General features: G+C 42.2%; 1 protein-coding gene across 2 annotated transcripts; it reads left to right on the forward strand.

Moving 5' to 3' along the window:
- Nucleotides 1-2,894: 2,894 nt before the first annotated feature.
- On the forward strand, nucleotides 2,895-118,989 carry itsn1 (intersectin 1 (SH3 domain protein)). Of its 2 annotated transcripts, XM_023963057.2 has the most exons (46): nucleotides 2,895-3,069; nucleotides 10,332-10,391; nucleotides 23,541-23,633; nucleotides 23,774-23,837; nucleotides 25,523-25,683; nucleotides 25,983-26,171; nucleotides 27,320-27,383; nucleotides 32,197-32,297; nucleotides 39,803-39,866; nucleotides 39,939-40,076; nucleotides 40,179-40,273; nucleotides 47,256-47,395; nucleotides 52,752-52,874; nucleotides 52,958-53,107; nucleotides 53,565-53,705; nucleotides 72,950-73,037; nucleotides 74,877-75,016; nucleotides 77,549-77,685; nucleotides 81,511-81,770; nucleotides 82,510-82,670; nucleotides 83,363-83,377; nucleotides 84,289-84,524; nucleotides 84,605-84,779; nucleotides 84,846-84,932; nucleotides 85,006-85,154; nucleotides 85,855-85,934; nucleotides 86,007-86,179; nucleotides 86,253-86,298; nucleotides 86,426-86,547; nucleotides 88,226-88,349; nucleotides 92,733-92,927; nucleotides 99,426-99,547; nucleotides 102,632-102,738; nucleotides 105,101-105,202; nucleotides 105,276-105,357; nucleotides 107,648-107,746; nucleotides 107,817-107,900; nucleotides 107,971-108,054; nucleotides 108,144-108,275; nucleotides 108,395-108,472; nucleotides 108,547-108,668; nucleotides 113,698-113,780; nucleotides 113,854-113,937; nucleotides 116,459-116,523; nucleotides 116,630-116,738; nucleotides 116,814-118,989. In XM_023963057.2, exons 2-46 carry the CDS (start codon nucleotides 10,364-10,366, stop codon nucleotides 116,960-116,962), a joined length of 5,241 nt encoding a protein of 1,746 aa, XP_023818825.1. In that variant the 5' UTR covers nucleotides 2,895-3,069; nucleotides 10,332-10,363; the 3' UTR covers nucleotides 116,963-118,989. The 2 variants fall into 2 exon arrangements, with proteins under 2 accessions (XP_023818825.1, XP_023818826.1); XM_023963058.2 differs by lacking the exon at nucleotides 83,363-83,377.
- The last annotated feature ends 3,755 nt before the right edge of the window (nucleotides 118,990-122,744 follow it).

Below are 122,744 nucleotides of genomic sequence, written 5' to 3' on the forward strand. Positions count from 1 at the left end.
TTTCTTGTAATCAATCCAGGCTGTGCGCAGGTTGGTGTGTCGTGACCTGCAGTCTTGAGCGACTATTCTGTCAACCAGGAGTTGGTGTTTGGCTCCTCTGGAGTCTGTACCCTTCTCTGTGTTGCTCATGTATTGATCCATGTGCCTATTTATCTTGGTTGCAATGATGCCAGACATGAGCTTCCATGCTGTGGAGAGACAGGTCATTAGCCGGTAGTTGGATGGGACTGCACCCTTTGAGGGATCCTTCTGGATCAGGATCGTTCGCCCTTCCGTTAGCCATTCGGGGTGAGTCCCATCTCTTAGCAGCTGGTTCATTTGTGCTGCCAGGTGCTCGTGGAGTGCGGTAAGCTTCTTTAGCCAGTAGGCATGTATCATGTCAGGGCCCGGTGCTGTCCAGTTCTTCATACCTGAGACTCTTTCTTGGATGTCTACCACTGTGATGGTTACTGGATTCTGTTCAGGGAGGTTGCTATTTTCTTTTCTCAGAGAGACCAGCTACTGTTCAGTTTCTAGCCTTGGTGGGTCTGCTCAACTGTTTTGACCCTGCCACTAAGCGTACACTTTTGCAGGTTGAGTTGCGAACAGCCTGTTTATCCGTCCGGCTTCATTGTCTCTTGTGTACCTCTTTAGGGGGCTGCTCAAGGCTAAGAGTCTTTGTTTGGCAGTTTCCAGTGCTTCAGGTATGGGCATCTGGCTGTATCTCTGCCTCTGTCAGCTTACTCACATCCTTCCGAGTGGCCTTGATTTTGGCTTCTAACCGTTGCTCCCATGGTGGGTATTGTTTTCTCCCATGGCTGCTCTTATAGCCAAGCATCTCAAGGATCACGGCTGCTGAAGTGTGAACCAGTTCATTGGCTTCTGTGATTGCTGTGGTAGGAATTGCGGGACATCACTTAACCGTTGTAGCTGGTGTCGGGGTTGCCTAGTGTTCATTTTAGACATGATCTTGTCTTTCAGGTCAGTTGCTGCCTTGCACAGCATATCTGTGGTTGTTGGGGGCTGTATACCCAAGCTCAGCGTGAGAATGTGGTATAGCCTCCTCTCTGACCTGCTGTTCTGGCTCTCCCGTGGTATTGCAATTGTATTGTACCGCTTCAATCTCAAGTTGTGATAAGAGTTGCCGTTTGTGGATGTTCAGGCACTGGGCTACCAATTGTTTGGCAGTTAGCCTTGATTGTGGATTTCGAAGCATCCATTCATTCCACATTCACTGCATGTAACCCCTTGGGTGGGATTATTTGAGTAGTAGCATTCCCTTGTTCTCACATCTAGTCCATTTCTGTCTTGTTCCAATTTCCATCAGGTTGCTCTGGTCCCCTAGCACCTGACGCAGACCTTATTTGGCTGGGCGACTTCTGAGCCGACACTGAACCCCACCTTGGCTCTGGTGTAAGGTTGGCACCAGTGTTCGGCAGCGGAGCCGCCATCAGTGTGTTAATGTGTGTGTGAATGGGTTTGTGACTGTAAAGTGCTTTGGGCTTTTGAGGAAGGTAGAAAGCGCTATACAAGTATACACCATTTACCATTCGTCAGAATCACCATATTTGATCTAATACATTTTTAACCTGTTCTTCCTAATCTATTTTACATTTTTAATCTGGTCTATTTTATTGTATTGTATTATAAACTGATCAATCAAATGCGTCAATGAAAATACGAGTTTTGTTTCAAACATTCGAAGCAGTTGATTGACAGATTCTCTCAAGCTCACTTCCAGTGGAAATGGCGTGGACCTCTAACAAGCTCACTCCTGAATGGAGAAAGCGGTTGCCATAGATAAATATAGACTCAGACTGACTCAGACCAATCACTGCTTACTAACGATTTCTGGTTACAACATGGCGATGGCTGTATTGCAAAAAATGGTGACTGAATTGACTATGGGTGATGTCACACTCATTTGGACTAGTTCTTTTATACAGTCAATCCAAAATGTCAAAAGGTAATTGTAGTGGGACTTTAAAAACACCAAAAATACAATTTTCAATTGAATGGGTTTTTAAGCGAAGAATTAGTGATGTATCGGGCTTCTTGTGCTTTTATGTCCGTAGATGTCACCAAAACTCAATGTTCCAATTTGTACACACCTGGAATTTAGTGATGAACGCACATTCTTGAATGCATGTTTAGTCCAGGAAAACTGCTGTAAAAGTTTTTGCAGGTATGTGTGAATGCAATAGTTAGAACGTGGAAGCACAAAACCCAGGGTTACATGTGTTTTCATAGACTTTAGATTGGAAGTGGCTGCTTGAATGCCTGTTGCCAAGGGTTGAGTGACCGTGTTAGAGTTTATATAATTTGTATGCAAAAACAACACTACCAAAATTGAAACAAACAAAAAATGTTCTTTCAAACTGTCTAGATATTTATTTAAGAATAAAAATCTACTTGTTCATTTTCTTTCTATTCTTCTGGCAAATTATAATTTATATTTTGTGCTGAGCTTGCAGTGCTTTGTGTTGTTTCACTTTTAAAGTGTGTGCAAGGAAAAAACAGAAAATGTTTTCAGTTAAAATAAAACTTTAAATGATTGTTTTTTTTTTATTTTATAGCAAATTTTTTTTTACAATTAATCTGGAGTAAATCAATAAATCATAATCATAAAATAAAAACAAATGGATAAATACAAATCTTTACACTAATAATTACTTTTGTAAATAATTATATACTGTCGTTTATAATAAACTAAGGAAAGCAGCAAAACAACCTAAAGAGCTGCTTGGGAGCCGAAAGAGTCGCCTCTTTCTAGCGAACTGAGCCAAAAGAGCCGGTTCTTTATTGCTATCCTGAAGACAGCATCAAACAGAGGCGTTCACTGTGCTGTAATCAGTTTATCTCCACTACCGCGATGTTTTACATCCATAGTCCATCAAATCTCGCGAGATCCATCTGGCCTTAACCCATTTTCCAGTTGTCGCTGTGTCTGTTGGTATCCCGATCCACTAGGAGTCACAAAAAGGATTTTCAAGACGAGCTGCCGCCGTTTTGGATAATATACCATTTTCAGTCGGCTATATGAACACGGAATGAGTACATTTATCCTGTGAATGACAATGAAACTATGAGGTAAGAGAAGTGAAAGACCGAGCGGATTTAGTAGCTGACGTTAGCTCAAGACTGGTTAGCTCGTCTTACTAGCTGTCCGGGAAGGGCAGGTTTGGGTCATTTCAAAAAGATTTATTGAGTAAAAGCGAGATGTGACTTTTGTGCTCTCTGAAACAGTAATGTCTTTGAGCGTGTGGCCGTTAAGGAGCCAGCGGAAAGTGGACGATGGTACATTTTAATAATCCGTCTCTTGGAGTTAGCCTGCTGAACGCTATAAATCACAGCCTCGGGACTCCATAGGTAAGATGACGCTCACGTCCACCCTCCGTAGTCACTCGCACTCGGGTGGTCTTGAGGCGGAAAGGAGATTGATGGACTGGGCTAGCCATAGCGCGATACAGACCGGAAGGGCCCCCTGGCGTGGAGTGTTTCTGCTAATCCTAGCATGTGTAAGTGTTGGTTAAGCTAGCCGGTGCTCCTCTCACCATCTCTTTACGTGCTACAGTGCTCGGGCTTTTTCTGAGGTCATTCTGGGAGGACAAGAGGCCCCTTGTCATCCGGAAATCCAGCTGAAACTTTCAGGAAGTGAGATTCATCTTTCCTGTTCCTGTAAAGACAGCAGCTCCTCATTTCGTAACTCATAAAGATCAGTGATGGCCGGTTACCATGGTTACATAGATGCTGACCAGTTCTGATGTATTTAGGATTGCAGAGAAGACCTATCCTCACAGATGTTAAATTTTCTTCTTTTTTTTGTCAGATGTAAAGGAGTACAACGCTGGATTTTTGCAGAAAATGTCCAGCTAGAATAGATAAGATAAGATAAGATAAGATAAGATAAGATAAGATAAGATAAGATAGGACTTTATTGATTCCTGAAGGGAAATTTAGTTACAGCTGCCAAACAAGAAATATAAGAGTTGGGAAAACAAATAGCAAGAGAAAAAGACAAAAGTAGTGGTGAAAAATGGTGGTAAAAGTACACGTCATAAATAAATAAGTAAATACAGCAGCAATTTAAGCAGTCCTATACCATGTTATTGTACAGTCTACTGCTGTTGGGACAAAGGATGTTTGTCTGTTGTTGTGAATTCGGGGTATACAAATAAAATTGAATTGAATTGAAAAGGATCTCCTGTATTGTTCCTTTTTGCACTGAGGTTGCAGCAGTCTGCGGCTGAATGAGCTACTCATGGTCCTCACCGTCTCATACAGAGGGTGAGAGGGGTTGTTCTGGATGCTGGGCAGCTTGGGCAGCATCCTCCTCTCACCTACAGAGTTCACTGAGTCCAGGGGACACCCAGGGACAGAGTTAGCCTTCTCGATCAGCTTGTCCAGTTTCTTCTTGTCCCTGTCTGTAATTCCACCACTCCAGCAGACCACTGCTTAGAAAGTTGCTGATGCAACCACAGTTTAAAAGAAGGTCCTGAGTAGTGGCCTACACACACCAAAGGACCTCAGTCATGGGGGGCCATCAGTTTATCTCCCTTTCTGCCCATTACCAGCCAATGATGCAGAGGTATTCCTTGCAGCATGAGATGGTGCTTTGTCATGCAAGAAGAGGATTCTGTTACAGAACGCAAGGTGACTCTAACACCTCCTTGCTGGCGTTGCAGCCTTGTTGGGACATGGTGGCCATCCACCCACTACTTCATCCATCTGGACCATCCAGGGTTGTATGTCATCATCAGTAAACAAGACTGTTTGAAAATAAGTCTTCACGTATGTCTGGACCAACTGCAGCTGTTTCTGCTTGCGAGTGTTGTTTAGGGGAGGGGCAAATAGAAGGTTCACGTCAGGGGTGGGCAAACTACGTTCCGCGGCCTGGATCCGGCCCGCCTCCATGTTTGGTCCGGCCCACTGAACAATATCAGAGACCCATGTTTTTTATTTTTATCTGGCAACACGATCAAGACGTGACATTTTCTTCCCTCCTTCTGCAGTCTGTGCTCCAACCTGAAATCCTCTCTGAATCTCCGTCAAACAGAACAGAAGACAGTCTTCCCTTTCTACGTCACAGTTCATCTTTCCCGGTATAATGGTGTTTTAGCAGCTCTCCTAATCAGATGTATTTGTCTGGCAGAAACCTTTCTCATTCTGCCTTTATCTCCATCAACCTGTGTGTATGGAGTTCAGTCTCAATAATCAGAAATGCACACAAACTGTTTCACAAATACAAACGCTCTGATTAACAAATAAACATTTATGCAAACATTTAATATAAATTCACAAATCCATGTGAAGCGTTTCACAAAACACACAAACTGTTCCACAAACATAAATTTGAGGAACAATTGTAATATAAACTCACAGATCATACGATTTACAGAATGTGCATTTACAAATCACCTCTCATTTGTGAATCTCTATTTGTGAGAGAAATGCATATGGTGAATATTGAAACTCATCTAATGTGCCTGGTCAAAAAATGTCATCATTGGCTAATGAATCTGTCAATCAAATTCATCAGCCAACCAGGCGTTTTCACTTTCAGCCAATCATATGAATCTGTGTATCATTCCTTCATCTGTTTTTCAAACTAAAACCAACAATGAAAAAAACAAAAAGACTGCTTTTTAACTGTTGGGGGGAAAACAGATAAACTATTAATGGATTGTATTTTTATTTTCACATGTATATGGAATTTTTTTACAGTCACCTGGAATTTGTTTTTGTGGATGTGTGAACTGGATCAAGGGTGGCAAAGCTAAGTGAGTTTGGTTAAGTTAGAAAGATATTCACTGATTTCCAGCCTCAATAACTCTTCTGATAAACATTCAAATGTGTCAGCAAGTATCTCAATCTTTTTGTATTAACACAGAGAGTGAACTACAAATGTATTTAAAAAGAAACATTTTTTTTTTTTTTGCCTTTTAATGAGAAGTGCTCTCTTCCAGCTGTAAATGGAGACACGGCAGCGATATCAGGGCTCCAGACTAACTTTTTTCACTAGGAGCACAGTGGCCCCCAACTGAAAATTTTAGGGGCACAACCAGAAAATTTAGGGGCGCATACCGTAAATCAACATTCTAACCAAATCTACTAATTTCCACTGTATTACTAATAAATACTTTAATAATAGATGCAGAAATTACAATGTGCTGTTTCAAATTCAGTGTCACATTTTAATCTGCACTTTTGAAGATGCAACAACAAGGTAAACTGACAGAAGAAGGTAAACTGTAAAAGAACGGGCGATGTTCACTGGATATCAGAACAATCGATACAGATACCTGAGATCAGAGAAAAGCTCAAAAACGGATGGAAATTTATCTTGGTGACACCAAATAAGTGCAGCCAAGAAGCACAATAAGCGTGTTTGAGATCACCCAGGTGGACGCAACGCTGTTCAGATCACCTGGGGCCTGTTTCAGAAAGGAGGTTCAACCAACTCTGAGGTTAAACTTGAACTCTGAGTTGGTCAATCGGGAGATTAACAACTCTGAGTTTTCTGTTTCAGAGAAGCTGATCCGAGTTAGGTCAATCAACTCTGAGTGGACTGATTCAGAGTTAAGCGTGCGCACCGCGACTATAAGAAGCCATTATCAATGGAGCGCAGATATTACGAGTCACCATGGCAACCGTGGAAAAAAAAGAGGTCTGCGTATTTTTCGCCAGCTGAACTTGACGTGCTGCTGCAGAGTTACAGTGAATATGAGCACATATTCCAGAAGAAAAGCAACACCGCTGCATCTGCAAAACAGAGACAGTTAGCGTGGGAAAACATAGCTGCTCAAGTTAATGCGCAAGTTTGCATTTAAATCATTGTTATAAAATATTGACTGTAATAACTTTTTAAATAGCGTAAGGTGTAAAATAAAAAATGGCGATATTTAGGTGTACTTTTGAAGTGTTATTCCTGGTGTAATTGCATGAAATGCTGCATAGTGTACAGAACCAATCTGGGGGAAAAATGCATTTAATGTTGATAATGTTTAAAGGACTTTTTTGTTAACCTCCCCCCCCTAATACATGCAATTGTGTTTTTAAAAGTGAACTTTTGTCTACTGTTGAACCTTTCGCTGCGCGAAGACTTCTCCTTTCTTTTCTCTCGTCTTTCCGACCGTGGTCAGAAGCGCAGGGGAGATTTCCTTCAGGGCCGAAGGGAATTCTCCTTCGGGGTTCACTTCCCGTTGGAAACCCTCAACCTCCAGAGCGGATTAAGAACGACTCCAAAACAGTTATTCTGGGAATGACACCTTCTCTTTATTTAACTAAGTGCTCCGTCCTCCGAACACACAATATATACCACGCACACACCTCCGCTCCGTGCTCACCCCCCCCCCCCCATCTGCACCTGCACTCGCACACCGCTCAGCACACACACGCTGCAACACTACCCTTGTATTGATCAAGTGGTATAGGTTTATATGGGATTAAGAAAGTAAGCAGTGCTAGCAAATTGTGTTTCCAAAAAGTAATTGTTACATTAATCTAATTCAATGTCCCTGATTTCATTTCCATGTAGATGCAATCCTGCAGGAATTAAAAGAACATGGCAGCAGCTAAAAATGAAGTATAAAAACACAATTCAATCAGGTCAAATTTGAGCATGTCATGGATGTTGGGGCGGCCGTGGTGCAGCGGTAGGGCGGTCGTCCCATGATCGTAAGGTTGCAGGTTCGATTCCCGCCTTGCACGCCCATGAGTCGAAGTGTCCTTGGGCAAGACACTGAACCCCACCTTGCCTCTGGTGGTAGGCGGGCGCCTGTGTTTGGCAGCGGAGCGACCACCAGTGTGTGACTGTGTGTGTGAATGTGTGTGTGACTGGGTGAATGGGTCTGTGACTGTAAAGCGCTTTGTCCTTGTAGGAAGAAAGGCGCTATATAAGTATACGCCATTTACGCCATGTAGGCTTTGTTGACAATATTTGACATATGAAACATCTACATAGCAATACATATCTAATGTTGTTTTCATTGTATATATGTAATTGACTGCAACGAAAAACGGTAAAACTCAAACAAAAACGTATGGAGCAATGACAAAATATTGAGTCTTCTCAAAATCCTCGTACGAGGTAAATATAATTCTCTACGAATTAATGCAGCCTCCTTGTCTATTGGGTCCTCCAAAAAAGAACAAGCCATTCTTGTTACTTAGACCGTCTCTGTGTGACGGAAATTTGGGCAATGAAGGTTAAAGCGAAAAATACCGCTTCGTCTTTAAAAACTGGAGGGGACCGGCAGAAACCTTGAGTTTAGTGAATAAAACCTGCTCCCCACCAGGTTAGTTTCACAGCGTAAGTAACCATGGACACTGACTCCGAGTATAAGTTACCTCTCTTTCAGAAACGGGTTTGACTTACTCTGCTTTCTCTGGTTTAACAAACCTCCCATTCTGAAACAGAAAACCCAGGGTTTCCCTGATTTCAGGGTTAATGCACTCAGAGTTTACACTTAACCTCCTTTCTGAAACAGGCCCCTGGTGTGTGACATATATTTTTGTTTTTGCTCCAACATCACCTGTCAATCATCACAAAATATCAGGAGAAAGGGGTGGGGGCAGCAAGGCCCCAACCTACCGAATGCAGCTGGAAATTTAGTACTAAACTGACTGAAAGCTGCCCTATGACTACAAAACAATGCATTATGGGACATGTGTCCTGATGGTTTTTGTAGTTAAGTGAGAAATTGAAACAATTTAAAATACCAATTGATTAAAAATAGGCTACATCCATTACAAAACATTCAAATAAATATAAAATATATAATAACACAGATCATACTAAGGGGGAGAGGAATATTAAAACTAAATTGAACTAAACTGAACTCCAACTTCCTGTTCTCCTTCAGTCTCGCTGCAGATTCGCAATCACCCCCCCCCCCCCCGGCCTGGTCTCCCCAATGATCCAGGCGAGTCGCTGGTTCATCTCAAACATTTCTATCGTTGCATTTTCACCACGTGTTTTAAGTGCGTCTCGGACTAAACCGTGTTGTTGCTCACACGTGTTTAAAGTTCAAGCCCCGTTAGCTGTCACGTATGTAGGTGTGGGACATTTATTCTCCTCAGCTGACCCGACTCCCGCGGGAGCGGTGTGCTGCTGTAACAGCCGTGCATAAACCGTTTGGTTGGGGGGATGCGACGCCGCGCGCTTAACCGTAACCCCCGTAACCTCCGGGTCTGTGCGGCCCAGAGAAAAGTTCAGCACGGACTGCATGCATTTAGAAAATTACGAGCGAATAGATACGTTCTAAAAAGGAAAGGAAGGAACTCCTTCATGTGGTCTGGGGAAGGGGCTGTCAGGTTTCCGGCCTTTAAGCCCTGTCATTGTCACGCCCCCCAAGAGTCATATACCCCACTGTGATTGGTTGGTTTGTCAGCTCCGCACACGACAATGAAAAGGCAGAGGTGTCGGAGAAGAAACTGGCAGGACGCATTAAAATTAAACTTTCATTTCAAGGTGGGGGCCACAAATAGCCCGCGGGCCGCGAGTTTGAGACCCCTGCTGTAGACTCTGGCACTGGTACACTAGCCGCAGGTCGGAAGAACGAATCAATGGTTCGCTTGCTCTTAGCTCAGACGCACATATCAGGTTGTGATATTTGTCTCCGTTTCCTTCCCACAGATGTTTACGCGCGCTCGATTATCTCTAGGCCCCTCCCCCTACACGCATTTTAGCCACTTACGCGAGTGTGTGCTCTCGTCTCATGAGTATGTGTGCGGGTTTGTGTGTGTGTTTGCGTGCGTGTGCGCTCGCGTCTCATTGATTATTTCATTGATCATTGACTTGCCCCTTCCACGTTTAATGTATAAAAACTATGGTGGGTGGGGGAGGCAAATTTACTGGTCGCACATGTGCGACTGGATGTAAAATTCAGTCGCACACTCTCAAATTTTGGTCGCAAAATGCGACTAAATGGTCGCAGTGTGCGAGCCCTGGATATACATGAAGATACTCTCCAGTAGATTATTTCACAGTAAAATATTTATTTACAAGTGAAAATTTGAACAACAATTATTGCCAATGAACATAGCATAAACATTAGGTATTAAATTCATTTTGTTTAAAAAATTTTTTGTGAAAATCATCTCTTTAAAAAGTCCATTTTGTTATGACAGGATTGAAAATGATACAGTGTCTATTATTAGACACCGATTGTGTACGGCATTACCTTAATACTGCAGAAGCCAAGGGAAAACCTTGTTAAAATCAAAAAGGTTTTACAGTAAAAATGTGAACATGAATGGACAGCTCTAATTTAATCTTATTTGAAACAAAACCCAGTTTGATATCTGACAAGATTTTGTACATGTTTGAAATGCTTTTCTGTCTTTTTCAGGTCTCCTATTGTGGCGAAAGACTGAGCGAAGTATGGCGCAGTTCCCAACCACATTCACAGGTTTGTGCACCATTGTATTTTGGGGCATGTATTTGTCTGTTAACATGGTTGTGTGTGTTTTTTCTTATGTTTGCGTCTGTTCCCGAGTGTGTCTGTGCATGTCTATATACACTGAATTATCATTTGTACTGGCTAACTTGCCTTGACTCACATATGAATTAAAGTTCAATTCTATTCCTAACCCATAGAGTTCAGTATGATGTGGATCCACCTTTTGCAGCTATTAGAGCTTCAACTCTTCTGGGAAGGCTGTCCACAAGGTTGAGGAGTGTTTTTATGGGAATTTTTCACCATTCTTCCAAAAGCAGATTGGCTAGGTCACACACTGATGTTGGTGGAGAAGGCCTGGCTCTCAGTCTCCGCTTAAATTCATCTCAAAGGTGTTCTACTGGGTTCGGGTCAGGACTCTGTGGAGGCCAGTCCAGTTCATCCATACCAGACTCTGTCCTCCATCTCTTTATGGACCTTCCTTTGTACTCTGGGTCTTCTTTCACGTCCTCACCTCTCTCCGTACCGTCATCATGCTGTTCTCTCCTAGATCCTCTTTACTGAAGTCACACAACAACACATTAAGGGCCGCTCTGTACATTTTGGAGAAAATGTAAGACTTTCACCTTATGGTTGTGAAAGTACTGTATATAGAAAATATGATAAAAGGCAAAAAGCCGCATGCAGCTCAAGAGCCGCCTGTTAACACCCCCTGCACTGAAAAATGAAAGTCCCGCCCCTCTGCCTCGCCGATAAGACATGCAAATTTCGGCCAATCAGATCAACCAGAAAGGTTCCTGCCCCACAAGTGACAAAAACGCCCCCTTAACACTGAGCGTAAAGATGAGCGCGCAAAAAGGAATTGACCGCGCAAGATCACTGCTCAGTTAGGATTGCGCCTGCGCGGTTATAAGGTTCAATCACTCAGTTCCTAAATATGCCCGCTTAGTTGTCTTTACGCCCTTTCAATTTATGGTAGATATGTAATTCAATAGTGCAGGCCTAGCTGAGAGAATACTTTTGGTAAGAAGTAGTGGGACAAGAAAAATATAAACATAAGTCAACACAGAAATCTGCTGTTTGATCATATCAGCTTGGAAAAAATGTCAGCCCAAAGTTCAAGTAACTTTGAAAGAATTCAGTCTCTCTGGTCTCCTGTGGTTGACTCCATGACTTACGGGGTGGGGGGCTTGGTCGTCGCTGCTCCTTGCCCTTCTGCCGTGGTTTGGGGTGGGGGTCGGGGTCTGCCTGGCGGGGGCGGTGGGGGCTCCGTTGGTCGGGGGGTCGGGTCCGGTGCCTGGGTGGGGCGGGCTGGGGCGCTGCGTGGTCCTCTGGCTTGGCTTGGGGGGGTGGTCCCTTTGCCTGTGCTGGGGGGGGTTGGCGGGGGGCCCTGCTCGGGGGGGGGCCCAGCGGCGCTGGATGGGCTGCCCATCTGCACCTGGGGCTGGGATCGGCCCTTCCCTGGCTCTGGGATGGGACGGGACAACCCTCTCGGGGCCCCCGGTCGCTCTGGGTGTCATCCGCTTCGGCTGCGGGGTCTGGGGTGGGGCGGGGTGGGGGGCTTGTCGGCCCTGTCCTGTGGGGGGGCGTTCTGGGGGGGAGGGGGGGCATTATTGGTACGGGGCGGGGGGGCTGACGGGTCGGGGTCTCCGCTGAGGCAATCGGTGGTTGCCTCGGCCGGTTGGCTGCCTCGGTCCCGTCAAGGCCTGACCAGAGCTCTTCTAGGGCCGGCGTTTGGGGGTGGGGGCCTGGGCTTGCTCCGGGGGGGCGACGCTTTCTGTCTCCCCTCTCTCTGTGTGGGGTGGGTGGGGCCGGGCCTGGGGTGTCGGCGCCTCCGGGGGTGGGGCCCCTGGGCTGGGTGGGCCTGGCCCTTTTGCTGGGGGGGGGGCTGGGGGACAGCTGTTTGACCACTGGGGGACAGTCTACCAGCTGTCCCCAACTTACCCCTTCCTCATATAGCCTCATATTAGGGTGAAGGGGTGGGGGGTCTAGCCTGCGATGCGCCTTGGGGGGGAGCTACTTGGCAGTGGCCCCCCTCCTATGGTTGCCATATGGAGTGGGCCCCCCCTCTTTCGGTTTAATTTGCACCTTAGACATGTAGGGTCCTTGGTAGGGGGGGTGCTTGGACATCACTGCCAGCAAGCAGCAGATGTCCTCTTAGCACCCTACCCGCCAATTTTGACCGCACCTTAGACATTTAGGGCCCCTTGGTGGGGAGGGTGAGGGGACATCACTGTGAGTAATCAGGAGATGTCCCCTTAGTACCCTACTCGCCAATTTTAACTGCACCTCCCTTAGTACACACACCCCTCCCCCTTCAATATATACATTCCAACATAAACACACATACATGCACACACACACCCTGTCAAACACACATACACGCACACACATTTTGCAAGGAAGGTGGGACCTGGGTCCATCTGTCCCCTACCCCTTCCCTGGTGGGGGGTGCGGGCCCCTTGGCGACGGCGGCCGTGTCCCCTGGGTGCCGTCTTCCTGGGCCCGGCGGTGCTCTCTCCGCACGGTGGGGGGGGTTCACATTACACCTGAGCCGGGGGTGTTCGTGTCCCTGGGGGGTGGGTCCTGGTCCTTGCCCCTGAGCGCTGGGCCCCGCCTAACTTCCAACAGTGGCCGAGCCTGGTCGGGCCATATTTACAACACCCATTGTGGGCCCCCTTTTTTTCCCCGGGGTTCCCCCCTCCTGGGCGGGGGCGGCGGCCCCCTGCCTTGCTCCTCCTTGGACCAACCGTGGGCCGGGCGGGTGGCTGCCTGGAGTGCGGAGCGGGTCTCCCTTGGGGGGTCCTGGCTCGTACCTGGGGTTGGGGCGGGGGGATGCCCGGAACTCCTGGGTGGTGGTGGGGTGCTCGTCTGGGGCTGTGGGCGTCCTTCTCCGGTGGGGCCCTGCGTTGTGCTCTCCCGGCGCGGCGGGGGGCTGCTTTCTTGGTTGGGCTGGGGCGGCGCTCTCTTTCCCTCCGCGCCTCCCTGCTCTCTGGCTCTGGGGGCCTCGCGGCAGTCCTGCTGGCCCTGGCCTGGGTGGCGGTCTTGGTCGCCCGGGGGGCGGTTGTTCCCTGTCTGTTCCCGTGTGGCGTTGGGGGGATTCCGGCTGCCGCTGCTGCTGCGGCGGGGGTCTGGGTGTGGGGGTGGCTGGGCGCTCCTCCTCCTTCTTTTCACATTCCACCATCCATTTTAGAAGAACATAAACACTCACCTGAGCACAGGTGTTAGCTCACCTTTGCACTAATAGTTTGCATGATTGAATGAATGAAAGATTTCACACTAGTTGGTTTAAAGGCATAAGTATGCGTTTGTGAACACTATCTATTTTGTGTACATGTTGACATGTGGACATTTTTGCAGCCAGCAGGTGTGTTGATAACATTTGAGTGTGTGTGGACAGGCCCCACCCTTTTTGTACTACATTTGAACCGTACCGTAATGATAAAGAACTAGTAAACCTGTCTGCTCTATGCTGCTTCATGGTCTTACCCCCCCCTCACTATCACCCCCCCCCCCCCTCTCTAACATCCCTCTCATGGCCTCAATTACAAAAGGGGTTTATTCAGTCATACCTTTGGTTTGTCTGAAGATTAATAACCCCTCTTATTAAAGTAAAATATGTCCAACACAAGAGGCCCTCAGCTCTCATCTGCCTGCCTAGCTGTTGGACAGGACAAGTTAAAAAAAAAAAAAAAAAAAAAGAAGTAGTGGGACAGTTTAATTGAAAAACTGAAAATTATGACAAAATTTTGGTCATGTATTTATGTATTTATATATGTTACATTTACCATTAAATATTAAGTTAGCAAGCTAATTTTTTTATTTAAAGTTAATTTTTATATACAATTGTGTGAATTTAGTTTAAAATCTACCGTCATTTCTGCACTAAAGAGCGCACCTGATTATAAGCCGCACCCATTACATTTTTAAAGGATAGAACATTTCATACATACATAAGCCACACCTGTCTAGAAGCCGCATGTGCCTACATTGATACGTGTTTTAGAATGAGGATATGTATGTGCTGAAACAACGCCGCATGTATAAGAAAGAGGAGCGAGAGCTGAAGGAGAGGAGAGCGGTGCGTGTAGGGCAAGAGGGAGAGCAGCAAAAGTGTGTTGGGGGTGTGTGTTTATGTTTGATATACGGAGTGAAGGAGAACTGTAATAAAAGAAGGTTTCCCCCAGAAGAACGGTGAATGATTTTTTATTAACCCACTCTGGAGGCTCTGAGGGTCCAAACGGGAAAGTGAACAACCAAAGGAAGATCCGCTGTCGGCCCTAGAGAGGACCTCCCCTTGCATTTTCTGAGCATGGTCATAAAGAAAAAAAGTAATGCAGGAAAGGTTCAACACATGATATATTTACGAAAGATGGCACACAGAAAGGTTTTCAAAATTTTAATGATATACCTGAGCTTTTCTTTCCAAACAGTGCCTAGATCAGAGTTCACAGTGGTGTCCAGGTGTTTAAAACACATAGTTTTAAATGCAAAAATATTGAAAAACAGATTGTACAAACACTTTATTAGCCTTTTCAGTTTGAGGTCGGTTTAAAGCACAGAAAGCATCATGAAGAAAGAGGAACAGATCTGAGATGCTGTAGTGGAGACGTTTAAAGCTGGATTTAGATACAGAAGGATTTCCAAAGCTTTAAACATCCTGAGGAGCACTGTGCAAATGATAATATTGAAATGGAAGGAGTGTCAGACCACTACTATCTACAAAGATCTGGCCGTTCGTCTAAACTTTCAGCTCAAACAAGGAGAAGACGGATCAGAGATGCAGCCAAGAGTCCATGATCACTCTGTCTGTGGTATGACTCGGCCGGGGTTGGAACCCACGACTTTCCAGTTACAGGGCGGACACTCTAACCACAAGGCCACTGAGCTGAAAGTGGTTTGATATCCTGGATCTTGTTATACATTTTAGATATGTTCCCCTTTGTATGAGGGTTTAAAGCAAGTAAGTCGTCCATGGTGTCAATGTGGCAAGCTTCTGATGGATCAAAGTCTTTATTAACAAAACTTCTGAGTTGGAGGAATCTGAAAAGGTGGGATCTGGGAATATTGTATTTTTCATGTAGTGATTCACAGGACATTAGATTTCTTTTGGAATAAAGGTCCTTCAAAAATACCAGCACATTTTTGTGCCACATCTGATTTGATTTGATTTGAAATGGTTTATTTCAAGCAATTAAGTAGAAATAATACACTAAAGCAATATAATCATCAGTTATACATTCATAAAGTAACTAATCAAATGTATGATAATTAGACATATTAATAAATATTGCTTGAAAGGGAGTGGAAGGAAGCAAACTTATATAATCCCAACCCGTTATACTATAACCATTTTATTACATGATTTATCAACATCCGGTTCCCAGTTTTTATCAGACAGAATTAAAAATCATAAGGTATCGATAAAGCACATTACAAAGATGAATTGCTTAATTATTATGTAAAAAATAACTATTTTAGAAATCAACATGACAAATGCAGATCAGTCATCTGAAATATATGCAGATTATGTTACTGATAAAAGTCATTCATATGATTAAAACATAATACTATATCAGTAAAGTAGACACAACACTGTTTCAGGAATTTTCGTAGCAAAATTTCATCAAGTATCAAAAGTTAAAAACGTGCAAAATTATGCTACATTAGGAAAGATTTTTGAATCAATTTATGAATTTTTGGAGCAAGTGAAGTAATATCATTAAAAGTCAATCAAATTAACAATTTTCAATAAGTGATTAATCATTTATTTTACTTTTTTTATATATATATTTTTATATATTAAAGTAATACTGTAAGGGAAAAAATAAAAGGGTCCATAATCTGTCGATTGTCCAAGGTTGGCATCTCTTCTTCTGCTGAATAACAGCTGATCTTCTGGGTTCAAAACAGAGTTAATAGTTCTCTTCGATATTATGTCTGCAGACATTAGATTCAGGTCCATATCCTTCTTCAGCTGATATCAGCGGCGCCTAAGAGTTGAGGTCAAGTTGTCTGCATGTCAGAGTTTTGGTGTTATTCAGGTGACGTCAGACGTATGGAGAAAGATAGGAATCCAGGTGTCATATTTCTTGAAATTATTTAGCTCTTTGATTTATTACTGCATGTTGTTTCAGACAACCGTAATCAAGCACTTCTCAAAGTCTTTCATGGTGTTAACAACCAGAACCTTAGACCGGTCCGGTGGACTGAGCGGTTGGACGTAAATCCTGCAGCCTTTAACCCAAGTGTTCTCAATCTGCTTCTGCTTCCTGAGAAGCCTGGCATGTTTGGAGATTTCAGCATTCCTTCTGGTCAGATGGTCGATCAGATAAACAGCAGATCCTCTGAGATTTTTGCGTTGATTCATCAGAGCTAGCTTGTGTTTGTGATTCACAAACCTGATGAGGATCGCTGGTTTATCCGTCTCCTTTCTCCTGGGGAGCAGGTGGCAGGTTTCGATGGTATTGAGATCCAGGGAAATCCCTTTAGATGTGAGAAATGAATGTATTTGCTGTTCCAGAGACTCTGCACCGCTCGCCGGTTCACTGCTAGCTACGCTAGCGCTAGCATTAGCAGTGCTAGCTCCTGCTGTCAGCTTCGCTTGAGTTTTGATTGGTACCCAGGGCTCCAGACTAACTTTTTTCACTAGGAGCACAGTGGCCCCTAACTGAAAATTTTAGGGGCACAACTAGAAAATTTAGGGGCGCATACCGTAAATCAAAATTCTAACCAAATCTTCTAATTTCCACTGTATTACTAATAAATACTTTAATAATAGATGCAGAAATTACAATGTGCTGTTTCAAATTCAGTGTCACATTTTAATCTGCACTTTTGAAGATGCACCAAGAAGGTAAACTGACAAAAGCATCGCTGTCATGACAGTACAAATAGTTAAGAAAACTGATGGAAATTTATCTTTGTGACACCAAATAGGTGCAGCCAAGATGCACAATAAGCGTGTTTGAAATCACCCAGGTGGATTCAACGCTGCGCAGATCACCTGGTGTGTGACATATATTTTTGTTTTTGCTCCAACATTAACTGTCAATCATCACAAAAATTTCAGGAGAAAGGGGTGGGAGCAAGGGGCAAACCTACCCGGACACAGCTGGAAACTGAACTGACTGAAAGCTGCCCTACAGACTACAAAACAATGCATTATGGGAGATGTGTCCTGATGGTTTTTGTAGTGGAGGGATTAATCAAAATAATTTAAAATACCAATTCATTAAAAAAGGCTACATACATTACAAAACCTTAAATAATCATAAAATATATAATAACACAGATCATACTAAGGTGGAGAAGAATATTAAAACTAAACTGAATGTTAAGGACAACTCCATTTCCAGGCGAGGTGCTGGTTCATTTAAAAAACGTCTATCGTTGCATTTTCCACACGTATTTTCAGTGTGTCTAAAACTAATGTTGTTTTTGCTCGAGCGTGTTTAAAGTTCAAGCCCCGTTAGCTGTCACGCATGTACGTGTGGGACATTTATTCTCCTCAGCTGACCCGACTCCCGCGGGAGCGGTGTGCTGCCGTAACCCGTTTGATGCGCCGCCGTAACCGTAACCAAAACCTAAACCTTCCTCCGGGTCTGTGCGGCCCAGAGAAAAGTTCAGCACGGACTGTATGTATTTAGAAAATTACGAGCGAAAAGATACGTTCTAAAGGAAAGTAAGGAACTCCTTCATGTGGTCCGGGGAGGGCGCTGTCAGGTGTCCTGCTTTCAAACCCTGTCATTGTCACGCCCCCAAGAATCATATACCCCACTGTGATTGGTTGGTCAGCTCTAGGCCCCTCCCCCTACACGCATTTTAGCCACTCACAGTGGCTTTCCCTATTCTTCTCACACGCAGTGGCCGCCTCACACACAGGCATCACGCGAGTGTGTGCTCGCGTTTCATGAGTATGTGCGCTAGTGTGTGTGTCTGCCTGCGTGCGTGTGCGTTTGCGTCTCATTGATTATTTCATTGATCATTGACGTGCCCCTTCCACGTTTAATGTATAAAAAAATACGAAGGGTGGGGGAGGCAAATTTACTGGTCGCACATGTGCGACTGGATGTAAAATTCAGTCGCACACTCTCAAATTTTGGTCGCAAAATGCGACCAATTGCTCGCAGTCTGGAGCCCTGGTACCCCAGTGAGAATGACATTATTCATCCTTACTTGTTGTTCCTCATCGTCCAGTGTTTTCTCCAGAATGTCGACCCGGTTTTCTCGTTGCTCGTTTTGAGCCCGAAATCTTCGGAACTCTTCCATCATTTCCCAAAGTGGCGTTAGCTTAGCGGACACTTGGTCCATAAAGCTTTTCATCGTAGCTTGAATATCATCAAGAGTTTTTTTGAGGTCTTCGTATTCCTGGGTTTTCTTAGGGGCCATGGTCAGCTCTCTTTATTGGAGAAAATCAACTTTTTAAGTAATTTGAAGATAGTTGTATCCGCAGAGAGACACGCCACGCGCCCTGCCCGTAACCCGTAACCGGAATCTTTTGATCTGTAATGCACAATCGATTAGGGCTGCAGCTATCGATTCTTTTTGTAATCGATTAATCTAGCACTTAATCGATCGAGTAATCGGATAAAACTATTTGTGTGTGTTTTTGAACAACCAAAACAAATAATGTATAACAAAAATGATGTGGCTGTAAAATGAAAAAACATTAAGCTATTATTTCTCAACAGAGGTATTTATTTCCAAGTCCAAAAGTTTGGCTCCAAAAGTTAAGTGCCAAGTTGACATTGCCAACAATTATAGAACAATGTGTACATGTCACCCCCAGGTAGGCCTCTGTTGCCACACTGGTCCAAATGTCAGTTGTCAGGGCAACACACTCTGTTTGCTTTAGGACAGCTTTCAATTTATCTGTAATGTCTTTGTGTTTCTTCTCCATCAGTTGTGTGAAATATTATTCTTGATGGCAGGCTGTATTTAGAATTGAAAGTTGAGATCATGTGTCTAAATCCCTTGTCCTCCACCATGGACAGTGGCCTCATATCCGTCACAAGCATGTTCAAAATGCTCTCTGTAAAAATGGCGGCCTCTTGAACAGTGCATGACTGAGCTGGGCGAACAAAGCTGTCCATACTCCGTTGTGAAGAGCTGAGAGGGAGAAAAAGAGGAAAAGCAATTTAAGTTATGAATATGCACAACAGCTTTCATGCTGTATTCTAACCCTGATATCAAAGTAAACATGTGTTTTATGTAGATTTCTACACCTGCAGCATTTACCATTAGGCTGATTATAATGTTCTCCCCAAAAGTACGAGTCGATTTGGAGAAGCAGGCCGTGTTGGAAAAAATACACTTAACAGAATAGTTATATTAAACTTGTGTCTATTTCAGTTAAAGCTGTTATAAGTTATACATATTACATATACTATAAGTTATAGTATGCAAGTGAGTTATAAAGACATCTCATACGTGAATTTGTCCTTTATAATGTTATAATATAACCACTAGGCGGAGCTCTAAGCATAATCTATTCTGGTAGTTTAACGCTGAAGAAGAGCTGTAATGTTGCTGTTGAACACGCAGTAAATGCTGACGCACTTTTTGTTCCGAGCGTTTTAACTGAAAAATGAGTACTCCAAGTCTTTATTAAAAACCAACAGGCTGGGGAGTTACATTTTTTGTTGTTGTCTGTAACTATTTGGCAGACGTGACATACAAACAAGGTCTCGCAAAGACTGCAATACAATATTTGTCCCTCCATCACGTCCCGGTGTTTATAGTGAATGCATGCTGAAATTATTGTTGCGTGGCTACATAAAAGTTTAAGCATATGTGATGCATTGCTGCAATTGGTCTGACGTGTGTGTGCGTGCGTGCGTGCGTGTGTTTGTGTGAAGGGGTTCTTTTTTTAGGCTATACTCTCTTGCAATTGAACGTGATAGTTACGTTTACTACTTTAAAACGTCATCAGAGTTAAACATCATATCTAGTCAAACCGCATCACGACATCGCTACAAATGCAGTATGGGATCGAAATCAGCGAACATCAATAGGCTTAGACTACGTTAACTTACCTTGTTTCAGCGATGGTTGGTGAAACAGCATAGAGGGGATGTCTTCTGTTCAGATGCTGAATCATGGAAGATGTGCTGTTGTGGTATGCCAGCTCTATTTTGCAGTAGAGACACTGCACCTTTTTCTCTTCTTTATTAAGTGTGTAATGATCCCACACTTTAGACAATTTTTGCCGTTTTTTTATAGATCTATTCTCTGCCATCGCGCCAACTAAATTCAAAAGGTCCGTGTGAATAAACGGTCCGTGTGACACAATCAAATCCCTGCGCCGCGCGTATAGTGCGCGTCATAGGAATTTAACGAGGCTTGGAGGCAGAGTTTTTCCCTTCGAGGAATTTTTGTAATTGAGTAACTCGAGGAATCGTTTCAGCCCTACAATCGATATGAGATGGTGGGAAAAGGGGATTATTAACTATGAGAGAAAAAGAGAAAAGACGAGTAAAGCCAAAGTGCTTTCTAAACTGAAACCAGATTTTTAGGGAACGTTTTAAAACTGGATTAAGAATCTGGGGATGTAAAATTATAGGGATTGGGGAAGTCACAATTGAAACCAGACCAACTGCTGAAATGCTGTTCACCTCCATTTTAGCCCAAGCTGGACACTACCACCCCATGTGGAAATCCAATATGGTATCTTACTAATGTTTGCTGCCCAGTAGTAAGATATAAAGTTAGGTAAGCCTAGACCTTTGGCTGATCTTGGTATTTCGAGAAACATCTTTTTCATTCTTGGAACTTTTCTGCAAAAGTGTTTTTTAAAGATTGCCACAAGCCACCTGGGAGACACACCAAACATGTGGAAGAAGGTGCTCTGGTCAGATGAAACCAAAATTCAACTTTTTGGCAACAATGCAAAACATTATGTTTGGCGTGAAAGCAACACAGCTAATCACCCTGAACACACCATCCCCACTGTCAAACATGGTGGTGGCAGCGTCATGGTTTGGCCCTGCTTTTTTTCAGCAGGGACAGCGAGGGTGGTTAGAATTGATGGGAAGATGGATGGAGCCAAATACAGGAGCATTCTGGAAGAAAACTAGATGGAGTCTGCAAAAGACCTGAGACTGGGATGGAGATTTGTCCTCCAACAAGACAATGATCCAAAACATAAAGAAAATCTACAACGGATGGTTCACAGATATCCAACTGTTAGAATGGCCAAGTCAAAGTCCAGACCTGAATCCATCGAGAAGCTGTGGAAAGAACTGAAAACTGCTGTTCACAAACGCCCTCCATCCAACCTCATTGACCTCCAGCTGTTTTCAAGGAGGAATGGCAAAAGTTCAGTCTCACGATGTGCAAAACTGATAGAGACAAACCCCAAGAGACTTACAGCTGGAATCACAGCAAAAGGTGGCGCTAAAGAGTATCAACTTAAAGGGGCTGAAACATTTTGCACGTCCAATTTTTCAGTTTTTTATTTGTTAAAAAAGTAAAAGAAGTCCAATAAAATTTGTTCTACTACATGATTGGGTCCCACTTGTTGATTCTTCACAAGAATTTACAGCAAAGGTTAAAACGTTCAAGGGGCCGAATACTTTCACAAGGCACTGTACCTGTGACCCCGTGACAAATTTTTGACAGTGAGTTAACAAGACAAATTTTGTATTCAAGACAAAGACAAATCATATTCACAACAGACATGTTAAACGTAAAACTAAATGCTGTATTCATGATTCTTCTGCAAAGTTCTGCTCAAAGAATTAATTTGTGCAGAACTTTGTCTTGAGTACATTTTGTATTGACAGATTCCTTACGCCACATATTTTTGGCAATATTTTGAGTTGCCTTAGAGTAGTGTTTTTCAACCTTTTTTGAGCCAAAGTACACTTTTTCATTGACAAAAATCTCATGGCCCACCAGCAACCAAAAAGGTAAAAAAAGTCTGTCTGTCTGTATTGATTTACAGTCCCTCCACCATCTCACGTGCGGTTTTTGTAATAATTGAGGGACAAAACATTCAAAGTTGCAGCTGTCTTTCCTAGAAGTTGCAATAGTTCGTAATGATCATTTTAAACTAAATTAGTTAGAAATGTACCCAGGAAGTTACTTTTCCCTCCAGTTAATTAAAGTGCAGTTCTATGTAACCTCAAAAACAAACAAATGAAATGAAATTCTTTCTAAACGGTAATTTCGTTTTTAAATAGGTCTATTTTTTTATGATTGTGCAAGAGCAACTGTAATTTTTGAACAAATAGGCCTATAATCACAGAATAGTTGATGATTTTAGACAAAAAAGACCAACATCATGTTTATAAGTTTAATTTTAACAACACAAAAACGAGAACAAGCTAAAGTTTTATTAGTTTTTCTTTCGTCTAAATCAGAAATGTGACTTTAACAAAAATGTTGTATTTATTTTTGGTGATTAAATTGTTTCCTTTGAGTCCTTTGTGTCTGTTGGTCACTTCACCTGAATCTTGTTTCTTTGACTTTGTTGTACTTTATTTAAACTTTAGTTCAGGTTTTTCAAACGAGATTAAAGTTTGAAATTGAATTTGTCTTTTAATCCAGGCATTATTAGAAAACAGCTGTTCCTTTTCTAAAGATGACTTGGACCAAACACTGGAATATCTGACTGTTAATGATTCCTTTGTTCTAACTTGAAGGAAAGCTTAACTGTCAGAACAGACCTTTGCATTTTTTGTGCTTCATGCACCTTGCAAATTGTATTATTGGTTTTAGTTGTAATATAAATATTTATTGTATCATTATCCAGTTAGTTATGTTGTTTCTGTTGTGGAAGGTAGGGGTGGGCCATACTAGGAATTTGGGTATCCATGTGATACCAAGTAATTACATGGCTAAATCGATATCGATAGTTTTTCCTTGAAATTTTGTGATTTTAGAAAAGTTTTGGAAATAAAATTTTAAATTAGTAAAACACACGACAGAGAATTCGATGCTGTGCTTTTTCAGTTGACGGAGGAAAGTCACTGATGGAAGAAGAACGCTAAGTGTTTATCTAAAAATAGAGAGGAAATATATCAAAGTCACTTTGTTTATAAGTTATTCATTCCACACATGAAAGTATTATGTCTCAGTTTAAAATGTTTGACGAGTTTTTTGTTGATGGTTCATTCATGTGTGTGAAAATGAATGTGCTTCTGTTATTTGCATCAGGACCAGATGTGTTCACAATCTCCGTGGATGAGAGAGCCAAACATGACCAGCAGTTCCACGGCCTCTCCCCCTCTGCTGGGGGCTTCATCACAGGTGACACTCTAATCCTCTATCATCCTGTACGGATGCTCGGGGTAAAACATGAAGTGGGAGTTTTTGCCCTGAGCATCCACACAGCGACTTTATTTGACTGTTTTTTTTCAATATTGTCTCCTCCTCTCTGTTTCTGTCAGGTGATCAAGCTAGGAACTTTTTCCTTCAATCAGGGTTATCACCCCCAATTTTGGCCCAGATATGGTAAGTTGAGCTCACAGAGAAAAGCAGCCCAATGGCTTCACTTTTAGACTCAGGTCGTTGCTCAGGAGAAAACTTGTTGGTGTCTGGCTGCCCTAAAGCTGGCTCATTGTATACAAAGAGGCAGACACTTTCTGTCACGCTCAATTGCCAGAGACAGAAGAAAGCTATGTTTTCTTTTTGAGAGCTTTACTTTATGATCTTCACTCTAGAACAGGAGTGTCAAACTCATTTTAACCGAGGGCCACATCAGCATAATGGTTGTCCTCAAAGGGCCAGATATAATATATACCTCAAACTAAATGTAATGAAAAATAACTGTAACTACTCCTCAATGTTAAATAACTCATTTATTCATTGATTTATTCTAACTTTTTAAAGTGACAATTACAGTTGCGTAGAAAACGTATGTTTTCTTGTTACTCAGCATAAATCCTTTCCATTTGATTCTGTCAGGATAGGTTATGTGGACAGTGTTTAAGTCCTAATGTTTAGTTGCCAAATCCGATATTTCAATTTCAATTCCCCCAAGATATGAATAAATACACACCAATTTTTATTTTAAGAAATTAAAAACTTTTATGCTCTCGAGACATCTTCTCAGAATATTATATATATACCAGTAATAAACAGACTGCAGACACTGTCACCTTTCTGGTAGCCGTGAAGCCTGACACCCATGAAGAACGCGGGGCAGGAGGCTCCGCCTTTGTTTATACAGACACGTAACGTTGCGCTGCACAAAATATTTTCCAAACCAAACATGTAGTGATTTTCATGGAAATCTAACAGTGTGCGCTCATGTTTGGTGTTACAGGGTGACTGAGAACAGTAATACACCCCCCCCCCCCCCCCCCCAACACAAAATCCTCCGGCGGGCGATCGTGTCGCACACTTAAGAACGCACACAGCTTGTAACGGAAAATAAATACAATGGAAATTAATCATTAGAACACAGTAAATTTGTCGTATTTCCTCGCGAAACGGAAACTTCTGTTGTAGAATGAGGATGTGTGCTTCTGAAAGCGCGTGCCTGCGTGTGTAAGGGAGCGGCGTGCAGCGGAGGCACTGAGAGCGCGTGACGAGAGACAGTGACAGGCGCGGTGGGAGAGAAGGAGAGAACAGTCGGAAAGAAAGAAGGAAAGTCTGACCACAGGACTAGCAGAAAAAGGAAATTATCAGCAAAGATGAAGGTGTTTATTATAGTTCCAATCACCCACCATTATGCTGAACTTTCAAAAAAAAAAAAAAAAAGTGCGGTGATGAGGTCATCGTCACAGCCCTACTCGCGGGCCACATAAAATGACATGGCGGGCCACATTTGGCCCGCGGGCCTTGAGTTATACACATGTGCTCTAGAAGAAAAAGAGGCCAGAAGCAGATTTCTGCTTCCATTGCTCTGTCAGAACCCACATCATCACCTTTTGTACTGTTTGCTGTCGCAGGCTATACTGAAGAACTGTGAGGAACACCTCAGTTCTGGTTTGACAAAGAGTAATAAGTTGGACAGGGTAGTTTTTCTTACTATCATATAAATGCATTGAGGAATGGTAAATATTCTCTGTTCAGTCAATTTAGCACGGAAGAACAAAAATCTTTCTCCAGCAGAGCAGGAACCAGTCTTAAATCCTTAAATGTTGCCGATATGATGAAGAAGGGACTGGCTCTCACTTTCTGTTCCTCTGCAGGGCTCTGGCTGACATGAACAGTGACGGCCGCATGGACATCCACGAGTTCTCCATTGCTATGAAGCTCATTAAATTGAAGCTCCAGGGTCACCCTCTGCCCTCAGCTCTTCCTCCTAGCATGAAACAGCCTCTGCTGCCTTTACCCCCCCAGACCACCTTTGGTGAGTGCTCCTTCACCCCTAAGAGTCTTTCCAACTGTGCTGATAATAGTGTTGTGTTTAGCTGCGTGTTGATGGTTTGATGATGAGGAGGCTGATGATGATGATAAAGACTCCTTTGGTTCTTTTGTATATAAGGAGGAGATAAAAAAGAATAAGTAGATTTTCAAAGCAAAGTGTTTGAGTCTGATCAGGAATCTGATCCTGAAACTAAACCAGGTCTTTAGGATCAGACATCTGATTATTACAGTAATCTGATTACTCCTGGTGATGTGGTTATTGAAGTGTTTTTGTTTTTTCAGGGATGCCCCCAATGGCACCAATCCCAACTCCCATTCCAGCCCCTCTACCGCCTCTCCCTTTACCCCCTCTTCCTTTGGGAGTGTCCCCCCCTCTCGTCTCAACTGCACCCCCACCTCTTCCACAGCCCATTGCAAATGGCGCTCCCCCCACAGCCCTGATGCCACCACTCTCAGGCTTTTCCCTCCCAGGTAAACTCTTAGCTTTGCAAAAGCAAAGTCTCCGCAACCATTTCTTCAGTGACCCCCTGTGAACCCCCCACTGCTCTTAAAGGGGATAATACACGTCTAAATACAAAGAAATGGTCTTCAACTCCTCAGAAGCTTGTGTCAGATAATTTTTCGGTCCATACCAGAACATTAGGGTCTCAAAAGTCTCCTTAATAACCCATATGGACTCTCTGCAAGGTGCAAACCAGGCAGTAATTCGTTGGATGGTAGTGGCGTATAAGATGTTGACAGAAGTGCCAACCAGTTAAAAAGTGATCATTAAAGACAAATTATAATTGTGGTTTGTGCCCGGCCAGACTTATATGACACCAAGTCTTTCCTATAATTGGAGATTTACAAGATTCAGAAGATTTGTACTGCTTTGACGTTTCGCACCAAGCCTCTTGGAACTGTAGGTGGCAGACGAGTGCTACTAAACGGTAGAAAAAGAAAAGAAGAAGATCTTCCCTTCTTGTCCGGTGTAACGTCATGAAACCATGTAGATCGCGTTCTTGAAAGCACAACACATGCCCATTATGACTATTTTATAGCCAGGCCTTTGACCCAGCATGGAACTCTGCTCTGCTGGTGTGTTTTACAGTTTTTTGGTTTTTACGACACTTATTTATACTTTGTACCTTTAATTGTTGTAACCTGTTAGTGTTGTTTCTAACCTTTTAAAGTAGGACACATTCCTTCAGTTCGGTTTGGAAATGACTGCGTGAAAACATTCTGATCTGAATTTTCGTTTAAAATGGTCTTTTTCTCTTAATTCTGTCTTAACTTGCAGTGTTTCCAGGGTGAAATGATCTACGTCTGTAAAACAACACATTTAGGGTCGGGTAGATCTGATCCAGAATTTTCAATGTTGCCCCTTTCTAATGCATTTTTATTTAAAAAAAATCTTTTCTATGTTCAGTTTTCTTTTTTTAGTTGAAGATTTTTAAAATGTTCAACTTCAAGCAGAATTCGTTCTCAGCAAATGGGATTTAGTTAAAACTAGTTTGTTCATACTTATCTATAGCTTCTAAATCTATGGTAATTTGGTTATAATGACAATAATCCTTTGTTATTTTTGATTGTTTAAAGCTTGGATATTCACCTGAAATAACATTCACTTTGAACTTCAGCTCCAACCTCATTTAACCGCTCCAGCTCCAAGCTGCAGAAAGGCTCGTCGCTGGACACTGCTAGGTAGGTAATGAAGAAGAAGAAGAAGAAGTATACCATTTCTGCCCGAATCTTACCCTTACTGGTTTTCTGACGCGTCAGCGGCGTCCTGTTTCAATGTCAAGTCAATGTGCAGAGGTTCTGCAGCGCGTTTTGGGCGTCAGGCGTGGCACATCGGCCTGGCAGCAGCACATTTTGGGTGGTGCGATAGGAATGCAGCTTTACGTGTCAGACAGTAAATAAAAGGCGTATTCATTGTTGTCCCAAATACACTTTTTCTGATCCTTAAGACCAAGAATTGACAGAGAGCTCAGAAACGGTAAAACCAAAACTTTATGAAGCACAGTGAGGATCAAAAGTTTGGGCCCCCAGGTAAAAATGTTTATTATTGTCCTTAAAGGAGCCAAGGAAAGATGGAAAGATGAGACATTCTTGTAAATTAGATTTTATTTCCATCATTTTTCCCTTTCAAAATAACAGAAAACAAAATAATGGTGTGTGCAAAAGTTTGGGTACACTGCAGAATTAGTACCTTGTACTGCTGCCCCTGGGAAGTATAGGAAGAAGAAATGTGAAGACTTTTTGTAGCCAGCCAAGACTCTCAGGTCTTGTATCTTTGAGTCCGTTCTCTGTCATGAATGAGTGTCCATGTGAAATGACTTTCAGTTGCTAAAGATGACTTTCAGGCAGCAGACTGGAGGAGAGTGAGAAGAACAGAGACCTTTAGTTGATTCATTTAGCCAAATCTCAGGCATCATTTCCCTCACAAAAAACAGGTTTTACATCAAAACGTAGGTATTTTTCCTGGCTTTTAGACAACTTAACTCTGAAAATCCTGAGGCATGTATTTTTCTTACAGCGGCCCCAAATATCAGCAACGGATTATGAGTTCTCTCACTGACCCCAATGCGTTTTTGGTGGACAAAAATTCTTGGAAGAAGCTTGTTTTTATCTTGTGATTACTGCTGTGTACCTGAGCATATAACCTTTACTCTGAGGAAAATGGTTAAAAGATTCAACCTTTAGTTCAAGCAAAGTGCAAATCTACTTTTTTAAGGGGAGCAAGGACGTGTCTCCGTCTGCCTGCTCGTTTCCATGACAGCTTTGGAACCCTCCATCTGCACACGCATCTTCTGGCTTCTGAAACTGTAAAAGAGCATTTTCTTTCCACCGTTTGCTGTAAATTCATTACAAATCCACCTAATTACACACGTCTGACCTGAATTCAGTTTGGATGAGGTGATTCACACAAATTAGCAATAAGCCTTTGTATTAGCATCATTCTAGCATATTGAGCTTAACTTACTTCTTTAACCGTTTGTTTTAGTTTATTTGACATTTAGCTGTTATATTAGCATTGTGCTAGCTCATTTGGCTAGTAGTGTGGCAGTTGCTCTAGGCAACTACTGGCATTTACTGAGGTTTTCTAGTCTAATTTGGAGTGTTGCTAATATCTGAGCAAGCTATCAGGATTAGCCTTTTCAGCTAACAGATCCAGCAGGTATCCACCTGGTATCTGAAAAGGCTTTGCTATCTTCTTCTAGCCTTCTCCTGCTTTGTGAACTTCATATCATTTTGGTTTCACTGTTCTAGACAACTGCTTGGAAGGAACCATTGGGGCAAAGGTCGGATGACTCAGATTATTTCAAATCTTTGAGATTGAAATCACTTGGTCTTTGGAAACGATGATTGGGAACAATCCATGACATTGCCAAGTCTCTGCTTTACTAAAGGGGGCAGTAAATGATATCAATTCTGCAGGTTGCCAAAATATTTGCACAGAGCATTTTTTTGTTTTCTGTTATTTTAAAAGGGTAATTGATGGAAATAAAGCCACTTTTTTTCATATTACAAGTAAGAGTGTCACATTATTGCATTGATCACGATTAATTACAGACAAGTTAGCGTGTTATTTTTTTTAAATCGTGTTAGTTTTAAAAAAAATGCATAACTATTGTCATGTTCTCAAATATAAAAAACAAAGGCTCAACTGCTTACTTGCATGAGCGTTTCATTTGAACTCACCTGGAAAAGGGCTCTCACGTTGCTCCCAGTGCACGTCTTGGTGTTTGTGTACCACTGTGTACACGACATCCGCCGCGGTGCTGCTGTGACATCATTAATGTGGGACTTAGTAGTTCTTAACAGACCTAACGCAAACAAGCCAACAACGCCAGTTCTTCCGCTCTGCAGAAAATATGTCTTAAAAAACGATTCAGGCTTTTTGATTTTAGCTAAGAACTGCATAATCATAGTTAAATGACCACTGAGAACGCTTTGAAAATAGATGAAAATGTAGTTGGAGTGGAATTTGGGCGTCACGATATGAGGAAAACTCGCAATGTGCGATATTAGTGATCAATATTGTGATGACGTTTTTAACTTGCGATACATGAACAAATAGCAAAACAACCAGAACATTCACTCTCCTTTTCACTGCAACAGTTGAATTTGAATAAGAGTCGACATAAATTAAATTATACTCCAACTGACCCTTGTCTACATAGCAGGCAAACATCTACCATAAAAGGGTTCCATCTGGTCGGTCAAATGCAAACAGTCAGGACCATAAATCTTTGGACAGAGACACATTCTTTCTAATTTAGTTTCTGTACATTAACCACAGTGAATTTTAGATAAAACAACTCAGATGCCATTGAAGTGCAGACTTTCAGCTTTTTCCATGGGTTGAACAAAAAGATTGTATAAAAATGTGAAAAACTAAAGCATTTTTAAACACAATCCCTTCATTTCATGGGCTCATAGGTAATTGGACAAATGAAATAACTGTAAACCAAATGGTCATTCCTAATATTTGGTTGAAAAGCCTTTGTTGTCAATGACAGCCTGAAGTCTTGAACTCATGGACATCACCAGATGCTGGTTTTCTCCTTCTGAATGCTCTGCCAGGCCTTTACTGCAGCGGCAAACAGTTGCTGTTTGTTTGTGGGCCTTTCTGTCTGAAGTTTAGTCTTCAACAAGTGAAATGCTGCTCAATTGGGTTAAGATCAGGTGACTGACTTGGCCATTCAAGAATATTCCACTTCTTTGCTTTAATAAACTCCTGAGTTGCTTTGGCTGTATGTTTTGGGTCGTTGTCCATCTGGATTATGAAACGCCATCCAATCAGTTTGGCTGCATTCACCTGGATCTGCGCAGACAGGGCTGCATTCACCTGGATCTGTGCAGACAGTCTGTCTCTGAACACCTCAGAATTCATTGGGCTGCTTCTGTCCTGTGTCACGTCATCAATAAACACTAGTGTCCCAGTGCCACTAGCAGCCATGCACGCCCAGACCATCACACTGCCTCCACCGTGTTTTACTGATGATGTAGTGTGCTTTGGATCAGGAGCTTCTCCACGTCTTCTCCATACTTTTCTCTTGCCATCATTCTGGTAGAGGTTGATTTTGGTTTTATCTGTCCAAAGAATGTTTTTCCAGAACTTTTTAAGATGCTTTTTAGCAAAGTCCAATCTAGCCTTCCTATTCTTGAGGCTTATGAGTGGCTTGCATCTTGCAGTGTACCCTCTGGATCTACTTTCATGCAGTCTTCTTTTGATGGTAGACTTGGATATTGATCCGCCTACCTCCTGGAGAGTGTTGTTCACTTGGTTGGCTGTTGTGAACGGGTTCCTCTTCACCATGGAAATGATTCTGCCATCATCCACCACTGTTGTCTTCCGTGGACGTCCAGGTCTTTTTGCGTTGCTGAGTTCACCAGTGCTTTCTTTCTTTCTTTCTTTCTTTCTTTCTTTCTTTCTTTCTTTCTCAGGATGGACCACACTGTTGATTTTGCCACTCCTAATACTGTAGCAATTTCTGGCACGTTTTTTTTCTGTTTTCTCAGCTTAATGATGGCTCCTTTCACCTGCATGGAGAGCTCCTTTGACTGCATGTTGTCTGTTCACAGCAAAATCTTCCAAATGCAGCACGAGTCCTCTAATCAACTCCAGGCCTTTTATCTGCTTCACTCATGATGACATAACAAGGGAATTGCCCACACCTGCCCATGCAATAGCATGGAAGTCAATTTTCCAATTACCTATGAGGCCATGAAATGAAGGGATTGTATTTAAAAATGCTTTAGTTTTTCACATTTTTATGCAATCTTTTTGTTCAACCCATGGAATAAAAGCTGAAAGTCTGCACTTCAATGGCATCTGAGTTGTTTTATTTAAAATTCACTGTGGTAATGTACAGAAACTAAATTAGAAAGAATGTGTCTCTGTCCAAATATATATTATGGTCCAGACTGACTGGATTTATTTGATTGGTTAAATACTTCAGGCTGCCGTAAGATTGTTTTAAAAAATTTAAGATTTTCTCCGTCTTCTGCGATATGCGTATGCACAGCTTGATATTGCGATAACAATAAATATGCGATTTACTGTGCAGGGCTAAGTGGGACTGTAAGAGGTTAAACATAAAGATAATTCTGTTTACTTTTTGCAGACATACTTTTCCACTGAGCTGCTTTCAGTTCTAGTTTTTGGCTTTCATCTCTACCTTTGTATGCTCTTTGTCTCACCTTTCTACCGGAGTCCTGAACAGGACTGGCCTCTATTGTGACCTTGAGTAAAGAATTGTTGGCTACAGCAGTACTGCCTCTGTCACTGAAATCCTTCTCAAGTTAAAACCAAACAAAAAATGCATGTATTTAATAGGCACAAATGTTTTTTATTTAGTTAAAAAAAATAAAATACATTTTCCATGTTTTACTATGACAAAAGTTATTTTTTCTTAGAATATATAGTAATATTTCAGAGACATAGGATGTAGCTGGTGTCTAATCTTCATTGCGTCTTCTATTCCTCCTCCTTCTGTTCTGCCCCCAGCCCTCAGCCCCCCACTGACTGGGCCGTTCCTCAGTCCTCTCGGCTAAAGTACAGGCAGCTTTTTAACTCTCATGACAAGATGATGAGCGGACACCTTACAGGTAGGCATGAGCTCCTTCCACCTGATGTTTTTGAGGTTTAGGTCTGAAGCTTATGTGTTTGATACTTGTCCAAAATCGATGTATCTGCTGCTTTGTCTAAAGCTGACATGTCTTAACCCATAAGAACACAGACCCATTTTTTCTTAAAAAGAAAATTATTTGTATTTTACCACGAACCACAGTATCTATTTCTGATATTTTTCTGTTACACTGATGTCATTATGGGTTCTTATGAGTTAAGCATACCCATCTTAAGCTGATGTTTATCACGCATACATTACTTAAGCATACAATTCTATAGCATGTGTTTCCAAAGCATACTTGTTGGAAATGCGCACATCTAAAACTTGTGTTTCTAAAGAATACTTTCATAAATCATTTGTGCCTGATGCTGGGGGGTCTGAAGTAAGGCTAATGCTAAACTTAGTTGACCTAAACATACATGGCTGACTAAATGAACAGCTGTATAAACTCACAGGCATGACTTTTCCAAACTCTTTTAGGAAAGTGTAATGCTAAGCATGAGCTCCACCTAGTGGCCAAACTGAAATGCCCTCCAGGAGAGAAAGAACATTTATTTTGTATTATAAGCCAATTTAGAGCCTTTACAATGTAAATGATCTGGACATATTAGCTGGAGCTCCTCTGTTTGAGAAATCATGTAACACTGTTTGGTGTAGATTAATATGAATATCTTCAAAACATACATAGATTATTAATGTATTTCTATACAAATATGTCTAAATGTATACACCGTGTACATTCAAAATATAATTAAATCAAATCTAATTGAGTGGATCGGAAGAATCAAAAAAATCGTGAATCAAATTGATCCAGGCTCTGGTGAATAGAATTGAATCTATTTTGGAAATTAATTGCGATACTCAGCCCTAGTCTGAAGGATGCATATCTTAAGCAAACATTACTGAAGCATACATGTGTGAAGCATAATGTTACTAAAACAAGTGTCTCTGATGCTAACAGCTCTGGCAATTGACATGTCTGAACTAATCTAGCTAACTAAACATTAGAATTTACCTATGGTGGAACAAATAAAGGATTATCTTATCTGTCTTAGGTAGACTTGTCTGTATGTGTCTGAAGACCACAAGCTATTTTTAAGATGATGTGTGCAACACTAACGTGTCTGAAGCTGGTATGACCAGAGCTGATGTTTCTGAAGCTGACATGCTTGATGCTGAAATGTCTAAAGCTGTAATTTTTTTTAAATTAAAATTTTATTTGTTTTTTATTTAACAATAACAATTACAGAATAAGCAGACCACAACCCATGAGCATCCAGAATTGACATTAACACAATATTTGCGTTCATATACACACCTATAAACCCCCATATGTTTGGTGAATGAACAAAGAAACACTATTGTTGATTTATGTAGTGCAGTGGTTAGCGCTCTTGCCTCACACCAAGAAGGCCCCAGATTCAAGTCCCGGCTGGGGGCCCTGAAACAGAACCTTTCTGTGTCGAGTTAGCATGTATTCCCCCTGCGAATGGCGACCTGTCCAGGATGGCCCCTGCCCCCGCCCACGAGTGGCCAGGATAGACTCTAGCAGCCCCGTGACCTTGAAAGGGGACAAAACTGGTTTAGAAGATGAATGTAATTAAACATTGGTTATTTTTTAGAGTATTGTACAGTACAGACCAAAGGTTTGGACACACTTTCTCATTCAAAGAGTTTTCTTTATTTTCATGACTATGAAAATTGTAGATTCACACTGAAGGCATCAAAACTATGAATAAACACATGTGGAATTATATACATAACAACAAAGTGTGAAACAACTGAAACTAGAAGGAGCTGCATTTTGTCCAGAAGAAAATGCAGGGTTGAATGCTGTATTGCTGAATGAAAGCAGAGATATGAGGAAAAAGCTTAACATTGTAAAAGTAGAATGTCTAAAATGGGTCAACTATTGTAGAAGGAGTTAAGCATGAAAGCTGAAATTGTTGAAAAAATGGCTGAACTGTCCTGGAAAATCTTGGAATATTTTGAAAAGTTAAAGGACCAAAAGTCATAGGTGAACATTGTAAAAGTAGAATGACCGAAACAGGTCAAAATTTGTAGACGGAGTTAAGCATGAAAGCTGAAATTGTTGAAAAAAATGGATGTACTGTTGAAAAGTTGAAGATGATACTAAAATGGCTAAAAGTGCTAGTATCAGCATCATCAACTGACTCAAAAAAACACATTGTTTGAGAGAATCATATTGGTAAAAGCTACATATTCTACGTTGATAGAAAATCCACTTTTTTCAAAATGGCGGGTTTTCTATTAATTTTATCTCCATAGCAACCATTTTACGTGTGGGTCGCCTGGGGATGACGAACAAATCAACGTCAGTTTCAGACAAATCGGGAAAAGTAAACCTTTGGACGTCCTTAGCAACGAAGTTTGTTTGCTAATCACGCCCACATTCCTTATAGGTCCAGATCCAGTGAATTTTAATATGTTCAGTTCCAGCCATGGATGAAGTTTATTGCAAAAGTAATAGCTGAAAGGATTAAGCTGAAAGGTTCTTAACATTGCAACAGTAAAATGGTTAAAATAGGTAAAAACGGAAGTTTAAATTCGCCTCACATTTAGGCAGAAAATGGCCGCAAAACCGTAGTTGGTGTTGCCATCCCATAATAATTTCAAAACTTATATTGAAATACAAAGTCTTATGAGCAGTTTAATGTTTGAACGGTGTTTTTAGCTAAAGGCATGTTGAAGTTACAATGGTTGAAAAAAACAAGGGTTTCAAGGATTCTCCATGTATTTTAATGGAGCAAAAATCTTGGAAAATCCTGGAAAATCCTGGAATATCTTGAAAAGTTGAAGGATTTCAAGGGCCAAAAGTCATAGCTGGAATAAGTTGAAAGAGTTGAAAATTTTAATAGTTGAATGGATGAAACATTTTTGAGGTGTCCGAACCGGGTGTCGAACCGGCAACCTCTTGTACCATAACTTCCCAATGTATTTTAATAGGGCAAAAATTCCCGGAAAACCTGGAATATCTTAAAAAGTTGAAGGATTTGAAAAACCAAAAGTCATAGCATAAATAAGTTGAAAGAGCTGAACATTTTAAAAGTTGAATGGTTAAAATAGGTTAAAAATTGTAGAAGAAGTTAAGTGCCGAAAAACAGCGGAAGATAGCATAAGAGGAAAACAAAGGGTTGAATGCTTTACAGCATTCAACCAAATATGTCATATTGTAGGTTCTTCATAGTAGCCACCTTTTGCTTTGATTACTGCTTTGCACACTCTTGACATTCTCTTGAAGAGCTTCTAGAGGTAGTCACCTGAAATGTTTTTCACTTCACAGGTGTGTCCTGTCAGGTTTAATAAGTGGGATTTCTTGCCTTATAAATGGGGTTGGGACCATCAGTTGTGTTGTGCAGAATTCAGGTGGATACACAGCTGATAGTCCTACTGAATAGACTGTTAGAGAGCAGGTCAATGGCACACAGAGTTCTAGCATCTCTACAACAACTGTTCAAAGGAGACTGTGTGAATCAGGCCTACATGCTAGAATATCTGCTAGGAAACCACTGCTAAAGAAAGGCAACAAGCAGAAGAGACTTGTTTGGGCTAAAGAACACCAGGAATGGACATCAGACCAGTGGAAATCTGGGCTTTGGTCTGATGAGTCCAAATTGGAGATTTTTGGTTCCAACCACCGTGTCTTTGTGCGACGCAGAAAAGGTAAAGGGATGGACTCTACATGCCTGGTTCCCACCGTGAAGCATGGAGGAGGAGGTGTGATGGTGAGGGGGTGCTTTGCTGGTGACACTGTTGGGGATTTATTCCAGATTAAAGGCATACTGAACCAGCATGGCTACCACAGCATCCTGCAGCAGCATGCTATTCCATCCGGTTTGCGTTTAGTTGGACCATCAGTTATTTTTCAGCAGGACAATGACCCCAAACACACCTCCAGGCTGTGGAAGGGCTATTTGACCAAGAAGGAGAGTGATGGGGGGCTGCACCAGATGACCTGGCCTCCACAGTCACCTGACCTGAACCCAATCAAGATGGTTTGGGGAGAGCTGGACCGCAGAGTGAAGGCAAAAGGGCCAACAAATGCTAAGCATTCTGGGAACTCCTTCAAGACTGTTGGAAGACCATTTCAGGTGACTACCTCTGGAAGCTCATCAAGAGAATGTCAAGAGTGTCCAAAGCAGTAATCAAAGCAAAAGGTGGCTACTATGAAGAACCTACAATATGACATATTTTCAGTTGTTTCACACTTTTTTGTTATGTATATAATTCCACATGAGTTAATTCACAGTTTTGATGCCTTCAGTGTGACTCTAAGATTTTCATAATCATGAAAATAAAGAAAGCTCTTTGAATGAGAAGGTGTGTCCAAACTTCTGAGTTTAGTTGCCCAGATAAATTACAGTACAGTCCTTTGGTACTCTAGTCAAGTTATATCCAGTTATATTGATGGTTGTTCTAATCACCTATGAGCTTTAGGATCTTATCTTTTCACATCTCCAAAGGATGTGAAAAGGTCCTGCTGTTCTATTTCCACATTCAAACCAACACTGAGCTTCATCTGATTTGTTATAATGCTTGCTTGATATGTTTGGTGTAATAAAAAATGAATTGTGATTTCTCATGTAAATTCTCTCTACAGGTTCAAACATGAAGTAATCATTGCTTTCTTCCATATATTGAGGGACATCCGATATAGTCACTTTAGCTTCTTTTCCCCTCTGACTTTAATATATGTTGTAGGAAGAATTCTAATTATTTCTTAATTGAACAAATCTAAAGCAGATCTTGTTTTTCCAAGTCATACTATTTTTGGGAATGTATAGACACCTGTTCACAACCTCAAACAGTCACACTCCAAACTCTTCTATGGCCAGGGCCAGAGAGCTGTCTAAGGACACCAGAAACCAAATTGTTGACCTGCACCAGGCTGGAAGACTGATACTGCAACAGATAAGCAGCTTGATGTGAAGAAATCAACTGTGGGAGCAATTATTAGGAAATGGAAGACCACTGATTATCTCCCTCCATCTGGGGCTCCCCCCAAGATCTCACCCTGTGGGGTCAAAATGATCACAAGAATGGTGAGCAAAAGTCCCAGAACCACACGGGAGGACCTAGTGAATGACCTGCCGAGAGCTGGGACTCAAACCCTGCAGTGCCAGACGTGTCCCCCTACTAAAGCCAGTACATGTGCAGAACCGTCTACAGCAGGGGTCGGGAACCTTTTTGGCCAAGAGAGCCATAAACGCCACATATTTTGAAATGTAATTTCGAAAAAGTCATACAATAATGTAGTGTCCCCTTCCCACACTGAGGCACGGAGTCTTAACCTCTTTTAAAGTTCTTTATTCTGACAGAACTGAGAGCCAATCAGATCTCTGTTTGATGCGTTCAATGAACTCCAGAACTTTTAACCTGGCCCTACAGCCATCCAACCCAGTCCGCGACAATATGTTTAAAACTAAATATACAAGTGAATGTGTGCATTTGATTTAATTTCAACATTTTTAAAGTACAATAAGTCTGTGGATTCTTTTTAATAACATCGTTATGCTGTTGCTAATAAATGATGAGTATTTCTCGTGGTAGTTCTGCTGATGGTCTAGTAGTCTGGTTGATTATACATGGTGAGTTTCTGCTTCATGCAGGCGTTGAGACTTTAAATGTGATCGTAGGTCGGACTGTTCTGTAGATGTGACAAAGACTGCTCACATGCAGATACAGAGCCAAACACACACTCACACGCTGCAGTGAGTGACGGGCAGCGGGTTTTACGTTTTTACAATCCCTGCGCGGTTCACCTGCTGCCGGTCCCCACAACCCCTCACCCCCACCCTCTGCTTTCTTCCTCACACATCCCGTCCCCGCAACTGCGCGCTCTTTCTCAGAGACGGGAGCGCGCAGTTTTAGGCACGGCAATTCACAGGTTTCCGGCTGGTACAAACTCTGTGAAATAATAGATAATAGTAAACTGATAGTGCTGGCGCAGATTTTTTTCTCCATGCACCACTACTACTGCGCGCCTCTGGCATCGCATCGCGCCCGAGAAGGACTGGTCTAATGAAAAAAAAAAAAAGTATAATTAAAGATTTGTCTGCGAGCCACGTGATCAACAAAAGAGCCATATATGGCTCGCGAGCCATAGGTTCCCGACCCCTGGTCTACAGTCTGCTAGAGAGCATTTAGATGATCCAGAAGAGGATTGGGAGAATGTCCTATGGTCACATGAAACCAAAATAGAACTTTTGGGTGAGAACTCTACTCATCGCTTTTGGAGGAGAAAAGATGCTGAGCTGCATCCAGAGAACACCATAGCTACTGTAAAGCATGTGGGGGGAAGCATCATGATTTGGGATTTTTTCACCAAAGAGACCGGGATGACTGATCCAGGTAAAGGAAAGAATGAATTGGGCCATGTAAGGTCAGATTTTGAGTGAAAACCTCCTTCCATCAGCAAGGACATTGAAGATGAAACGTGGCTAGGTCTTTCAGCATGACAACGAGCCCAAACACACGTTGCCTGGGTAACGAAGGAGTGGCTTCATAAGATACATTTCAAGGTCCTGGAGTGGCCTAACTAGTCTCCAGAAATCAACCCCATAGAAAATCTTTGGAGGGAGGTGAAAGTCCTCTGTTGCCCAACGGCAGCCCCATAACATCACTGCTGTAGAGGAGATCTGCATGGAGGATTGGGCCAAAATACCAGCAACAGTTTGTGAAAACCAAAAACATATATTGATAAATGTCAGCCGCTGCAACAGCTCTTGGATCAGATTTGTGCACTTTCCACTTAAGCACGTGCTCACATTCCATCCGCAGACAATCGCTCATTTCACCCCACCTGTCATCTCATTTTCTAAATACACAGTCATTATTACATTTTCATTTCAGTGTGGGAAACTTATTTTTTTTTCCAAGGTGCGTATCATAAAGGCTGACATGGAAAAGTGTCAATAATTCTATAGGTGGGGGGTCACAGTAACAGCGATGTGTGAATGGCCCTATCCTTATGACCCTATAGATGGATGATCACTCAAACCCAATTTTTTCCCCCAAATCTGAGAAATACAAACAGACAAGAGATCAAGTGCTTATTGTTGTCACGCTCCCACGTGCCATTGTCTTTCCCTCTGGCACGTGTGCCCCAGGTTGCCAGCCCCTGGTTTATTAGAATCAGAATCAAATCCCTTTTTTATTTTAATGCACAGAGTACATCGAAATGACAGCAGCATTGGATTGGCGCTGCAAGTTCAGACACAACAAAGTGACAATGATTAGTATTTATAAAACTGAATAGAAACATATGACAGAGAGTGTTCTATAGAGAAAGTGGCATTGTAGTGAGAAGTGGTTAGTGTGTGTGTTTAGAATGTTTTCAGCCTGAGGATAGAAACCATAAAGGCAGATTTAACTAAGGCAATAACTTTTTGAGAGAAGAACGTTCTAGATTAACTTTATATTTGAATCTGACATGTTTGAACGTATGTTGGTGTGCTTTAGGCCCACAGGCTCGTACCATCCTGATGCAGTCCAGTCTTCCTCAGGGTCAGCTGGCCACCATATGGTCAGTGCCCAGAATTCAAACCCTTTGTTTGGAAAAGTGAAGAAATGTTGAAGCTTTGTCTTTTCTCTGAAGGAGCCTGTCAGACATCGATCAAGATGGAAAGCTGACGGCCGAGGAGTTCATCTTGGCCATGCATCTTATAGATATGGCCATGTCAGGCTTACCCCTGCCACCTGTGCTGCCGCCAGAATACCTCCCCCCAACATTCAGGTACAGACTGTTTCAATAACAGAAGGGTAACTTCAGCCGTCCAGTTGTCTAAAGCCCAGCAAGTGGTCAGTTGGGGACTAAAGGTGTATGTGTTTGTTCAAGGCGGGTGCGGAGCGACAGTGTTCAGTCAGACCAAAAAAGCATCCAGGAGGAGGTGGAGGACGAATCAGAGAGTTGCCAGGAGAAGAAACTACCTGGTGAGATCCTGTTCCTAAAGTCGGCTTTACCTCACATCCTGGTTTCGTTTAGCAGAAATAAGGGGAAACCTGGTTTTCTTTAGAGAAATGATCCTTAGTAAATATGTTATTATATGTTATTATGACAAACATGCGTGTTACCTACAAAAGCTGCCCTATGAAAGAAAAGATCATTTGTGAGATCCTGAAAGAACTCTGGATTCCAGAGCTGGTTTCGTTTTTTTTTTTGACGCTTTGACGCGTGGCATTTTTTCGCGTCGGTGTGCACACTCTCATTGGTGCCCATTGTTTAGTCACGAGGCGTTAAACGTCGGCGAAAATCGCCGGCGAAATTCGTCCCGGTGTGAACAGGCCTTAAGCCTGCTAGAAGGCCCTGCTGACACCAACTCACAATCTGATTGGTTGAAAGAGATTAATGTCTGGGATTGCGGGTCCTTCAGAACGGATCGTGAAGGCCACTTTAGCTCTAACCCTGCCTGGCAACAAAGGTCAGCTGAAATGTGGTTAAATGATCCATTGGGAAAATACGTCTTCCTGGAAGCTGCATAACTATCATAAACACAATAAAGTGGAATAGACAGACCTCCCCCAGCTCCTGCTCCCTCTCAGTTATCTTACCTCCCCCCTCATGAACTCTCCACACCTCCTCACCTTTAAGCCCCCTCTACTACACCAAACAACTGGGCCCACAGTCCATCACCCCTCCCCCCAGTCCAACCACCACCCCCCTCCCTCCCTGTTTGACTGTAACAGCCTGCCAGGTGAAGAAACAGCTGGAGAAACGTAACCAGCACAAAGCAGCTGGCCCGGATGGCGTCAGCCCTCAAACCCTGAGGACCTGTGCCCACCAGCTGTCTGCGGTTCTCCAGCATCTCTTCAACCCGAGCCTCAGACTGGAGAGGGTGCCCCTCCTTTGGAAGTCCTCCTGCCTGGTCCCCGTACCCAAGAGATCTTCATCTCACCCCAGGGATTTCCGTCCAGTTGCCCTCACTTCACGTGATGAAGGTGCTGGAGAGGCTGGTGTTGGCTCAGGTGAGACCGTTGGTGAGCTCTTCTCTGGACCTTCGCCTGGGGGTGGATGATGCTGTCATCCATCTGCTGCAGAGAACTCACTCACACCTGGATGGTGGTGGAGGCATGGTGAGAATCATCAGGAGGCTGGTGGACGGATTTGTGGAGTGGGCTGGAGAGAATCACCTGCTGCTCAACGTGGACAAGACCAGGGAGATGGTGATCAACTTCAGAAGGAAGGGGACAGTCTTACAACCCCTCTGCATCCTGGACAGGGATGTGGAAGTGGTGGAAGAGTATAAATACCTGGGAGTGACTATCGACAGCAGACTGAGCTAGAGGAGCCACAGCACTGCTGTGTACAAGAAGGCCTGCAGTAGACTCTACTTCCTAAGGAAGCTGAAACTTGGACCTGCAAAGTCTTTTCTCACGGATAACTGACACAGAGAAGCCCTTGAATCCAGTCTGGAAACAGATAACACATAGCCTTCACGCTGATTCTGGGAAGACGCTAAGGTAGTCAGTCTCCTCCCAAGGGTTTCACCTTCACCTTCCTTTGAAACAAACTTGGACACAGACACTTCTGCATGCATGGTTATATTACCCATATAGCTAAGTAATGCAAGAAAGCAAATATGAGATAACTTATATACATTTTTCCAACACCTTGTTCTCCTCTTTGGTCTGCTGAGGAAGCAGCATTGCAGTCAGTTACGCCAATAGACTAAACAAGGTGATCAGGAAGGCGGGTTCTGCCATCGGCTGCAAACTGGAATTATTTGAAGCAGTAATGTAGAGGAGGTCACTAAACAAGCTCTTATCCATCATGGACAACCCAGACCATCCTATCCACCCTGTTCTGGACAAACAGCGGAGCTCTTTCTCTAGGAGGCTCAGACAGCTCCACTTCAAAACTGCCCTGTACCAGAAATCCTTCATACTCAACACAATAACCCTGTACAATAACTCACAATGCAACAGATAACCTTTGCACATTTTTTCTTTCTTTTTTTTTGCATTTTATTTTGCTGCACATCTTTTTACCTGCACTGTCTGTAAATAGCTTTTTAAATTATGCCACCTTATTGTTTACATTAATGTTAATTTTTTGTTTTGTTGTTTTATTATTCTTTTTTTTCTCTTTCTCTTATGTTTACAATGCTTTCATTTGCTACGGTAACGAACACATTTCTCACGTGTGGGATCAATAAAGTTAGTCTGATTCTGATTTGGAATGATTTAATAAGTATGCACAGACAAAATATAATTACCACATGAATCAGATACTTTTTAATCCTTCAGAGAAGGACTTGAAGGCCCCGACGACCCAAAATGTGTCGCAAGAATATACATCGAGATCCGAAATATCGATTCAACTGAATAAGCATGTGCGTTGAGCCTCATTTACTAAGATAAAACATAATAAAACTTTTTAGAATGTTATTAATCCCCTGGAAAGGAAATTATCTTAATACCATAGCTCTGCTGAATGAATGGGAGAGCCAGGGCGTAGACACTCGCTCAGGCCCCTGGACCTTCCCAGATATACCCCGCTTCCACGGGACAGGATCTAGGAGCAGCGAGACCCTGAAAGGGATGTAGTGGGTGAAGAAAAAGGATGGAAAAAAAGTAGTAGGCCAACTAGTAGTCAACCGAAGCGATACTTAAAAAGAAAGAAAAGAAAAATGGAAAGAAAGAAAGTCGGGTATTCTGATACCCGACTTTCATTTCATTTATTTATTTAATTTGACTCAGACCTGTGTGTATATATATATATATAGACACACACTCACACACATATGTGTGTGTGTGTGTGTATGTATATATATATATATATATATATATATATATATATATATGTATATATATATATATATATGTATATATATGTATATGTATATATATTATTTTTCTTTCATTCATTTTACTTTAACAACAGGGGTTATGAATCTTCTGACAAACCAGAGGTATGTCTGAATAAACCCCTTTTGTAATCAAGGCCAAACTTGATTCATTTTAATCTTATTTGAAAATCTTTTGTGTTGGACCGGACGGAAAAGGAAAGAAGAGAGAGGGATGTTAGAGAGGGGGGAAAAGAGGGTGATTATAGAAGTGGAAGTGAACCCCCCAATGCCCGCACGGTAGCAGATAGAGAACAACCGTCCCCCGGGCAATCACATCCGCCACCCAGGCCAGGGCCAGCAGGACCGCCAAGGGGGCCCCCAAAGCCAGAGAGCAGGGAGGCATGGGGGGAAAGAGAGTGCCGCCCCAGCCCAACCAGGAGAGCAGCCCCCCCGCCACGCCGGGAGGGCCCAACGCAGGGCCCCACCCGAGAAGGGTGCCCACAGCCCCAGACGAGCACCTCATCATCACCCAGGAGTTCTGGGCATCCCCCTGCCCCAACCCCAGGTACGAGCCAGGACCCCCCAAGCGAGACCCGGGAGCAGCCACCCACCCGGCCCACGGTTGGTCCAGGAAGGAGCAAGGCAGGGGCCAGCCGTCCTCACCCAGGAGGGGGGCACCCCAGGGAAGAGGGGGTCCTGGAAGTTTGCAAGGGCTAGTACTCCTCTGTCTTTAGGTTTTTGAATAGTTTTCAGACTGATCCTTGGTGGTTTACCTTCCCAAAGGAATTGGGAAATGAATGAATCTAATGATTTGAACCAAGTAGTTGGAGGTTTGGAAGGAATCATTGAAAACAGGTAGTTAATTTTGGGAAGAATCGTCATTTTTATGATTGCAACTCTCCCAATTAAAGAAATGGGTAGAGCTTTCCATCTAGTCAGATCAGCCTCAATTGCTCTGACAATTGCTCTTTAAGGAGTTGGGTGTGGTTTATCTTGAATAGATCAGAAAGCCTAGAGGGAAATATTTATACCTAAGTACTTTATGTTGCCTGTTTGTAGTTTAATTTATATAATAGCAATTAATCGGTAGTATTGTGCTTTTAGACCAGTTTATGGAGTATTCTGAAACTGAGGAAAATGTATTAATTAGGGAGATGATTTGGCAGATGGAAGATTGTGAATTTGGAGAGAATAGTAAAACATCATCTGCATAAAGACTTATTTTGTGTTCTAGATTTCTGGTTTAAATGCCTTCAATGTCTCGACTTTGCCTAATTGCAGCAGCTACAAGTTCAATAAATAGTGCAAATAAAGACGGAGATGGTAGACAGCCTTGTCTGGTTCCTCTTTGTAACTACCTTCTCCAGCCTTCCTGCCAAAGCTTTGCAGATTATTTTAAGATTTGCATTAATCAGTGATATGGGTCGATAGCTGGATGGTGATGTGGGATCTTTCCCAGGTTTCAGAAGTAAAATAATGTTGGCAGAGTTCATATTTGGAGGTAGATTAATGTTTTCATTAATTTCTATTGTCATTCTGAGAAAAATGGGAGCTAAAATTTGCCAAAACTCTTTATATCTTCTGGGAAGCCGTTTGGTCCTGAAGCTTTTTTACGAGGCATGTTGGTTAATGCTTTATGTAGTTCTTCTTCAGTACGAGGGGACTCCAGGGCTGTAATTTGTTCCTCCATTCTAGGCAAATCTATGCTATTGAGAAAACTATTAATGTCATTGTCAGAAGGATCAATTTGGGATGAGTAAAGGTATTGGTAAAAGTTTTATAAACAGAGTTTATTGCGGCTGGATCATGTTTTGCGTTTCCTGTTAGGTCTATGACTGATGAAATAGTTGTCTTTTCTTTGTTTATTTTGATTTGATTTGCCAAAAATGTCCCAGATTCATTACTGTGATCAAACCTCTCCAAGTTTAATCTCTGTAATAAAACCTGTGTTCTTTGATTAGTTATTTTATTTAATTCAATTCTTACTTTCCTTATTTGTTGTAGCGTTTGTTCCTCCGGAGAGTTGCTGTAGGTTTCCTCTAACAGTCTGATTTTTTGCTCTAAATCCACTAGTTTAGAGTTATCTTTTCTTTTTTTGTGGGATGAGAAGGCGATTATTTTTCCTCTCATGACTGCTTTCCCGGCTTCTCATAAAAGGCATAAAAAAACCTGAGTGGTCATTATTTTGTAAATATGAGGACCATTCTTTAGCAAAAAAGTCTATAAAGTTAGAGTCTCTGAGCAACGATGTATTGAACCTCCAGCTCCTTAATGAAGGTGGTGATGTTTTGTTTTTTAGAGTCAGGGAAACCGGTGCGTGGTCACTGATAGTAATGGGGTGGATCTGTGCTTCCGTAGCTAAACTCAACAAAGAGCTGTTGACCAAGAAATAATCTAGCCTGGAGAATGATTGATGAACTGTGGGAAAAAAGCTATAAGCTCTTTTCGTGGGATAGAATAAACGCCAAACATCACAAAGACCAAAATCCTCCATGTACTGTTTAACAGTGTTTGTGGATTGCCAGATTCTAAGATTTCCTGTGTTATTTAGCCTATCCATCTCTGGATCTAAACACATGTTGAGGTCACCCGCAATAATTAGCGATTTGTCTGTATGTTCAGATAGCGCAGAGAAGAAGGAATGAAAGAATTTAGGGTCATCTACATTGGGGGCGTACACATTAGCTAAACACAGCTGCATATTTTGAGTGGAAAGAGTGACTATTATAAATCTTCCTTCTGGATCTATGACTTTGTTGGCTTCGGTGAATTTAATTTCCCTATTTATCATAATTGCTACTCCTGTCAGTCTAGAATTATAACAAGCTGAATATACGTTCAGAAAATCTGCTGTGGCGAGAATATTCACTGCTGAACTAGACATATGAGTTTCCTGAAGAAACGCAAAGTCAGTTTTGAGATCCTTTAATTTGGTCAATATTTTCAGTCTCTTCACTCTCCAGCTCCATGTACATTCCATGTAACTAACATGGACATGCTGCTGTTAAGGTGAATGTTAGAAACTGTATATTGTTGATTGAGGCAAAAATGAGTATATATGTCCACATAATGGTGCGCTTAATGTTGCTATGAGGCTTTATGTGTAATGTACAGTGTATGTGATGTAATGCTGGACATGTTGATTGTCTAACTGTGTTGTGCAGATCAGTACTATTGTATTGTGGCTGAGTTATGTGGCAGCTTAGGTGAGGGGAAGGGAAAATTGTGTGAAAAAAAGGAAAGGAGTGCAGAGGGGGAGATAATTAAGAAAACAGGGAGGGTAGAAACAGATTAAACCTATTAGAAACAGGTTTGCAACTGCTGAAGAGAATGGTGGTGATATTACCTAAAGTGGAAAACCTTTATGCCCAGTGTGTCGCATATAAGCATAAACTAACACCTGTGCAGAGAGTGTGGATAAATATCTGATTTAGTAGAGCCAGGGGGTGACGTTTGGGTCGCGGTGGAGCTGTCCGTTCACGTAGAATCGGTCCACAGAGATGAGAGCGTGGGCCCCTTTACTCAGAAATGTCCTTCTGATGGGGAACAGGATCCTTCGACGCTCCAAGATTTCTTTTGGGAACTTATCATCCATCCTTACGTCGGTCCCCCGGAGCTCCCTCCAGTACTTTTAAACGGTTCAGGAGCGTGAATAGTGCTTCAATAAAAGGGGGGGGCACACTGATTCTTTCCAGAAACAATAAAGTGTGATGATGAGGCAGCATGACAGGGTGAAGGAAAGTTGCTTTAATTTGAGCTCCCTGCCACGGCGCCTCACCTCTTCCTTCTCTTTGTGGATCAAGAACTTGGCCCTTTCCTTCCTTTTGCTCTTTCCTAAGAGCACTGTGTGTGTAAGCAAAACAAGCAGATGACGAAGGGGGCGTTCATCTACACTCTCACCACTGACAAAAACAGCCGTTAATTGTTGCTCAATTTAATGTCCTACTGCAGATACTCATGTTCTCACATGCATAACGTTGTGAGATATTGCAGGGTTGGAGAAGAAGTTTACTTTGTGATTTTTTCTGTAAATGTTTATACTTTCTTTAGCAATAACATCTTGGAACAGAACAGCATAACGCAGTGGTCTTTGTATTGATCATCCTTTAACCACTGTCTCACTGTAGTGACCTTTGAAGATAAGAAGAGAGAGAACTTTGAGCGAGGAAACCTGGAGCTGGAAAAGAGACGTCAGGCTCTGCAGGAGCAGCAAAGGAAAGAACATGAGAGACTGGCAGCGCTGGAGAGAGAAGAGCAGGAGAGAAAGGTAGACTGCAGTTTCTTTTTATCCATTCTGTTAGTGCTACTCACAATCAGTTAAGCATATTGTTATTGACATGAGTGCTTTTCCTATTTGGTCTTAATTTTAATGAAATACGTAAAAGCTCCATTTGATATTACTATAAATTATCACCATTTTCATTAATTTGACATTTTTTCCCCAAAAATAAAAAATAAAGTTAAATGAAATTAATAATGTCAGTAATGGGCATTTCCACCATTTGCTTTAATGACAGCTTGACAGCTATGTCTCCTGCTCCTCACCAGTCTCTTGGTGTTGTTCTGAGACAACAATCGATTCAGAATTTTATAGGGTTCGGTACATTTCGGTTCGGTACTGCTGTTTAACAAATCTGCCTGATATGAACTGCTATTTTATGAACAATTATTTTATTGTTGTTTATTGTGTGTGTTTTGCTGCCGGACACCTAAATTTCTCCCTTGGGAGATTAATAAAGTTTTTATCTATCTATCTATCTATTTTCAGTATTTTTTCGGTACAAAAAACTAAGGCAGAAAAAAATTACTTACAAAATGCATTTATTGGTTTTACATAACAATAAATAAAATTGACCTATGTAGGTGATCTGCTTAATAAAATGAGAAAAACTATTAGTTGCCAGGAACCGAAAACTTTAGACCCGATTGTTAGTCAGGTGATGCCATTTTAAGTTTGTTAGCAGATTAGATGTGTTACCATTGGCATACCCTATCTTTGTGTAACAACGTCGACACACAGCATTCAACTTATCCAATTGTCTTTTCCCTTCATGGATGCTGACAACAAAGCCAAAGTGTTCCCACACAGGAGAGCGTAAGGAGATGGGGGATGAGATGGGGATGAGAGCTATGAAGAGAAGTCAGGTTCATGTTGTTACGCTGTTCGTGTGTCTTCATAATAAATGGGTTTAATGCCGGAAAGGAGCAATCCATTGCTCTGTCTACTGTCTCTGTTTGAGTATGGGGTAAGAACAGTCAACGCAGTTAGTTAATTACCAGCTCGGTTCTCGTTTCCCCGCTACGAGTGACAAAGCAGCTGGGTCGTTACAATGGATATTCGGGAAAAAAAGGAAAAAAGTACCGAAACAGTACAGAAGTGAACCGAACCGAAACTGCCGTACCGAAACAGTTCGGTTCAACTACGATTATCGTTACACCCCTAAGTGCTACAGTTGTGCTCATATCCTGGAAGAAATTATGATGGCCATTTAAAAAAATGTGGGCAAACAATACAATACAAAACAAAACAAAAACACCCTGCAGATTTTACAATTAAATATTTAAATAGTGGTTGACTTCTTTATGTAGCGTTGAATTTATCTATAAGTGGTTGCCATGTTTCATTAAAAAAGTTTTCTTGCTGTCTCAATGAAAAATTAATCTTTTCTAAATTTAGATGTTGAATTATGTTTCTTACCAAATGAAGATGTGTTAGGGGAAATTTGCTTTCCCAATCAAGTACGATTAGAACTCTAGCCAATAGGGTAACATAACTTAAAACATTTTTTTTTTTTTACTGTTTAAACATATTCCAGCACTTGGCACTCTAAATAATCCCGCTATAGGGTCCAATGGAAAAATCAGAGAAATAAAACTCTGAGACAACATTTCAAACATTTTTTTCCAATAGGGAATGATTTTTTTGCAGTCCCAAAATGTATTGGACAGTGAGGCAGGAACAGGTCCACACAAGGGGGCCACTCCTGGAAACATTCTGGATCAGTTATTCCTGGACAGGTGCAGTCTGTGAAGGATTTTGAACTGGATTAAACCATATCTGCATTATAACTATATTTATATGACCAGCTAGTAAGACGAGAAGATTGCTTAGTCGTTTAAATTGTTTGTTTGTTGATAGAGATTTAAAAAAATTTGTTTAAAAAGTCCAGAGATATCTTTTATGTTAATTCCAAGGTATCTGAAATTATTCAAAACATCAAAAGGAAGAGATCTCAGTATTCAAGTTAACAATATGCTCTTTGAAATATTAATCTTGTATCCTGATGTAATAATAATAATAATTGATACTTTATTTATCCCACAATGGGAAATTCTTCGCCGCATTTGACCCATCTCCTGAGCTGCAGCTGAACCGGCAGTAGCGTTAAGGGTCTTCCCCAAGGACCCTCACTGGGTGATGTTAATTGCTCGCTATTGATATGGTTATTGCCCCCAGTTTATTGTTTATTCCCCTCCGGGAATCGAACCCTGCGTGGCAGCCCTTTACCTTACCAACCGAGCTACCCAGCCGCTTATGTCACCAAATTTAGAGAGGATAGTCATAATTGAAGGTATTGAAATGTACAAAAGCAGATCATCTGCATATAGAGAGACTTTGTGCTCTACATTTCCTCTAACAATCTCCTTATAGGTGTCAGCGGAATGCAAGGATATGACAAGGAGTCAATGACCAAAGAAAATAAGAGGAGATAAGGGGCAGCCCTGTCTTGTTGAGCGTTTGAGAGAGAAGGAGCTTGAACAAATGTTGTTTGAACCGACGCTTTGGATACATCTATAATAACTTTATTATAGATGTATATACCACCCGTCTAGGTGGTCAAAGCCAAACCTAGACGGGTTGAAAAGATAAAATCCCATTCAACCCTGTCAAAAGCTTTTTCTGCGTCCAATGAAAACATCACCTCCAGGCCTTTTATTTTTAGGGTTATGAGTGTAAATTATATTAGGCAACCCTATGATGTCAAAAAACAATTGTCTATCTTTAATAAAGCCAGTTTGATCTGGAGACACAACCGTTTATGAGAACGGTTTCTAAACGTCTAGCTAATATTTTAGCCAGTATTTTATTGTCTACATTTAAAAGGCTAACGCAGGGGTGCTCACACTTTCTTGGCATGTGAGCTACTTTTGAGTCGACAATGTCTTCAAGATCTACCCGTGTGCGTATATATATATATATATATATATATATATATATATATATATATATATATATATATATATATATATATATATATATATATATATATATATATATATATATATATATATATATATATAGGGCTGCACGATATGAGGAAAACTCGCGATATGCGATATTGGTAATTAATTTTGCGATAACGATATAAGTTGCGGTATATAAACAAATAGCAAAAAAAAAAAAACATCATTTCCATTTCACTGCAACAGTTTAAAAATTATACTCCAAATGACCCTTGTAGACGTAGGAGGCAAACATCAAACATAAAGGGCTCATCTGATTGATCAAAAACGTAAACGGGTCCTTCTGATTGGTTAAATGCATAAAGGGATTTATTTCATTTGTTCAATATTTCAAGCTGCCTGCCATGAGTTTGTTTTAGCACATTTAAGGTAAACATTTATTGCGATTTTTGACGTCTTTTGCGGTATGCATATTGCACAGCTTGATTTCGCGATAACGATAAATTTGCGGTATATTTTGCAGGCCTAATATATGTATATATATACACACACAGTGAGGTCAATAAGTATTTGATCACCCTGTGATTTAGCAAGTTCTCCCACTTAGAAAACATGGAGGGGTCTAAAATGTTCATCATAGGTGCATTTCCACAGTGAGAGACAGAATCTGAAGAAACATTCAGAAATCACGTTGTACAATTTTTTTAAAACAATTTATTTGTATATTACTGTGACAAATAAGTATTTGATCACTTGATTATCAGATAGATTTCTGACCAGCAAAGACCTGCTGTTCTGCTTTTAAATATTAAACTCCACTCTGCTCATGATTCTAAATTAGTGGCACCTGTTTGAGGTGGTTAGCTTGCATAAAGGCACCTGTGCCCCCCCACAATCAGTCAGAAGTCTAACTACAAACATGAGCAAAACCAAAGAGCTGTCAAAAGACACAAAGCTGGAAGTGGCTACGGGGCAATTACCAAGCAGCTTGGTGAGAAAAAAACAACTGTTGGGGCAATTGTCAGAAAGTGGAAGAGGCTAATGATGACTGTCAATGTCCCTCGGACTGGGGCCCCTCGCAAGATGTCACCTGGTGGGGCATCGATGATGCTAAGGAAGGTGAAGAATCAGCCCAGGACTACACGGGAGGAGCTGGTCAATGACCTGAAGAGAGCTGGGACCACCGTTTCCAAGGCTACTATAAGTAATATATTAAAACGTCATGGTTTAAAATCATGTATCGCACGGAAGGTTCCCCTGCTGAAGTCAGCCCATGTCAAGGCCCGTCTGAAGTTTGCCAATGACCATCTTGATGATCCAGAGGAGTCATGGGAGAAAGTCTTGTGGTTAGATGAGACCAAAATCATGCCCGTCGTTTAATCCGCGCCGCCGGACCTAAGATCTCGCATGTACCATTGACTTGACATCAAAACTGCCTACCTCTGCCACTCGTATCACGTTCTGAGTGAACGCACCTTAACCGTAACCTGTAATCCTAAACTTCCTCTGGGTCCGTGTGGCCAAGAAAAAAGGTCAGCATGTAATTTTCAAAATAAGAATAGTCAATTTCTTTTTTACTTATCATTTTATTTGCTGTGTAAGGTAATTCAACTATCTGCATGTGCTAGGATCAAATCAGTTCTGAGTCACAGCCAGTGCTGCTTGCTTATGCAATGTTGCCTCAATTATCTTGAATTCAAAGTATTTTTCATGGACTTGTTTACGTTTTTTGTGTGTGTAATTTTGATAAACAGCATGGTCTGGTAGACACATTTGTTTTGTCATTCTGCACATTGCTCAAAAAGTGTCAATTTGGACGGTAGACCATTGTCCAGGTATTCAAGTCAAAGCAGTGGAGTCAGTTGTGAATGGTTTGAAAAACCTAGTATTCCTGCAGTTGTGCTGCATATGGCAAGTAAAGTCTACTCCACTCCTGGGTCTGTCACAAACTCTACCAGTAATTCTGTGCAGTGATGAAAGTATGCTGATGAAACTTTGAGAAGTAACATCTGACTGCCTACTACCAACCCAAAGGCACGCCATGGCCAGGTGCTGCTGTTTGTCTGTTGAGTGACGTTGTGTGTTCATGGTTGTTTGAATGATGAACTTGGAATGACCTAATGGTTGAACCAGCATTTTACCCACACAGAATGTTGACATTTATGCCCATTGAAAAGGTTTTTCTTTTAGGAATGTTTTGGTTCTGACCATTATATGGAAAACAGAAAATGAGGTGTGTCTATCACCCCAATACATTTGTCTCCCTTTCCCAAAAATCTGTTAAGTGAGACAAACACTGTATTCGACATCCAACAAGTCCTTCACAATATCCCTAGCTCATGTGATCAGTTTAAGTCTCAAGTCTTTGTCTTCGAGTCACAAGTCAAGACCGGTGCAGGGGAAAGATGACAAATGAATCTTCTGAGTTTGTCTTTTAGGAGCGCGAGCGTCTGGAGCAAGAAAGAAAGCGACTGCAAGAGCTGGAAAAACAGTTGGAGAAACAGAGGGAGCTGGAGAGGCAGAGAGAAGAGGAGAGACGTAGGGAGCTGGAGAGGAGAGAGGTACCACGCTGGGCAGTTTTGTATGTCAGAAAACAGACTCCTGTTGCAGGTTTTAAAGTGAAACTTTTTTTCGTGTGCTCCAGGCTGCCAAACGTGAGCTGGAGCGCCAGCGGCAGCTGGAGTGGGAGCGCCAGCGCCGGCAGGAGCTCCTGACTCAAAGAAACCGGGAGCAGGAGAGCATCGTGCTGCTCAAGGCCCGCAAGAAGACCCTGGAGTTTGAGCTGGAGGCTCTGGTAGGTGCTGTCACAAAAACCTCCTGCGCCAGAAAAATTCAATCTCCTGTTTCCAGTTACTGGAAAGCTGCTCCTAAAGCTCTCCAAAACCTCAGACTTGATTGTCAAAGCAGACAGCCTGAATCTTTAACATGGAGACCAAGAATTTCCATCTCTTGAGCTTTCAAACATCTGATTAACACAAAAACTTTTTATACTGATACTCAAAAAACAAAAAAACACAGATAAACATCTGAGTTGGAAGATTGGTCTGATTTCAGGTCAGACTGATGTCTCACATGAAGGAAGTAAATGTTGCTTACCTTTTGGCTAATCCCTTCAGGGGTCTCAGCAGCCAATCAGCTCTCACTGATTTGCACACCGGATGCCCTTCCTGATACAGCCCTGTATTTTATGCGGCCTGCTGTTTTTGTGACATTTATTGAACATAATCTGGTTTTGTCACCTCGCTCTTCAGAATGATAAGAAGAACCAGCTGGAGGGAAAATTGAGAGACGTCCGTTTTCGTCTGTCTAATCAGAGGAAAGAAGTGGAGCAGACCAACCAGACCAGAGAAACACGCATTGCTGAAATCACACAGTTGCAGCAACAGTTACAGGTTTGAGAAACAAACTACTCCTTCACCCCCCCCCCCCCTATGTTTTCCTCGGTTCACAGCCCTTCAGCATTATTCCCATCTCAGAAACTTTACTGTGGAAAAAGTTAACAAGTGCAATTTAGACGATTACAACCTTGAATGTATAAATACAAAAAAAGAATATGTGAATACAATGGAGTTCAGTTTATGGTCAAACACAAGGGGACAAAGCATATCAAATCAAATTAAACTTTATTTATATAGCACTTTTCCTATGAAAGCAGAACACAAAGTGCTTTACATTAAAATAAAACCTAATAAATAATATAAAAGCAAGCACAAAAATTAAAAGAGCCCCTTCCCATACCTAAACACAACCCCCCACCCCTTTCACACATACTACCCCTAACTGATGGGGAAGGACAATGATAAATAGGAAATAGGCTGAGCACGAAAACATAATGTCTGTTATTGGAAACGCTAATAATAGTTGGAACCTCCCTCTTTAAGATGCTGCATAACCAGCCAAATGCTGCATCACAGGCGGGGACCAGCCCCATTACAGCAAGGTGGTGATGCAGGTTCCCATCTAGAGCTGCAGTGGCTGAACAGCAGCTGAGCCAGAGGGAGAGGACCCAACTGAGGGAGCACCGGAAATGAAAATTAAAAAGATGCGGGTCACTTCTGGGTCAGGAACATCAGACTGGCATCGCATTGGGAAAGGAATAATTACAGGCTGTACCATCTCTGTTATCCTTTTTACTCTTGCCATGAACATGGTGGTTAAGGCAGCTGAGGTGGAATGCAGAGGGGCCCTAACCAAGTCAGGTGTACGACAGCCTTCAAAGTCAAGATCCATGGTGCTGAATAGGGGGAAAGTGGTTGACAAGTTCCGTTTTTCCATCTCAGAGACTGTCATGCCAACCGTCACAGAGCAACCCGTTAAGAGTTTGGGGAAGTTTATTTTCTCCATCCTGAAAGACTCTGCTACCATCCAGAAGTCCAACAAAGAACTTGGAGTTTGCCTCACTAAGGTTGACAAGTCTGGTCTGCCTAGTAGATTTAAAGCTTTGATCTACCAGCATTCCATCAAGCCCTGAGTATTGTGGCCCTTGCTGGTCTATGCAGTCCCAGTGACCACAGTAAAGTCCCTAGAAAGGAAGATCAGCGACTTTCTTCTGAGGTGGCCAGGCCTTCCATGTAGTCTTACCAGCGCTGCGTTGTATGGGACGAGTAATATCCTGCGGTTGCTCTTCAGTTGCCTCACGGAAGAATTTATGGTGGTACGCACCATAGAAAGCCCTACAGTATAGGGACTAGGGTTGGGCCATGTCCCTTAAATTGGCCGTTGACGATGTCTGCTGTCAACCATCGGGATGGACGATGATATCGTCGTGGGGGGGCTATTTTTAATTTTTCTGTCTTATATAATTGCTATTCGTTATTTTACTTTATTACTTTATTTATTTTATTTCCCAAATAATGACTCCTCCGTGATGATCCAGTATAAACTGAGGGAAGTGACTTTAACAAAAAGAAGTAACAAACAAAATAGAAAAGAAGTGGTCCGCTCCCGCACTTAATTAGTCAAGTGGACCGGGGGAGCGCGAATTTACAGCTTTGTGTTTGAGGGGGAGGGGGGAGGGGGTGCTTTGTTACATGAGCGGTATGTGTGGGAGATTTAGGACTGCGATCCGTCCCGCAGCTCTAGGGGAACGAGCTACCAAACTCAGAACCGGGTCCAAAAGTGTGTGTCTGAACACAGCTCGGATCGTCAGCACACACAGCGGTTTGAGCTTCAAAGCAGAAATGTCGCTCAGTCCTTAGAAAACGTTCAAACAATCACGTGGATTTGTGTATCCAGTCGTGTCCCGACTAAATAAAGGCTGATGTTATTCCCACATGTTTATGTGCAGCCAAGATGCAGATTGCAGCACCAGCCAAAGCTAATGTTGTTAGCCCGTGTTAGCATACTTCTAATTGTGGCTTCTTTCCGGCTCCGCTCTTCAACAGAAAAAGCGCTGACCACACGGATTAAAATTAAAACAGGCGAACAGGTGCTTCATAATAATCGTAACATTATTAAAAGCACGTTTAGAAGATCGTCTCGTATATTACGGAGCTGACAATATCAATGTATATAGCCGCTCGGCGGAAGTCATATCCTCAGTCATTCTGGTTTTTCAAACCCTACTGCGCATGTGCGAATGATTTAGTCCGACCGAAAGTGTGACCCATGTGAACGTTTGTTATATTCTGAAAACATTTTTCTGGGACCATGTACACAGTTGGATTCTAATACGACCATTGATCAGATCAAGATATTTTGCACATGTAACCGCGGCTTAAGGTTTCTACTCGCAGCGTGGCGGGGGCGTGGCATCATGATGGTGTCTCTCCATCGGGATGTCAGTCACCCATCAAGATGGATGATGGTATCGTCCATCGGCACAACCCTAATAGGGACTCCAGGGATTGCAAAGTGTCAGCAGTCGGTACTGAAGTGAGGACAGGAAGGAAATGGAAGGCTGGAAAAGCAGTGAAGGAGGCAGAGTCACGCCTGAGACAAAAGGGCATTGGTGGGCACTGTGGCCACAGGCAGAGCGGGCTTGGGCTACTTCCCAAAGACTCTTGTCAGCCAGGCCCATGGCAAGGAAAGACACCGGCTATTCCAGGAAGAGGTCCGAGCAGGTGTGGATGAAGAGCGAGTGAGCAGGGCGATGGGACTTCGGCAGCAGGGAGCATGGACTAAGTCGGAAAGTACACTGCAGCGCAGGATTACATTGTTAAAAAATAGTCAATAAAAATAGACATCTGGAGAAATTTAAAAGCCATTGACATTACCTACTATATTCTGCTATTCTGGAACACACCGAGCGTTCTCTCGCATTGATTATTTTTTTAAATTGAGTATTGCTTTTATGATAGTATCAATCAATCAATGAAACTTTATTCATAAATTCCTTTTCATATGAAAGAACAGCACAAAGTGCTTTACATTTAAACAAAACAAAATAAATGATATCAAAACAAGCATGAAGATTAAAATAAACGAGCACAAAAAATAAATAAAAATAAAAATAGGGCCCCCTTCCCGTACCTACACAACCCCCCACTTTTTACACATCTCCCACCCTTTAATTGATGGGGAAAGCCAATGAGAATTGAGAAATAAGAAAGCACGAAAACGCTGATAATTGGAACCTCCCTCTCTGTGAACAGCTGCATAACCAGCCAAATGCAGCATCACAGGCGGGGACCGCTCCACCACAGCTAAGCAGTGATGCAGGTCCCCATCCAGAGCTCCAGCTTCTCCGTAGGTTTTGGTTCATACAGTCAGAATGGTTAACAGACCAGTGCCAGAGGATTTCAGGGTCCGCGAGGGTTCATACCTTTCTAAAAGATCTGATAAATAAGAAGGCGCAAGACCGCTAAGACATTTAAAAACTGTTAAAAGTATCTTAAAATCAATCCTGAAGCATATGGGGAGCCAATGCAGGGATGTTAAAATTGGAGTGATATAAGCTCGCCTCCTTGTCTTGGTAAGAACTCGTGCAGCAGAATTTTGGAGAAGCTGAAGGTTCCTAATGTGGGTTTTTGGAAGACCAGCGAGCAGGGCGTTACAGTAATCAATTTTACTCATGATAAAAGCATGCATTAGCATCTCCATATTAGCAAAAGTGAGTATGGGCGGACCCTAGCCAGATTTCTAAGATGATAAAAACCAGTTTTAACCACCTGTTTTATATGTGGGATAAAAGTAAGCTTAGAGTCTGAGATAATGCCCAGGTTTCTGAATGGGTTAATGAAAGTTCTTTTAACTTCAGAAACTGTTGCTCTCTCTTAGCTTCAGGACTGATAACTAAAATTTCAGTTTTGTCCTGGTTGAGCTGCAGGAAATTATTTGCCATCCATAATTTCACATCTAAAATACAGTTAAAAAGTGCTTCTATTGGTCGTGTGTCATCAGGAGACATAGCTATGTACAGCTGGGTATCATCGGCATAGCTATAAAAACTGATGTTGTGGCTTCTGATGACATTCCCCAGAGGAAGCATGTAAATGTTAAAAAGCAAGGGGCCAAGGATGGAACCTTGAGGCACACCACAATTAATTTCATGGACCCCAGAAAAGTGTGTGTCCATGCTTACCATAAAGTTTCTTTCCATTAGATAAGATTCGAAACACTTGAGAACAGAAAGGCCAAAACTTTTAAGTCTGTTTACAAGGATCAGGTGATCAACAGTATCAAAGCTGCACTTAGATCTAACAAGACTAGTACTGAGATCTGACCTGAGTCCAAGGCACACCTGACATCATTAACGATTTTTAACAAGGCTGTCTCAGTACTGTGGCTCGTTCTAAAGCCAGACTGGTTTATCTCAAAAATGTTGTTTTGCAAGAGAAACTCATTCAGCTGAATAAAAACAAATTTTTCTAAAACCTTGCTTAAAAATGGCAAGTTGGACACAGGCCTGTCTTGCAGTGTGGCCAACTTGGAAGTTTTTTTTGCTATATTTAGCAACTTTCTGGAACCCCTTAGAGACGTTTTTGCTCAAAAGTGAGGAGCAACAAATCTGCAGACTTTTCTGGTGTTTTGAGACTCAAATTTGAAATCATGTACTGTTCAGCCATTTAATTATTAAAAAACTGAAGGGTCTAAATTAGTTTTCTTGAGTAACGGTTTCACCACTGCCGTTTTAAAGGCAGCAGGAAAAATACCTGTCTGTAGAGAGAAGTTCATGATATTTAAAATCTCACTCTCAAAAGACCCGTAAAAGGATTTAAAAAGTGATGTAGTGAGAAAACTCGACCAAGTGTTGCAGCTTCAACCAGGTCAAAACTGTCCAGTGCTTCCTCAGGTAAAATCAAGCCATCATTACCAATGAAAAGGCTTTTCTGTTCATTTATGATGTTAGATCTGACAGAATCAATCTTGCTCCTGAAGTGGTCTGCAAGTCCTCACACAATGAGGCGGAGGCTGACATTGTGTTTTTGTTCACATTTGAGTTGATTAAAGATTCAATTGTGGTGAAGAGGATTCTGGGGTTATTTTTATTTACAGAAATGATGTTTGCAAAGTATGAATTTCTGGTCTGTTTTACTGTTTGATTATATTATATATATGGTATAGTTGATAGTTTATTTCAAGTTTGTGTTTTCTCCAAAGTCTTTTGGCAGATCTACAACGTCTATTCTTCTTTCTCTTTCGGCATTTCCCATCAGAGGTCGCCACAGCGAATCATCCTTTTCCACCTCACTCTATCATGAACATCTTCTACCCTAACGTTAGCCAACTTCATGTCCTCTGTTAAGACATCCATATATCTCCTCTTTGGCCGTCCTCTTGCCCTCCGGCCAGGCAGCTCCATCTCCAACATCCTTCTACCAATATATCCACTATCCCTCCTCTGAACATGTCCAAACCATCTCAGTCTGGCTTCTCTGACTTTGTCGCTAACACAGGCAACGTGAGCCGTCCCTCTGATGTACTCGTTCCTTATCCTGTCTAACCTGGTCACTCCTAAGGAGAACCTCAACATCTTCATCTCCGCTACCTCCATCTCAGCCTCTTGTCTCTGTCTCACTGCTACCGTCTCTAACCCATAGAGCAGAGCTGGTCTCACCACTGTCTTGTACACCTTTCCTTTGAGTCTTGTTGGCACTCTTCTGTCACACAACACTCCTGACACTTTCCTCCAACCGCTCCAACCTGCCTGCACTCGCCTCTTCACCTCTTTTCCACAATCCCCATCACACTGAACTGTTGACCCCAAGTACTTAAACTCCTGCACCTTCTTCACCTCAGCCCCCTGTAACCTAACGCTTCTACCTTGATCCCTCTCGTTCAGACACATGTATTCTGTCTTACTACGACTGACCTTCATGCCTCTTCTTTCCAGAGCAAACCTCCACCTCTCTAGCTGTTCCTCCACCCGCTCTCTACTCTCACTGCAAATTACAATGTCATCCGCAAACATCATTGTCCAGGGAGATTCCTGTCTTACCTCGTCTGTCAGCCTGTCCATCAGCATAGCAAACAAAAAAGGACTCAAAGCTGATCCTTGGTGTAGTCCCACCTCCACCTTGAACTCCTCTGTCTGACCTACAGCACATCTCACCACCGTCATACTTCTCTCATACATGTCCTGAACTACTCTGACATACTTCTCTGCCACTCCAGACGACCTCATACAGTACCACAGCTCCTCCCTCGGCACCCTGTCATACGCCTTCTCTAAATCTACGAACACACAATGCAGCTCCTTCTGACCTTCTCTGTACTTTTCCATCAACATTCTCAAAGCAAAAATGGCATCAGTGGTGCTCTTACGGGGCATGAAACCATACTGCTGCTCACAAATCTCCACCTTCTTCCTAAGCCTGGCTTCCACTACTCTTTCCCACAGCTTCATTGTGTGGCTCATCAACTTCATTCCTCTATAGTTGCTGCAGTTCTGCATGTCACCCTTGTTCTTAAAGATCGGGACCAGAACGCTTCTCCTCCATTCCTCAGGCATCTTCTCACTCTCTAAAATCCTATTGAACAACCTCGTTAGGAATTCCACTGCTGTCTCTCCTAAGCACTTCCATACCTCCACAGGTAGGTCATCAGGACCAACGGCCTTTCCGCTCTTCATCCTTTTCAGAGCCTTCCTAACCTCATCCTTTCCGATCTCTGCTACTTCCTGCTCCACAACAACCACATCTTCCTCCCTTCTTTTCCTGTCATTTTCCTCGTTCATCAGCTCCTCAAAATACTCCTTCCATCTTTTCTGTACACTCTCTTGGGTTGTTAGCACCTTTCCATCTCTGTCCTTAATCACCCTTATCTGTTGCACGTCCTTCCCATCTCTGTCTCTCTGTCTGGCTAGCCTGTACAAGTCCTTCTCTCCTTCCTTTGTGTCTAACCTGTCATAAAGCTCATCGTAAGCTTTCTGTTTGGCCTTTGCCACCTCTCTCTTCACTCTACGCTGCGCTTCCTTGTACTCCTGTCTACCTTCCTCAGTCCTTTCTACATCCCACTTCCTTTTAGCCAACCTCTTCCTCTGGACGCATTCCTGTACTTCCTCATTCCACCACCAAGTCTCTTTACCGTCTTTCCTCTTTCCAGATGACACACCTAGCACCTTCCTACCTGTTTCCCTGATAATCTCTGCTGTAGTTTCCCAGTCATCTGGAAGTTCATCCTGACCACCCAGGACCTGCCTCAACTTCTGCCTAAATTCCTCACAAGTTTCTTCATTCTGTAGCTTCCACCACTTGGTCTTCTTTTCTGTTTTCCCTATCTTCTTCTTCCTGACCTCCAGAGTCATCTTACACACCACCATGCGGTGCTGTCTGGCTACACTCTCTCCTACCACCACTTTGCAGTCATTAACCTCTCTCAAATGACCTCGTCTACATAGGATGTAGTCCACCTGAGTACTCCTACCTCCACTTCTGTATGTCACTCTATGTTCCTCTCTCTTCTGGAAGTAAGTGTTGACTACAGCCATTTCCATCCTCTTCGCAAAGTCCACCACCATCTGTCCCTCCAGATTCCTTTCCTTCACACCAAACCTGCCCATCACCTCCTCATCACCTCTGTTGCCCTCACCAACATGCCCATTAAAGTCTGCTCCAATAACAACTCTCTCTCCTCTGGGAAAACTCTCTATGACCTCATCCAACTCACTCCAGAATCTCTCCTTCACTTCTAACTCACAGCCAACCTGTGGCGCATACCCACTGACTACATTCACCATCACCCCTTCAATTTCTAACTTTAGGCTCATCATCCTGTCTGAGACTCTTTTCACCTCTAGAACACTGTTTACAAACTCCCCCTTCAGAATCACTCCTACCCCGTTTCTCTTCCTGTCAACACCATGATAGAACACTTTGTATCCTCCTCCAATACTACGTGCCTTGCTGCCCTTCCACCTTGTCTCCTGCACACACAGTACATCTACCTTCCTTCTCTCCATCATGTCTGCCAGCTCTCTGCCTTTCCCTGTCATTGTGCCAACGTTAAGAGTCCCTATTCTCAAACCTATGTTCCTGCCTTTTCCCTTCTCTCTCTGGCAACGGACCCTTCTGCCTCCCCTCTTTCTTCGACCAACAGTAGTCAAATTTCCACCGACACCCTGTAGGTTAACAGCATCGGTGGCGGTCATTGTTAACCCGGGCCTCGACCGATCCGGTATGTCTAAAGTGTTGTGGATGATTCGCATGGTTATTTTGGCAATTTTTACGCCGGATGCCCTTCCTGACGCAACCCTCTCTATTTATCCGGGCTTGGGACCGGCACAGAAGTTACTGGCTTGCAACCCCTGTGGCTAGATTACAACGTAATCTACAACGTCTATTCAATTGTTTAATTTCCTCAGTTCTCCAAGGGGGTGTGGCTTTGATTCTTTTCTTTTTAGATTTTAGTGGAGCAACTGATTCGAGACTGGATTTTAATTTACTGTTAAAACTGTCAACAAGTAGATCACAGGGGGCCGGCAAGACAGGTGGAGAGTAGGAGTGAACAGATGTAATAAACTTTTCAACCACTTCAGGAGTCAAGTAGCGTTTCTTCACCGTTCTCACAGAGGTCTCTCGCTTTATAAAACCAGTGATGTTAAGAAGTACACAGTAATGGTCAGATACAGCCAGGTCCACAACAGCGGACACACTGGTAGGTAAACCATGACTGATGACGAGGTTAAGAGTGTGCCCCCTGTGGTGAGTCGGCTGCATGACGTGTTGTTTATAATCAAGAGAGGAGAGCAAGTCCAAGAACTGAGTGGTGCAATAGTCCGACTTCCTGTCTATATGCAGGTTAAAATCAGCAGTTATTAAAATCATGTTAAAGGAAGTGTGGACAGATGCTAAAAACTCAGAAAACTCCTCAATAAAACAGAGTTTGGTTTGGGTGGTCTGGAAACTGTGATGCATAAAATTGGAGGGCTGTTAAAAACAAAGGCATGATGTTCAAGGCTGGGGTACTCATCTAATGAAATCTGCTTTACTGCAAAGGAGTTGGACATTATAGATGCAGTACCACCACCCTTTTTGCCCTCCCTGGTTGAAAAAACAAAGCTAAAATTGGGTGAAGAGGCCTCTATGACAACAGTAGATGCATCCGTGCTCTGTCATGTTTGAGTTAGAAAGAGTCCATCAATATTATAATCATGGATAAAATCATTTATGATACATTTTTTGTTAGACAAAGATCGAACGTTAAAAAGTGCCAAGTTAAAAGAGGGGGTGGAGTGGTCGTGGAAGCTGCTTCCTCAGGTTTTGGTGCTTCCTTTAGTGCAGGGGTCGGGAACCTATGGCTCGCGAGCCATATATGGCTCTTTTGATGGTCACATGTGGCTCGCAGACAAATCTTTAATTATACTTTTTTTTTTCATTAGTCCAGTCCTTCTCGGGCGCGATGCGATGCCAGAGGCGCGCAGTAGTAGCGGTGCTTGGAGAGAAAAATCTGCGCCAGCACTATCAGTTTACTATTATCTATAATTTCACAGAGTTTGTACCAACTGGAAACCTGTGAATTGCCGTGCCTAAAAGTGCGCGCTCCCGTCTCTGAGAAAGAGCGCGCAGATGCGGGGACGGGATGTGTGAGGAAGAAAGCAGGGGGTGGGGGGGTTGTGGGGACAGGCAGCAGGTGAATCGCGCAGGGATTGTAAAAACGTAAAACCCGCTGCCCGTCACTCACTGCAGCGTGTGAGTGTGTGTTTGGCTCCCCGTCTGCATGTGATCAGTCTTTGTCACATCTACAGAACATTCAGACCTAAGATCACGTTTAAAGTCTCAACGCCTGAACGAAGCAGAAACTCACAACGTATCAACCAGACTAGACCATCAGCAGAACTACCACGAGAAATACTCATCATTTATTAGCAACAGCATAACAATGTTATTAAAAAGAATCCACAGACTTATTGGACTTTAAAAATGTTGAAATTACATCAAATGCACACATTCACTTGTATATTTAGTTTTAAACATATTGTCGCGGACTGAGTTGGATGGCTGTTGGGCCGCGTTAAAAGTTCTGGAGTTCATTGACCGCATCAAGCACAGATCTGATTGGCTCTCAGTTCTGTCGCTCAGCCTGTTGTTAGGTAGTTTGGACCAATGGGGTTCAGCTATGAGCCGAATAAGGGAAATGGGAGGGCTGACGCGGGAGCAGGTGAATATAAAGTTGGTAGAAGCGCTCTCTCTCGTCTCGTGTCGACAGGAGAGATTCAGGAGTTGCTGAATTAATTTTACGGCGTTTGTTGTGGTCTACAGTAACCAGAATAAAGAACCTTAAAAGAGGTTAAGTCTCCGTGCCTCAGTGTGGGAAAGGGACGCTACATTATTGTATGGCTCTTTCGAAATTACATTTAAAAATATGTGGCGTTTATGGCTCTCTTGGCCAAAAAGGTTCCCGACCCCTGCTTTAGTGGATGAAGCCAGTTAATGTTTGCTTTTCTCCCAGCACTTCCCCTCATGGAAGACCTGTCTGTAATAATGGTCTTATTGGGATAGACTGGGGGGGCAGCAGGTCGTGGCAAGGAACCACTGTTGATAGTTGAAGCAGTTTGTTGGGGAATGAGGGGGGAAGATACCAAATCCAGTGAGTCACTTCCACAGACTGATGTCTGGATAGATGAAGAGGAGGTTTGGACTGTTGTGGGAATGATGGGGGCCGTTGATGTCTGGACAGAGTGTCTGATGTTTACAGCTAAAACATTGCTGCCCAGTGGACTGGGGTGAATCCTATCGTTTTTATAAAATGAGGTTCTGTTCCAGAACAGGTTAAAATTGTCAATGAAAACGAACTTGTTCAGGCTGGAAGCAAACTGGAGCCAGGTGCTCAGACTCAGCAGCCTGCTGAAGCGGCCTTGGACGCGGGAGAGGGAGGGGAGGGTCCCGAAATAAAAACAGTCAAAGGTCAGGAGTTTAAAAAATGTAAAAGTCTGATGAACGCCTTTTTAGTCGTTTCAGACGTTCTATAGGAGGTTTCATTAAAACCCACATGTAAAATCAGCGTCCTGACTGGAAGGGAGAGAACGCAGCAGGTCTGGGAGTGTCTCCAGAATATCCAGAACCGTGGCTCCTGGAAAACAGTGAGTGACCGCGTTAAAGAATCGGACCTTCCTTATTATGGAATCCCCGATGATCGCCGTTGTCGGGGTAAACAGTGGAGGAGGAGACGCGGGCACAGGTGCAGGGCCGACAGGTACCTGCATGACGACAGAGGCCTCACCTTGCGGCTGGTGGTCCATCTGTATACTGCTGTCAGATCATGGACCATGTGGCATTATTTACACAGAGGATGCCCTTGTCAGAGATCCACCCAAATGGAGTCTAAATAAAAAGTGGCTGTTAGACAATTCTTCTTTCTCTTTCGGCTTTTCCCATCAGAGGTCGCCACAGCGAATCATCGTTTTCCACCTCACTCTATCATGGACATCTTCTACCCTAACATTAGCCAACTTCATGTCCTCTGTTAAGACATCCATGTATCTCCTCTTTGGCCGTCCTCTTGCCCTCCTGCCAGGCAGCTCCATCTCCAACATCCTTCTACCAATATATCCACTATCCCTCCTCTGAACATGTCCAAACCATCTCAGTCTTGCTTCTCTGACTTTGTCGCTAACACAGGCAACATGAGCCGTCCCTCTGATGTACTCGTTCCTTATCCTGTCTAACCTGGTCACTCCTAAGGAGAACCTCAACATCTTCATCTCCGCTACCTCCATCTCAGCCTCTTGTCTCTGTCTCACTGCTACCGTCTCTAACCCATAGAGTAGAGCTGGTCTCACCACTGTCTTGTACACCTTTCCTTTGAGTCTTGCTGACACTCTTCTGTCACACAACACTCCTGACACTTTCCTCCACCCGCTCCAACCTGCCTGCACTCGCCTCTTCACCTCTTTTCCACACTCTCCATCACACTGAACTGTTGACCCCAAGTACTTAAACTCCTGCACCTTCTCCACCTCAGCCCCCTGTAACCTAACGCTTCTACCTTGATCCCTCTCGTTCAGACACATGTATTCTGTCTTACTACGACTGACCTTCATGCCTCTTCTTTCCAGAGCAAACCTCCACCTCTCTAGCTGTTCCTCCACCTGCTCTCTACTCTCACTGCAAATTACAATGTCATCTGCAAACATCATTGTCCAGGGAGATTCCTGTCTTACCTCGTCTGTCAGCCTGTCCATCAGCATAGCAAACAAAAAGGGACTCAAAGCTGATCCTTGGTGTAGTCCCACCTCCACCTTGAACTCCTCTGTCTGACCTACAGCACATCTCACCACCGTCATACTTCTCTCATACATGTCCTGAACTACTCTGACATACTTCTCTGCCACTCCAGACGACCTCATACAGTACCACAGCTCCTCCCTCGGCACCCTGTCATACGCCTTCTCTAAATCTACGAACACACAATGCAGCTCCTTCTGACCATCTCTGTACTTTTCCATCAACATTCTCAAAGCAAAAATGGCATCAGTGGTGCTCTTACAGGGCATGAAACCATACTGCTGCTCACAAATCTCCACCTTCTTCCTAAGCCTGGCTTCCACTACTCTTTCCCACAGCTTCATTGTGTGGCTCATCAACTTTATTCCTCTATAGTTGCTGCAGTTCTGCGTGTCACCCTTGTTCTTAAAGATCGGGACCAGAACGCTTCTCCTCCATTCCTCAGGCATCTTCTCACTCTCTAAAATCCTATTGAACAACCTCGTTAGAAATTCCACTGCTGTCTCTCCTAAGCACTTCCATACCTCCACAGGTAGGTCATCAGGACCAACGGCCTTTCCGCTCTTCATCCTTTTCAGAGCCTTCCTAACCTCATCCTTTCCAATCTCTGATACTTCCTGCTCTACAACAACCACATCTTCCTCCCTTCTTTCCCTGTCATTTTCCTCGTTCATCAGCTCCTCAAAATACTCCTTCCATCTTTTCTGTACACTCTCCTGGGTTGTTAGCACCTTTCCATCTCTGTCCTTAATCACCCTTATCTGTTGCACGTCCTTCCCATCTCTGTCTCTCTGTCTGGCTAGCCTGAACAAGTCCTTTTCTCCTTCCTTTGTGTCTAACCTGTCATATAGCTCATCGTAAGCTTTCTGTTTGGCCTTTGCCACCTCTCTCTTCACTAGGATGTAGTCCACCTGAGTACTCCTACCTCCACTTCTGTATGTCACTCTATGTTCCTCTCTCTTCTGGAAGTAAGTGTTGACTACAGCCATTTCCATCCTCTTCGCAAAGTCCACCACCATCTGTCCCTCCAGATTCCTTTCCTTCACACCAAACTTGCCCATCACCTCCTCATCACCTCTTAAAGTCTGCTCCAATAACAACTCTCTCTCCTCTGGGGATACTCTCTATGACCTCATCCAACTCACTCCAGAATCTCTCCTTCACTTCTAACTCACAGCCAACCTGTGGCGCATACCCACTGACTACATTCACCATCACCCCTTCAATTTCTAACTTTAGGCTCATCATCCTGTCTGAGACTCTTTTCACCTCTAGAACACTGTTTACAAACTCCCCCTTCAGAATCACTCCTACCCCGTTTCTCTTCCTGTCAACACCATGATAGAACACTTTGTATCCTCCTCCAATACTACGTGCCTTGCTGCCCTTCCACCTTGTCTCCTGCACACACAGTACATCTACCTTCCTTCTCTCCATCATGTCTGCCAGCTCTCTGCCTTTCCCTGTCATTGTGCCAACGTTAAGAGTCCCTATTCTCAAACCTATGTTCCTGCCTTTTCCCTTCTCTCTCTGGCCACGGACCCTTCTGCCTCCCCTCTTTCTTCGACCAACAGTAGTCAAATTTCCACCGACACCCTGTAGGTTAACAGCATCGGTGGCGGTCGTTGTTAACCCGGGCCTCGACCGATCCGGTATGTCTAAAGTGTTGTGGATGATTCGCATGGTTATTTTGGGAATTTCTACGCCGGATGCCCTTCCTGACGCAACCTTCTCAAACAAACCGGGCTTGGGACCGACACAGAAGCAACTGGCTTGCAACCCCTGTGGCTAGATTAAAAGTGGCTGTTAGACAATAATTTTCCTAATTACATTGAAATGGTAATTAATGACTACTTCAAGGTTAATACACATGAAACAACTTAGGCAATAAAATGGGAGCGGTTTAAGGCTGTAGTGAGAGGATATATAATTAGCTACACCTCATCCACATCTAGAGATTTTCATAAAGAGAGATTATTACTTGAGACTAAAATAAAAACTCTTCAGAATAAGCTGATCAGCAATAACACTGCTAATGCTGAAAAAGAATTGTTGACACTTAAAACAGAATACAATAATATGTCCGCAGATAGAGCAATTTCTGACATCAGACTTAATCAGAACATCCATGAACAAGAAGAGAAGGTGGGGTCTTTGTTGACATGGCAACAAATTAAACAATTAAAAACTAAAAAAGCAATAACTTCAATCAAAAAATAGCAAAGGTATTACAATAACCAATCCTGTAGAATACAGAAAAGAATTCAGAGAATATTATGGGTAACTATACAACTCAGGGGAAACTGTGATAGTCAAATGATATTTTTAGATTCTGTAGAAATCCCTTAAATCCCAGACAAATTTACAGAAAGACTTGAAGCTAATTTGGAGGAAAAAGATATCAGTAAGGCTATTGTCGATATGAAGGTAGGTAAAACACCTAGCCCTGATGGACTTCCAATCGAGTTTTATAAAAAATTAAAATCTAAACTACTTAAACCTCTTGTGGATATGTTTTTAGAACATTTCAATGTGGAAGTCCACCAAAATCGCTGACAGCAGCCACTATAACACTACTACCCAAACCTGGCTGCCCAAACAACTGTTGCGAAAACATGAGACCAGTAAGCCTTTTGAATGCTGATTTAAAAATTCTATGTAAAATTTTGGCCAAACGGCTACAAGAAACTTTACCCTATGTAATCCAAAGGGATCCAAATGGCTTCATTTTAGGGCGACAGGAGTTTCATACTGTTAGGAGGATTCTTAATCTTAGTCATGGTTTAGATCAGTGGTCCCCAACCCCCGTGCCGCGGGCCGGTACCGGGCCACGGGTCATTTGGTACCGGCCGCACAGAAAAAATAAAAGAAATCCTAACAGACTCTATTATTTAAACTCATGGATCATTTTACATTTTTAGGTATAGAAATCAGACGTAAACTAAACGATGTTGTTAAGGGTTAACTATGAATCTTTGATAAATGAAACTACAGTGTCTGTTGATAGGTGGATGTCCTTGATTGGAAGAGTCAATGTTATAAAAATGAATATTCTCCCCAAAATGTTGCATGTGTTTAAGAATTTGCCATTGCCCCCACCTGATAATTTTTTTTTCAAAAAGAAAAAAACAATTTGTTGCATATTTGGAAAAATGAAAAAGCATGAATTCGATTATCTTTAATGCAACTGCCATAGGTTGAAAAACTAACCTGTCTCACGACGGTGTAAGCCCAGCTCACGTTAAAATGGGTTAAAATGTCCAAATATAATTTGGTATCATTGGGCTACACAATTAAGATGAATACAATTTTATTTTGAAACTATTGAGAACTCCTGGGTGGTAATAAGGTTCTTGTCTGGGGCTGTGGGCGCTCTTCTGGGGCGGGGTCCCGCTTTGGGCCCTCCCGCCGCGGCGGGGGGGTTGCTCTCCTGGTTGGGCTGGAGCTTGCACTCTCTGTCTCCCCCCATGCCTCCCTGCTCTCTGGCTTTGGGGGGCCCCTTGGCGGTCCTGCTGGCCCTGGCCTGGGTGGCGGATGTGATTGCCCGGGGGACGGTTGTTCTCTATCTGCTACCGTGCGGGTGTTGGGGGGTTCACTTCCACTTCTATAATCACCCTCTTTTCCCCCCTCTCTAACATCCCTCTCTCTTCTTTCCTTTTCCGTCCGGTCCAACACAAAAGATTTTCAAATATGATTAAAATGAATCAAGTTTGGCCTCGATTACAAAAGGGGTTTATCCAGACATACCTCTGGTTTGTCAGAAGATTAACCCCTTTTGTTAAAATAAATATGTCCAACACAAGAGGCCTTCAGCTCTCATCTGTTTGTTCAGCTGTTGGACAGGACAAGTAAAAAAAAAAAAAGAATCATGCAGCTGGTATATTTATTGACTTCAAAAAAGCATTTGATACTATATAATACTATTCAGTAAATTAGAACAATATGGAATAATAGGAATAGCATGGAAGTGCAGGGCTCCAGACTAACTTTTTTCACTTGGAGCACAGTGGCCCCCAACTGAAAATTTTAGGGGCACAACCAGAAAATTTAGGGGCGCATACCGTAAATCAACATTCTAACCAAATCTACTAATTTCCTCTGTATTACTAATAAATACTTTAATAATATATGCAGAAATTACAATGCGCTGTTTCAAATTCAGTGTCACATTTTAATCTGCACTTTTGAAGATGCAACAACAAGGTAAACTGACAGAAGATGGTAAACTGTAAAAGAACGGGCGATGTTCACTGGATATCAGAACAATCGATACAGATACCTGAGATCAGAGAAAAGCTCAAAAACGGATGGAAATTTATCTTGGTGACACCAAATAAGTGCAGCCAAGAAGCACAATAAGCGTGTTTGAGATCACCCAGGTGGACGCAACGCTGTTCAGATCACCTGGTGTGTGACATATATTTTTGTTTTTGCTCCAACATCACCTGTCAATCATCACAAAAATATCAGGAGAAAGGGGTGGGGGCAGCAAGGCCCCAACCTACCGAATGCAGCTGGAAATTTAGTACTGAACTGACTGAAAGCTGCCCTACGACTACAAAACAATGCATTATGGGACATGTGTCCTGATGGTTTTTGTAGTTAAGTGAGAAATTGAAACAATTTAAAATACCAATTGATTAAAAATAGGCTACATCCATTACAAAACATTCAAATAAATATAAAATATATAATAACACAGATCATACTAAGGGGGAGAGGAATATTAAAACTAAATTGAACTAAATTGAACTCCAACTTCCTGTTCTCCTTCAGTCTCGCTGCAGATTCGCAATCACCCCCCCCCCCCCGGCCTGGTCTCCCCCAGGCGAGTCGCTGGTTCATCTCAAACATTTCTATCGTTGCATTTTCACCACGTGTTTTAAGTGCGTCTCGGACTAAACCGTGTTGTTGCTCACACGTGTTTAAAGTTCAAGCCCCGTTAGCTGTCACGTATGTAGGTGTGGGACATTTATTCTCCTCAGCTGACCCGACTCCCGCGGGAGCGGTGTGCTGCTGTAACAGCCGTGCATAAACCGTTTGGTTGGGGGGATGCGACGCCGCGCGCTTAACCGTAACCCCCGTAACCTCCGGGTCTGTGCGGCCCAGAGAAAAGTTCAGCACGGACTGCATGCATTTAGAAAATTACGAGCGAATAGATACGTTCTAAAAAGGAAAGGAAGGAACTGCTTCATGTGGTCTGGGGAGGGGGCTGTCAGGTTTCCGGCCTTTAAGCCCTGTCATTGTCACGCCCCCCAAGAGTCATATACCCCACTGTGATTGGTTGGTTTGTCAGCTCCGCACACGACAATGAAAAGGTATCATTCATACAAAGTGGCAGGACGCATTAAAATTAAACTTTCATTTCAAGGTGGGGGCCACAAATAGCCCGCGGGCCGCGAGTTTGAGACCCCTGCTGTACACTCTGGCACTGGTACACTAGCCGCAGGTCGGAAGAACGAATCAATGGTTCGCTTGCTCTTAGCTCAGACGCACATATCAGGTTGTGATATTTGTCTCCGTTTCCTTCCCACAGATGTTCACGCGCGCTCGATTATCTCTAGGCCCCTCCCCCTACACGCATTTTAGCCACTTACGCGAGTGTGTGCTCTCGTCTCAAGAGTATGTGTGCGGGTTTGTGTGTGTGTTTGCGTGCGTGTGCGCTCGCGTCTCATTGATTATTTCATTGATCATTGACTTGCCCTATAAAAAATACGGAGGGTGGGGGAGGCAAATTTACTGGATGTAAAATTCAGTCGCACACTCTCAAATTTTGGTCGCAAAATGCGACCAAATGGTCGCAGTCTGGAGCCCTGAAGTGGATAAAAGAATGTCTTACAGGAAGGGTACATCATGTTAATATTGATCAGGATACTTCTAATAATCTTAAAAATTACATGTGGTGTGTCTCTGGGTTTTGTGTTAGGACCAAAACTATTTATAATCTACATTAATGACATAATTCTTTCTTTTTTTTTCCTTTTATGAAGCATCAGGAACATCAGAAACATAAAATCATGTACTGATCTGTACATCTCATCTGTTTGCTCAGCTTTTGGACACAACAAGTTAAAAGGGAAAAAAAAGAAAAACTTGTTCTGTTTGAAGATGACACATCATTTTTTGAAGAGATGAAAATTATTCTAATCTTATTAGGAATATAAATACAGGACTAAATATTATTTTAAAAATGGCTGGATTGCAAAAAATATTCACTAAATCACTACCTTTAAAGAAAACTGTAATATGGAAAATTTTGGAAAACAAAAGTTTCCCAATAGAAACTGTACAATAGAACAAGTTTTTAGGATTAATAGTTGACAGTAAGCTATCATGGAAAACATTAGACACTTAAAAAAAATCCCTAAAAATCTTTCAATAATATACAAAGTTAAAAACTTCCTGGACTACAATTCACTACGCACTTAAATAGCTTCTTTGTTTCCCCCCCTACTTCTCATACTGTAATGAATTTTGGGGAAATAATGATAAACCTTCATTACATCAGTTATACGTATTACAAAAATCAGCAGTCCGGATCATGCACAAAGTAGGGTATTTAAAACATACAAACCAACTTTTTACACATTCTAAATGATTAAAATCACAAGTTTTATTACAATATCCGAACGTATTATCAATGTATTAGGTATTTAACCTATTACCAGACAATATTCAGAAATTATTTAAAATGAATTTGAGATTTTAAACTACCATTGACATGAACCAACCGCAGAATATTGGTTTTTCAGTTTAAATCAGAACAAAAGAATGCGAAAATATCCATAAGTTCAAAAATATTCCCATACAAATGACATGGGCAAAATACTGAAATATAGGAACAGGCAGGCTTTAATAAGCTAATTTCTGCCTTATCCCTTTCAAACATGTCTGTGTTATTTTTGTTGTTGTTGCTATTTTTTTTATTTTAACCATATGATATGTGCCATATTGAATACTAGCAACTTGTTTGAAACTCATTTAATAAATGAATAAATAAAGTCTACAAAAGGGTTTTTCCTGGTGTGTAGGAATCCCAGCAGTGGCTGGGGAGGCTGATTCCTGACAAGCAGAGTCTGAACGATCAGCTGAAGCAGGTTCAGCAGAGCAGTTTGCACAGTAAGTTTCTCCTTCATCACACTGTTCTAAACTTAAGATGACACTTGAAGTTTTTGAAAATGTTCCTTCCTGAAAGCCTTGACACGTAGCCACTACATGCATTTTGCTCATATTGCATGGATAAAAACTGGTTATATGTGAATACACATGAAAAAAGCACATGTATCACAAATGAACCAGGTTTAAACCACGGAAGAAGGACAAATAAAGCATGCAAAGAACACGTTTATCAACGTAGAGCATGAACCGTGCCTGATTATTGCACTGTTCATAGTAGGGGTGTAAGAAAAAATCGATTCGGCAAAATATCCCAATAGTTAATTTGGCGATACTTATATCGATTCAAAAATGCTGTCAGGACGATATTATTTATTTCTGAGCGTCCTTCGGTGTCTGACTCTTGTTTTCCACTTAAACCCGGACCGTTAGTTGGCAGCAGAGAACACAGAGCCTCTCCACACCACACAAAACAACAGGAAGACCTCAGCTAGAGGCAGCTTGTTTGGATTTTTTTTGAGACATTAACTACTTCGTTTTTACTTGGAATGTGTACCGAACCGAAACTCTGTGCCATGTTGCTGCCAGCAACTTATAAAAACATGGATTGCGGTGCTTTGTGGCGGCTCAGAACGAGTGAAGCATGGCAGCTGCATGGCGGCTAATGCGCTTAGCATCGGCTAAAATGCTATCGGCAAAGCGGGCTAAAGTTCTGCAGAACCTCCCAGCAACAGATTCTAGTTCAGTGATCAGAGTGATGTGTACAACGCTCTAGAAAACAGGCCAACGTCGTGGCGATGAGCGTTACTAGTTTACTTTCACATGTGAGAAAGCGTAGCTGCAATGGTGCAGAGAAGACTGTGATGCCAACAAAGCATCTTTGCCACCTTAAAGCGATCTCCTTCACCCTGTCCTGCTGCCTCATCATCACACTTTATTGTTTCTGGAAAGAATTAGTGGGGGTCCCCCTCCCCCCCTTAATTTTTGTGGCACCGTTCAGGCTCCTGAACCGTTTAGAAGTACTGGAGAAGCTACATTAAGCAATTTTAAAAATTAACAGCACTTTATTTCTTCAATCATACTTTAGAACCTTATTGGTTAAGGCACATTCATTCTTTGTTTTTTCTTATACTGGAATATATTTTGTTGTGGAAATCAGACAATGTTGACTGTTCCCTTTCTATATTTTAACTTACCAAAATAAAAGCAATATGAATTTGCTTGGGTAAAAGCAACTTGTATATGAGATACAGTTGCAGTGCTTAATATTGTGATCAATAAATAAACTGAATTTGACAATTTTATTACAATGGAAGACATATTGACATTCAGGTAGAGTTTTTTCTAAGTCATATTTTTGTAAAAATATGTGTTCCTTTACAATATTGGGATATGTATCGTATCGCTAGACTCTTGCCAAAGCACACCGCTAGTTTATAGGTGGTCCATTAGTGATTCGTGATATGTGCTGCTGTATACGGTATTGAAGTCAAGCTGCATTCACAGCAGGTGCGTCGACTCACGTTCAAGCGGCCACTTTTAATGAAAGTTTGCATAGACCAGAATTTCAGGCTTCTGCATTTGGAGCGCTTACGAATATGCGCGTTCTTAAGTCTGGTTGTGCATTGATCACACACTGAAAGTTTAACATCTCTGACTGAGCGTGCATACATGAAACCGCGTGCATTCTTGTGTTTGAATCTTTCAAAATTCCCCCATAATTCTGCGGAAAATGTGCAAAATGTATGCAGTGACTATGTGACACGGCCTTGACGTCCAATGGGATTGATTTTCCAGACCCCCTCCTCTCTGAGTATGACTGTGTGTCTGTTCGTGTTGAAGGCGACAGCCTGTCATCCCTGCAGAAGGCTCTGGACCTGAAAGAGATCAGCAGAAAGCAGCTGAGAGAGCAGCTGGACCTAGTGGAGAGAGAAACCAGAGCCAAACTGTTGGAGATTGATGCTTTCAACACGCAGCTGAAGGTAATGAGTATTACCAGAAAACAGCTTCTCTTTGTGAGCATTAAAACTGACAGCTCACAGACTATACTGAAGTCTCATTGGGTCTTCACTGCTTAGGCAGCTGCTTCTTAAGTTTCTGAAACACCCAAGTCTCTCTTTGTGATGATTGTGCTTGTACAGTATATGACAGTGCTCCCCCCCACCTTCTGCTTCACTTCTTCTCCCTGGGTTAGGGTTCATCATGCTGCCTCTGCCATGCTTCTCTGCTCTTTTTTTCTGTTTTGCTCTTCTTTTTTTGTTGTCCTGACTGTACTTTTCTCTTTGTGATTATTCCACAAAATAAACCCCTCCCCCCTCCTTTTTGTTTTCCTTTCATTTCTCTCCCACACTGGCCTTTTGCTCCATGCCAGTCTCTGTGTGAGTTCTATGCCAACCACTGTGCCAGGATAGAAGCGCTACAACAGCGACTGCAGGAGAAGGAGAGTGGGAGAAAGGTAGAGAACACTGCCACTGCTGAATGGGGGTGGTACTGCATCTGGGAAATGGACGTCTTGCAGAAACAGCTAACAGTTTTAATTTTTTGTGCTGATCTCATCAGAAACACACTGATAACCTGTGACTTATAATACACATATTTATAATATTAGTATACAGTGGGGCAAAAACGTTCTCCCACTTAAACAGAGGAGAAAATCTCAACTATGGAAGACAAAATGAGGAAAAAACATCCAGAAAATCTCATTGTCTGATATTTTAAGAATTTTATTTGTAAATTGTGGTGGAAAATAAGTATTCGGTCAATAACTAAAGTTCAATTCTATACTTTGTTATATACCCTTTGTTGGAAATGACAGCAGTCAAACTGTTGCTGGTATTTTGGCCCATTCCTCCATGCAGATCTCCTCTAGAGCAGTGATGTTGAGGGGCTGTTGCTGGGCAACACAGACTTTCAACTCCCTTCAAAGATTTTCTACGGGGTTGAGATCTGGTGACCTGTCATCTTTTTCTCTGGGAGAACATGAACAATTGGTGGCTGACTAAATACTTTTTGCCCCACTGTATACTGATGTATAATTAAAACTATACTTTTGTTTAGGAGTCCACTGAGCTCAAGAGTTTGCTTTTTTACTGCATTTAAGAAGTTTTTTCTAAAGCTCTTTAACCTAAGCTTTGCTGATGTGAGTGAACCTGAAGGAAAGATCAGCAAATGTTTGTGTGACGTTTTCGTTGTAAGTCAAAACCTCGTATGGATCCTACCAAAATCCCATCCAGACGTGGAAAACCTGCAGCTCTAAGAAGCTGCTTGTCTTTAGGGTAGGAATGGATTTAAAAGCTGATCCAGATATATAAATGTGTGGAGGTTTATCAAAAGTCTGTGCAGGTACAGTGCACTAACAGTGTTTATTTGTGTGTATGTGCATGTTGTGAGTTTCAGCAGCAGAAGCAGAGACAGCGGCAGGATTGTGTGTCAGCTGTGAGTCTGACTAGGCTGGGGCATGTTATAAAGGCCCGGTCCCCCCTTTCTATCATTTTTGCTGTCGTTAGCTCCACCCCTCAGAGGTTTCTCTGTTCATTCTTCTGTCTTATTTACTGCTTTCTCTGGCGGTTCTTTCCTACTTATCCAGTTGCTTAGTTCTGGCTAACACTGTAGGTCAGATTTCTACTTAGGTTTTGTTTTTATCTGATTACTCTGCTCCTATTGCGTGTCGGCAGACCTATGTTTCAGACATGCATGAAGATGACGCTGTGTGGTGTGCTGCAGTGCTGCAGTAACATGCGTGTTAAGGATAGTGTCCTCCCTCTCATTGGTTGGTCTCCTCCCTGAATAAGTATTTGAGGAAGCAACACTGCCTTGTGTTGTCATAGTAACTGAATGTGTTGTTTTTCAATGGCACATGTGGTTGTCATGGCTACACAGAACTGGTCCCTTTAACAATCAGCCCCTGTAACCTCCTCTGACTTATTCTTTACGGTCTGAATATTTTTTGTTTTCTTTTCCTGCCTGTCATGCAAAGTATGCTCCTTTCCACTGCTAGAGCACCTTTTCCCTGCTTGGAAGTGTGTGTATGCATCAGCAATTGTGTAACAGACCAGAAAGAGGAACCATCAGCTGAGAAACCAACAGCAGTTGATGGGCTCACATCTGTCAGCTTTAGCTCCTAAACGCAGCTCCTACATTCAGCACAGGATCAGAGCCACAATGGAGCTCGTTAGCTTAGCTCCTAAAGGCAGTCCTTAAACGCTGCACCTGAATGAGGAGCCACTCCATTCCTGCCATTCACCAACAAAGTGCCTGGAGGCAGCGCCTGGAATTGAACAGCTGAGGATATCCTGCCCTAAATTAAGACAGGTTTCACTCTCTAAAGGCCTTTCTGGTTCCCGTGCTGCAGGAGCAGTGTTGGGATGGAGAAGACTTGCCTTATCACCTGACTCATGCACAGTTCCTGCCGCTAGTGTCATGTTTGCTCTTAGTGGGAACCCGTAGCAACCATTCCTTCTGTTTCCACGTTCTCCTCATTACTGTTCCTTCCTGTATCTCACAATGTTTTTCAGGAGCTGCGAGAAATCCACAGTCGGCAGCAGAGGCAGAAGCAGAGGGATCTTGAGGGGGACACACACACTCAGACACACACACGCTCTCAGGTGCACACGCCGAGTGACAGGAAGTCTGCCGAGCTGCAAGACAGCGGGTAAGAACGAAGCACCTGACAGATGGATTGAAGAGCGGGGAGGTCAGGCTCAACACATGTTTACCGGCACGGTCATCCCAAATAAAGAACAGGATCATGTAACACCAGCTTCCTGTAGTTTAGGCCTAGGAACTTGAGACAACCCCACCCGCATTCATTCTTTCCTTACCAGTCGTCAGTCGTCCTGGCCCTTTGGTGAAAAACATCCCAAATCATGATGCTTCCACCCACATGCTTTACAGTGGCTATGGTGTTCTTTGGATGCAGCTCAGCATTCTTTCTCCTCTAAAAGCGATGAGTAGAGTTCTCACCCAAAAGTTCTATTTTGGTTTCATGTGACCATAGGACATTCTCCCAATCCTCTTCTGGATCATCCAAATGCTCTCTAGCAGACTGTAGACGGTTCTGCACATGTACTGGCTTTAGCAGGGGGACACGTCTGGCACTGCAGGGTTTGAGTCCCAGCTCTCGGCAGGTCATTCACTAGGTCAGGGGTCGGCAACCTTTTTTACTCAAAGAGCCATTTGGGACCGCCCCTAATAAAAAAGAAAGCTCCCGGAGCCACAACCCGTTTTGACATCATTATATATATTATGCATGTATATATTATTCAAAGGTGCTCATTACGTCGATCGCGATCTACCGGTCGATCTTCAAGGACATGAGTGTAGATCGCGGGCCAGAAAAGATTTTTTTTAAAAAGTACTTCTTTAAAATCCACCAGCCAATCAAAATCCTCACTGAGAAGTACGGGACTTGATTGACATGTAGATTGGCCAATCGGACATCGTCTGAAGCATACGTCGCTGCAAATGCACATTATGTTCTTTAAAGGATGATACCGCGGCCGCGTTGGGAGGAGTTACTGGTTCTGGTCTGATCGCTGCATGGAGCGATGTGTTTGTCAATGCATGGTAGACACGGAGAATGTGGAGAGATCAGGTTTATTATTTTGAAGAGTTCTACTTGGTAATCATGTTTCCATGTTTGGGTTTATAAAATAATCCCAAGGAAAGTCTCTGCTTCAACTCCCGCACGGAAAGCTGCGTCTCAATCTGACGCCCGTGTTTGCATCTCTCTGACAGAGTTTGAAGCCAAAGCCCCTCCCCCGCCTCTCCACCTGCTTTTCCTCTCTACCTGTTCACCTGTTCACATCCTCTGCAGCTGAGAGTTGGCTCCTCAGTGTGTCCTACACAGAGAGCGCTAAATACGGTAGTCGGGTCGCTCCAGCGCAGCACAAGGAGGAAATTTAGAAAAATCTTTTATTTTATAAGTCCAGTAAGAAAAAAAACATCAACAAAAGCTAAAGCTGTGCTGGGCGGTTTTTGGCTGGGTCTGGCGGTTTTCAGATGACTTTTCGGCTGGAAACCTTTGACTCTATCTGGCAACGCTGGCGCGAACTCTCAGTCTGTCATCAGCGAGTTGGTCTCTGCCCCGCAGCACGTCAAGTTCCCGGTAGAAGATCGGAGTGCTTATTGAAGCCGCCCCGCGTGCCTCTCCCTGCTATCAGCTCTGCAGGTCTCGCCCGATAAATACAAGCTCGTTACAGCCTGGTGCAGGTCAACAATTTGGTTTCTGGTGTCCTTAGACAGCTCTCTGGCCCTGGCCATAGAAGAGTTTGGAGTGTGACTGTTTGAGGTTGTGAACAGGTGTCTATACATTCCCAAAAATAGTATGACTTGGAAAAACAAGATCTGCTTTAGATTTGTTCAATTAAGAAATAATTAGAATTCTTCCTACAACATATATTAAAGTCAGAGGGGAAAAGAAGCTAAAGTGACTATATCGGATGTCCCTCAATATATGGAAGAAAGCAATGATTACTTCATGTTTGAACCTGTAGAGAGAATTTACATGAGAAATCACAATTCATTTTTTATTACACCAAACATATCAAGCAAGCATTATAACAAATCAGATGAAGCTCAGTGTTGGTTTGAATGTGGAAATAGAACAGCAGGACCTTTTCACATCCTTTGGAGATGTGAAAAGATAAGATCCTAAAGCTCATAGGTGATTAGAACAACCATCAATATAACTGGATATAACTTGACTAGAGTACCAAAGGACTGTACTGTAATTTATCTGGGCAACTAAACTCAGAAGTTTGGACACACCTTCTCATTCAAAGAGCTTTCTTTATTTTCATGATTATGAAAATCTTAGAGTCACACTGAAGGCATCAAAACTGTGAATTAACTCATGTGGAATTATATACATAACAAAAAAGTGTGAAACAACTGAAAATATGTCATATTGTAGGTTCTTCATAGTAGCCACCTTTTGCTTTGATTACTGCTTTGGACACTCTTGACATTCTCTTGATGAGCTTCCAGAGGTAGTCACCTGAAATGGTCTTCCAACAGTCTTGAAGGAGTTCCCAGAATGCTTAGCATTTGTTGGCCCTTTTGCCTTCACTCTGCGGTCCAGCTCTCCCCAAACCATCTTGATTGGGTTCAGGTCAGGTGACTGTGGAGGCCAGGTCATCTGGTGCAGCCCCCCATCACTCTCCTTCTTGGTCAAATAGCCCTTCCACAGCCTGGAGGTGTGTTTGGGGTCATTGTCCTGCTGAAAAATAACTGATGGTCCAACTAAACGCAAACCGGATGGAATAGCATGCTGCTGCAGGATGCTGTGGTAGCCATGCTGGTTCAGTATGCCTTTAATCTGGAATAAATCCCCAACAGTGTCACCAGCAAAGCACCCCCTCACCATCACACCTCCTCCTCCATGCTTCACGGTGGGAACCAGGCATGTAGAGTCCATCCCTTTACCTTTTCTGCGTCGCACAAAGACACGGTGGTTGGTACCAAAAATCTCCAATTTGGACTCATCAGACCAAAGCCCAGATTTCCACTGGTCTGATGTCCATTCCTGGTGTTCTTTAGCCCAAACAAGTCTCTTCTGCTTGTTGCCTTTCTTTAGCAGTGGTTTCCTAGCAGATATTCTAGCATGTAGGCCTGATTCACACAGTCTCCTTTGAACAGTTGTTGTAGAGATGCTAGAACTCTGTGTGCCATTGACCTGCTCTCTAACAGTCTATTCAGTAGGACTATCAGCTGTGTATCCACCTGAATTCTGCACAACACAACTGATGGTCCCAACCCCATTTATAAGGCAAGAAATCCCACTTATTAAACCTGACAGGACACACCTGTGAAGTGAAAAACATTTCAGGTGACTACCTCTAGAAGCTCTTCAAGAGAATGCCAAGAGTGTGCAAAGCAGTAATCAAAGCAAAAGGTGGCTACTATGAAGAACCTACAATATGACATATTTTCAGTTGTTTCACACTTTTTTGTTATGTATATAATTCCACATGAGTTAATTCACAGTTTTGATGCCTTCAGTGTGAATCTACAATTTTCATAGTCATGAAAATAAAGAAAACTCTTTGAATGAGAAGGTGTGTCCTACTGTACTATATTTTCCATCATGATTTGCAAAGAAATTCTTGAAAAATCAGAGAATGTGATTTTTTTGGATTTTCCTTCTCATTTTGTCTCTCATAGTTAATGTTTACTTATGATGAAAATTACTGACCTCAATCATCTTTTTAAGTGGGAGAACTTGCACAATTGCTGGCTGATTAAGTACTTTATTGCCGCACTGTAAGGGTTGTTTTCATAGTTTTTATCTCATTTGTCTATTGATTCCTCTCTAGGTATTAGTTAGTATTTTATCATAGTTGTGTTTTTTTTATTGGGGCATATAAGTAAACTTTACTTCCTGCAGCAGTTAGAAGATAGTTTTTCTGGTAAATAGGATCAAATATCTGATCCCAGGAAAGGAGCTTCTTTGACATCAGAGTCTGTCCTGCTGCAGATCCACCTCAGAGGATCCTGTCTGCCGGAGGGATGACACTGCCCCTGCAGCTCCCAGCCCCACCTCTGCCTCACATGCCTGGTTAAAAAGAGTCACTAAGGAAGAAGAACGAAAGAGGAGAGGCATGGAGGAGGAGGCTGGGGGCAGGAAAGGAGCAGGGACTCTGGAAGGGAAGGAGGAGGAAGGCCAGGAAAAGGGGGAAATGCAAGATAAATTCAACAAACTGTTCAACCAGCCAGCTGACCCGTGGGCCTCAGCGGGTATGTGCGTGTGTGTTTGTGAGTGTGTAAAGTGTTTAAAGCATGGATCAGTTGTATGTGTGATGGTTCTCTCAAAACCATCAAAAAGACTTCTAGTCCAACTCATAAAGTATTCTCTATGACTAAAAACCACTGAGTAAACCATAAGGATTTCAGAAATGGTGACAGATGGGATGCCACCTGGATTATTATTGTCTGCATGTTCTTTCTAGCTTTGTAGGAGCACAGTTCTAAAGGTTTTCAAGAAATTTATTTTGTAAAGACCATAAATGTGCTTCATATTTCAAAAACTGGACAAAAAAGTGACAAAAACTAAATTAATCCAGAATCTCTTAAAGGTTTGCTTTAAGGCTTTTTTTAAACCAAGAATGTTGAAGAAACTAAAAGCATGAAGATCTCAGAATGAAAATGTTTTTCAAATTTCACAACTAAAAAGATAAATTCTAGATCGACTATGTGCATGGTTGTAAGTACGGGTTAATGGCCAAATAACTGTGCACATCAGAAATGAATGCACCCTGTGGAAGCCTGAACCGTCCGACGAGGTCTGAAACCGTTCCACCTCTGCAAAGAAACTGGTAGTTCTGATTCAGAAAGGTTTTCATTTAAAAAACAACACAGATACTTTCACTCATCCACCAGGAAAGCAAACTGCCAGATGAAACCAGAGTCAAAGCTCCTCATCGGAGCTGGAATGTGACTGATGACACTGGGTTTGCTTGCTTCTGCTGTGTTTCAGTGGAGAAGGCGCAGGCTCCTAGCCTCTTTGAGCAGAAGGCGTCTGCTGCTGTCGTCGAGCAGCAGCAACCACAGCTAAAAGTGGTGTATTACCGGGCGCTGTACCCCTTTGATGCCCGGAGCCACGATGAGATCAGCATTGTACCTGGAGACCTTATCATGGTGCGTAACTCTGCTTTTACTTTAACTGATGCATGGGTGGTTTCAACAAAGTACAACAGAACTCATCCCAGACTTACAGTAGCAGCATGGAAGAGTGGGAACAGTCGGCGTTTAAAAAACACTTCTCTTTGCCAATTGAAAGAACCTGTTGGCTTATTTTCAGTATGTTTTAAACAGTGTGTCAATAAAGACCTGTTTTAAGGTTCATTTCTTATATGTGCACTACATGTAGCTACAGTTTAACTCTGATTATTAATGCTCGATGTTTGCTTTGACTTATGCTTGAGTTATCCATTTTAGAACAGGTAAGCAATACGGATAAAAGCATTAAAGTTTCTATAAAATATATCTTTTATTAATTTTCTCTTACTTTCAGAGTAAACTTTTTGCAAACATTTTCATTACTACTGTAGATTTCAGGGTTTATTCACAATGAACTGATTTCTGTTGCCAGATGGAAAAACAGAGATATTATTTCCCAAAGGGTAAACAATGGAATTGTGTTTTACTCAGCTTGTGTTTCGTTGATGCATCCCACATCATCCCACATAAACTGAATCCTTGTCACACATTTTTGAAGTTGAGATTCATGTTGATGACAGAATTTTAAGAAGAAGAGAATTTGAACAAATGATAACTATATATTAGCTGTATTATGCACTAACCCTCTCCTCTCTCCTCTGCTTCTGAAGGTGAAGGGGGAATGGGTAAGTGGTTGCCCCCCTTCAGTGCAGTTTTGTTCTCCCCTTACCATAAATCATCTGCTGCCATTGGTTCATTTCCTCTTTATGTTCATTCATATATATATATATATATATATATATATATATATATATATATATATATATATATATATATATATATATATATATATATATATATATATATATATATATATATATATATATATATCTCATTCTATATATATATATATATATATATCATTCTATATATATGATGTATATATATATATCATTCTTGTTCTGAGCTGACCCGTTTGATTCTGATGGATCAGTCATCAGGTTTTGTTCTGCTTTGCAATAGAAAACAACTCAATGTGAGCTTTGGTTGAGCATGATGCTTCTACCATGCAGACGCTGTGCACACTTCATATCACTTCAAATCATGCATAAAACCCTGCTCTTGTATCTCCTTCTGAAGATTCAGACACATCTACCCAACAGTACAATAACAGGACTGTAAAAAATGAGCTGTTCGTGTAGGATTGTTTAAAGCCCCCCATGCATCCCCTGTAGATAAGACTGTTTTTACTTTGACAGCTTTTTTGCTTCAATTACTAAATTACTGAATTCTAAAATGTAGTAATTAGGAAGGTGATCTTAAGTAAGATTCTTAACTATAAACATTTAAGTCCATAATAATTCATCTAAATGTTGTAATGTTTATTTAGTTTTTATGGATTATCCCCTGGGTTAAATAAGTATTTTTCTGTTTGTGTTGTTCTAACTGCTAAAACTAAGTTGGCTCTCAATGTCCAAAAGAAGCTGAGCTTTCCATGAGGAGACTGAGATCACCAGAGATGCAGATTGGCCTGCAGCTCTGAACAATTTCTACATGAGCACAGGTTGCCTTAGCAAACATTATCCTGACCCCACAGGTGGATGAGTCCCAGACGGGAGAGCCCGGCTGGTTGGGCGGGGAGCTCAGAGGTCGGACCGGGTGGTTTCCAGCTAATTATGCAGAACGGATTCCGGACAGTGAAGTCCCCATCAGTCGGATATCCACCACTTCAGCTGAATCCCAGCAGCCAATAGCCACACCCCCTCCTGCTTCTGGACACGGCTCATCATCTACATCCTCTATTAACAGTAACTGGGCAGACTTTAGCACAAAGTAAGTATGAGGGACCCAACCTTATGACATATGTCCACATGTGGGCATTCCTTAACCCACCTGTGCACGTGTGCTTCAAGTTGGCCGTCAAACACAGCCAGCCAATCGGACTCTGAAGGATGGGACGCATGGCCAACCTCTTCAGCCAATCAGAACCCATCTTTGAACGTTCCTTCAGCGCAGCTGCGACAGCGCTCCGCTTTCACTCCTGCCACAATGACCACAGGCTCCTCTCCCTCTCCTGTGCTGGGACAGGTACCCAAAGTAAATTCTTTAGAGCATTTCCAAGTGGACACTGACTTGTGTGTTTTTGGCTGTTAGGGGGAGAAGGTGGAGGGTCTTCAAGCTCAGGCTCTGTATCCTTGGAGAGCCAAAAAGGACAACCACCTGAACTTCAACAAGAACGAGGTAGAGCTGAAGATCTGGTGACCTTCCCGCTGTGCTGCTGCCCTGTGACATTGTGCTGCTTTCCTGCCTGCAGGTCATCACGGTGCTGGAGCAGCAGGATATGTGGTGGCTTGGGGAACTCCAGAGTGGGCAGAGAGGCTGGTTCCCCAAAAGTTACGTGAAGCTTATCTCCACTAACGTAGCACCTCCTGTGAGTGCTGTGGCAAGCAGCAAAACCACCAGGTGAGCCCCACAATTCAGTATAACATGCACCGATGCAGTGGAGAGTCCAGGACATTTTTCATGGGAGTGGGGAAGGATGTCATAGACTTTGAAACCTCAGCAAATCTCCAGTGATTAAAAAGTATAATAGAGATGTTCAATCCGTGAAGCTTATTTGAGACGCACACTTTTCCGGTCAGATCTGGCCCATGTTTCCCTACTAGACCAAGAAAGACCTCAAACTGTTCTGACCCAAGATCAGGCTATATGACCATGAATCTTGGATGAGTCTGATGATAGTCTGCTTCTGAACATGCCATTTTTTGAGATCTTTACACTCTTATTGGATTTGTTTGAGTCTCAAACAACAGCCTTGTCGTGTTGGTTCTTTGAGGACAGCATTCAGTGCCCCACACTTCTCAGCCGGGTGCACATACTCCACCTTTCCCCCTCTTCTCCTCAAAGCAGTCATATCATCCTTCTTCAAGGGGTGGGTTGCAGATGGCTTGGAATGGGCCCAGCAGCCCCATGATTTGCCTACCAGACATTTTTGGTGTGCCCATCTTTCAGGCCTGGTCAGGGTGAGACTCAGGGACACAGAATTCTTGATTTCATTTAGCTCCCTGAAATTCATTTGACATGTTGTGAGTCTGGCCGTTCTCCAGAGAAAATATATTTCATTTCTTCCCCATTCATAAAGTTTCTTCTTCATCTCTCTCAGTGAATCTGCTAGATCAGAGAGCCCACCCAGTGAGAAGCGCTCACCCTCCTCCCTATCAAACCATGCAGAGACTGGAGAAGGTAAACCTTTGTAGTCCAGATAAACTCACAGTTGAAGTGGAAATGCAGTAACACCAGACCATGATTCTGTAGAGTATTTGGCCATGTACACATATGAGAGCAGTGAGCAGGGGGACCTGAGTTTTCAGCAAGGAGACATCGTCATGGTGACCAGGAAGGAAGGCGATTGGTGGACAGGTACGGTCGGGGGAAAGACTGGAGTTTTTCCATCCAATTACGTGAAGCCTCGTGACTCTGCGATGGAGGTGAGAGCCCTTTTTTTCCTCCAATGGTCAGGACTGGATCAGAAGTTAACAGTTTTTCCATTTCTGTCTTCAGTCTCTGGGACTTGCAGGCAAGACCGGAAGTCTAGGGAAGAAGCCAGGTACTGTTCATCCACCAAAGCTTGAACCTTCAGGATGTTTATGAAAACAGGAAGCTGTGAAGACATTTTTATGCAGAGCATAGATCTTGGAACTCATCAGTCACGATGTTCCTGCTTGTTCTTTCAGAGATTGCTCAGGTGATCGCCCCCTACACTGCAACAGGGCCAGAGCAGCTGACACTGGCTCCGGGACAGCTGATCCTCATTAGGAAGAAGAATCCAGGGGGTTGGTGGGAGGGTGAGCTGCAGGTAACTAGACTGAACTTCAGTAGAGACGTTTCTGTTACAAGGGTACACTCCATACGTATTAGGATGAACACAATAGCAGAAAAAAGCTTAGAGGTTATAATGATATGAAAAACTCTGTTCAGGAAGGACCTTCTCCACCATGACATGCCGTCAACTTGTTCTTCAGAGCTGCTGGTCTTAACAGGTTTATTCAGAAAACATTTCTTCTCCCTGAACAGCAAATGCTACTTTAAGGACAATGAAGTCACATTCTGAACAGTGAGTACAGATGGTTTAAAAAGGAGTCACTCACTGGCCACTTTATCAGGTCCACCTTGCTAGGACCGGGTTGGACCCCCTTTTGCCTTCAGAACTGCCTTAATCCTTGGTGGCAGAGATTCAATCATTGTCATGTTCAAGAAACCAGTCTGAGATGATTCCAGACTAGCGCTTTATCCGTCTGGATGTAGCCATCAGAAGATGGGAGACTGTGGTCAGAAAGGGATGGACATGGTCAGCAACAATACTGGAGGCTGTGGTGTTGGAACCATCCTCAATTGGTACTAAGAGCCTCAAAGAGACCCAAGAAAATATCTCCCACACCATGATACTACCACCACCACCAGCCCTATATGCTTATACAAGGCAGGATGGCTCCATGCTTTTATGTTGTTGACGCCAATTTCTGACCCTACAATCCAAACGTTGCAACAGAAATGGAGACTCATCAGACCAGAAACAGTTTTTCCAATCTTCTGTGGTCCAGTTTTGGTGAGTCTGTGTGAATTGTAGCCTCAGTTTCCTGTTCTTAGCTGACAGGAGTGGCATCCAGTTTGGTCTTTTGCTGCTTTAGTCCATCTGCTTCAAGGTTGGAGGTGTTGTGTGTTCAGAGATGCTCTTCTGGAGACCTCAGTAACCAGTTCTTCTTTAAGTTCCTGTTGTCTTTCTATCAGCTGGAACCGGTCTGGCCATTCCCCTCTGACCTCTGGCATCAACAAGGCCTTTCCGCCCACTGAACTGCCGCTCACTGGCCACATTCAGTCACTTCAGTCACCTTTTTTCCCCAGTCTGAGGCTCAGTTTGAACTGCAGCAGACTGTCTTGACCGTGACTAAATGCCTAAATGTAATGAGTTCTGCTGCTGCTGTGTGATTGGCTGATTAGAAATGGCCTTAATGAGAAGTTGGACAGGTGTGCCGGTGAGTGTATGTCTAAACGGAGAAACCTTCCCTCAAGTCTGAAACATATTTTGTCATTAAGCTACTATTCTGTTTGAAATCTCAGCCAAAGAAAGTGGGGTGTAATTTACAACTGACACAAATAAACAAAGCCCCATCCACTCAGTCTATGGTACTTCAGCTGATGATTCTGACGTGAATGTCTATATTCTTATGTGCTGAAGTGTGCTCATCACTTCAAAGCATCAGCTTTTCAACAATAGCAACATCTGCAGACCACACACACACACACACACAGACACACAGCAGATAGGACCATAACAGATACTGGAATGATACATGAAAAATCTCCAATACCACCAAAAGTCCAGCTGCTCTGAAGAATTCGTAAAGGTTTTTTTTTTTTTTTCAAAAGACAACGATTAGGTTTGTAATGATTAAAACAAACTGTCCACATTGCAGCTTTGGTTGTTGACGTGCATTTAATAAACAACCACAATGACAAATCTTCTCTGGGTGCAGGCTCGAGGGAAAAAGAGACAGATAGGCTGGTTTCCTGCCAATTATGTCAAGCTGCTGAGCCCCAGCACCAGCAAGACCACTCCCACTGAGCCAAATGCCTCCAAACTGGCCCCTCCCACCACAGGTACACATTCTGACAGTTACAGGGTTTAGCCCTGCATAACCCATTGTTTGACTCAAAAAGAAAGTGGATTTGTGTGAACACCGCTGACATGTAGCTACAGTTAAAACATGCCAAACACTTTACATAAAACACAATTATTTGTCCACCTCAGTTTCTTTAAGAAACCATTAACCTAAAATGAAATTACCTGAAACCGACAGCTAAAAATATTTGGAAAAATTAACAAAAAATCACTTTGATTTGATTTCTTGTTCAACTGATTCAACAAATTAACAGTCTTGGTCAAAAAGGATTTTTTTAAAACAGTTTTTAAATAAAAGATGGGTAACATGCAGGTGTTTCCTTAGCATAACAAGTGTTCTCAAGCCTGCAATCAGTTTGCTGGTCTTACAACAACCTCTTAGCTGTTTGGTAACATATTGTGTATCACACCAGGAAAAGACCACTGACAGACTAGTTTGTTTGGATATTTAAGAGAAAATCTTGAATGTGATAGACCTCCCAAAGACATTCAAGGTCACAGCTGAGCTGAAATTAAAGATCTCTAAATGTGTGCTATGATGTTCTAAAGCAGTGGTCCCAAACACTTTTGAGGAACTTTGTGACAACCTGCACACAATAAAACAAAAATAATGTTAACATACATTATTTCTGTTTTATTTTCTGATTCTGAAAGGAGTTTTATTTTGGAAAACCACCAGATTCTGTCCCCCACGTTTGTCGTTTGACTTACTATTGACACATGCCAAGACGTTGGTCACAGATCTCAGATATATTTGCTACCTTCTTGAAGCGACTGCTCTGATCGCTAACTAAGAGCCCACAGCTAGCAAAGTTAACAAATCCAAATGTCTTAAGAGAGTTTCTCTGGGCAGAAGAGAGCAAGTGAGGAACTTGAAGAAGTGCTTTCAAATTCAAAGAAAAAAATCATCTGCATTTAACATAAGACTTAATTAAATTATGGATTTTTTGCAAGACTTGTTTCCATACCCCAAGCTTATTCCTCTGCACAATATGCAGCAACCAACTCCCTTATGTTACAAATATGCTGCTAATAAAGTTGCAAATAAAAGTTTTATAATGGTATCATTTTATTTTGTAGTTTTTGTCCCTCCAAACCTTAAAAGTCAGATGAGGCTAAAGTTGGTGTTCAGTGGCTAGCAGGTTAAAGGTAAATCTAGGTTTGGCACAAAACCTAGACTACAAAGAAAGTTTAAACCGACTACATTGTACAGAGAACAAAGATGCTGATTTATGGAAACTTGCCAAAAGGTCATTTAAGAATTTTCCAACAGCAAAGCTAAGTAAAGAAGGTACCTGTTAAGAAACTTTACCACAGATAGGACTGCTCTATATTAAAGAGAAATCAGTATTTCAAGATTTAATAAAAAAAACTAGATATAAAGCATTATCTGAGTTACTGCAAGTGTGAATGCTGTAAGCAGAATGTGGCTGCTAAAGAGCCTGAGGCCCCTAGGGAAGTGGGGAAAAGGCAGTTTTCCCAAGCTCTGTGCAGATCCTGGGAACAAAGAGGACAAACTGGTGTGAGGAGCGAGAGTTGTATCCACTGTTAGCAGGAGACAGCAAAAGTATAACGGTAGTTTTCCAAGAATGGCCTTGTAGATGAAATGTAGCCAGTGTCTTTGTCGTCTGAGGTTGAGGGAAGGCCATGAAAGTAGAGAGTACAGTTCACAGTGATGGATCCTATAGGCAGAATTGGTGATAAAGTGAGTCCAGGCGGCGGAGAGCTGCAGAGGCAGCATTAATGTACTACGGATTGTCCCCAAAGTCCAGAACTGGGAGGAAGGTGGTTTGAACATTTATTTTTCTCACAGCAGTGTTCAGACAGGGTTTGCTTCTGTAATAAAAACCCAGCAGAGCCTTCAGGTTTTTCAGCAGATGGTCACTGTGAGATTTAAAGGACAGTTGATCATATGTAAGTGGAGAAATTTATAAGAAGAGACTTTTTTCGATTGCCACTTCAAGTGTTTGAATACCAGCCTGTAATACATTTGTGAACAAGAAATGGAGAATGTCATAAATTATGTCTTTTTTGCATTAAGGCGCAGCTTCAGGTGATGGGAGAGAAAACTAAAACTGCTGAAAAGCACTCTGGAGCTCATTGACAGCATAACTAATGGAAGATGCAGTTGTGTAGATGATAGGATCATCTGCATATAGATGGAACTTAACATTTGGCAATTAACTACCCGAATTGTTTTATAAAAATAGTGAAAAACACATAGGCACACATATGTATGCACGTACATATAATCCTAACCCCAAACACACATTGGGTTCTCTCTGAAAGATCGTCCATTAACCCCACAGTACACAGTTGAATGTTAGAAAAACTAATCATTTGGAAGTGGCCCTGTAGTTGTTTAAATATGATTACTCTTCACCTTTCAGTAGAGGGAGAACATAAAATGCCTTCCAAACTTTGAGAATTCTGTTTGTTTTAGAGCTCAAATTGAAAATGCTGGCAAGGGGTTCAGCTATAAAACCTGCAGCAAACCTTAGGGGGTGGGGATCTAACTCATCTGGACTCGGAGGTTTTTGGGGGTCGTTTCAAGGGCCTTTGTCATTTCTGCACATAGGAAAGGTCATTCATTCAGTTTTTTCATTCATTCAAAAATGAATGAATGAATGTTACAGAAGAAAATGCAGAAAAAGCATTTAAATGAAAGGATGTGGGCTGAGATGTGAGCTAGACCATTCATTGAATGATCAATTGCAGTTTCTTCTTTTTGCTTTATTACAGCAGAATCAACTATGATACTTTCAGTATTTAATAGTTTCACTGTCATACAGGAGCCCAACTGTCTCCAATACACACTCATGGATAATTGAAGATTCATTCACAGAGTCACAGGTCAATGACTTTGACCTGAAATATTTTAAAGACCACAAGGAGTTTTAAAAAGAAAAATATAAGTTCAAGGGCCAAAATATGCTGAGTAGTTTTAAAGTTGAGTGGTTTCTGTGGTTGAGGGTCTTGAGATTTTACGTTTTGTAGAGCTCAAAATCTTTAGTGAAATTTGGGGGATTTGAATAGTCTGTTAGTCAATTTCAATGGAGTTTTTAAAAAATGGTACTTATAAAGTCAAAACTTCGGAACAGTAACTTCTTGAAAGAGCTGAACATTTTGATAGTTGGATGAGTGTAATACATGAAGGGTTTGAAGAATTATGGATTTCCAACAGGTGTTCACAAAAATGACAAAAAAAAGAGAAACAGGATCACAATAGTGTGAATGGATTAGGGTTAGGTTGCAGCATTCACACAATAAAATATGATTACGGGCAATCTTTTTGTCTTGGAAAAAGAATCTAAGCCTTGATTGAGTAATCACTAGCTGTGTTTCCAACACACTTACTGTATGTGTAAAACTTTACCCAAATTCTAGAAAACAACATTCCCAATGACACTGTTTACATTAAATCAAGTCATAATCATGCGAATAAATGCAAACCAACGCATGGATAAGTCATTCAAAAACACGGCGATAAATGTGAACAATAATTTGATTTATAGAAGAAACATTCAAATTTCTGCCACGGCACTTGTGTTCATCGTCTATCAAAGGAGACGTTGGCGTGTTATTCAGGCCATGGAGCAGCGAGCTCCTTACATGTGAGAGTAGCTACCACTTTTAGGAAGTGGTGGTTGATGGATTTTAGAGAGAATTGGATCCAACAATTCAGCATGACACGCTTAACTTTTGATGAGCTGTGTGATGCTGTGCGACTTCTTGTGGCGCCCGCTGGGCAGCGCTCAAGGCAGCCAGTTCAAACCAAGAAGTCCATTGCCATCACTAACTACAAACTGGTTACCTGAGGTCATATAACTCATTTAATTAAAAAAAAAAGTGTTTTGATTGCAGTTTTGCAAAATATGTAAATTTTGATGCACCTCAAAAACCACCTGCAAGCAAAAACTCCTTTTACGATTTAAGTTTTTTTTAAAAGTTCCTTGTCTCCAAATTTAGTGTTGCAAATCGAATTTGCACAATTTTATAGACCATGGAAGGGCAGCTATTGTTAAGATGGTTTTCTATGAAATATTTTGTCAACTCAAACAGCTTCTACAAAGTAATAAATGTTGTTTTATTGGATCTTTATCCAGCCATTTTCAAACTGTCGTTTTAAACTACATTCCATGTAGAAGCTTTTTAATTTTTTTACTTGAAAAACAAACAGGAAGCTAAAAAATATTCAACGACTACTTTGGCCTCCTACAGACCGGTCTGTTGAAATATTGTCTGAGATTAAACCCGTCTGTGACCTAATAAAAAGGTTGGGGACCACTGTTTTATGTGTTTCAGGGCTTTAGGCTTTTCTCTCACATCAAGATGTGTTCTGACTTTGTGCCTCTCTGCAGCCGTGTGTCAGGTGATCGGCATGTACGACTATGTGGCGCAGAATGACGATGAACTAGCTTTCCTGAAGGGTCAGGTTATCACCGTGCTCAACAAGGAAGACTGTGATTGGTGGAAAGGAGAGCTCAACGGGAGAGAGGGCCTGTTTCCCAGCAACTATGTCAAATTGACCACAGACACTGACCCCAGCACACAGTGTGAGTATGCACATGCACGGGAACACTCCAGCCAACTGTGTTAAAATGAACATACTAACATGCTCACAATTCTAAACAAATGCGTGTACTATGCACAACCCATGTACACTACATGTATGCACACATGCGCCTCTGCACACATGTTCACACAAACGGACATCTGCACATGCACACCATACACAAAAGCATCTGCTCATATAAACATACATGCACAGATACCCTACACCTGCATCTTCACTTACACTCAGACACACACACATGTACACACACACATGCACACAGACACACTTCAATGTATCTGTAATCAAATATACATCCGCACCTGCATCGACACATACGCACATTTGTGTATCTGCTCATTAACACACACAAATCCACACTCATGTCCACAATAATTTACACACACACAAAGACACATGCATCTTAACACCAATCCACACACATACAGTCAGGACCATAAATCTTTGGACAGAGACACATTCTTTCTAATTTAGTTTCTGTACATTACCACAGTGAATTTTAAATAAAACAACTCAGATTCCATTGAAGTGCAGACTTTCAGCTTTTATTCCATGGGTTGAACAAAAAGATTGCATAAAAATGTGAAAAACTAAAGCATTTGTAAACACAATCCCTTCATTTCATGGGCTGGTAAGTAATTGGACAATTGACTTCCATGCTATTGCATGGGCAGGTGTGGGCAATTCCCTTGTTATGTCATCATGAGTGAAGCAGATAAAAGGCCTGGAGTTGATTAGAGGACTCGTGCTGCATTTGGAAGATTTTGCTGTGAACAGACAACATGCGGTCAAAGGAGCTCTCCATGCAGGTGAAAGGAGCCATCATTAAGCTGAGAAAACAGAAAAAAACATTCCAGAAATTGCTACAGTATTAGGAGTGGCAACATCAACAGTGTGGTCCATCCTGAGAAAGAAAGAAAGAAAGAAAGAAAGCACTGGTGAAGTCAGCAACGCGAAAAGACCTGGACGTCCACGGAAGACAACAGTGACAACTGATTGGACGGCGTTTCATAATCCAGATGGACAACGACCCAAAACATACAGCCAAAGCAACTCAGGAGTTTATTAAAGCAAAGAAGTGGAATATTCTTGAATGGCCAAGTCAGTCACCTGATCTGAACCCAATTGAGCAGCATTTCACTTGTTGAAGACTAAACTTCAGACACAAAGGCCCACAAACAAACAGCAACTGAAAGCTGCTGCAGTAAAGGCCTGGCAGAGCATTCAGAAGGAGAAAACCCAGCATCTGGTGATGTCCATGAGTTCAAGACTTCAGGCTGTCATTGCCAACAAAGGCTTTTCAACCAAATATTAGGAATGACCATTTGGTTTACAGTTATTTCATTTGTCCAATTACCTATGAGCCCATGAAATGAAGGGATTGTGTTTTAAAAATGCTTTAGTTTTTCACATTTTTATGCAATCTTTTTGTTCAACCCATGGAATAAAAGCTGAAAGTCTGCACTTCAATGGCATCTGAGTCGTTTTATTTAAAATTCTCTGTGGTTAATGTACAGAAACTAAATTAGAAAGAATGTGTCTCTGTCCAAAGATTTATGGTCCTGACTGTACATGTGCCCCTGCACACACACACACACACACACTTACTACCAGACAAACACACACACATACACTCTGGACACAGGTTTGGAGATTATCTGTCACTGACACCCCACTCCACTCCCCACCCCCCGTGGGGTGTAGGTGTGCTTTCCTGCCTCACACTTTTCATACGCATGCATATACGTGTGTGTGTGTTTGCACACTTAGAATGTGGACCCTCTGCATGTTTTCCCTCTGTCTTTCATACCTCCCCCTTTTAGAGCAGAGTTTTAGAGCAGAGAAAGAAAACTGAAGTTTCTTCTAACAAGTTCCCCCAATACTTAAGAAGTGACACTTGCTCTCATGATGACAAATACTCTCACAACTCTGGCATCTGAGCTTGGATGGTCTAACTGCAGGGACTTTATTAACTTTGAGGACATTCAGATTCTTCCATTATCACCTTTTCTGTTAATTCACTGTTTATCATACTTTTTAAAATATGAACATATCAATGCATGTATTTTTTTTACCTTTACGTGGCTTTCTGCACGTCAGGATAATTTCTGCAGGTTAGTATCTAAAACATCAGATCTGCAAAAAAATGTCAATATTTAGATTTCAGATAAATGGTTGGAAAAATAAGTTTTCTTTGGTGTGCAGTGTTCCCTCGTTTCACGCTGGAGATACGTTCCATAGAAATCCATGAGAGGTGAAATCCACAAAGTACGATTACAGATGTTTAAGGCTGTAAAACTACTCGCTACACAATATATATATATGTATATATATACACACAAACATTTTTTTACACGTCTCTCTTGTTTAAACTCTGAAAGTTCAAACCTTCATAGAAAAGGAAGTCCAGGATTATAGAATAAAAACAAAAATCTGATGGCGATTAAAGATTTATGCTGCACATGCTCTGTCTCCGTACTGGAGACATGGCACTGAAGAGATTGATCTACACGATCAGTAGCCAATCAGGATGCAAAACTCTGCGCTGTTAAAAGAAATCTGCGAAAGACAGCAACATTGCATAAGGTGGAATAAAAATGAGAGAGAAAATGTTAAACTTGAAGTATGCAGATTAATAAGTGAACAAACCCATATTTCAGTGCACTGTGGTGTAGGTGTCATGTACTAGAGTGTGTCTAGCCCTGACCAATTAATCCATAGAGAGGGGAGAAATCAGTGAGCGAGCCACAGAACTGCCAGGGAACAACTTCCGTCAGCAATTCCAATTAAATGTTATTACTTTGAGAGCTTCCTGTGTGGCATGCAACATTACAGTATCGTTTTTGTCTGCTCTGATCCTCTGTCTCTATGCCCCCCCCCCCCCCCCCCCCAGCACTCAGTCCTTCTGCAGGCTCCGCCCACCTTAGTACCCGACTGGTTTGTTGTTGTTGTTGTTGTTTTGTTTAGTTGTTTTTGTTGATGTTGCTGTTGTCGTCCTTTTCTCTAGGATCATATCATTACCCAGAACCCCCCTCTCCTCAAAGCCCTCAAAGAGACCCACTAGGCCACGCCCACTAGGCCACTTCCAATGGGACAGCAGCAAGAGGTCACATGACCCGGACATGGCGACTCTCCACCAGTAGAAGAGAGAGAAAGAAATACAGATAGACTGTAATGTTAAAGGGAGAGCTCAGCTCGTGCACGGCTCTGACTGTTGATCTGAGGCTGCAAACGTGCACGAGCAGCAGGAGGGCTTTCATAGTCAGCCTCTTCCTCTCCTGTCTTCCTGTTTTATGAAGGAAGGAGGGAGGGGAGGTCTGAGGGAGAGCAGTGACTGCTAAGCTTCTCTCTACATGATTGGACTGATGTTTTTCCAGGATCACACTCACATGCACACACAATGTAGGTGGATAGTGGGTCATTTTTGTGGCTTAACTGGAGATTCTGTCATTAGAGACTCATCTGCTCATCAGACCGCTCCTCCTTTTTTACGTTTTAGACTTCCTTATGTCTCTCCCTATTAATTCACCCGCTTCAACCATCTGTCAGTCGCAAGTTCTGACTCCTCCCCTCACTACCCACCCACCACAGTTCCAAAGAAAGACCCACTATCTGCCAAGGTTGAGTCTTAGCGCTGCCGTTCCCTCTCCTCTCCTGAAAGCCAAATACTCGGCCCCTCAGCCCTTTTTTTGGTTTTTCACCTCATCATGAAGAGGAGAAGGATGAAGCAGCACTAAGACATGCCTCCCCCCCACCTCCTAAGGGCAGAGTTTCACAACGCTGCTGCTTTTGCTGCTTCCTGGTTGGAAGGAGGCACAGAAGGAAGCGAGCGTCAGAAATCCAACTTAGCCCGACGCCAAACACTGCGCTGCTGAGCAGAACACTCACATGAGCACACAAGTTACACATTTAAGGTATTGCAGGAAATTGTGAAAACCTTCCTTCAATGTGTTTACATGTTTACTGTTTTGTCTGTTGCTATGACAACAGACAAAGAAGTCATTATTGAAGCATCAACTTTGAGAAAAGACCAAGAAGCTGGGTCTGAAGGTTTTTTGGGTAGGGGTCAATGAGCTCTTTGAATCATTCCATCCCCAAGGCCCTGTGGTCCAAAGCTCAGCCTGTCCTGGAAAAGTCCATTTTAAACGTTTTGTCACAAACATTTTAAAGCTTTTTTTTTTTTCTTTTTTGGACTGATTTAAAAAAAACTCTTAACGTGAGTTATGAAGGTAGGGGTTTTTATCATTGTTTACTGTTACATTGTTTACCTTTTACTGTTTGGGAAAATCACATGTGCAGAAATCTGTACACAGTTTATTTCTGGTTGCTATGGCAACACACACTCCAAACAGATTTCATTTTGCTTGCATAGCAACACACTAGTATTATTGGAGCTGCCATATCAAGTGTTACTCTTTGTTTTCGTTCATGCAGTCAAAAACTGTTGTGAATCTTTTTTACGGTAACCATTGCTCCATTTTTAACCCCCCTCCCTTCAACTCTTTGATTGGTCGATCAGTCGAGCCAGAACCGTGTTTTTGTAAAAACACAGCCTGGTTTTTAGAGTTTTGGTCCTGATGATGATGACGGGTGGAGCCTTGCCGTCACAGAAGCAGAGGACTTTCATCAAAACGGGAAGGGGGGGGGGGGGGGGGGGGGGCTATATGTCATTATTCCTGTAATCAGTGAAGACCTTTTATGTGGACATAAATTTGTTAAATTAATGAATAATTGGTGGAGTACTAATCAAGCCAAATCTAATGAGAGTGCAGATGTCCATGTGAGTTGAATGAATGAATGACATGCAGGGGAATGTTGGGAATGTCTCGCTCTGTTTTGAAGAGGAGCTGACGGGTGCTGAAAGATTAAATGCTCTGAGACACAATGGCCTCGTTCCTCATTCTTATAGAAACAATTATCCTTGAATATCTAACTGGTCAAACTGGAATTTGTGTTAAATGCAACACAAATTCAGTTTTAAATAGAATAACACATTTTGTTGAAGTAATAATCTTTTTACATCAGATAAGAGCTTCTGTTCTCTCTTGTGGCTGCAGATGGCAGCACAGTTACATATACTTTTACCAAAAGTATTCACTCACCGCATGACTTACATGAATTAAACTGCAATTCTATTCCTAACCCATAGAGTTCAGTATGATGTGGATCCACCTTTTGCAGCTATTACAGCTTCAACTCTTCTGGGAAGGCTGTCCCCAAGGTAGACCAGTGTTTTTATGGGAATTTTTCACCTTTCTTCCAAAAGCGGATTGGTGAGGTCACACACTGATGTTGGTGGAGAAGGCCTGGCTCTCAGTCTCCACTTTAAATCATCTCAAAGGTGTTCTATGGGGTTCAGGTCAGGACTCTGTGCAGACCAGTCCAGTTCTTCCACACCAGACTCTGTCCTCCATGTCTTCATGGACCTTGCTTTGTGCTCTGGTGCAGAGTCCTGATCCAACGCTCCAGAGAAGGCGTCTCCACTGCTCTAGAGTCCAGTGGCGGCGTGCTTTCCACCACTGCATCAGACGCTTTGCATTGCATTCAGTGATGTGTGTCTTGGATGCAGCTGCTCGGTCATGGAAACCCATTCCATGAATCTCTCTGTATGCTGGACTTGGACTAATCTGAAGGTCACATGAAGTTTGGAGCAATTGACTGTGTAGAAAGTCGGTGACCTCTTTGTGCTTCAGCATCCTCTGACTCCGCTCCATCAGTTTGTGGTCTACCACTTGGTGGCTGAGTTGCTGTTGTTCCCAAACTCTTCCATGTTGTTCTGATAGAGCTGACAGTTGACTGTAGATTTAGGAGAGAGGACATTTCACCACTGGATCTGTGGTACAGGTGGCGTCCAATGACAGTTCCACGCTGGAATTCACGGAGCTCCTGAGAGCGGAACATTCTTTCACAAATGTCTGTGAAAACAGTCTGGATGACTGAGTGATGATTTGATACACCTGTGGCCAGAACAAGAGATCAGGACACCTGATACTGATCATTTGGATGGGTGAGCGAATACTTTTGGTAATATAGTGTATTATAGCGGGGTTAGTTAACAGGATGTTCTAAAGCAGACACACAGATTCTTCTGATGCCTCTTACTTAAACTTTTCCAGATAAGAAAAGTGTAAGTAGAATATTTAGTCTCAAACTTTGAGTTCTTTCTAAAACTCGAAGTTTTAGAGAAAAAAGTTTATTTTTCCCCCTGTACTTTATTCTGATGTAGGTTTAGGTTGCAGGATACCTACAGTCTGATGGGACAGCTTATACGTTTTAGCTGTGAAAACTCAGAAGACGTCATAGCAAAAATAAAACAACAACCCAGTTTTAGCTCAGTGAAAAAAAAAAAAAAAAAGTAACTCCTTCACCCACAAATGTCTGCATCGTCCTCTCAGGTACGTATACTGGGCTTCCTCCATCTGCTTAGGTTCTTCTGTTTTTCTGCCTGATGCCTGACAGCACCATGTTTGTGCTGCAGGGTGTGCTGACCTTCACCTGCTGGACATGCTGAGTCCCATGGAGAGGAAGAGGCAGGGGTACATCCACGAGCTGATTGTCACAGAAGAGAATTACGTCAACGATCTGCAGCTTGTTACAGAGGTGCATGTCCACACACACACACACACACGCATGCATGCAAGGTTATGATCTGAAAATCCAACTTTGATTTTACAGCCTGTTCCAAATTATTATGCAAATCATATTTTTTTATTCAATTCAAATCATTACTCACAACAGAGTTCCACAACATTTGATAGATTTTAAAATAACTAAAATGGTCATTTGTTGAATTTTCTGCACTAGGAGGTCAAATGTACAAAAATCAAAAGCTATTCCAATCAAAATCATCTCCATAGGTCAAGTTTCATCTGAGCTGAGGACCCATTATTTTGTAGCAGCTCCACAATTCTTGCATTCATTGAACTTGTGTGTTTATAGATTTTCTGCCTAAATTTCTTTGCATGTCAGAATAGCCCCCCAGAGCTGCTGTTTGGATGGGAACTGCCTCCCACCCTCACAGAGATTTTGCTTGAGGATTCTCCAAAGGTTCTTAATATGGTTGAGGTCAGTGGAGGATGGGGGCCACACCATCAGTTTATCTTCCTTTCTGATGCAGAGGTATTCCTTGCAGCATGAGATGGTGCTTTGTCATGCAAGAAGAGGATTCTGTTACAGAACGCAAGGTGACTCTAACACCTCCTTGCTGGCGTTGCAGCCTTGTTGGGACATGGTGGCCATCCACCCACTACTTCATCCATCTGGACCATCCAGGGTTGTATGTCATCATCAGTAAACAAGACTGTTTGAAAATAAGTCTTCACGTATGTCTGGACCCACTGCAGCTGTTTCTGCTTGCGAGTGTTGTTTAGGGGAGGGGCAAATAGGAGGTTCACGTAGAACTGGAAGTCTCTGGAGTAGGGTTGGCCAACCCCGGTCCTCCAGACCCACAACCCTGCCTGTTTTCCAGCTTTCCCTGGTCTGCTTGATGCTGACTAGCTTAAATCAGGTCTGTTCAGTCAATGACGATGTGAAACCAATTGAGCTAATCAGCATCCTCTCCCTCCCTCTCACTCATGGTGCAGAGACATAAGCATAGTAGGACAAAAAAACTCGGCAAAACACAGTAAAACAACTGAACATATTTGGTCAAAAAGCCACACTTAAACCCAAATCCGTCCAGACAGGCAAAGAGAATGGTATCCCACAATCCCTTGCGGTGCCGATCTAACAGAAGCACCAAAGTTACACCTACTTAACTGAATTAATTTGAATGAATGTAAAATAACTGATAAATACGTGTTATTTTTAAACTGACGTAACAAAAAAATGATTTATCTTAACTGAAGCAAATAATTAAGCTAGATTAATGTAAAAAAGTTATAGGGTGAAGGGTTATAGGGTGATAAGACCATATGTGGTCTTATCATCCTCTCATGGTGGAAAAAGTATTATCTGAGCTTCTTCATCCACTAAATCATCTTCAAATGGACACGCCATGCTTCTTCACCTCTCTGTAAACAAACTAATCTTCAACTAAACCTGCTCCAGACCAGGTTATGTTCAAAGCATGAGTTGCTATGGCAACTTGACCTACCCTGAACTGGGAACCAAAAGCTGAGGTTATCCGCTTCCTTAGCCTCAAACTTACTGTGGGAGCTAGCATAACCTGCTTTCTGGAATACCCCCCTCAGGGCTCCAGACTGCGACCATTTGGTCGCAGTCTTGCGAATCTGCAGCGAGACTGAAGGAGAACAGGAAGTTGGAGTTCAATTTAGTTCAATTTAGTTTTAATATTCCTCTCCCCCTTAGTATGATCTGTGTTATTATATATTTTATATTTATTTGAATGTTTTGTAATGGATGTAGCCTATTTTTAATCAATTGGTATTTTAAATTGTTTCAATTTCTCACTTAACTACAAAAACCATCAGGACACATGTCCCATAATGCATTGTTTTGTAGTCATAGGGCAGCTTTCAGTCAGTTCAGTACTACATTTCCAGCTGCATTCGGTAGGTTGGGGCCTTGCTGCCCCCGCCCCTTTCTCCTGATATTTTTGTGATGATTGACAGGTGATGTTGGAGCAAAAACAAAAATATATGTCACACACCAGGTGATCTGAACAGCGTTGCGTCCACCTGGGTGATCTCAAACACGCTTATTGTGTGTCTTGGCTGCACTTATTTGGTGTCACCAAGATAAATTTCCATCCGTTTTTGAACTTTTCTCTGATCTCAGGTATCTGTATCGATTGTTCTGATATCCAGTGAACAATATTATTAAAGTATTTATTAGTAATACAGAGGAAATTAGTAGATTTGGTTAGAATGTTGATTTACGGTATGCGCCCCTAAATTTTCTGGTTGTGCCCCTAAAATTTTCAGTTGGGGGCCACTGTGCTCCTAGTGAAAAAAGTTAGTCTGGAGCCCTGACCCCCCTGCAGCTTCAAATCTATGCTTGCTGCTTTGTAATGGTATTTTAGCAACTGATCCCTTAATCTGATGTATTATCTGCAAAAACACGTGTGTCTCTGAATCAGCTTCAAATCTCTTAAGTAAGATGATCACACCTAGGTTTTTGTGAAATATCCAAGGTTTTCATACCTTTTTCAACATATTTAACTATTTCACACCTCTTACCAGCAGAGACCCTTTTTCTTTCCCAAATTGCTTGAAAATGTTGGTCTGCTTAATAATGTGCTATCTTAGATGACCCCCCCCCCCTTCCATTGACGTGTTCTTCCTGCCATGACAAAGGTGGATAAAGGTGGAAAGATTTCATGTAATCCATGGACACCAGTGAAGATCACAAATCATTGAAGAAAAAAGGTTCAGAGCACCGTCTAGTGGGTCTAGATGACCCCACTCCCAATGTTAAAGTGCCTAGGATAGCACAAGGGTTAACTGAACTCACCTGACAAACTAATGATCACAGGTGTCTGAGATTGATGTCAGTGATCCAAAGAGCCACGAAACACAATATCATCCATGAGTTTAATTGAAAAACAAAGAATTTGATCTTTTTGACACTTAAATATAATTTGCATAATCATTTTGAACAGTCTGTACCTTCAGCTGCTTCACACTGCTTTTCTTTTCACCACTTCAATGCATCATGTTTGCTAATTGATGTTTGGGCATGAAAGAGAAGAAACAGAGAAAAAGCTGACGTGTTTTGTTGCAGATTTTCCATAAACCTCTGCTGGACTGTGAGCTGCTGTCAGAGAAGGAGGTGGCCATGATTTTTGTCAACTGGAAGGAGCTCATCATGTGCAACATCAAACTGCTCAAGTAAACATTTGAGTTTTCTTTAATGGCAATAACTTTTAAGATCAGCTTAGTTCACAAAGTCTGAATCTTTCCTTTCTTACAATAAATAGAGATTCTTCTCAGACATCAAACACTTTTAAAGCCCATTCTGGTTGTTTGTCTGACTTTGAGCAGATTCACTGTCCTGAAGCTGGTGCCATACAACACACACAGGAACTTTAAAGTCATGCACACTTTACTTTCACTGTGATATACGTATTTAAACTAATGTTTAAACTTAAACTGATTTTTAGACATTGTCGTACCATCACAGACAAAAGAGCAACGTTGCAGATCACTGAGGGCAGCATGACTGATCTCTGAACCATGCAAGGAATGTGCAAACTCAGACAATCCGTCTTTTTTCTTATTTTCTTGACAGAAAGTCACAGAAATCTAAAATAAAATTTCAAATTAGTTGTTTATTTACATAAACTACTCACAATAAGTTAGGGATGTTTCTGTTTACATGAGTGCCTTTTCTACTTGGCCTGTATTTGAATGAAATTTTCCCTTTTATATTACTGATAGTAAAAGAGTAGAAACACCATTTTCATTAGTTTGATATTTATAACCCCTAAAATTTAGACAATTAGCAGTATGCAGTAAAGATAGCCCGTCATAACCTAAACTGACTATGACAATAGCAGGTATTTCCACCATTTGCTGCAATGACAGCTTTACAGCGACGTCTCCTGCTCCTCACCAGCCTCATGATGCTGTTCTGAGGCGTTCCACTCTTCTTCAAGGGCTACATGCAGTTCTGCAGGTCAATTGTAGATTGGGTCCCATCATCCAGTCTCTGAATCAGCTGGTCCCAGACGTGCTCTATGGGGTTCAGGTCAGGAGACATTATTGCTGGTCAAACCATATTTGACACTCCCCATTCCTGAAGTCCAGCTGTGACAATTCTGGCAGCATGTGGTGGAGGATTATCATCCATGAAGAGAAGGTTGGGGGTGATGATGGTTCTATGATCTCTCTGAGGTAAGAACGTGGAGTGACTGGACCATCTACAATAACCAAATGGGTTTTGTGCTGAGTGGTGATGCCCGCTCAGACAGTTGCACCTCCTCTACCAAAGCCAAACCTGGGGACCATGTTGGCCTCAACGTATTGCTCACCTCACCGTCTCCAGTTACACTGACCATAATTTCTGTGGAAGGTGACCCGACACTCATCAGTGAACAGGATGGTAGACCATTGCTGCGTTGTCCAGGTCACATGGTGTTGTGTCCACTGCAAATGTTCATGGTGGTGTCTTGGTGTCACCTGCAACAGTCATCTGTCATTCCAGTCAAAGTGGTGGAGTCTGTTGTGAATGGTTTGTCTAGAAACCCTAGTACCCCTCACATCTGGGAAACGGGCCTGCAGCTGTGTGGCATTTGCTAAACCATGTCGGAGGTCAGAGGTCCTTATGTACTGGTCATGGTTGTGGTCTGTCCACTCCTAAGTCTGTCACAAACTCTTCCACTAGTTCTGTGTCTTGATGGAAGTCTGCTGATAATATTTGGAGACTCACCAAGTTCACCTGCAACATCTGACTGTCAACCAACCTGAAGGCGCGCTATGGCCAGGTGGCGCTGCTCATTGGTTAAGTGATGTCATGTGTTCATGGCTGTTTGAATGATGAACTTGGAACGACCTAAAGGCTAAATTAGCTTTTTACCCCCACAGAATGTTGACATTTATGCCACATTGAAAAGGTTTTTCTTTTAGGATTGTTTTGGTTCTGGCTCCAATAAGTCAGACACACTGAATACAGAGAGACCATTATATGGAAAACAGAAAATGAGGTGTGTCTATCACCCCAATACAATTGTCTCCCTTTCCCAAAAATCTGTGAGATGAAAAACTAAGTGGGTTTACAACACCCACTGAGTTTTTCACAGTAGCCCTAGCTTATTGTGAGTAGTGTAATTTATTTTAGTATATAGAACGTAATATTATATTTGATATTTTTTGTCATTTGTATACACAAACACATACTCCTCCGTTTTTGTTTTTTTTAATCTTTGGGTTTCTGTTTGGTCAAATGTTCTCATGTGAATTGGATTCTGTAGCAGAAAAAAGACCCAGACACAGCAGCAAATCTCAGAATAGATCCTAAATAATAATTTCAATCAATCCAACATACATGCTGGTAAAACTGAAAATGTCTCACATTTTTCTTGGCAGGTGTGGCCAGTTGTCTTTGTAGTAAATGTATCATTGATTTAAGAAAATAGGCTAAATCATTCTGTTGGTCTGAATTTCTAATGGGTCAAAGAAGAAGTGTTTGACTTTAAGAATTGTGAAAGACTTTGGTTCCTCAGATGTTTGATGGCACAGGGCTTCCATGCAGGGCTCTAAGGGTGAGAAAGAAGATGTCGGGCGATCGAATGCCCGTGAAGATGATTGGAGACATCCTGACCAATCAGCTGCCTCACATGCAGTCATACATCAGGTTGGACTTCATTGTCTCGTCACATTGTTTCTCTGTACGTGGACATCATTTCGTGTTCCTGCCCCGTCTGCAGATTCTGTTCATGTCAGCTGAATGGAGCCACTCTGATCCAACAGAAGACTGACGACAGTCCTGACATCAAAGACTTCCTCAAGGTACAAGTTTGGATTTTATCACCGTTGAATTGTTCAATTCGCGTGATCGTGGGTAATGCTACAGGACAACGGAAAAGGTGACACTGGAGGCAAATGGGAATAAAGTGACACAATTTACCATTTTATATTCATGTTTTTGTGTTTACCATAAAGCTCTCAACATCCCTGTTAGGTGTCACCCTAGTCCAGGGGTCGGGAACCTTTTTTGCCGAGAGAGCCATAAACGCCACATATTTTGAAATGTAATTTTGAAAGAGCCATACAATAATGTAGTGTCCCTTTCCCACACTGAGGCACGGAGACTTAACCTCTTTTAAGGTTCTTTATTCTGGTTACTGTAGACAGCAACAAACGCCGTAAAATTAATTCAGCAACTCCTGAATCTCTCCCGCCGAGACGAGAGCGCTTAGAGGTGTGTTGAAAAATAAATGACTTGTTGCTTGGAGTTGAATAGAAAATTCAAACCATTCTCTGAGTCTGAAAGTACGTACATGGCGGCCGCCAATTAAATCCATAAACTAGCCGCGTCACTGAATAAGCCGCAGGGCTATAAGCGCAGGAAAAAAGTAGCGGCTTATAGTCCGGAAATTACGGTACAATAAGTCTGTGGATTCTTTTTAATAACATTGTTATGCTGTTGCTAATAAATGATGAGTATTTCTCATGGTAGTTCTGCTGATGGTCTAGTCTGGTTGATACGTTGTGAGTTTCTGCTTCGTTCAGGCGTTGAGACTTTAAACGTGATCTTAGGTCTGAATGTTCTGTAGATGTGACAAAGACTGATCACATGCAGACGGGGAGCCAAACACACACTCACACGCTGCAGTGAGTGACGGGCAGCGGGTTTTACGTTTTTACAATCCCTGCGCGATTCACCTGCTGCCTGTCCCCACAACCCCCCCACCCCCTGCTTTCTCCCTCACACATCCTTTCCTCGCATCTGCGCGCTCTTTCTCAGAGACGGGAGCGCGCAGTTTTAGGCACGGCAATTCACAGGTTTCCGGCTGCTACAAACTCTGTGAAATAATAGATAATAGTAAACTGATAGTGCTGGCGCAGATTTTTTTCTCCAAGCACTACTACTACTGCGCGCCTCTGGCATCGCATCGCGCCCGAGAAGGACTGGTCTAATGAAAAAAAAAAGTATAATTAAAGATTTGTCTGCGAGCCACATGTGATCATCAAAAGAGCCATAAATGGCTCGCGAGCCATAGGTTCCCGACCCCTGGTTTAGTCCTTCAGCCTGAGCTCACTGACCTCCCCGCCTACTGTTGGTTACAATGTGTGTGGCTATTTTCTGTAGTTGTTGGGGTTTGGAATGAGGTTTCTCTTCAGATCAGAAAGGTCCTGTCATTATCTTATTTTTTAAGCTCTTCTAAAGATGCAGTTTAAGTCTTTAGGTTTAATTATTTAGCTCTAATTTCTGCTGGCATGCAGAACATTTGTTGTATAATGTTTTAACTGTCAATCATGTCAAACTGATTTATTTTTTTTATTCTGCATGATTCTAGTTTTTGTGCAGTCTTTTTGGTTATTAGTCTTTGTTATGTTTAAAGGATAAATAAAAAGGTAGTTTTAGAGAAAATATGCCTTTAAAGCTCTGTAGAACCTCAGTATTAAAGGCTCACTCTGGTCATCCTTTGATCCTTTTCCTTTTTTTTTCTGTCATTTTCAAATAACAAACATTCCAGGCGAAGTGTTGTACAAATATAGATGAGGAAAAGAATCAAAGAATGCCACCCCCCCTCCCAAACCCCTTTAACCCTTTTCCCCTCCCATTCTATCCATCCCAAATCCCAATCTACACTCCCCGGCCCTCCCACCTTCCCAACTTTTTGATCTGTTTTTAAAGCGTTCTTATTGATCTTTTAATTATGATTATGCTGTTTTTAGTCGTTTTCTTGGATATAGTTTCTGCAGAGCAACAGGAGTTCATTGAAAAGTCGCCTCAGAGTTGTGGGCGGGGCCATCAGTGCAGGGTCCAGCTGTGCTCACTTTCAAATCTGCGCTTGTTTGCACCGTCTCCTGCTAGCTTACAGCCCCTCACAATCCCAAAGAGTTCATTAAAAAATGAACCTCTGCCAATTGTAGTATGTACATTTCTACTACAAGCTTTGTCAAATAGCATGTTTTCATCTGCTCCTGATTCACCACGTTTTGAGGAAAAAAATACTCAGAAAGAGTTTTAACCTTAATCATCTTTACCTATGTCCTCCATCATGAGAAAAATGCCTCAAGAACATGTTAAAAACAGCCTTTTCATTGGAGTGGGTGTTCTCTGATCTGCCAGAGGTTAGCCATGGACCCCCGCTGTAAGGGAATGCCTCTGTCTAGCTTCCTGCTCAAACCCATGCAGAGAGTCACACGTTACCCTCTCATCATCAAAAACGTAAGTGTGGTTTGTACAGACACACAAACACCACAGAGCTCTTCTTTGAACTGTTAGTGTTTCTACACAGATCTTAGAAAACACATCAGAGGCCCATCCGGACCACAGCCACCTGAAGACTGCTCTGGAGAAAGCAGAGGAACTATGTTCACAGGTGAACGGAGCAGGAGGCGCTGGTGCGAACAGGCAGGACACACACGTGCTCACGCTGTGTGTTCTTTCAGGTGAACGAGGGCGTCAGGGAGAAGGAGAACTCTGACCGTCTGGAGTGGATTCAGGGTCATGTTCAGTGTGAGGGTCTCTCAGAGGTGAGTAGCACTTTCCTGCCTGCTTCACCTGCAGCACAGTAGCATAAACTGAATCTGAAGTTTTCTAAAAAGCTGCATCTGTCCTAAAGCAACTGGTCTTCAACTCTGTCACCAACTGCCTCGGCCCACGCAAGTTCCTCCACAGTGGGAAACTGTTCAAGGCCAAGAGCAGCAAAGAGCTCTACGGCTTCCTGTTCAACGACTTCCTGTTGCTGACACAGGTGAGCCTGTGGTACTAAGGGTTGGCTGACCTCTGTGACCTGGGCCACCTATAATCACTGTTCCACCTGTAATCAGCCTATTTTCTTTGTAATAGAGTAAAGTGCCTCTGTCCTAACAGGTAATCAAACCTTTGGGCTCATCAGGGTCAGACAAAGTCTTCTCCAAAACTCACCTGCAGTACCGCATGTACAAGACAGTGAGTGCACACCAACCAACACAGGAGGAAGCTCAATCATTAGCCTTTCTTGACAAAAGTCTTTTCCTTTTCAGCCAATCTTCCTAAATGAAGTTCTGGTGAAGCTGCCGACAGATCCATCAGGAGACGAGCCTCTGTTCCACATCTCCCACATTGACAGAGTTTACACTCTCAGAGCTGAGTCTATCAATGAGAGGTAACGCCAAGGCTTTCATCTCTTAATCATTTTCAATTCTCCTAAATCAGGCAGCAATAGAGGCTTGGATGCAGCTGCTCGGTCATGGAAACCCATTCCATGAATCTCTCTGTATGCTGGACTTGGACTAATCTGAAGGTCACATGAAGTTTGGAGCAATTGACTGTGTAGAAAGTCGGTGACCTCTTTGTGCTTCAGCATCCTCTGACTCCGCTCCATCAGTTTGTGGTCTACCACTTGGTGGCTGAGTTGCTGTTGTTCCCAAACTCTTCCATGTTGTTCTGATAGAGCTGACAGTTGACTGTAGATTTAGGAGAGAGGACATTTCACCACTGGATCTGTGGTACAGGTGGCGTCCAATGACACGCGTCCAATGTCTGTGAAAACAGTCTGGATGACTGAGTGATGATTTGATACACCTGTGGCCAGAACAAGAGATCAGGACACCTGATACTGATCATTTGGATGGGTGAGAGTAGACTCTTGGTAATATAGTGTAAATGGCAATTACTCAGTCATTAGGTTCGTCAGAATAACCATTTTTGCTCTACAAACTTTTATTAACATCTTCTTGCTAACCCTTTTTTTCCTCATGATATTTTAACTGTTACTCAAGTTAGAAACTGACCAATCAGATGCCTCTATAAATGAAGGTGGCCTTGCGTTGAATATTCGAAGCATTTGATTAAAAAATTCTCCAGAGCCCACTTTCAGTGGAATGGGTGTGGCCTTCTAATATAATCACTCCTGACTAGAGAGAGTGGTTGCCATAGAAATTTAGACCAATCACAGCTTCACTGAGGACGTCTGGTTCCAACATAGCAACTGACATCGTGGATGGGGGGTCTAAGGGCAGGGATGCCAGTTCAGCTTAGTCTGTTTGTTAGTTCAATTTAGTATTTTCCACTTGAATTCATGTATTCATGATCCTTTTGAGTTTATGTTGAACCTTTTCAATTACCTATACGAAGCCCATCGAGACGACTGTTGTTGTGAATTTGGGCTATACAAATAAAATTGAATTGAATTGAATTGAAAAATGGCAACTGAATTGACTTAAGTTGGTAGGAGCCAGAAGCAAGGCATTTTCTAAGGGTGATGTCACACGTGGGTTGTCCAGTTATGCAGTCAGTGGGTGTAACATTTTGAACCAGCTGAAGTTTGAAGGTATAAAAACACCTACTTCGCTTGCTTTGGTTAAAACAAACCTCGGCCTATTTCCAATGGTGTGTGAACGAACAGTCATGCAAACTCTGCTCCAAACAAGTGCACCAAGACCCTTCTGAAGCATGGAGAACTGAACTGGGCGATAGAAAATGACTTGCTTCCAATGAAATGAAGAGGATAGAGTAAAACTTTATCGATTCTACAAAGGGGAAATTACCTAAGTCAGTTCACTCACCATTTTTTCAATACGGACATCACCATGTCGGAAACTATTATCATCAGTAAGCAGTGATTAGTCTGAGTCGGTCTAAGTCATTTCTATGGAAACCACTCTGTCCAACCCGAAGTAAGATTGTTGGAAGTCCACATCCCTACCATGTGAAAGCATGCTGGGGAGATTCTGTCAAACACATTGACTGTTCAACATGAGACCAGATATATTTACTGAGGCATCTGATTGGTCAGTTTATAAATTGAATAACTAGTGATGGTTAGGAAAAATCCTGAAAAAAATGATGATTAGGAAGAGCATGTTAAGGAATCTTTAATGACTGAGTAATAGCTTTTTATGTCTCTATAGGAGTCTATGGGATTTCAGCTTTTTGAGACCAGCAGGTACTTGATCAAACCCAACTTCAAATACAGTGGAACAAAACCGTTACCAAGTGTGAAAATAATCCCCCTGAAAAAGATGAGTAAGGTCTGTAATGTTCATCAAAGGCACATGACAGCCATTAGAGACAAAACAAGGGGGTATGTGGTACTAGAAATCACATTGTCTTTTTTTTAAATGGAATAACTAGTAAATTCATCTGGGCAAGATGTATTTGGTCTAATACAAACAAGCAAGATTTCTAGCTCTCACAGACCAGTAACTTCTTTAAAATGTTCCTCTCTCCTCCACTCTTCACACTCCAAACTCCACTATGGCCAAGATTTGTCAAAGCACACCAGATTCAAAATTGTAGAGCTGCACCAGGCTGGGAAGAATCTGCAGCTGTAATAGAAGATCACGGATAATCTCCCTCCTTCTGGGGCTCAACGCAAGACTGCACCCCACAGGGTCAAAATTATAACAAAAATTGGAGTGTAAAAATCCCCAAACCACATAGGGGGACTATGAGTAAAACACCACAACAACAGGCAATCCAATTCCAGACATGTCCCCTTCAAGCCAGCACACGTCCGGGCCTGTCTGGGGTTTGCTAGAGAGCATCTGGATGATCCAGAGGGGGTTGGAAGACTGTGATATGGTCAGATGAAAATAGAACTTTTTGGTAAAAACTCAACTTGTCGTGTTTGGAGGAGAGACAAATGGAGAGTTCGAAGAACACCATACCTACTGTAAAGCGTGGGGGTAGAACCATCGTGCTTTGGAGCTGTTTTACTGCAAAGGGACCAGAACGACTGATCAGTGTAAAGGAAAGAATGAATGGAGGCCATGCATGGTGAGATTTTGAGTGAAAACCTCCTTCCATCAAACAAAGGCATCAAAGAACAGACAAGACTGGATCATCCAGCATGACGGTGATCCCAAACATCTCCCAGGCAACAAAAGGGTGGATTAGAAGCATTTTAAAGTCCTACAGTGGCCTAGCCAGTCTCCAGATTTCAATCCCATTGAAAAGCTGTGGAGGGAATTGAAAATAGTGTTGCCCAGCAACAGCTTTAGAGTAGAAATGCATGAAGGAATGGGCTAAAATACCAGCAAACATGCAGGGCCCATCTTTTTAACTCTTGTGCTGCCTTGTGGGGTCAAAATGACCCCACCCTTACACTGACGTGTTATCCCTACCATGACAAAGGTGGATAAAGGTGAAGAGGATTTCATGCCCAGATGACCCCACTCCCAACGTTAAAGTGCCTTGGATAGCACAAGGGTTATGAGGGAAAAATTACACAATTTGTGGCGGACTGAAAACTTTTTTAACCACTTTATCTGCCTTTTTGAGATCAACAAGTTTCTGTAGGTGAGCATCAAGGTACTAAGCCGTGTTGGAAGTCCGGCCAAAGCCATGAGCCATGGAGGAATCTGCAACAATTAGAAGCTGCAACTCTTCTTTGGTTTTTGGGCAGGCACCATTGACTGCATCAGGGAACTGGACGGAGCTGGTGTGACCCATGGAAAACATCCAGCCTCCAGCTTCAGCGAAATTAAGTCGCCATTTTTCCACTTCTGCTCCTAAGCAGAAGTCATCCTCTCCACATACTCCTGTGCCAGCAGAGCATCAGGGTTTGGTTGCTGCCTCATCCGGTGATCTCAGGCAATTATTTGTTACTTTGGCCAATGGTCCCCAAAAATACATACACCAACTTAGATTATTTCCATTTAGTTTATTTTTTCCTGATTCTGTTCACCAAATCCGTCTGTCTTGACGCGTCACGTGACTTTTAGCAGCTGCTCGGACTGCCAAGTTAGTAGCCCAAAGCTAAAAAGCTAATGAAACCAAACAAAAAAATGTATTTGGAAAGTTTCTTTGGGTAGAAAAGAGCCGGTGTGGAAACCAAAGAAAACCTTCAAATTTAAAGAAAAATAACTCTGCTGTTTACAGACAAAACCAGAGTCTTCCCCGACATACGGATTTATTCAGACAATTGCCGCCTATAATGTGGCGACTGGTTCTTGAATGTTTCACACTCGCAGATAATAACATTACATTCATGGTTATTATTATATTCAGAAAATATCAGTTTTACTAGGATTGTTCCTTTTATACCGCTTTATTTTAAGTCCATCTCACCTTAAAAGTCGGTCGAAGCTGAAGTTAGCGTCTGGTTGCTAGCATTCACTTTGACGTTAAAGGAAGAATATTCATTACAAAGTCTAAGTTTAAATCAGCCGCAAACATTTGACAGAGAATGAAGATTCAATAAATAAAGTTTCTGATTTGTGGAAGTTGTTTTATAATTGTGTGACAGACATTTATGAATTCTCCAACAGCTAGGGTGAATTAGGCAGCCATCTGTTAAGAAACTTTAAGACAGAAAGAATTCCTCTGTGTTTAAAAAACCCACGGTTAATCAGGATTTATGTCAAAACAAAATAAGTTCAATCTTTTTGGCCTAAAAGATGATCTGACACTGGGTTGAGTTCTCAGTGTTCTAATGGTGTTCTATGAAAAAATTGTAATGCTGCTTTATTTTATGTTTTTCATTTAAATTTTTTGCAAATCACAAACAACTTTTACAAATTTTTGGTTTCGTTGAATTTTTGTCATTAGTGAACTAATCAACTGTTTTCAGATTTATTTTAAACTAAATTTCTTGTAGTTTCATTTTAATTTGATTTAATTTAATGGAAGCTTAAAACTATTAAAAGCATTCTTCGGGCCCGTTCGGATCGGTACGTGAAAATATTGTCTGACATTAAACTGATGTGAAAAAGGTTAGAGGTCACTGCCTCAGGCTGCTTGACGGATAAACGTATCCTTTGAGAATGTGGGAGGTTGAAAGGTCCAGCTCAGCAGGGACTGCAGTGAGTCTGAATTCTGCTGGTTGGTGCAAACCTGCACCTTAGGTTATTTTTGGTAAATGAAGTTAAACCTTGTTATTTTGCTCTATTTGCTGTTTTTAGGTATTTCTTATGTTTGATTTAGAAACGATGTGACTTCTACTCATTTCATTGTAAAGCTCTTTTAGCTGTGCAATGTATGAGCAGTGAAAAAACAATTGAAATGTGTTATTTTAAACCTGCATCTGCATGCCATCAAACATTATGATGACACAGAGGAACTACTGCTAAGTCCTCACAAAGAGATGGAAATAAAGAAATGAGTTTTCTTTCTGGCCTCTGTTTTTGTAGGGACTGATCATGATGACGAAACCCGCTGTGGAGGTTTACTGACTGTTTGTGTCCCTTTAGAACGGCCTGGGTTCAGAAGATCAAGGCAGCTTCAGAGCTCTTCATTGAGACAGAGAAGAAGAAGAGGGAGAAGGCGTATCTAGGTACAGTCCAGCTCACATGTACTTACTCAAATGCCTTTCATGAGCAAACTAACATATGTTTCTCCTGTTTTAGTGCGGTCTCAGAGAGCTACAGGAATTGGTAGACTGATGGTCAACATAGTGGAGGGGATCGAGCTCAAACCCTGCCGCTCTCATGGTACAAAAACTCTTGGTGTTCATACAATTAGAACTGTAAAAGAGTTTGGAGATTGTAACTTTGAATACTTTTATAAACAAATGTTTAATTTTGACACTTTTCTGCAGTAAATGATTGTATTTCAAATGGGATGTTCTTGCAACTCTTAGAAGAGGTGGACAGAGCAATGAAAAACAAACATAAAAATGTTCAGCTGGGAAACATCTAAGCTAATGAAGTAACATCAGGTGAACATAATTTGTCTTTGCGTTACGGGGCTGGGGTCTCACAGGGCAAAGGGGGCAAGTTGGACTTACTGCCAGTTATACAAACCAAGAACCTGCTCTGGTTGTACAAAGATCCGACGGCCCTCAGTAATGAGGCCAAGACCCTATTTCTCCAAAGCACTTTCCACACAACATCACAAGACCAAATGATTTTTTTAAATCCACAAAGTACATGTGGATTAGATTGATGAACCTCTCTAAACACTTAAGCCACATTCTCCTGATGTCAACACTAGATGCAGCCCGCCTCCACATTTGGCCCGGCCTGGTAAACAAAATCAGAAATGGGATTTTTTTCTTTTCTTCAATCTGGCACAGTGATCAAGACCCGCATAGGACACGACATTGTATTCCTTCCCTCTGCAGTCTGTGGCCCTTCTCTGAAACCCCCAGTCAAAAAGAACAGAATGTCTATGAAGACTCTCATTCATCCAGGAGGATTCCATCATAGTAGTAGGTTTAAAGGCTGTCATCTGGACTTAGTTTTTAAAGTTGAAGACGTTTCACCTCTTATCCAAAAGGCTTTGTCACTTCAAATTGACAAATTCCAGATGACAACCTTAAAACCTACTACTGTAACAGAGGACAGTCTGTCATTTCTACATGGCAGTTCACTTCCTGCAGTCTCTCTCATTCTTTTAGTGCGATTGTGCATGCTGCTTGATTTCAGGCTCTTCCGTGTTGTCTCCTGTGCAAATACATCCAGCTCTCCAGATAAATCTTTGATCACAATGAGATCTTTGTTTTCATTCTATTTATTACACTGGACTTCATTTTCTGTGAAGGTTTGAACTTTTAAAGGGTTTAAACAAGAGAGAGAAGTGTGAAAATTGTTATGCCTGTCTAGGAAAAGCTTAGAAATCTTTTCACATTTTTAAATGATCTGTAATCCTTCCATGAGTTATTTTTAGAACATAACTGGCATGACAAACGAAGGAAAAACTGTACTGGCGAAAAGATATTGCAGCTATATGCCCAGCTGCAGCAGACCCTCCTTTGTAATTTAGGCTAAACATTATTTATATGAATTACATAGAAATAATTGTTTTTTTATTGGACTGTTCAGAAAAGAAGAAGAGGAAAGAAGGGAGGGATGTTATGGACGGGGGAGGGGGGAGGGGGAGTTAAGGATAACAGGAGGATGATTACATGGTGGTGGTGGGGGGGGTGCTGGAGGATCATCATCATTACTGTCTGGTGTTAATGTTAGTCGGGGGGTGGGACCTGTCCACACACATATTTAAGGGTCAAAAAGACCTGTTGGCACCAAAAATACAATCTTGTAAACATGTACTCAACACAACTACAGTTCTTTGGGTAGAAGCATGTCATTCTTTCACACTAACTATTCATGCAAGGTGAGCTGACACCTGTGCTCAGGTGGGTGTTTGTGTTCTGCTGAGGTGGATGATGGAATCTAAAAAGATGTTAGAGTGCCCGGTCGTCCCCACACCAAGACCCCCCCTGAAGCGGTACCGGTAGCCAGGGGTCCAGACACAGATATGGTAAAGCAAATAGAGGGAATCCGCCCGCCAGGCAGTGCAGCCAGACACCGCCCCACGGCCCCCAACACCACAGAGTAGGGAGGAATAAGAGCACGGAGAGTGCAGAACCCAGCCCAGCCTAGAGGATAGCCCTCCGTTCCGCCACGGGACCCCACCCCGGAGAGGCAGAGACTAATCTCTAATGAACTCTGCCACTCTTCAGAAACTGTGACCCTAAAAAATGAAGGTTTTTTTTTTAAATGGCATAATCAGAGTAAAAAGACCACTAAGAAGGCTTAAAGTAGATTTAAAGATTATCTGACTTTGACTTTCATTTCTAGACTGAAGAGATGCTAGAGTGTGGTAACCATGGTAACCTTAGAGGCTAAGTCTGAAATTTTACACTTCCTTAGATGGAGCTAGCTTAATTAAGGGGAGCCTTTACTCTCTGTCTGCCTTTTACCTTATGGCAGCACATGAAGAAACACACCTCTGCAGTAGGATCACCATCACCTGCCTCCCCCACAGGTCCGTTTGGGCTCCAGCTGGACTCCTGCTACCAACCAACTATCCTGAGGGTTGCAAGTGCATCACCTTAGAAATGGGTGCAGAAGTGTCATTGTTAAACATTCTTCTTTTCTCTGTCCAGTTTTGTAAAAAAACACAAATAAATGTGCTTGAGATAGGTAAAGGATGGATTAAGGTTGATTAAGTTGCAATGTTTCCTTTGTCTTGGTTCCCTGAAGTGATGTTTTATCTCTACATTCCCAGGAAAGAGTAACCCATACTGTGAGGTGACCATGGGGTCACAGTGCCACATTACAAAGACCTTACAGGTGAGCCTCAGTGTCTCCAAGAAGGTGCTGCTGTTGTTTAAAAGAATTCTGGTGCAAAAATGGAACTGGTGAGCTTTGGTGCAGCAGAAGTCTTCTGTGTTTGCAGGACACACTGAACCCAAAGTGGAACTCCAACTGCCAGTTTTTCATCAAGGACCTGGAGCAGGATGTCCTGTGTGTCACTGTGTTTGAGCGGGACCAGTTCTCGCCCGACGGTCTGTTTATGTCCACTTAAATTCCTGTTTCATGGCTTCCTGAATTACGGGTTTTCACCTGTCCTCTCCTCACAGACTTCCTGGGCAGGACAGAGATCCGCTTGGCTGAGATAAAGAAGGATCAAGGCTCTAAAGGACCAATCACAAAGAGGCTGCTGCTCCATGAGGTTCCTACGGGGGAGATTGTGGTCAGGCTGGACCTGCAGCTGTTTGAGGAACCGTGAACCAAACCGCGCAAGATTTGACTGATCTGTGAAAATACTAGGATACCGGACGAGGCAGTTAGACTGAACTAGAATTGAAAGGAAGGCTGGACTGGTCTGGATGCTCTTGTTTTTACATTCAGTGGGTGTTTACTGGTGATTGAAGCCCCCCCATCCCATGCTACGCAGTGGATGTTCAGTTTTGATTTTTATAAATATTCAGAGTTTGACACGTGGGAGCACTATCAAATTTTAGATTTCTTCATTTTGTATTTTTTATAGTCTGTTTCTGTCTGGATTTAATCTGCTTTTTACAGAGGGGATCACTCAAGGAAGCTCATTTCCCAGCCAGATTGAAATGGATTTATTTGATATTTAGTCCTGAAAAAGGTTCCACTTGCTTTCCTCTGTTGGTGGTCGGCTCCAGAAGGGATCTGATGCTCAAACTTCTGCAATCTGCGGAAGAAGCTGTTCTGTTGGTGCAGGCTCTTTCAGATCTCCACAAACGAGCCATTCCAGTCCGGTCCGGTCCAGCTCCCTACTACACGGCTCAGAGTTGAACAACAGACGTTTGTTAATCTTTTCTCTCCCTCTCCTTGTGCGAATGAGCTTTCCAACGCTGAAGTGGCGATCCCCACCCTTCATTTTGTACCCAAACTAAACCAGCCATGTGTGCGCTGGTGCGTGTTTGGTTTTAAAAGTCGCTAGTTGATGCTCATCTGGGTCAAGTCGCAAGGAACAGTGCATGAAGTCACTTTGGAATTTGTAAAGAATTTTAAAATGTTCAGCTTTCATGAGAATGATGAGGAGGATGATGGTGTTGGTTGAGGAGGATGAGCTGAACATGTAGGATTTGAACATGAATTCCAGACAAACTTTGAAGCTCTTCTTTTTTCCCGGTGCAGAAAACATAAAAACTTCTCAACTCTGCTGTTGTAACGACAGAAACCGTAATCTGACGCATAGACACAAAGTTTTCTCATTTTTGGAAATATTCATGTGACATTTGATATAAAGTATATGTCACAAGAGCAAGTCAAACTGTAATTTATTCATAGTTTTTTGGTATTTTATTTTACGGCCTCCTTTCCTGGCTCAAGTTCATACAAAGCATCCTAAAAAAATACTTAACATTTAGAAAAGACTGAATTTATTTAAAGGAACTTTGGTTGGTCAGATTAAAGTTGAGATATGTTTACTTTAGCATTTTCTAAACATTTTAGCATTTCTGTTTCAAAAGGGGTTTACTTTACTGTACCATTTGTTCCAGGACCCCACCCTTCTTTCACTTCACTTCTACATTTAGCATTTAGCCTATCCGTCATCTGTTAACTACAGCCGGGAACAGTAACTGCAGAACTTATTAGCACCTCTTCTTTAATCAGGAGTGAGTCATTGAAAGGCTGGAGGTATAAGATATAAAAGTTAAATTTATTTTCGCAAGATCCTGTGGTAATCCCAACAGTGGATCACCACAAAAACTAGTTAAATGGTGGTAAAGATCTGTTTTTTTTGGTGCCTTTACACTAACATGCTTCACGGTTCTTAATTAAATCATTTATATGATCTTACAGGATTTTAAAAGAAAAACTCAGGAGTTACTTTGTAAACTTTTGCCATCCTGAGTATTCAAAATGGCGACTTGGTTAGCAAGACAACCACAAAGAATGGAGAAGTTAACTCAACGAGCTAACATACTTTGCTAATTAGTCGATCTAGTTAGTGCTTTTGTTTTAATGCCAAGAGACAACAGTTACCTAAGTGACCAGCCACTGTTTGATCAACAGGAACTGTGAATGAATGTTTCTGGGTCAAAACTGAAGATGGTCATTAAGCTTCCTGCCCCCATGCCGTGCTGAAACTGAGACTAACCTAAGCCAGTTTGAGCCTGTTCCAGTGTCAGCTCCCCAGGATGTGTAAAATACTCTGGTTATCCGAATGGTAATATGTGAGCGTGGGATAAGCACAGCCTGCTGCCTGTGATTGCCGTAGAAGAGGAAGTAAGTTGTTGTCTTTCAATGTTCAGAATAAAATTCAGGTGGACCAAGGCCGCAGCGTCTGTGTTTAATGAAGTTCTCCTCCTTTGAAAAGTTTGAAAAAACTGAAGAAGGGGTAGGCTTAATCAGCCGTTTTGATTTTAGTAGAGCTTACACTTGTGCATCATTATGGACTGCTTTCCCTGGATGAGCCCGTGGCTGGACTCTTTCCTTTGTCCTTTCCAATCAGATGACGAGCCTAGAAGAGGAAGGCAGAGGGGGCTGGTGATCCCAGAGACCGTGGAATGTCAGGTGCAGCCGTCCAGTTATTCTTGAATATTGTTTAGCATCCTTTTCTAAATGGAGGGTTAGGCGTCTAAACTCAGGATTTTGTTTAGACACGTCTCTGGCAGTGATCTCCATGGAGACAGAGAGACTTAAAACTGAAAAAAGAAAAGGAAAATGTCTACAAACAGGTTATCCATGTGTTTCTTCAGAAGAACAGCGTGTAGACTTAATTTAAAAGTGAAAGTCAATAGTAACAATTTTGTGATTTTTTTTTTTTTTCTATGCTACAGTTTAGCTCAAACTGTACGGCTTGTTAGCTCTGACATTGTTTACCATTTTGAGAGAGGGTAAACAAAGATTTCATAGGATATCAGCAGAGGGTTAGTTCTGCCCAGCAATACCACCCACAACTTAGAGGTGGATTTACTGATCAACTCCTGCCTCTTTGCAGAAACTGTCCTAAAAATGACAGTTTTTTTTTTAATTTATTTTGGCCAAAAACCAAAAGCATAATCACAATTATTTAGACCATTAAAACTGATTTGAAAATAGATTAAATTAAAGCCCCAAGTGGTGTTAGGCCAACAGGCGCTAGCCACCCTCGCCTCCACCATTGCCTTTTCCACCCGAATCTACATGCCACTACCACTCTACACCCACCTTTGACACGTCCTCACTTGCAGCCACTATGCTCCCCTGACTTCCGCATTTCTCTTTCTCTAAGGCTGCCTGTAGAAAAAAGTCTTAGCATTGCAATCAGCATCATCAGTCTCAGAAAAACACCTTGCTTAACCCTTGAGCTATCCTATGGGGTCCAGATGACCCCACCCTTACATTGACGTGTTCTCTCTACCATGACAAAGGTGGATAAAGGTGGAAAGATTTCATGTAATCCATGGACACCAGTGAAGATCACAAATCATTGAAGAAAAAAGGTTTAGCACACTGTCTAGTGCAGGGGTGTCCAACTCATTTTCACTGAGGGCCACATCAGCATAGTGGCTGTCCTCAAAGGGCCAAGTTTTCCATGTAACTAAATGTAATGAAAAATAAATGCAACTACTCCTTAATGGTAAATAACTCATTATTTATTTATTATAACGTTTTGAAGTGACAATTACAGATGCATAGAAACATATGTTTGCTTGTTACTCTAGCATAAATCCTTTTACATTTTGTCTGCTTATTAAAACCCACCTAACTCCATTAATGAAGGATCAAACTCTCCAAGTGAATAAAGGAGAATATAAAAACTGAGCTGGAAAGAACATGTATTACACGTGTAACATTTTGTCTGCATACACACATAAGACCTGAAAACATTGAATATTTACAGCAGCTACACATAAATAATATGCAATCAACTAAAGAACATTTTTATTTTAAGGAATTACAAACTTTCATGCACTAGCGGGCCACATTTGGCCCCCGGGCCTTGAGTTTGACACATGCGGTCTAGTGGGTCTAGATGACCCAACTCCCAATGTTAAGGTGCCTAGGATAGCACAAGGGTTACGATGCTAACCATCAAAGCACTGCCAGTTGCGATAACAGTCAATACAACATGGTGGCGCTATTGTGCTACAGATAATGAATGTCCCTCAGCCAATAACTGTCAACACACTGGTGTACAAAAAAGCCATGCCATAAAGAAGCCTCAGTAACTCCCCCCCCCCCCCCCGTCAGCTGATGTGAGTTTCAGATGAATCAGCTAAAGTAAACTTTTGTATTTCCTTAGTGTGGCACACTAAAAAATTGAGGACTCAGCCAGGTGGTGACGTGGTTCCAACTTAAAAAATATTTTTAATATAAATAATTAAAAACAGGATTAAAACAGATAACATGAAGGGCCTCAAGCCCAATGAGTTATATCGCTAGAGGAGACACGCCCACTTGGGAAACCTGGCCAACGGTGCCGGAGCGCGACGCCATCTTGGTGAGGTCGTCTGCACCAACATGACAATGCTTTCTATAGCCTTTGGTGGCATCTAAGTAGCTTTTATATAATTTATATTTCTATATATTTATACATATATACAGTGAGGTCAATAAGTATTTGATCAGCCTGTGATTTAGCAAGTTCTCCCACTTAGAAAACATGGAGGGGTCTAAAATGTTCATCATAGGTGCATTTCCACAGTGAGAGACAGAATCTGAAGAAACATTCAGAAATCTGGTTGTACAATTTTTTAAAACAATTTATTTGTATATTACTGTGACAAATAAGTATTTGATCACTCAAACAACTTTAACATTTGGTCCAGAAGCCTTTGTTAACAATTTCAGAGGTCAAATGGTTCCTGTAGTTCTTCACTAGGTTTCTACACACTGCAGCAGGGATTTTGGCCCACTCCTCCATACAGATCTCCTCTAGATCTGTCAGGGTACGGGGCTCTTGCTGAGCAACACAGAATTTTTAGCTCCCTCCAAAGATTCTCTATTGGATTTAGGTCTGGAGACTGGCTAGGCCACTCCAGAACCTCGATTTGTTTCTTACGGAGCCAAAGAATCATGAGCAGAGTGGAGTTTAATATTTAAAAGCAGAACAGCAGGTCTTTGCTGGTCAGAAATCTATCTGATAATCAAGTGATCAAATACTTATTTGTCACAGTAATTTAAAAATAAATTGTTTTAAAAAATTGTACAACCAGATTTCTGAATGTTTCTTCAGATTCTGTCTCTCACTGTGGAAATGCACCTATGATGAACATTTTAGACCCCTCCATGTTTTCTAAGTGGGAGAACTTGCTAAATCACAGGCTGATCAAACACTTATTGACCTCACTGTAAATATATATATATATTTATATATATATATTGAAGGAATATATATTTGTTGACTTCATTTTATTATGTTTTTCTGTCTCACTGAAGTTTAGTTTTATTTGTTTGTGTTGTTTCCGTCCTTTGAACTTTGAAGAAGCTTCCTTAAGATGCACATGTGAGAAGGTTTTGACTGCAGCTCTAAGCTCATCCCCCTGCAGGGACACTTTGATCTTCTAAGGCCATTTGGAAGACTGGGCTGTAGGTCTGACATGGACCATAAATTAATCATCTCTGGGACTGATTTCAAACTTTAGGCGCCTGCTCTCCTGTGGAGAGCAAAGCTTTAGGATCGACTGCCTGCGGTGAAAGTTTCGGCCACCTATGGAGGACCACATGGCGGAGCAGAGACCAGATGCTGTGATTCCAAGTATGGACTGAAGGAAGTTGGCGGGCTCCTCTGTCAGCCAATCCGAGCGGCCAGAGCGGAGATTCGGCCGCCATCATGCTTCCGGGGGAGGAGTTCCTGACCACATGTTTAAAAGTCTGCACTCAAGGAAGTTCCGTTGTTCTCAGACAGCCTCATGTAAATCGAATGTAGCTTCTTACGCTTTGCAGGCTTTGGGAACCCAGATGATCTGTTTTATTTGTTTTAGAGCTCTTTGTTAGGGACAATAAAAACCTTAATTTTATCCGTTCGCATTTTCTGGTCTTAATCTCCCGATTTTTTGAGCACGCATGGAAGAAATCTCAAAGCGACAGATTTTTTCATATAC

The sequence above is a fragment of the Oryzias latipes genome, chromosome 15 (genome assembly GCF_053564925.1).
Source record: "Oryzias latipes strain Hd-rR chromosome 15, Olatipes_Hd-rR_3.1".
NCBI lineage: Eukaryota > Metazoa > Chordata > Actinopteri > Beloniformes > Adrianichthyidae > Oryzias > Oryzias latipes.

What these genes read in the sequence shown, in the direction of transcription:
- itsn1 (XM_023963057.2), top strand. Translation starts at nt 10,364, where the DNA reads ATGGCGCAGTTCCCAACCACATTCACAG. An exon ending in CCATGCAGAGACTGGAGAAG is followed by an intron (nt 85,935 to 86,006) that starts GTAAACCTTTGT and finishes ATGATTCTGTAG; the next exon opens with AGTATTTGGCCATGTACACA. An exon ending in CACTGACCCCAGCACACAGT is followed by an intron (nt 92,928 to 99,425) that starts GTGAGTATGCAC and finishes TTTGTGCTGCAG; the next exon opens with GGTGTGCTGACCTTCACCTG.